This window comes from Ictidomys tridecemlineatus, chromosome 7, assembly GCF_052094955.1.
Source record: "Ictidomys tridecemlineatus isolate mIctTri1 chromosome 7, mIctTri1.hap1, whole genome shotgun sequence".
Classification (NCBI taxonomy): Eukaryota; Metazoa; Chordata; class Mammalia; order Rodentia; family Sciuridae; genus Ictidomys; species Ictidomys tridecemlineatus.
Genome location: NC_135483.1, coordinates 130,435,718 through 130,579,896, shown reverse-complemented (window position 1 = coordinate 130,579,896; position 144,179 = coordinate 130,435,718). Strand labels below are relative to the sequence as shown.

At 36.6% G+C, this 144,179-nt stretch overlaps 3 long non-coding RNA genes across 3 annotated transcripts in view; 1 reads left to right on the top strand and 2 right to left on the bottom strand.

Annotated features, from left to right (window-relative positions):
- Positions 1-50,883: 50,883 nt before the first annotated feature.
- On the bottom strand, positions 50,884-97,624 carry LOC144365328 (uncharacterized). The gene is made up of 3 exons (XR_013423637.1): positions 97,459-97,624; positions 52,497-52,683; positions 50,884-51,604 (listed from the first exon to the last, which is right to left on the bottom strand). It is a non-coding gene; the product is annotated as an uncharacterized LOC144365328 (long non-coding RNA).
- Positions 64,904-67,025, top strand: LOC144365327 (uncharacterized). Its single transcript, XR_013423636.1, has 2 exons — positions 64,904-65,089; positions 65,848-67,025. It is a non-coding gene; the product is annotated as an uncharacterized LOC144365327 (long non-coding RNA).
- Positions 97,625-131,990: 34,366 nt separating the features above from the next.
- The window catches only part of LOC144365548 (uncharacterized), a 21,942-nt gene continuing 9,753 nt past the window's right edge, over positions 131,991-144,179 (bottom strand). Inside the window, exons 2-4 of the long non-coding RNA XR_013424095.1 lie at positions 133,227-133,306; positions 132,449-132,512; positions 131,991-132,195 (exon numbers count right to left, since the gene is read on the bottom strand). This is a non-coding gene — a long non-coding RNA (uncharacterized LOC144365548). The remainder of the gene's footprint in view (positions 132,196-132,448; positions 132,513-133,226; positions 133,307-144,179) is intronic.

Here is a 144,179-nt window from a genome sequence, read left to right as displayed (position 1 = left end):
ACCAGTCTCTTTAACGTGTAGCTTAATAGATGATAGCTAGTCTCTTTAACGTGTAGCTTAATAGATGATAGCTAGATTTTCACATCTGCTTCTGCATTCAATCTATGTCAATATCATGTATGACCAGACCTATGGAAAACTCTACTTATGAGAAAATAAAAATGAAAGAGGCAAATAAATTCCTACTAGTAGAAGAATAACTTTGACTTTGCAGGCCACTTGAAATGTCTTTGATGGTTTGAATATCTCACATGCTCATGTGTGAGACAATGCAAGAAGGTTGGGAGGAGCAATGACTGTGTAAAAAAAACCTTAACCTAATTAGTGAATTGATCCTTGATGGGATTGACTGAGTGGTAACTGGAGGCAGGTGAGGTGTGGCTGGAGGAAGTGGTTCATTGGGGGTGTGGCTATGTGGTATATATTTGTATCTGGAAAGTGGAGTCTCTCTCTGCTTCCTGATTATTACGTGAGCCACTTCCCTCTGCCTCAGTGGTCTGCATCACCTTGAGCCCCTGGGGAATAGAGTTGACTCTATATGGACTGAGATTTCTGAAACCGTGAGCCCTTAAATAAACTTTTCCTATTCTATAATTGTTCTCATTGGGTCTTTTAAGGATTATAATTTTCTAGCTGCTATTAAAGGATTTTATAATCCATCAGTAAAATATTTGGGCCTGGAGAGTTTGTGTGTGTGTGTGTGTGTGTGCACGCGCGCATGCATGTGAGACAGAAAGAAGTTTTTGACAAGAAATTCAATTCCTTTAATAGAAATTCTGCCTTTTTAGATTATCTTTTTCTTCTTATATCTATTTTTTGTAAATTGTATTATTTAAGGAATTTATTCATTTAAGTGTCAAATGTATTAGCATAATTCTCTTATGGCATTCCTGGTTATCGTTCTAGTGTCAATGGGAACTGCAAGATATCTTGTTTCAGTTCTGATATTGGTAATTTGGATTTTCTTAATCTATTTAGCTAGAGTTGTATTGGTTCTGTTATCATTTTTCAAAAGATTATCTTTTGAATTTTTTAGATCTTCTGTTGTATCTGTTTTCTATTTCATTGAATTTCTTCTCACTTGTCTATCTTTTAGATTTAATTTGATCTTCTAGGTTTTTAAGGTAAAAACTTATATCATAATCTTACATATTTCTTCTTTTTAAAGAAGGCTTCAAAGAGCAAATTTTATTTGCTTTAATCCTCACTTTAGCTAAATCCCACGATTTTTTATTTTCACTATTATTCAATTCAAAATGTTTTCTATTTTTTTCAAACTATAGACAATTCAGATGTTTGCCATATAATTTTCAAATATTTGGAGATCTTCTACTTATCTTTGATTATTTTTTTCTAATTTAATTATTGTTAGTAAGATAAGATAGTCTGTATAATTTCAATCCTTTTACATGATAAAATAATTATAAGTACTAAGACTTCAGACTTATTTAATGATTAAATATTGTCCATCTTGTTGAATGTGCACTTAACAAAAAAATGTTTTCCTCTTTTCTTTGGAGTGCTCATCTATAAGTTTCAACTCAGGTTTATTGATAATATTGTTCAGATATTTTCTAGTTTTTAGTCCAATACTATTAATTACTGAGAGAAAAGCATTAAAATATTCAACAATTGCTATGGTCTGATTGTCCCCTCAAATTCATGTGTTGAAACCTTAGTCATCCATGTGAAAAAAGTTGGGGCTTTATGATATGATTAAAGCATGAGGGTAGAAACCTCACAGATAGGATGGGATTAGGGCCCTTATAAAAGCACATGAGGAAGTGGGTTTACTCTCTTCTGCTCTTCTGCCATGTGAGAACATAGCATACACAGCATTCAAGGTGTCACCTTGGAGGCAGAGACTGGGACCTCCCCAGACTGATAATGCCTGATCCTGGACTCCCCAATTTTCATAAGTATGAGGAAATAAATGTTTTTTAAAATAAATTATCCTGTGTTGAGTATTTTGTCATTGCAATACAAAAAAAGACAAGTATAGTCATAGATTTGACTATTTCTCTATTTTTTATTCATAATTTGAAGCTATATTATTTATTGCATACATATTTAGTTGTTATATCTGTCTAATAAATTATAACTTTTCTTCCTCATCTCAGGTTATATTCCTCATCTTACAGTCTACCATGGTATTAATACAGACACATCAGCTTCTTATGGTAAATGTTTCCATGTATATTTTAATCTTGTTATTTTCAACTTATCTATATATTTATTCTTAAATTCTTTCTCATAATAGCATAAAATGTTGCTTTTTAAAAAAGAAGCTGATAATCTAATGCTCATATTCCTCTTTGATTTGTTAATTGTGTCCATCTTTCATTTAAAATCTTTAAACATGATTACAGTTTTTCTTTTTAAAATCTTGGACATTAATTTCAATACATCATGTGCTTTTACTCACTTCTCTCTTATTTTTTTCTTGATAATGTGGCATATTTTCCTGAGTCTTCCCTTGTCTGGTATATTAGATGTTGGATATTGTCTAGACTATGTTTTCTTCATTTAAAGAGGGTTGAGTTTTGTTCCAGCAATTAATTAAATTACTTGTTGGAACTTTCAGTTCTGTCAAGTTTGGTTTTGTTCTTTTTTATTTTGGACCTCTTTGGTCTTTGTGTTAATCTAACAGGGTATAGTTTGTTCACTAGAGTAGGATATATACCTGTAAGGTTTGGCCTTTCTCGGGTCTGAATAGCCAATGTATTCAGTGAGATCAGTCCACACTATACCTGGACTGGGCCTTCCACATTTTTATCCAGTACTACGTGACTTCTGGCAGTTCCTTTTAGCCTTGAGCCATGCAGCTTCCTCTAGTAGCTCTTCCTCCCCATGCAGCTCCCTGTTATCTGGTATCCTTTCCTGCTTCTTCTAGCCACTTAAGCAGCCCATAACTCTGACCTCAGTCACTTCCATTCAGTAAAACGACTCTCTCTGTTTTGCCTTCAGCAGCCTATGCCAGCTGTTAAGTGTCTCCAGGCAGAAAGCCAGGGCAAATATAGGGTTCAATTTATGTGTTTTTCTTCTCTCAAAGTTCACAATCCTGTGGTTCCTGTGTCCAATTACTGAGTACACTTCACTTCTCATTGTTTATAGCAATGTGAGTCTGATGCTTGTTACTGTGTTATAGTCATAAGTAGAGCCCCACTATCCCTATTTAAAAAAAATACTAGTTAGAAAAGTACATTTTTTTTTTTTTAGATTTAATGGCCTATCCTGTGTAACATGAATCAAGATTTGGAATTCCAAGAAAATCAAATTTTCAGGGTCCAGCAATTAAAAGTAAATTAATGACACTTGGCCTAACAGGATAATAAACTCATTTTTTTCCCCAATCTTTAACTCTCTTGCATCTTATTGAATGTTCTGTCCTCTACCTATCTATCATCTATCTATGTACATAGCACAGTACTTGGTATATAGTGTCAGACAGATAGACTTAATATTAGCTGTTTCTCTTTTCTCATATCACTCTCCATTCTTCTTCATCTAAGAGTTCTTTCTAAGAACTCTTCCAAATTTACTGTCAGTCATATAGTCCTCAAATTTTATCTTATGGTCTTCTTTCACAAAAAGATGAGGTCCCCATCTCTTATGGTCCTTATATTCAAGGGGAGATGTCTTTATTAGGGTTCCCCCAGCAGCAGAGTAAATGCAAATGCCCTTTGATGGAGTGAGCGCAGCATGTTTGAGGGGCAAATGGCTGAGGTCTTCTGAGAGCTGACTCTGTAAGCCCATGGTAATGTGTTTGAAGTCCTTTTGAAAACTAGCAAAAGTTTTATGCAGGGGAGATATATGATCTTATTTGTTTTAAATGATGTGATGGACCTATAATGATTTTTGATTAATACATGTCGAATATTCCTGAAGATTTCAAAGCAGTTACAATAGCTAACACTGGAAAATATTTCTTGTTTGGCTTCATGCCCAACTATACATAAATCACTGTTTTTTATTAGGATTTCAACCAACCCCTGGCATTCCACTACAATTTAATATTCATATTTCAGTATGGATATTTTTCATTGAGAAGCAGCAATAGCAATTAATGCATGTCATAATGTTTCAACACACCAAGTCAATGAAGAGTCACTCACAAAAGTGGCAGTCGAACCATCATTTGGATGGAAGCCCACCAAAATTATTTATGACTGCAATTATTTCTAGCAGAAAGAGCTTTCTTTTTTATTTTAAAAATTTGTTAAATGTCAAAGAACACTATTCTCATATAAACTCTTAGGTTAATAGAATTTGCTTTTTCATAACCAAATTATTTTTATATGTGATATGATATAACAGAAATCCTGAAGTGGGACACAGAATGCCTAACTTACATTAATTTGTTTTGTGACAATGGACATTGATCATAAAGTGATTGCAAAGTATTTGCTAAGCATCTATTGTGTTTGTGCTTTATTGACTAGGAGTGATATATTACAAATATATAAGATATGTTCAACTCACAAAGATAAAATATTTGGTCACTACATCAAATTTCATTTGAAATATACAGAGACTATTGCATTGACATTCTGATACACACGATTTGTTTTAAAAAAATTTGAACACTAGACTTGAGCTAGGCTCAGAATAAAAATGCATCCTATCTTCAATACAATATAAGTTAAATGTGGGATCATTTTTTTTTTAGAAAGTCATAAATGACATTTTTACAAGGTAGGTGTTCCCTGCTTAATGGAATTCACTTTCTGAAAATATACTGCCCTGTTACCCAGATACTCCCCTACTAGCAACACTTGCTTAATGATTATGCTGTCTGAAGACAATTCTAATCCTAACATCTTCACTAGTGTTTTAGGTGACAGGGAAGACATTTTCTTTTCCCTGTGGCTAGATCTACTCTGAGTAAGTCTTCAATGTGATTCTAATCTGACAGATTTTTTCCCTGTGCTTGAAAAAGCGTAAACTCAAGGAGGGGAGAAATGCTGGCCAAATTATATTGTTATATTGTGTGCATGTTGGAATATGTACATACATATTCATATCAATATGTACAATGAAAATGCACCAATAAAAAATGAGGAAAAAAAAGAGATCAGAATGCTAGACCTACATATAACACCTAGTGACTTTTCTAGCTTTATAGTTTTCACTCCCTTCAAATATTTGTAATCCATTTTCATTCCTTCAATTTGTAAGTCAACATTTTAAAAGGTGTAACCATTAATGTGAGTGACTTTTTCAGAAGGGAGATTACTGGAAGAAATCTGTGATTAACAGAAACTGAGTGACATTTGATCTGAGTGGAATTTGACTTACAGGAAAAGTAGAATATGCATTTGATGTGTCTACTGATGGAAGTAGGTTTAAAACAGGTGGCATCTCCTTTTACTATTCACCTCTCAGGAATCAGAAATAAATTATTAGATAACAATATCTAAATATAAATGCTCACTATTTGGTAAAAAAAAATTTTATAAACTATTTTCAAAAAACCAGTATATTCTTTTTATCTTTATGTTATAGGTTGATTTTTTGCTAGTATACTCTTGATGTTGAGACAATTTAAACCTCTCTGTACTCAAAAAGGAAAGTAAGTCAGGGTCATCTGTTATAGAGTTAGAGCGATAGTTTAAGTTGGAGGTTATCGAGAGAAATTGAAAAGTTCACTTGCAGGAAATACATCAGGAAGTACTCAGAAAGCAGATAAAACACCATGTAGAAAGTAACTCTAGTGCATTTTAAACTGATAATCACTCACCTCTGTAACCTCTTGCCATTGTAGAGCTTTATTGGCATCAGATAAGGTACATTTCAGTGGAAGAAATTAAAGAACTCTTGAGAAAAAACAGGGAAATATTTTGCCCCAAGCCAGATTGCAGGGATATTATCCTTGTTGTCCAACTCTGAACAGCACCCCAAATAGAGTGAGTTTTATGCCAAATGAAGAGGAAATGTCACTCTCAAAGCAACTTTTGGAGAAAACAATGCAAATTAAATCAAGAAGAGAGAACAATTTTTCTTCAACCAGTGACTAAAAGGGACATGTAAAAGAGCCACTATTTTTACTGCAGCTCTATATAAGAGGCAGCATCTGGATTTTCAAGGCAAATATAGCAATGGTAAAGAAAATATGGAAGGGAGAGTTCAGGAGAAAAGGAGAAGCTAATGAGCTAAGGGTTGGAGACAAATTTTCACAAGTGAGGATTAGGCCATTATGTTTGCCAAAAAAGCTGGCTATTAACTTGAATTTCCCAGATTGAGAATCTGTTTTATCATGCCCTGATCAGACAAACAAGAACACATAAATATATTAACAAACTAATTCAAACTGGCACATGATTTTGAAAATTCTGATACTTAGGATACTTATGCTGTTAATCTATGGTAGGGGATAGGACAAAGGGGCTGGACCATGCATCTCTTACATTCTCAGGGAAGACATTTGTGATAGTATTATTTAGGCTTAGCATTTCAGCACATGCTGCCTGACTAGTCTCAACTATGTGAATACAATTGAAGTCAGAAGCACTTTCTAAAATGCTTATTCCTGTAGGAGAATGAGAAGGGGATATTAATGACATTAGCTGGCTGCTGGCTTGCAATTTTTACATGTGCTTACAATTTCAGAAGATTATGGTATGTGGCTCAGACCCTGGAAGAAAGCACCTTAATATATACCTAAGTAGAAATTAGCTGCAATGTTGATCCTTATTTGGGACAGAATTAACAAAATTATAGTTACATTATATATAATCTGCTTCTGAGTCATGTTTAATACTTGAATTCCTGGCTGTATGTGAATGTGCAATGCCATTCATTTTCTTACAATGCAAAATAATTAGTTTCTAAATATGCTTGTAAAAATATCCTTGACCACAAAGTGTGATGACTTTTATTTTGGTATATTGATTTTTAAAAATAAGCTTTTAGTTATGTATCAAGATAATTATGCCAAAATGAATCCTAATATTATGTATAACTAAAAGAATCAATAAAAAGAAGAGAGATATTTGTAAAATCTATTAGTTTTTAAAAAGAGTTAGATGTATGGTACCATTAATACTATACACTCCGGGAAGATAGAGTCCAAACTCAAGAATTTTTCAAGTGATATTCTAGCCAGGCACACTGGCACATGCCTATTATGCCAGCAATTCAGGAGTCTGAGGTAGGAGGACTGCAAATTTGAGGCAAGGAACTTAGTGAGACCCTGCCTCACATCAAAAAATAAAAAGAGTTGGGAATGCAGGTCAGTGGTAGAGCACCCCTGAGTTCAGTTCTTATACCACCAAAACAAAGAATACATCCTGCTTTATCAGATTTGGGTTGAAATGTGGTTTGTCCTTAATTTCTGAGAATGGTATCTCAATTTCTTTAGAGAAAAAGAATATTTCTAGACTTTAACTACTGTAATAGCTGGATGTAGATAAAACACACAACACTTCTTGCATTTTGGAAATTCCTAACTCTCCAGAAATACCGTGGATAATCTCTTAACAATTTTCTGTAGCCAGATTAACATTGATTCTTGATGACATCAACCACTTCTTCTCATTGAGGTTTTGCAAAGCCATTTGCCATGGCAAAATTTATTCTTGAGGATGTACTAACATATTTTGTTTTTCTCTTATTTAACTGAAGAAGTACCTGGAACATACTAAGTACTCAACGATAAATATTTATTAAACTAATTAATAGTCTCTTGCCACATAAAGTATATGATATTTAAAATCATGAAGCACATAATACACTGAGTGTGCAGCGATTTGTAAAATACTAAGGGGGACATCTTTGCTTGTTAATGATCTACCAGAGTTGACTTTATTTTGTTAATGCTTTCATCAATGAAAATTGTTTCAAATATATTATTATTCAGAGATTTCTCACTTGTACCATAATACAATTATAATACAATCCCAGATTTTAAACATTAGTTTACAAATTTAAGCCATCCAATGTCAGGAAATATAAGACGTTCCTATACTTCATCCTAATGTATTTGGAAGTATGCTTTTAGTTATAAAAGATTCTCCATCCTTATATACAAAAGAATAATCCCAAAGTAGCCAACTGAATAGTGTTTCTGTGTCTGAATTGGCTTGGGATTTTCTAGGATGGGTACCTCCTGTTTTCGTATTGGCCTATCAACATAGTTTTCATCCTATTTATATTGGAACCTAAAAACTTTTTCAACTGAAGTAGGGCTTAGATTGTATGAACTAAGAATCAAGGGCAAACCCTTTTCAATAGAATAATCTCTAAAATTTGACTGTCAAGGGCTAGGTTGTGACACAGTGGTAGAGTGCTTGCTTAGCAATTTGAGGTACTGGGTTCAATCCTCAGCACCACATAAAAAGGTAAAGTAATAAAATAAAGATTAAGCAAGTTTAAAAAAAAGAATTGCAAAGCTTTTAAAAACATTTGTCAATCATATTTTGTAAACTTAATTGTAATCTAAAGCACTGGATATTCTTGTCAGTTGATGTGATCCTATGACACTGCCTTTTGTAAAGTTATGAAGAGGATAAATTCTTTTACTAACAACAACAACAACAAAAAGTACTTTTCAAGTGAGACTTCTACTATTAAATAGTTACCAGAGTGTTTTGTTAAGATTCAACCCAAATGGATAAATTCTATTAGAGTGCATATAATTTCCAGTCAAGAATAAAAGCATCTTTTAGGATATTGAAAAAAAGATCCCCAAAGAGCTTTGTAATTTTAAAACATAAATCACAGATATATAGATCTTGGAATGCTTCAACAGTAAGTTAAAGAGTTGTTTTAGCAACATGACAAAGATAACTCAGAACTTATTGTCTAGTTATGGAGTTATGGAAATGTTTAATTGTATACCTGAGTTCCAAAGCAAGAAAATGACAGGAAACAGGCACTTAAAATCAGAGTAGTGAATTCAGGACTTAGTGCTCTAGAGGAAACAAAGAGGAAAATTGCTCAAAGATTTAAGTTTTAATGTGTACCTAAAAGTGTTTAATGCTCATATGCACACAGAAGACATGACTTTGGGCTCTGAAAAGGTGAATACATGTTTAAAATTTTGTCTTCTTGTAAATTCCTGCTGCAGTTTTATCTGCTGTTGTGGTGGTGCTAGAAGGTGGAACCTTTGGGAGGTAATAGGATCATGAAATCTTCTTTCATGGACAGGACTCATGCTACCCACAAGGGACAGATGGAGGAAGTTGGCTTTCTTTTATGCTCATGCCCTTTCACTGTCTGTCATATGAAGATGCAACAGGAAGACACTGGTGACTTTGGTCTTCAGAGCCTTCAGAACTGTGAGCTAGTAAGTTTCTGCTTATTTTAAATCCAATCTCTAAGACTTTTTTATTTTAGCAGTACAAAAGATTAAGACAGTGGAGGAGCTAAAGTATAATGCCTACTACAACGTTAAAAGAATTGAAGGACTGTTGCTCAGTGGTAAAGGGATGAGAACAATTCTAGAAAGAGAGCAAAGGGGAAGTATGTCTTTGTCAGGTTCTGAGGAAAAGAAGAAATCACTTACAAAGAACAGAAATTCTTAGCCTGCCTAAATTTATATCATCTATGGATGTGGATATTCCTAATCCAAAAAATGAACAATAAAACTAATCTTTGTTTGGCAAAATATCTGGAGAACCCCACAAAAACAAAACAAAGACAGTAATATTCTTCTGTTATGAGTTCTCATATGCATCAAAATTTAACAAGCCATGAGGCTGGTTACATTCAACACATATAAGGATCATATACTCTCAAACATAATGTAATTAAACAATGTGAATGAATCTATAGAACAAAATAGCCAGAGTAAAAAAAAAGAAATAGAAATAAATATTGAAGAATATGACAATCTAAAAGTATATAGCAGATGATCAAAAGAAAAATAGATTTTTAGAAATAAAGAAAAAGTCCTTGAATTAAAAACTTGATTAATGTAAATACAGATAAACAATTTGAGAGGGAATTATAAAGGTTGAAAGCAGATTTAAGGAAATTACCACAAATGCAGAATAGGGAGATTAAAGAACAGAACAAAATAGGAAGAAAATGAAGGATAGAAGATCCAAAATATGTTAAAGTATGAGTTATAGGAGAGAAAACAGATGGGAGAAGATATTCAAAGAGACATTTGTTGATATGATACTTTGATTATAGGGTTGATGAAAGATATGAATCCTCAAATTTTAGAATCTAAAAGACAACAAGAAAATTCTAAAGGCAACTAGAGAAAAAAGACAGACTTCCTACAAAGGATAAGTTAACATCTTTTCATGGAGAAAGAAGGATGGGATGAAAAATAAGAATTTGTTTGTATCTGTAATATTTTGTTTTTTTAAAAAAATTGTCTAGAGAAAATATGGAAACACCATTGTAAAATCTGTGACAGGTATAATGATATCGGTCATATTATTTTCTTACCTATTTACATGTTTAAAACATTTCAGAATTAGTAAATAACATTTGAAAAGTTAATAATGTTTATCAATAAAATATTAATTGTTTATCACAATAACTTCTACCTCCCCATTTTCACGTACCAAATTTCCACTCTGAGCAATAGTTATAAAATAGAGTTGAGAGAACTCATGCTGCTATTCAATTTGGAAGAGACCTAGAAATTACCCTAATGCTGGCAATGTCATTTAGATCACAGATGTCAAACAGGATGGCATCTGTTTTTATAAATAAAGTTTTATTGGAAGACAGAGACATACTAATTTGATTAGTATTGTCTATGGCTAATTTGACTCCACAACAGTGAAACTTTACAGTTGTAAGCGTAAAATACATACTATCTAGCTTTTTATTTTAAGCTTACTAATTCCTTACTTAAATGATGATTTTTCTTAATTTTTCCCCTTAAACAAATTAGCAGTATATTTTTACAATGAAGTCACACCCTCATATATATTTAAAGATAATAATTAACTTACTTTAATAGGCTTAGATTTGTACAAAGGGGAAACTTGAAGTAAAAGTAAATACTGAGAAATTCTAAAATATCATTGAGTGTTTATTTAGTTGGACTTTCCACCTCTAAGATTCTTAATAATCAAGCTAAACTGGTTTGGGTAACATGAAAGTTCAAATCAGTTATCTGATTCTGCAGTACAACTCAGTTAATTTCATGTATATAGCACTTTCACATTTCTTCCCAGCCCCAGCCAAAGTTGCATTAATTTTATATTACCTTAGAAAGTAGAGGAAGAAAATATTTGTCTAAACCTGTGGTTTTTATATTTTATTTTTTCTGATTCTCCTTCCATATTTAAGTTAGTCTCCTATGGAAGAGCTGGAAATATTGGCTCTTTATATATTTAAGATACCTGAAAATCTATTATTATACTATTAAGTATATTTTATGATGTTTGAAGAGAATAACTCATCACTTAGTCATGGATGAGGAAAGTACTGGACTTCTATGTTTGCTTATACCAAAGAAAGTTTTTTTATTTTCTTTAATTTGAGGAAGAAAGGTTTCTTTTTTTTTCATCATGACTAAAAGAGTTTACTGATTTAATCACTTAAGTCAATAAAAATTATAATAATAGCTTCTCTGAAGGCACAAGTTATTACATGCTACAAATATAGCAAGGAAAATTATTGTCATTTCATTCCTCCAGGTCCCTTTATCACTGGACTTTAGTTTCCCTCTCTGATATTATTGCATTCTTTGGACTTTATCATCTGTACTATGGCTTGCCTGGCCCACTGGTGAGGATGCCTGTAGTCCCCCGTGTCCGCAGCTAGCACCTGCATAGTACCCTTTGAACATTCTTGTGAATGCTCAACTTGAGTACCACCATCTTCTAAGGGTCCTTTCACAAATGAATATTGAATTGGGTAGCTAATGAAATAATACTTGATAAACCCATTTAACCTATAATCGTCTTGTTCTTCACTGAATTCCTATGGCTCTTAAATGAAAAAAAAAGTCCTGAATAATATTCTATTTGTTATATGTAAATAAAATATTATATTTTCTTTAAACTCCTTCAAGGCAATGTTGCATATATATTTTTAAATAACTTAAAAAGTAATCAAGAAAGAGAGGAGGGAGGCAGGCCATGATAGGCATCCCATTCAATGTGGTGAAGAATCTGATATCTGCTATTGAGGACCTCGCCTTTATATAAGGCACATATGTATTTGCTATTTGAAGAAACAACTACTCATTAAATAAAGTAGTTAAAATCATATTACATTAGTGAGATATACTTTAAAATCCATTAGATGATATTGTAAGGCTCAAATAGCTCCTCTTTAAACACTAATCAAGAGTAGAAAGGGACAAAAAGCAAACATTTTACATGGTGATTTATAGTTGAACTTATCTTTAAGGATCATATGGAAGAAATGAGCCCGAAAACAAGCCAGAGTGCATAGTTATCTTTTTCAAGCCACAAACTACTTTTCTCTCTCATTGAAAGTTAAGGTTGGAATTCCCGGGTCTGTATCTTACAACTGAAGTCTCTTTACTACTTTCCTCCACTACTTTTCATTTTATTTGTCAGATTTCTGAGATGTTCAAGTAGGTAATTTCCAAAGAACAACAATGACAGTTCCCAAAGCCAGCAGTAAATAAAATTGTAAAATTACTTTTCTTTACAGAAAGCTCATAGATTCTTACAAAACCCTCCCATTGTACCTCCAGACCAATTCTACCTTTGGCTCTCTAGTCCTTGTCTTCTATCCTGCAGAGAGTTCTTTTTGTCACGTAACTGCCTTGCATTATAATAACCATCACCACACATGGGCTGCACTGTCCAAATAAAATAGACGTGTGTTTTCCAATTTCTCAAACAAAATGCCCAGCAACTCTGTTTTGCTTTTGGGCATGATGTCAGGGGTTGTAGGTAGCTGAAATGAAGCCTGCGAGTGAGAGAGATAACAATAAATGTATGTGTACCAGTAATTCTCCTATGTTCCCAGGACAAAGAGAAGTATATTCCGGAGTTTTCTTTAAAGAAAGAAGACTACCTATGTATTAATGGTACAGCAGGTCTGTCCCCAAACAGCGGAACTGAATGAGACATGAATACTTTCCATGAGATGAGTCACCAGTGGTTCACACCAAGGGGAAGTGTTAAAGAGAAAATAATGACCATAATTCTCACTGAGACCTCTTTGGAGACAAGAATCCTATTTTGAGTTTCCAATAACTTATAAATATTTGTAGGATAAATATTTGTTGAATGACTCAATGAATTTTTTTCTCTCTTGGGCTTTCCTGAGAAGCACCAGTGCTAAATTCTGTGAATCAAATACTGACATCAGAAGAGCTTTCTATAGTGTGTGTGTGTGTGTGTGTGTGTGTGTGTGTGTGTGTGTGTGTGTTTGTGACATAGGGGTTACATCAATGAAGAAATAAATTGAAACAAAGTTATCAATTTGTAGCTGAGATAATTTCTATCAGAGAGCACAGAATATTATTATCAGTGATTTATTAATGGATGTGCCTATCAAACAATGGAACCTGCAGTTATTTATTCAGTTACATACTATGAATTTTATGCCTTAGCTCTGACCTAGGTGTTATGAGTGATATTCGTGGCTGTGCCCTGGGTGATGTGATTTCTGTGGATATGCCACCCACACCATTATAAAGAACTCAATATCTCTGATCATCTGCAAATAGAATCCACTCCCACTGAGCTCTCTATGAGATATGTTGAGATACCAAAGATTCCCGCACACATGGAGAAGGAGAGGCAGAAGGAAAGTTTAAGCTGCACCTACAATAGCCGCCAGCTTCATATATACTCATGCTACATGGCTGTTCTCCCTTCTAGCACACAGCTTTGTGTCATTCATCCTCTCTCCCATGACTTCACTGGAGCAAGCATATTATTTTTTCCTGTCTTATGAAAGAGCAGCTCCATCTGTTCTTCTTAGTGGGTTGCCATCAACCCACTGGCCTAGAAGTGAGGATCTTCAATGCCTCTCTCCATGTCTATTTCAGCAGGTTCCTCCTAGAGGCCAATCCTGATTTTCAAGGATTCAGTGTAGGTAGTTTATTTGAAAAGTAGACCCAGAAAAAACTAGGGAAGGATAGGCAGTCAACAAAGTGTGCGATATCAAATTGCCCCTTCTGTAAGTAGAGCTTAATCTTGCTGGGAATTTCAGTAACTGGTGTAGAACATTCATGTTCATGTCACCTCACTAACAGGTGAGGTACTTTTACACCAATGACCAGCACTTATTGATTGCTGGCTGCCCCTGTGTGGTAGATGTTACTCTTCTGATGTTGCTGGCCTGCCATGTGCACAGGCACAGTAGAACCTGGTGGAACAGGCACTAGCTAAAACAAAATCCTTAGGCAAAGAGAGGAGATGCTGGAATGTGGAAGCTGGGCCCATGTGTACAAAAGTAAAGTCTGAGAAGGTAGAAGCAGAGCACTGGAGACATCTATATAATGTCATCAGACAAACACAAATCAACATGTTTTCCTTCTCTCGAGAAGTTTCCAGTCTAGGCCAGGTGCTGTGGCACATGTCTATAATCCCTGTGGCCAGGAGGCTGAGGCAGGAGGATCGCAAATTGAAAGCCAGTCTCAGCAAAAGTGAGGTGCTAAGCAAGTCAGTGAGACCCTGTCTCTAAATAAAATTAAAAATAGGGCTGGGGATGTGGCTCAGTGGTTGAGTACCCCTGAGTTCAATCCCTGGGAAGAAGAAGAAGAAGAAGGAGAAGAGAGAAGGAGAAGGAGAAGGAGAAGAAGAAGAAGATTGTTTCCATTCTAGTTAGGGGAATACAACTTCTATGTAAAAACTTTAATGACCATACCAGATTATCAGAGGCAGAGTCTTCAGGAATATGACACATGGGCACAATTTATCCTACCCACAGCTGTTGAGAACCAACTTTGTGCTGGGGATAAAGGTGCAGTCTCTTCCTTTAAGGTGCTCAGTGAGGACAAAGTGGAGTGCTTTGACACTGAGGGGCCAGCTAATGGGAGTTATGAGGGTGAGGGAGAAGGGGCAGCTCTGAGTAGAATCTGAAGAGAGAGAAGGGTTTGGACATATACTTGGTGGATTCAGACAAGGAAGAAAGAGGAAGCCTGCACCAGCCTGGTAGCCAGTGAGAACTCACAGGCTCTAGAGAGCAGTGTGCCTTGGGAGAACAGTGAACTGTCTGACAAGGCAGTGAGGTGGATCTGGCCGGGGGCCTTCTCTTAGGTGGGATCAGTATTAATATGCAAGAAAACAGATTCTTTTCTATTATTATTACCCTCCTTCAGCCTTAACTACCACAGCCTACTTGTATTGTGGGAGAATTGATGTATCTTTACCTCTTTGACTTTCTATCTGCCATCTGGTGCGGATGCCCTGCTTTTATTGGATTAATTGATAGTGATTATTTTCATCTATTTTGTGTTGCTATAATACCCGAGGCTGGAACCTTTATGAAGTAAAGAAGTACATTTAGCTCTGGTGACTCAATAACATGGTGCCAGCATCTGCTTAGCTCTAAGGAGGGGCTCATGGAAGTGGCATCACAATAGTTGGAGGTAAGGGTGAATGCACAAGAGGGATTCATAGGAGGTTCCCGACTCCCTCATAACAACCCAGTTTTGCAGGAACTGATTCAATTTCACAAGAACTACATTAATCTTTTCCTAGGATGGTAGCTCTATAACTTAAGTGACCTTCCATTGGCCCCACCTCAACAGTGCCACACTGGAACCAAACTTCCAGAACCTTTGGGAATAAGCCATATCCAAACCATAGCAGTGATAATAACAGCAGATAACGTTTATTGGGTTTCAGACTCTGTCCTAGGTTCTGCATAGATGTTCACTCATCCTCTCCTGAACCAGAGAGGTAGATATTATTATTGTCTCAATATTGAAAATCAAGAACTGGTACAGTAACTTCCCCCAGATTGCAAGGGTTTGAGTATTAGAGCTGCTATTTGAACAGAGTTAACCCAGCTCTAGAGCCCACACTCATTCCATACTGGAAGGACTATTTGGCTTAAGCCTCCTATCTTTTCTCACCCTACTTTATAGTGGGTGAGCTCAGACATGTTTGAATAGAGATGTGGTCGGTGTGAAGCCCAGTTCTCCCATGACCCTCTAAAGGGCTAAGGGGGCTGACATTGAACCCCAAGAGACTTTCAGTCTAGAGACACTGCATCTTCTACTCACTACCTCCAATATTTTCCCACCATCTTATGAGAAAAAAAAAAAAAAGTTCCAAATGGTTGCCTTGTTGGTATGGAACCAGAGAAGGATAAAATAGAGTTCTGCCTGTTTGTCTTATGTTAGCCAACTGTAAGAGCCCCCCTCTTATCTCTTCCTTAAGTTGGGGCCCAAAACATAGGACTGGGCCCTGCCTGTGGTTCATCTGAGAGAGAGCATCTTATTCTCTCTCCTCCGGGTCATGCTTAAGACAGGGAGGACAGTGATACCCACATATTGCAGGAGTCTTTCTGCATCTTGTCTCTCTTCTCAACTCAAGAACCATGACTTAGTATTAGAGAAGTACTATTCTAGACTCACTTCCAGCCTTCTAATATTTTTTTCTTTTCCTTATGAAACAACACCCAGATTGTATTGTTCCCTGGCATGCATCTGATTTTTCTCATTGGAGTCTACTAAAAGATGATAACATTATTTCTACCCAAACTGATGTCTTCACACTTGAGAAACATGATCTCTTCCCACCTCACTTGACCCTGGAGCTTGGCCTGCACTGATTTAAACAAAAAACAAAAAACAAAAAACAAAAACAAAAACAAAAAAAAACCTAGGAAATAGAGGGGAGAAGAGTTGCTAAAATTAAGCAAATTATAAATTTTGTCTCAATATGGTTTGAGGAATGTAGGAAGGTTATCTCCCCTGACCCTGCCACACATACAGACACATGAATCTAAGAATTCTTCCACATCTCTCTAATTATTCATAATATAACGTATTTTCTCTGGCTTGAAACAGCTCCCCTGGACACCTCCTACACTTTCATCAGTATACTGATTTATTTTTTTCTCTAAGTGAATTTAGGTAATGAGAAAGGTGCCTACATGACATCTCCAGAGAATAAATCCTTCTAATTATCCACTAGAGAAAAGAAGCAGAAGGGCAGTCAAAAGCAAATACCTCTTATAATATTTTAGAGATGCGTCTCAAGTCTGAACTATGCAGAAAACTAAAAACTAAGAAATCACTCAGGCAAAGTAAAGTAGGAAATTTCTGAATCTCCTAACGGAGTCTGGTGCATATATCAATTGCTGTTCACTCACACTGGATACTAGATGTAGGGACAGTTTTTGAAAGTGAAGACCTGAAGCAGAACCACCATACCACATAGCTCAGGACTCTAAGCAAACATCAAAGAATGACCCACAGATGTGCCATTTCCCCTCACTGAGAATTTCCCTGTCTCAGCACTACTGATGCCCAATAATTATTTTTTTATAGAAGCCTTGCATTGTAGGATGCTTTCCAGAAGCCCTGCTCTCTGCTACCAGATGCCAGTAGCATCTCCCTCCTCCCTGTCCCCAGTTGTGACAATCAAAAATGTCTTCAGTCATTGACAGATATCTTCTGGGGGTCAAAAATCATTCCAGATGAGAACCCTACAAGGAGAGACTTTGGACTCACCTCCCCAGGCCTTGGAACCCACCTATGTGCATTCTTTGGATTGTAGAATGGTTTCAACTAAATTCATGTCAATTCTCTTTATTGCTTTCTAAATTTCTCAGCTATACGATGTAAGGTAACTCACCTGTGTTTTCCCACTTCAGTAAATACAAATATCATTCTTTTTAATAGTTTTGTAATATTCAATTATGTGTTATACCACAGTTTATACACAGTTAATCATCTATTTTTAAGGTTTCAAAATGAAAAATAATATTGCAGCTTATGTATTACTTAATCCTACAAAAACTTTTCAATTGTCCTTTACTTCCAACAATTGTATTAGGTGCTAGCAAATAAGACTCATAAACATGGACCTTGACCTCTTTCAGCTTACATTTTAGTATGGAAGAAAACATATAAATAAATAAGGTAATTACTGATTATAAATAGTTACACATTATATAATTCAGTTTATCAGTTAATTAAATTTCATGAACAGAATAAAGGGATGAAATGAATTGTAAGTGGTCAGGCCATTTTAGATAGGGTCATCAGGGAAGATTACTCTGGTTAGGGGTCATTTAAGAAGAGGCTGAAAGGATGAGGAGGAGCCAGTTATCTGAAGAACTGGACCACTTTGAGAAAAAAAGAAAAAAAAAACAGATTCAAAGATCCAATGGGGAGAAAGGGCTTGGGACACTTAAGAACAGAAGAGAGACCAGTTTGTCTACAGTACATACAGCAAGAAGAAAAATGGGGTTATAGGAGGTGCATCACGTAAGGTAGGGACTGAGGGAGGCAAGGTCATCATGGGGAAGAGTCTAGATTTTATTCTGAAAGCTTTGGGAAGCCATTTATGGTTAAAAGGAGTAATCTGGTCTATGATTTAAAGGATAACTCCGGCTGGCAAATGAACTATTAAAAAAGGAGCAATTAAGTAGAGAAACTAGGTAGGGGCCCATTTAAATCACTGAACTGAAAATTAATGGTAGAATGATTCCCATGATAGCAGAGGAGGTGAAGAGAAGTGAACTTACATGCTGTAGATAGTATGGTGAAGGGTCATATTTTGATAGTTTGGTGAGGAAATGAAGAACTGAAGGGGGTGCAAAATCACTCCATCAATGACTCCTAGATTCATGTTCCAAACAACTTAGATGGATTAGGTCATTTATTGAGATGAGAAAAACTGGAAAAGAATGCATTTGATCAATGAAGATGGACAAGAATGTGTTTGGATATGAAGAATACATGAAGCCTGCTATGCCTATTAAATAGCCAAGTAGAAATGGCAAGTGGGGTATGTGTTTAGAGTTTAGGAGAGAGAGATGGGTAACAAAAATAAAATTGGGAGCCTCTGGCTTCTGAATGATATGGTCATTAGACTAAAAAGGATCATATAGGGTTGGGGAGAGCTTAGACAGAAAGGATGAGGGCAGAGGGCAGAGATGTTGGGCCCTCCTGCATTTACAGGTGCAGAAGGGAGGCAGAGCATCCAGGACTGAGAAGAAACAGCTCGAGAGGTAGGGGAAAACCACAAGAATGCAGTGCCATGAAAGCCGGAAATGACAGTATGCCAATAGAGAGGGATGGCCGATGAAGAAATGAGTATGTTTCTGTGCCTTTGTCCAAGTCTTACAGTAGGGTAATTTCCTAAATGCAAAATTGCTTAATTGAAGGCTATAAATATATTAACATTTAAATAGATATTGCCAAGATTTCTTCCATAAAGCTTGAATTATTTTTGCACTCATCAACAGTGTGTGCAAGTAAGATAATGACTTTTTAAAAGTGAACATTTTATCGAAGTATCATGTAATACAGATATGTAAATAATTCATGAAAGTGCAGCATTGAATTTTCAAAAGTGAACATACTCATGAATCTGGTACCCAGATGAAGAAATCATACATGTCTGTCTCCACCAAAGTCCTTCACACGGCCTCTCTTTATCACTGCTCCCACCAAGGTGAACACTGTCTTGACTTGTAACTCCATGGACTAGCTTGGCCACTCTTGGAGCTTCATACAAATGGAATCTAAAGCATGCTTTCTTTTGCAGCTGTGTTTATCAGACACTGCTTCTGATCTCCATGTTGTTGCACATAGTGACAATTTGTTTACTCTAAACAGTCAACTTACGACTCAATTTTTTGCCCACTCAAATGTTAATGATATGTGCATTGTTTTCAGATTTACACTATTACAAAGAGTGCCATTAATATTCTTATATGTATATTTTGGTGAACATATATATAAAATTTTGTTTGCCATATATCCTAGAATGAAATGTTTGAATCATAGGGCACTTCTGTCCAGATTGAATAGTTACTACTAAACTATCTTAGAGTTTATGACAGTTCCATTTATTCCATATCCTTATTAACTCTTGAAATTGTTAGTTTGCTTTTTCATTTTAGCCATTCTAGTAGTTGTGAATCTCATTATCCTTTCTCTCTGCATTTCCCTGATGACTAATGAGCTTAAATAATTATATTATATTATATTTATTGGTCACTTGTATGTCTTCTTTTGGGTAGTTACTGTGCAAGTCTCTTTCACATTTTTCTACAGGGTTGATGGGCCCATTGGTATTTTTTTTATTGACTCTTTAGGGTTATATGGGGCCTTTGCAGGTTGCAAAGTTTGTAAAAAAAAAAAAAATCTCCAACTCTGTTCTTTATTCTCTTGATGTTTCTTGGTGAAGAAAATTTTTTAAAATGTGGTCCAATTTCTCATGTTGCTCCTTTGTCATTAGTACGTTTTTGTTTCCTGTTAAATAATAAAGATATTCCCCTCTGTTTTCTTCTAGGAGCTTTACTTTTTATCCTTTCACATCAATGTTTCCAATCCACCTGGCATGTGATTTTGTCTACTGTGTGAGGTAGAAGTCAAGATAAAATCTTCCTTAACAGAAAACCAATTGACTTGACACCATTTATAGAAAAAAAGATATTCCTTTACCCCCTGCACTACAGTGTCATTTTTGCCATGAATCAAGTGACCACATACATACATGTGTTTCTGGAAGCTTTATTCTGTTCTGCAGACTGTTTATTCTTGTTTCAATACCATGCTGTCTTAATTATGGTCCCTTTACAATAAATCTTGATGTTTTGGAATGGATGGCTTCCAGCTTAGTACTTCTTTTTTAAGACTGTCTTAGTTATTCTTGGTATTTTGCATTATCATATACATTTTAGAATCAGATTGTCAATTTACACACACACTCACACACACACACTCTCTCTGTCTCTGTCTCTGTCTCTCTCTCTCTCTCTCTCACACACACACACACACACACAAACACCTGCTGAATTTTTTTCTTCCATAAGACAACATGATTTTTTATTTGTATATGCATATATATGTTGTGTGTATGTGTGTGTGTGTGTGTGTGTATATATACACACACATACATACATAAAGTAAATATACAAATTAGCATGAGATAACTGAGATTTTTGTCAACATGAATATCTGTTTCTAATGGGATATTTATCTACTGGAAATTTTATTCTGATTGCATTGAGGTCAGTTTGGGGGTAGAGAGTGAGAAGATACCAACTTTTCCAACCAATGCTATAATTTTTTACACAACAAAGACTTCAGTTAAGACCATCTTTTGTAAGAAAATGGTCTATGCTGACTGATTTGTTTTGTTTTAAATGGAAAGGAATGTTTCCCAGGGCTTGGCTCTTCTTAAACCTCTCCTGACATTGGGTCCTGAGGATGAACCCAGAGCCTTGAACATGCTAAGCAATCACTTTTCCACTGGTCCACATTGCCATCCCCTTCAAAGTCTTAACTGATGATCAGTAAGATGTATTTGCAAAAATATCAATCAACTTAATGTATAAAAGACTGGTCTTTAATAAGCTAATTAAATTTGGAAGAATTCCACCAAATTATAAATCAGTCTGCAGTTCTTTTTGGGTGGTTAGCTGAACAATGTATTAGAACATTCTCAGAAAAACCAAGCTCTTTTATTTTTAACCAGTGTTTTAGTCAGCCTTTTCACTGTTGTGCCTTAAAGACCCAACCAAAACAATTATAGAGGAGGAAAAATTTATTTAAGGGCTCACAGTTTCATACAAGTCTCTATCCATTCAGAGAAACCTCTATCCATTCCTTGGGGCTCCAGGTGAGGTGGAATATCACAGAAGAGTGTGGCAGAGAGAAGCAGTTCACATGAAGAGAGAGTGAGCTCCACTCTCCAGATACAAAATATATACCCCATAGCCATGCCCCCAATGACCCACCTCCTCCGCATTCCACCTGCCTCCAGTTACCACTCAGTTAATCCCATCAAGGATTGATTCACTGATAAGGTTAAGGCTATAACCCAATCATTTTCCTCCAAACCTTACATCATCTCACATGTGAGCTTTTTGGGGGACACCTCCCATCCAAATCATAACAGTCAATACCTTTTTTCCTGCCCCCACCTTAAAACATGGCTGTGCTGACAATGACTCTTCCCCACATTTTGCCCTATATTTTTATTATAACAGATAATTTGATATTTTATAGATTATATTCTTTATTAATAATTAACAGTAATATTTCCTATGAATCATTGCACTCTTTTAAAAATTTCAATGAGTAATAAAGTCAGCATATGTGAACTATTCAATTTACATAGTTTTAGTGTCTTTTTGAAAGTTCTGGAAGCATGTTCTTTGTGTATAGGTAGTACTCAGTGCATAATTTAACCATCAAATGTTGTACTGATTATGCATTCTCATTTCATACATAAGAAAGGCTTAAGAAATTTATTATAATTTTAGTCTATAATGCTTTTCTACTAAATCTGGTTGTACAACTACCTCACTAGTTATAATTATGGGTAGAAACATTGTTTATGATCCCATATTTAAAACAATTATGTTTATATGTATAATATTATACATATATAAACCCAGTTATTTATGATTGGAAACCATCAGAGTCTATATCTCTGGATTTTAAAAATCAACTGTTAGTGTGTCTCTCTTCTAGATTCAATCTTATTTTGATAATTCTACTTCAGACAGCTCAAATTCTGAAAAAGACTAAATAATTAAAATTTCTCAATCTTTACCCAGTTTTTCCCCCAGATTCTCTAGGTGTGCTCTACATTTATACTTCTTGGCTAAATCTCAAGATTTCTAACAAGCTAACAACATAAATCCCAGAATTTGTGAACAAACCTTTATGCTCCCAAGATTTCCTAGGTGGATATAAATCTTTTCTCCACAGGGTTCACAAAACTCAATACAAATTTAATTATCCTTCACAACATGGCCAAAAGGGTAAAAAAAAAATGAGATGAAATTCAGACCAAAAATGAAAATAAAAACCCAAGAAATAATAACTAAACAAAACTCTTAATATCAGTATGGTCCCTAAGGTTAAAAATGAAAGCTTTTAAGTCATATTAGAATTAATCATTCATATTACGGTGTGGCCTAAAAATATTTGTCATTCATATACATTACAGAACTAAACACTGCAAACAAACATACAGCACAGCTTTTAGGAAGACACCTGGCATTTAGAGAAACACAGGTCCTGCTTTTAAAAGGACATTCTAAATAGAGACAACTAGTCAAATAAATTTTAAGGCATATGCTTTTAAAAAAAATATAATTTACTCAGTTTTACAGATACAAATTTTGGAGGCAGTTATGATTGATATATTTGGTTTCTCAAGAACATCTAACGTTTATGGGTAGTTCTAAGTCATGTCTACACTGGAGTGTCCAAGGCCATTGTTGACATTTGGCAAGTTGCCTCATGAATTTTCAGTTGTGAATTTTGATTATTTTCCATTTACAATGTAAACTGAGATGCTGTGTGCAGCTGTTTTTATCCAAGATCATCAGGTGGCCATGTGCTGTCAGAATCCGTGAACATTGGTTTCCACGGGAACCAGAACCTTGTCCAGCATATCATAGGCCACCATTTTTTTCCCCCAAGTATAAAAAAGCCATTTTTCAAATAGGGGTATATTGCGCTCTGCAAATGCTATTCTTGAAATTGTCTGCTGAGAAAAGGGAAATGTTTTTCTTCTCCTGAAAATTAAAGAATCATAGTCCATAAGTCCAGAAACAAAAAGGAAATATTGTCATTATTTATTTAGTATTGATGAAGTTTAGCATTGGAAATATGACTCGGATCATTAATCTCCTATCTAATGAGCAACAAGAAATACAAGTAATAAAAGTAGAAAACTCTCAATCAGAGGCAATTGTTTCAGAAAATTTACTGAAAAGGAAATATAATTTTTTCCTTGATAACCTTCTTTAACATCCCCTTCTTTCATTTTTATATTGTGATTTTAAAAAATGAAATTTCTCCTACCTTTTTTTCCTTTGTCCTCTCTTGCTTCTGCATATGAAAAAAAATGACCCTTGACTTTCAGAGTTTCAGCAAACTGATATTTTTATTAGTGCATTATAGTTATACATAATATTTGGGTTCATTTTGACATAATTATACAAGCATGGAATATAATTTTCTCCAATTCAGTCTCCAGAACTTCCCCTTTCTCTCCCTCCTCCCTTCCCTGTTTCTTTTCCACTACTCTACTGGTCTTCTTTCTAGTTATTTATAGACTTTTTAATCAGTGATTTATTTATAGGAAGTATAATTAGCAGATTTAAAACCAAGACTCAAAAAAAAAAAAAAAAAAACAGAAGAAGGGCTTTCAATTTGGAAACCACTGAGCCATGAATGTGAATTTAAAAGAAACTTGAATCTTCAGACTTGTCCATTTTTCTTTTTTCCTAAGAAGATGATGATGCTGAGCAGTGTTAAGTGGCTAGATCTAAGTCATGCTGTTATTTAATATTACAACCCACACAATAAACACGAGCTTTACGTATCCTGCATGCATGATCTCAGTGATTTTGAGGTGCTTCTGGGTCTCTATCCATGGCTTCACTTGTGTTCTGCTCCCCTCACACAATTAAGGAGCCCAGTACCATTGTCCCTCCATTATTTGGAAATAACATTTATTATTAGGATAAACAATTCCTTCTTTTGTTCAGAAAAAAATGAGTCCTGCTACTTCATGAACAATCATGGACCAGTTTTCTATAAATAACTTGTTGCTTTCTATGGGAAAATGCATTCCCTTACTCCTTCCTATCTCCATCCAAGAATATTCTTGTGTTCTTTCTACCAACTCATGCCCCTGTTGTATTTAATACTTTAGGATTGGTCAATAGTATGCAGGCTCATTTCCCTCACCCTCTTTTCTTTTCTCTTGCTTATACTTACTTCCTTGGTCCTTTTTGCCTTTAAAAATAATATATCTTTCACCTAACACATTTAAAAACTATAATTTCATATGTTCATTAGCTAGCTTTCTTTTCATTACAATGAACTAAAAGTCAAACGAACAGTAGCTTAACCATCAGGACATCTACTGTTTACATAAACAGAAATAGAAGTAGAACTATGCCTGGGGACCGCAGATCAAATTAGACCCAAAGCTGTTTTATGGCTTCTGTAGTGGTAGAAAACAATCCTATTTCTGTCAGTCTGAGCTGAGTTAGTAATTGAAAACACCTAGCTGAAGAGGAAGACGTGTGGGCAGAAGCTACCAGCAGGCTGGTCATGTCAGAACTGCGGATAACGCATATCAACCTGTTAAGAAGCTATTATAAAGACCTTTGCAACAACTGGGGCCCACGGAAGCAACAGAGAACAAATTCATTTTCTGTGAAAATCAGACTGAATACTGGGGGGAAAGGTGTAGGACTTTAATGGGTAGCTTTTATTCATTTATCACACATTAAATTATCACCTGCTGTCTTCTTGCCAACCTAGGCTTAGGAACTCAGGATGTTGATGACTAAAGACTATCCTTGTCCTCAGGCTCATACTCTGGTGAAGGCGGACATGAATAATTACAATCCGTCTGATGAGTATTCTAACAGTTATATATGAAGTGTTATGAAAACCACAGCAGACTGCAATGATTCCTGCCCAAGAGCGTCAGAAGGCACCACTGGTGTCAGGAAAGGCACCACTAAAGGGGTGACTTCTAAGAAGGGGGAGAGGAGTTTCTAAGAACAAAATAACTTACTGGGAACATGCAATGGCACAAAAGAACACAGAATTTTCCATGCAAACAGAGATATGCTTACCTGGAATGTATTGAGCACATGAGTAGGATCAAAGGCAGGAAGTTCAAACTTCTAATAGTTAGTTAAGGCACATTTAAAGATTTAAAAGGGTAGAGAAGAAGGTGACAAAGGAATCCCTAGAAGTGGGTGCAGGTGAACAAAATTAAACTAACAGCTGGTACAAATCTGAGCAAAAGTGAAATCAAATGGGAAACTCAAGACTGCAGGTGTTAGTGTTGCTAGTTCAAGGAGCAGGTTTGTTATGGTTGGTTGATGTTAACAAGTCAATGCCATTGCCCTTCTCAGAACGATCAAGAACTGGCTTGAATCAGATGGCCCTAGGAGTACCATCTTCCCTGCTGAAGTTCCTCCTCCAGCCCCGCTCTGCTTCATTGCTCCCCTGCCTTGGGACAGAAGGCCTCACGTACCTACTTCTCCTAGGTCTCTAAGACCTCTGTTGGATTAAGAAAAACTCTACCATGAGACTCAAGAGTGTAAAGACAGGCAATGAAAAAAACAGAGTTTGTTATGGAAGGCTTCCTTCTGAAGCAGATGAATACAATGAAGTTTGTTTTATAAAGAAATGTTTTCTATTGACATATAATAATTGTACATTAAAAGAAGAAAAGACTCCATAGCTTACTCATGGTTGCATCTGAATTTTGAAGAACTGATTACTACTTTGGTGAAGGAGCCTTATGGAGCTCTTGAAGTCAGAATTTTAGTGCTTTCTTTTAATGTATGTTTCTCATTTTTTTTTTAATCATTTGAAGTTTTGAGACATCAGTTCCAGATCAGAGCTTTTTATTTTCTGCTAGCATATAATAGTCCCCAAGACACATAGGAGTAGTATTCTTCAGTGTACAATTTACACATTGGGATTTCATATATCAATCCAATGTAATTCTGTTTTTGAAATACCATATTTTTATCTACCAAAATTTCACAGAACTTAACTATCCATACTAAACATCACAATCGTTTATTCATATTCTTAACACCACAGTATCTTTGTATGTATACTTTATGCTTGTGAAGTAAATTCGGTTTGTTATTTAATAAAAATTGTAAGTATGATAGCATGTACTTTATCTCCTGTCGTGATGATGGATGTCAGTGTTTATACATTTGTTGCTTATTTCCAAACTCTTTTTGTTAGCAGTCAAAGTCAAATTTAAAAATATCTCTCTTTGTATCACAAGAAGACGATGAAATTTTTATTTCTATAAACACCACAAAAGTAAGGAATATACATTCATGACATAAAGCTTAATATGTTAAAGAAATTTGGAGAGATTATATTATTACATGTGCTCATTACAAGTAGCTAATGAAAGTTTCTGGATCTAAGTAACTTCCATTATTTCTCAAAGTGATAGCTACACCACTGTACACATTTATAGTTCAAGGATTACATGGTCATGCATAACTCCATATGCTTATAGGTTGAGTTACATTCTTATCACTGAAGTATATACAATCTTTACATCAAACAATTTGACTACATAGCAATGATATATGGTCTACTTTCTATTTATTTTTAGAAACTGGTAGCAGATGCAGTTGATTCTTGTGTGCTGCTTGACAATCTAAATGTTAATACTGTTTACCCTAGGAAGTAAATAAAAGAATATGTCAGCTAGAAAATGGAAATTCCCATCTAGTCTAAAACACAGTCATTGCTTCCAAAATGCAAATCAAATTCTCAATCAAAGTTTTATGATAAGTATTCTTAAATGCTAAATAATATGTTTTAAACTATTAACATTGTCCTCTGATAGCTTGTAGAACTTGTTTGTGGTTCTGCTTTAGGAATGACACTGTCCATTTACTTCACCTACCAATCTTAATAAGTAATATCACACACTCTTCACTAGATCTCCAAGATAAGTAAAAAATAATCTTTTGTTATTTTTTTCTAATTTGTTATATATGACAGCAGAATGAATTACAGTTCGTATTACACATATAGAGCACAATTTTTCATATCTGTGGTTGTATTCACACCATTCGTATCTTCATACATGTACTTAGGGTAATGATGTCCATCTCATTCCTCTTTTCTATCCCCATGCCCTCTCCCTATCCCTCCCACCCCTTTGCCCTATTTAGAGTTTGTCTAATCTTCCCATGCTCCCCCTCCCAACTCCACTATGAATCAGCCTCCTTGTATCAGAGAAAACAATTGACATTTGGTTTTTTGGGATTGTCTAATTTCACTTAGCATTATGTTCTCCAACACCATCCATTTACCTGAAAATGCCATGATTTTATTCTCTTTTGTTTCTGAGTGATATTCCATTGTGTATATATACCATATTTTCTTTATCCATTCATCTACTGAAGAGTATCTAGATTGGTTCCACAGTTTATCTATTGTGAATTGTGCTGCAATAAACATTGATGTGGCTGTGTCCCTGTAGTATGCTGTTTTTTAAGTCCTTTGGGTATAGACCAAGGAGTGGGATAGCTGGGTCAACTGGTGGTTCCATTCCAAGTTTTTCAATATCAAGTTTTTCAATATCAAGATTCTCCAGACTGCTTTCCATATTGGCTGCACTGATTTGCAGTCTCACCAGCAATGTATGAATGTGCATTTTCCCCCACATCCTTGTCAACACTTATTGTTGTTAGTATTCTTAATAGCTGCCATTCTGACTGGAGTGAGATAAAATCTTAGAGTACTGATTTGCATTTCTCTAATTGCTAGAGATATTGAACATTTTTCATATATTTGTTGATATATATTATCATATATTTATATTATATTGTATATGACCTATATGTATATTATATTGTATATGACCTTCTGAGAAGTGTCTATTCAGTTCCTTGGCCCATTTATTGATTAGTTATTTGGTTTTTGGTGTTTACCTTTTTGGGTACTTTATATACCCTAGAGATTAGTGCTCTATCTGATGTGTGAGTGGTAAAAATTTGCACCCAAGCTGTAGGCTCTCTATTCACCTCACTGATTTTTCTTTTGCTGAGAAGAAGCTTTTTAGTTTGAATCTATCCCATTGATTCTTTATATTAATTCTTGCACTATAGAAGATAGAAGTCTTATTAAGGAAATAGGGGCCTAATCCAATATGATGGAGATCTGGGCCTACTTTTTCTTCTATTAGACGTAAGGTCTCTGGTTTAATTCCTAGGTCCTTGATCCACTTTGAGGTTTGTGCATGGTGTGAGATAGGGGTTTAATTTCATTTTGTTGCATAGGGATTTTCAGTTTCCCCAGCATCATTTGTTGAAGAGGCTATCTTTTCTCCAATGTATGTTTTTGGTACCATTGTCTAATATAAGATAACTGTAATTATGTGAGTTAGTTTCTGTGTCCTCTGTTCTGTACATTGGTCTACCAGACTATTTTGGTGCCAATACCATGCTGTTTTTGATACTATTGCTCTGTAGTATGGTTTAAGATCTGGTATAGTGATGCCACCTGCTTCACTCTTCTTGCTAAGGACTGCTTTAGCTATTCTGGGTCTCTTATTTTTTTCACATGAATTTCATGACTGCTTTTTCTATTTCTGTGAGGAATGTCATTGAGATTTTGATTGGAATTACATTAAATCTGTTAGTGCTTTTGGTAGTATGGTCATTTTGACAATATTAATTCTGCCTATCCAAGAAGGGAGATCATTCCTTCTTTTAAGGTCTTCATTAATTTCTTTCTTTAGCATTCTATAATTTTCATTATAGAAGTCTTTCACCTCTTTTGTTAGGTTGATTCCCAAGGTGGTTTTTTTTTTTTTTAGGCTATTGTAAATGAGTAGTTTTCCTTATTTCCCTTTCAGAGGATTTTTCACTGATATACAGAAATGCTTTTTGATTTATGGGGTTGATTTTGTATCCTGTTTCTTTGATGAATTGATTTACTAGTTCTAAAAGTTTTCTGGTGGAAATTTTTGGATCTTCTAGGTATAGAATCATATTATCAGCAAATAGTGCTAATTTGGGTTCTTGTTTTTCTATCTATATCCCTCTAATTTCTTTCATCTGTCTAATTGCTCTGGCCAGTGTTTCAAAAACTATGTTAAATAGAAGTGGTGAAAGAGGGCATCTCTATCTTGTTCTAGTTTTTAGAGGGAATGCTTTCAATTTTTCTCCACTTAGAATGATGTTGGCCTAGGGCTTAGCATAGATAACTTTTACAATGTTGAGATATGTTCCTGTTGTCCCTAGTTGTTCTCGTGTTTTGAACATGAAGTGGTGCTGTATTTTATCAAATGCCTTTTCTGCATCTATTGAGATGATCATTTGGTTCTTATCTTTAAGTCTATTGATATGATGAATTACATTTATTGATTTTTATATGTTGAACCAAACATTTTGGGTGAGAAAATTCTTTGTCATGGGAACTATCCTATGCATTGTTTGGTATTTAGCAGCATCTGTAGCCTCTACCTTCTAGATTTAGTAGGTTCTCTAAATTGTGCCAATCAAAGTTGTGTCTCTGGATATTGTCAAATATCTCCTTCCCCCGTTGAGAATCACTGGATCATCGATAAGATAGAAGGGAGCTACTTTCTTTAAATAAGTAGTAAAAGTCACACAGAACCTCTTCTAGAAATAAAACTCAACCCAGCACAAAACAGATTAACCTTTATATTAGTTGCCCTAAACATCCTCGGGCCATGTTCTAGATTGCCACTTGAATGTTGGCATTGAAATCCATTTTCTCAGGAAAAGGAACAAAAGAGGTGGGAGAGGGGGAGGGCAGGAGCACTGGAATGTTAAATGGTAGCACCATTGTCAGCTACAGGATATTATACACACTGCTGCATTAGTTTAATAAGCTATAAGATTTTCAAAGCCTATTTTTGTATAAGACCCATTCAGTGTCTTTAAAAAATTCTAAATGTCTTGGTTTAAATCCTCTTCTTTTTGAAAATATGAATGATTTTTCAGTTTTGTTTTCCTAAATAAATACAGAAATCTTTCAATTATAATCCTAATCTAATTAATTCATTTTTTAAAAAGCAGGATATGGACATCAGGTTTTTCATTTCACTAAACAGTCCCTGTAAATTCCAATGCTGCAGTTATCTATTGTCTTAGACTTTAACTGTGTTTGCCAGTTAAGGTCACTTCAATGTGAAAAGAAAAGGGAAGAATTCTGTTGTGGACATTTAAGACAGTGTAATTCTGCTGTGGACATTTAAAATAGTATTTTTTCACAGTCATTTCCCACCCATTTTCCTCACCCCACCCCCAATATTCAAACATATGCTCAGTACTTTCAGGAAGGAAGGAAAGCACCCAGGAGGTATAAAATGAGCAGGATTCAAATGTTTTGTCAGCTGGAGTCCTAACCAGCGACCAATTTTCACAAACTCTTGTGCGTTATTCAAATTATCATAATATTATTCAAATAATCATAACACAGCATTGGGTCTTTGACCTATTAATTATCCTTTCATCCATTCCCTCCCTGCTGCCGAGTTAATTAGTCAGATGGCGGGGTCTCTGCTTTATGTACATTATCTCAGCCACAGAAAGCCACAAAGTTGTGTCAGGAACGGCAGTGTTAGAGTCATCCTTTTCCGTCCTAATAATCATGTATGCAAATTATTTTTAATCTTTCTCTTCTTGTTAATAGCCTTACTATTCAGAGGAGAACAAGCTTCCTTCATCCTTTTTCCACTGTGTGTGTTCCAGAAGAGATGAGTGGCAGCCAGCCACCAGCAACTCTAGACTGCATCCTTGCCCCAGTTTTCCCTCTCCTTGAAACACAGGAACTCTCTTCTTAGACTTGTGGAATTCTCTTCAAATTCTGTCCTTTGCACCCCAAAGCCATGATTAAGTGTCCTTGATTGGCACTGGCAGTGGGATATGGCCTTGTCTTCTGCTATACCAACACCACTAGAATCATCATTTAGAAATCTAATCTCCAGCAGTTCACAGAGTGGCTTCCTGAAATTCCTTTCTCATGTAATGTGGAGCTTACCCTATGACATCAGTCTCAGTAAGTAAACAACAGACCACATATCTCATGTCACAAATGCCATAAGAGTGCTACTTTTTTATATACCTCTAAACAAACCGAACGAATTTCCTATCATTTTTTTTAGAATATAAGAGTCCCTTTCAGATTGACAAGTAAGAATATTTTTGTGAATGCAAAATTGAAATTAGTATAGTTTTATTTTCCATTCTATCAGTGAAAGTTCAGTGAGGAAAACAGGAACTACTCTAGATATTTCAAACAGAGGGAATTTAATGATGGATTATTTAACAGTGATGCCAAAATAAAGAAACAAATGAGGATTGAAGACAATCCGAAGATTAGCAACAGCAAAAAGCCACAAGTCCTCAGAGAGAAGGGCTGGTAGCATTAGAACTAAGAATCTAGGCCTCCCAGTTTAAGCCAGAGTCACAAAGCTGGAAACTAACCCATTAAACAGGAGAAAGGGAGCCATATCCTAGATGTTTCCTTCTCCCTGATGGTGTAATCTCTTACCAGAACTCCATTGATGGAATTTAGCTAGAAGCCAGGTACAAAGAAGCCTAGAAAACATTTTTTGGAGAAGAGTGGGAGATAAGTCTGGGAGTTGGATCCATCTTTTCTTGAAGTTTTAGTTGAGTGAGCATAGAGTTAATCAACATTAGTTAAATGAGATATCCATGAGACCCATAGATAAAAGCACATAAATCCAGCCCCTCTCATCTAGAATTCATGAAAACTTACAAGTTCATTTCACTCTTACAAGAATTTTATTTCCTTCACTATCTATATTCATTCCCTGAATAAGAATAAGCAAGGCAAGTTAAAGGAATAAACAAAAACATCTATGAAACCAATTGTTGCAGATATTTTGGTACCTCTATAATGCTGCACTTTGCAGGATAAATGACCCTCCGATGATGTCCAAGTCCTAAACTCCAGAACCTGTGTGTATGTGCTACTTTACATGGAAAAAAAATTAAAAAACTGTTTTGCACATGTGATTAAGAACCTTGAGATTGGGAGATTATCCTGGAATTATCTGGTTCCATTTAATAACACAAGTCTTTAAAATGGCAGAATCTTTCCTGGCTACAATGAAAGAGAGAAGGATAATAGAAAGTGGTGTCAGAGAGGTGTGAAAGGATCTCTATCTACAATGTCTGGTTTTGAAAAGTATAGAAGGAAGACAGAAGCCAAGGAGTCCTAGAAGCTGTAGATTGCAAAGAAGAGATTCTACCTACTCCATCCACTGCCTTTCATCAGTTTTCCCACCATGAAACTGGATCGTATCCTTCAGCATACAAACATGGATGTTACTTCTTCCATTTACAAAAACAAGCATACAAACTGTCTCATGACCCCCAGTTCCCTAGGAGTTTTAACCCTACTCTCTTTTGCTCCTGTTTGCAGCAAGTCCTTAACATTTTTAAAATACACATTCTGTTTAATTCCCCATTTCTTATTCTCTCTTACACCCACTTCCATAGGTACCTGTTTAAAGATCAGTCCTCAGCCTCATCTTACTTCTTAGCAGGCATGGTCATTCACTCTCTTTCCCCACTTTTCTTCTGGAATATCAAGTGCTACTGTTTTGGGGGGGTTTTCTTTTTTGTTTTGTTTTGTTTTGTTTTTTCCCTTTTCCCTCAGGGTTCACTCCTTCTCTGTCTCCTTTGTTCCAAAAATTTCTCTTCTCCTTTTTCTCTTACATTGTCATGCCTCAGGACTTTGTTATCTTTCCTTTTCACTATCTACATCCATTTCCTTGATGTTTTAATCCCTTCTCATAGATTTTAATATCACCTACACCCTGAAGATTCACAAATTTTATACTCAATCCATGTTTCTGCAGAATTGTAGATCCAGATATCCAACTGCCTATGTGTCTTCTCCCCTTGAATGTCTAATAGGCATCTCATATTTAACATGGCCAAACTGATTCCAGATTCCTTCAAATCCACTCCATCCTAGCCTTCTCTGTCTCATTTCATGGTACCTCCTTCTTCCATTAGCCCAAGTCAGGAAACTTGGAACCATCCTTGACCTTTTGTTCCTCTCACATCTTGAAAACACACACAATTCTCAAAAAAAACTGAACATACCTAGTAGCTCCCTTCCCATTTTTCACTAAAAAATTCTTGGAGACATGGCTGATTTTTAGACCTGGGTTGAGAAATGAGCCTGGATGATCCTATTGTCCCACATTTGAGAAAGTGCTCACATTTGGATAGGAACGTGTCAAAAGGACACAGAAGCCAACTGGAAAAGGAGATGATTTGAGAATCTAAGTAAATAATGGTGTTAATGGATAATGATCCATTGAATAAAGTAAGGTTGTTATTAATCAGTAGAGGAGAAGGAAAACTGCTTTGTTTCAGTAGAATAAACTTTGTTTCAATTAATAAACTTGGAAGAAACAATAGAATTAGAAAAGTTATCATCTGACATTGCAATAACGATTGATTTATATAAGAATCATCAGTGCATGCTGAAATGAGTAGGTGAACATTTTATTAGTAGCAGAATATTTATTGCATAGCTTCAAAGTATCTCCCCACAAGACTTTTTTAAAAAAAAAACAAAATAGAAGAAGAAAAACAGTGTCTTTATAGGGGAGAAACTTGGCAAACACACAAATTTTACCAAGTAAACTTAATGGAAATGAGACAGTGGACAACATGTGCCTATAATTATATGATCCGTATGCCTGTCATTAAATGAAGAACACAGCATTTCATCTGTGGTATTCCTGCCAAAAATGCAAGACCTACACCACCTAATCATGATAAAATATCAAACTCTAATTGAAGGACATTCTAAAACACAAAACAAAACAAAAACCTGGCTTGTATACCTGAAAATTGTCAATATTATTAAGGACAAAGACAGATTAAGGAACTATTCCTGATTAAAAGAAACTAGAGATGTAACCCTGAATACAATAGGTGATTCAAGATTTTCTTTTGCTTTAGTAACTATAATTGGAACAATTAGTGAAATCCAAATAAGGTGTAAAGGTCAGATAATGTTATGCCATTAATATTAATTTACAGATTTTGATACTTGTTCTGGAGTTATAAAAAAAATGTGTGTGTGTGTGTGTGTGTGTGTGTGTGTGTGTGTGTGTGTGTGTGTATGGAGAGAGAGGGAGAGACAGAGACAGAAAATGCAAATGTGCATAGGAATTCATATTTATTCTTGAAATTTTTATAAGCCTAAAATCATGTCAAAATAAAAATATCTTAAATATGTATAGAACAATGTCCAGATTCTTTCTTCTCACCATGCCTGCTCTTACCACCCCATCCCAGCTACCATCTTCTCCCACCCTGATCTGCAACAACAGGCTGCCCAATAGTACCGTTATTTCTGCCCTTGTCCCTGGCTGTCTGTCCTCAGCACAGCAGCCACAGTGGTTCCTTAAGAACTTAGATTGGACCATGGAGACTCTCTATTTGGAACTCTTAAGCAGCTGCTCCTCACTCAGAAAAAAAAATACCAAGCCCTCAGGAAGGCTCACAAGACACCCTGCCCCATGACTTGGAGCTCCTGCTGATCTCTTCTATCTCATCTCACTCTCTTCCGTCCAGACACATTGACATTCTTCTGTCTTTTGGGTCAAGTGTCTGCAGCATACTTCCTCAAGATTCTTCCTTCAGCCTTACATGTTTCTCAGTGGCACTTATGCCGACCTTCTATTTTAAATTGCAATACTCTCATCTATTCCACCTTGTTCTATATCCTTCCATTACCTTCTGCATCATTTGCCTCTTTATTTTGTCTACTATAAATTGTCTATTTCCAAATATTAGAATGTAAATTCCATAAGCATACAGTTTAGTGAATTTTGTTTATTAACATATCCTGGTACACTGCTTGTGAAAAGCAAATACTTAGGAAATATTTCTAGACTGACTGAATATATGCTTATGACTCTTCTGTTTTGTTTGTTTGTTTTTTCTTTTCTCAATATCAGGTTCCTGAGATTTATAATGTTCTTATATAGACTTAGAACTTTTTCATCTGTCACTACTATATAGTAGTCTATTGTATGCATTTTCTACAGTTCATTCAAAATGTGTAGATGGTGGTTTTATGTAACTTCTTTTTGTTTTTTTGCCTATGTTATGACTAACTATAGATATAAATATTCTTAAACAACTTCCAGTATACATGGACAAGTCTTTCTCTATGGTACATATTTAAGAATAGAATTTCTAGGTCATAAAGTATGTGCATCTTCAGATTTACAAAATAACATCAAACTGTTTTCCAAAGGCATTGTTGAGAATGATTTTTTAAAAATTATATATTAGATCATGTCACTCTTCAGTTTAAGATATTCTACTGGTTACTTTCTTTTCTTTTCTTTTCTTTTTCCCTTTGGTATGGGGAATTGAATCCAGGGGTGCTTAATGACTGAACTACTTCCCCAGCCCTTTTTATTTTTATTTTATTTTGAGACAGGGTCTCACTAAGTTGCTTAGGAACTCTGTAAATTGCTGAGGATGGCCTCAAACTTGCCATCCTCCTGGCTCAGCCTCCCAGATTGTGGGGATTACAGGCGTGCACCACCACACCCAACTCTGTTGGTTCCTTATCCTACTGAGAATTAAGTCCAGACTTCTTTGTTGTTGTCTGGTGTCTGCCTTGGTTTACTCTCACCTATTTTTCTCACCTTGTCAACCATCTTTTATCACCCCTACTCTGCTCTAACCGCATGCAATATTTCTCTTCCAAAAAAAGAACCTATAAACTTTGACTTTACCTATAGCATCTTTCTGCTAATTAATCACTTGGATTTAGTCCTCATTTATTCAAATCTCAAGATGTTACCTCTTAATAGAGACCTATCTAATGTACATATGTGAGCAGAAAAATATATTCTCAAAGATATCCTTGACCTAGTCACATAGAACCTGTGTACGTGGCAAAAGGGAAATAAAGTTGCAAATGGAATTCATATTGTTGACCTTCACTGAAGGACACTGTTCTGGATTATCTGGGTGGGTCCAGTCTAACTATACAAGTATTTTTCCCTCCAGAAAGGAGAATGTTTTCTGGCTGTGGTCAGAAATAGATACCACAATGCATGAAGTGTCATATTGTTGGCTTTGACAGAAAAGGTAGGGGACCACACAAGCCATGCATTTGAGAAGCCTCTAAATTCTGGAAAAAGCACAGAAATATCTCTCCTCAGAACCTTCTGATTCCTTGATTTTAACCTAGTGAGGTCAATGTAAGATTTTTAACCTACAGACCTGTAAGACAATAAATTCAAATTATTTTAAACCACTAAATCTGTAGTAATTAATAAATTAACAAAGCAACAATAGAAGACTAGAACATTGAAGGGAAATCAAGAAATGAGAGATGGGTAAGAGAGAAAGGAAAGATGGAAACCAGGCAGAGATACATAGGAGAGTTTATTTGCCAGAGTTGACAAATAAAAGTCATTGCTCTATAGGAGAGAGAGGCAAAACAGCCTTGGGTTCTGGGACTTTTATGGGGGAAGCTCTGGAACCAGAGCCAGGCAGGTCCTATTGACTACAGTTAAGGGTGGGGTTGGTATGAGGGAGTGGTGAGCCTTTCTCAGGAACACCCTTGGGCGGGAAAGTGAAACTTTTTCCTTAAAATGTTGGCTGTCACTGAAGATGGCCATCCAGATGCTAAACAAGGACCTTATATACATGCCTAAAATGACAACTACCCCCAATTCTTTATACTCCTCCTCTTCTTTATTTTTCTTTTTAGCCTGGAGCACTACCTGCCATTTTACTGTTTATTTATTTGTTATTATTTATTGCCCGTCTCCAGCAAGTTACAAAAGGCAGAGAGTTTTTTCTGCTTTATTCTCTGCTGTATCCATGGTACCTAGTACCAGGTATCTGAGCAGAAAGGACAAGTGTCAATAAACAGCGGTTGAAAAAATATTGAATTTGTGGGTTTACATTAATAGGAGCAGCCATTTCTGAAACTGCTTTTATGCTGTCCATCCAGGCAATAGCAGATTTAGAATTTGCCATGACACCATCAGTGTACTCTTCAGATTCTGCCTTAAAACAGTCACTTTAAGGATGATTTTCATTTCTTCTGCAGTAAAACTCACGAAACAGCAATACATCTACGCGTCCAGGGCTGATTATATTTAGGATGACCTGCAGGATTCAGCAGGAGGGACTCCTCAACTCCCGTTAATGAATGGATAACATTTCCCCAATCTCATCGACTGTTTAGAGAACCTCTTTTAGCCGTAAATCAGCTCTATGACCTAAGAACAGGGCAGGGGATTGTCAAAGTCCCTTTACTGAGTAATTCCAGAAATGCCTTAAAGCTCAACAAAGGAGGGATCTGACATTAGAAAGCTGGAATTTACAACCTCAGGGAAAGGCCCAGGAGGGCAAAACAAAACAGCAGGCTGAAAGCCCCAGGAGATCTTTTCAGTCTTTGCTTACAAAAGTCTTCATGTCCCTGTGAAAGACTTTTTTTTTTTTCAATGAAGCATATTAATTTGCTAAAACTCATCTTAAATTGTAACTATGATTGTAAATCATTGATTTGTCATGATTTGTTCTAATGTTCCAGGAGGTGATCAGATAAACAAACTGCTGTAGGTCTGTTAAGCTGGAAGAGCCATGAAATAGCCTTCTCCTGAGGACTTGACAGGAACCTTTGGATGCCAATGGTAAAGAGCTCAGGTCACCTTCTTTGACCTGTGAAGCAGCATGACTGGCTGGGTAAACACCAAGAAAGTTGAACATGCCTTTAAGCCCAGCAAAGTGTTTTGGAGCCTAACTTCACTCAAGAAGTTATTTTGATTTCCAATAAGGATTCCCCCCCCCCCCAGGATTAAAAACAAAACAAAACCAAGAACTTTTTTTCATCTGCAAACACATTATGTAGATTTATTATTTCATCAAATGAAACAAGAATTTGATCTGTTGGTTCATCTTTTTATTTAGAGCAACATACTTATTAGAATTCCACCCAATTAAAATTAACACTACCAATTATTAACTAAAAACCTATAAAAACTTGGGACTAGGGATGTAGCTCCATTGCTAGAGTACTTCAGCACCACACACCAAAAAAGAATTCTCCCCCCCCTATAAAAACTCTTTTACCCATCCCTTAAGAGTTGCTCAACCAAACTGCATCCAAACTAGGATATATTATTTTCTGATGCTTTTATTAGTGCACTATAATTATACACAATAGTGGGGTTCTTCTTGTAAAACGATTGTTCCACTTCAGTCTCTAGTACTTCTCTTTTTCTCCTCTCCTTCCTTCCCCTCTTCCCCTTCCTCGACTCTACTGGTCTTCTTTCTACTTATTTATTGTCTTTCAATTAGTGCATTAAAATTATACTTAAAAGTGCGATTCATTGTGATATATTCATAATGCGCAGAGCACGATTTGGTTAATTTCATTCTGCAATTCTCCCCCATTCCCATCCCTCCTTCCTCTTTCTCTACTCCACTGTTCTCCCTTCTTTTCATGAGAAGCCCTTTAACTACTTATTTCTCTCTAGCTTCCACATGAGAGCAAACATTAGGCCCTTGGATTTCTGCGTCTGTTTTTTACGCTTAGCATGATGTTCTCCAGTTCCATCCATTTACCAACAAATGACATAATTTCATTCTTCTTTATGGCTGAGTAAAACTCTATGGTGTATATATACCACATTTTCTTTATGCATTCCTTTGTTGACAGGCCTTTGGGCTTCTAGGATATATTCTTAACTATCGGTTTGTTGAATTTTTATTTGAATATATAAAATAACCTCAAGCGTGGGCCAGCCTCAGGTAGAATTTAAAACAAACAAACAAATGAAAAACCAAGATGAAGCCACATCTTTAAACTAGCTGAAAGACTGGGCCACTAAACAAAAATCTGTAGAGCTAAGGATGGATTCATTCTCACAACTAGAAGTTTTTCTTACAAAAATATGTCCTCCTCAAAAAAGTCTTGCTTTCCTTACACTTAGCTTTTCTCATTTGTACTCTTGGTCTTACAGCTTTGGAGAATAATACCTTGATTTGTAAAGCAGCTTTCACTTTCATCAATGACTTGGCTAAAGAAATAGGAGCCTTCTTGATTTAGCTAAGGTGGTCACATGGAGAGAAGGGAATTCCTCAACAGATGCGATCATTCTTAAGAATGATAAGTACAATGATTAATTTGGAGTAAAAATAGAGCAAATATATATATTTGTCCCTAACAGAGGGACAAACCTACTGAGAAAAGATAGACCTTCTCCCGAGGACTTGACAGAAAGGGTGGGAAAATTGTTGAATGAAGCTAATTAAATAACAGAACAATTAATAAGTAAATGACTAAGTGAAGCAAGTATAATATGTCTTACAGGTTTATGTCCATATGTTGAAGAGTTAAGTAAATTTAAAAATCTCTGTAAGTTTAAAGGATGAAAATGAGCAGGATAAAAATTTTACAAGAATATTGTTCTGGTAAAGGGACAATTCATTTATCCCACGACTATTATGTGTTAGTTAATGGAAACAGAAAGGTGTATTATCATTTGCTCTTAGAGGGCCAAAGGCCTCATAAGAGAAATATAGATAAGCATACAAATGCAATGAATGAGTTTTGATATAAGATTGATAAAATACCAAGGATAAGCTTTAATTATGTATTATAATAATAGCATTGTGGCAATTTAGGAATAGAGATGAAGAATGTTGCTCAAGTTGGTAGAAGATAGAGGCAAAAATGAACTCAAGTAATCTGACTGCAGGGCCATGCTCTTGACTTCTTTATACACTCCCCCTAGTGCAAATGCACAAAATTAAAGGTTGTAAGGACAAGTGTAACTACTAGTGTCTGATGTTCCATGCTCAGAATTAGAAAGCTGATTTCTTATTGGCTCCTATTAAAAAAAAAAAAAAAAAGGGCTAGCCAAGCTAGGACCCTGAAACAGGCAAATTCCACAGTCAACATGGGACTCCACCCTCAGAAGCCATCTTCCCTCAGTTTTGGACATTCTTTCTCTTGGTTCAATACTAATTTTGGAATACAGAGGAAGGAGACTTATTTAAATGACCCCAAGTAAAACAGCAGTGGAAATAGATATGGGTAAAACCTCTTGTTATGGTTTAGATGTGGTGTCCCTCAAAATTTCACATGTGAGACAATGCAAGGAGGTTTGGAAGAGAAATGATTGTGTTCTAGCCTTAACCTAATCAGTGAATTCATCCCTGATGGGACTAACTGGGTAGTAACTGGAGGCAGGTGGGATGGTTCATTGGGGAGGCTGGAGGAAGGGATTCATTGGGAGTGTGGATTTGGGGTGTATATTTTGTAGCGCTCTCTCTCTCTCTCTCTCTCTCTCTCTCTCTACTTGCTGATCATCATGTGAGCTGCTTCCCTGGAGCACACGTTTCTGCCATTATGTTCTGCCTTACTTTGAGCTCTGAGAAATGGAGCCAGCCACTTATGGACTGAGACCTCTGAAACCGTGAGCCCCTAAATAAACCCTTCCTCCTCTATAGTTGTTCAGGTCAGGTCTTTCAGTCACAGAAGCAAAGAAGCTGACTAAACCACCCTTGCCACAGGCCAGGTCCATAGAAAGACAAACCACCTAGCCTGGTGGGGAGAACAGGAACTGTGAGGATCTGCCTGGGGAGGGTGAACAAGTCAGAGTGTTCATGTCCAGGATGGCTCCAGGAGCCCTCCCAGCACAAAGAGCTGGTAGAGCCTGTGCCATCAGAATGATCTGTCTTTCTAGTCTGTTTTTTCTGATTTTAGAGCTACCCACCAACAATCTATACTCTCTTCCCTTATCTATTTTTCTCTCTCAGTTTAGACTGCTATTTTAAAAAAAGAAATTTAGGCTCTATGGCTTAAAAACAACATAAATTTGGATTCTGGATTCTAGAAGTCCAAGATCAGGGTCCAGTATAGTCAGTTTTGGTAAGGCACCTTCCAGATTTCAATTTATAGACTCTGTCTGCTGATGTGGTGGAGAAAGCGGGAGGGAGCTCTTTTGGGTCACATTCCTGAGGACTCTACTCTCATGACCTAATCACTTCCAGAGCTCCCACTTCCTAACACCATCACCTTGGGAGTTAGCTTTTTTTTTTTTTTTTTTAAGTTTTAGATGGACACAACACCTTTAAGTGTTTACTTACTTTTATGTGGTGCTGAAGATTGAACCCAGTGCATCACACATGCTAGGCAAGCACTCTACTGCTGAGCTACAACCCTATACCTAGGAGTTAGCATTTTAACATAGAATTTTGAGGGGAACAAAAACATTTAGTCCATTGTACTATCTCACAGTTTGTGCAAGCTCATAGATTCTGCTTCCTCATCATTTCAACACATGTGTGGGCCTGACCATCTCAGACTTTGGTTCTTTGGCTTCAGCTAATTCCTTCATAAATCTCATATCAAATATTTTAGTGAAGAAGGTCCTGATTGGCAAGCCTATTTCATCATCTCTGTTTAGAGAGAGCTTTTGTGCCAATTGACTTTATAGGTTTTAGGTCAGCCCATCAAATAAGTAGCCCTTACTTGAAATGACTGTGTATTTATAGAGGTGTGTGAGGTTGGTGGGGGTAAGGCAGTGTGTGAGAAGACGTGGGGGGGCCTCCATGGGTCAGAAGTCTCCCACTCCCACTGAAGGTGAGGTTAAGGGCTGTTCACCTGTTCATGGGTCCATGTGTGTTGATTTTCAGGATTTTCTAAGCCCATACATCCCATTTAATCTCACTGCCCTCAGAGGTAAGAATCATTGCCTCCATCTGCAGGTTGTAAAAGTGGTTAAGTGACTGTCTATGGCAGAGCATGAATTTGAACTACATCTACCTCACTCCAAGGCCTTGTTTCCTCCACAATTCCATGCTGCTTGCCACCACTTCACCCTGAACAGTCTCCGCCAAGCAAGAACTGAGGAGACACTGAAGACAATACAAATATTTTTTTTTGAATCAGGCTCTGAAGTGAAAAGTCTAAATAAACTATAGATATTCCCATATTTTTAGTTTCAATATAGAGAAAATGGGAAATTAGCATCCTCCAGTTACTGACACTAAATCCAGCTCGGATGCAAATATCTGAATCATATGATCTCTCAAAGGTATGAGAAGAGCAAGCATTTGTATAACATTAACTGTGATCAGAACCCTTTGTTTAATGTACACCAGTTCCTTTAATCCTTATGACAATCATATGAAGCAGGTGCTTTCCCATATTCATTTTATAGATAAGGAAACTGAGGCAGGGTGTGGGAGAAACCTGCCCAATGCCACCTAGCTCTAAGCTGTAGAGCCAGGTGTCAAATCCAGCCTGAATGGCTGCACAGCCCATAGGGACTATACTCATCCATTGTTCTGTACTTTTCAGGCATGTGCAAAAATAACTTCCTCTATGAGCATGTACCAACTTTCCTCTGAAGCAATGGGAAAAGTTTCATTTTTTAGATGCAAATAAGTTTTTCCATAATAACAGAGATGTAAATCTATCATGGGTAAAAGCCTGTCAAGGTTTTTTAAAGCAGCTCCATATACCAATATTTGAATTATTGTTTCAATCCCATAGAATTACCTTTCCATCTGTTTAGTACTGACATGTGAAGAGCAATGAGTCACAAGGAAATCTGTAAACAATACAGTATAAAGCATTAATTGTATCATTTACTCTTGAAAAACGATGGTTCCTGAGTATTGAAGTGTTCTCATTGTTGCTATAACAACTTCAGCTTGCTATTATGATTCTCGCTGTTCAGTGTGAATGCTTATGTTTATCAGAACAAAGGTTCATGAGGTTTAAAAATATTGTGTATCTGTGATGCATGTCACTTAGCCAATTCATTTATAAAGGAGAATAATGAGCAACTGGCAAAAGGTAATGAAATTCCTCGAGAAATGAACCCTGAAAAGTTCATTGTGAAACATGCTTTGCATAAAGCATGCTGACAGTGGTCCTGTAGGATTCTCACACCAGCCTCTCTGCAGCATGTGACCCAGGACTCAGTTGCTCTGTGCTGGTTGTAAACCCAGCAGCCAGAACAATGGCAAGGCCATTTGCTGAACAAATGATATACAAATGTTAGACTCTTCCCTTTTAAGGTCACAGTCAATCTGGTGTCTTCAGTTTATCTCCCATCAATATCAAGTAGAACACGTGACATTTTCCTTAACCTTGGGAGACACATTTTTCTTAGTTCTTAAATTCTTCCTTTCATCTTAATTTTCCTGAACAAAAAAAAAAAGGGCATAGCCAGCAAGTAATTAAACACTGCTACACTGTTAATATTCAAAGAAACAGATTTCTTGTGAATTAAAATTTAGAGATATCAATAAAATTTTTAAATTATAAAGCTAATTTCACCTTTATTGCTCCCTTCAAATATAAATGATCAGCAAGGGTGCATGGTGCAAGCAAAAAGCATCTAAAAGCCAAGGTTACAGGTAGCTTCTTGCAAAGAGAAATTCCCAAGGCACTGTTGAGTCACTCAAATAAGCCCACACCTCCCACAGCCCTGGTCAGAAGTGTCAGTAACCACTGGAGCAAGGGACAGACATCTCTGAATTCCCAGGAGTAGGCCTTGCTGTAACTGGGATCATCCATGGATTCTTTCTAAACCACGTGGACAGGAAAGGAAACAGAAGCCCAGGGCTGTAGTCTGGGTAAAGAAGTACACACCTGCCAGCATTTTGTTGCCTTTTTTCTTTCTTTCTACACTACTTATTCCCTTCACACACACACACACACACACACACACACACACACACACGAGTAGAGAGAGGGAGAGAGTAAAGCATGTAAAACCTGTGTAAAAAGCTTTAAAAAATGTGTTTGTGTTTGCATGTGTGTACTGCAATACTTGATAAAATTTCTCATAGGGGACCTAGTCAAAGTTTTAGAGTAAAATAAAGTTTTGATATAAAAAAGTTTTGAAGATAAAATCAAAAGTATTCAGGATGTGTGGGGGTCATGGGATGAAACTGGAAAATAGGGATGGGACCAAAACAACATATGACAAATACCTCTAAAGGTCTCTTGAATGAAATACATGGTAGCTGGAAAAGTAGTTTTTGAAATATCTAGAACTCAATTCTCAGATGCAATAAATTGTAAGATGCACCATAGATTTAAAAGAAGCTTTTCCAGAGGAGAAAAGCTTACAAATTAATTATGTGTAAACATTTACTTTAATAATTGACAAAAGTGATCATATATCCATATAATTATAGACACCTTTCCCGTTCAGTATAATGAGCAAAGTTTAAGTTGGATATTTGTTTGGGTATATTCTACAAAGAGTCTTCGGATTCACTCCTGGGCCCTGATAGATATGCCTGGTGTCATAGTGACAGGCTGTCTATCACAACCAGTGCTCATCATCTTAGTTTCTTTAGCCCTTGAAGATTGACAGTATAATTCTGAGGGATATTGAAAAATATCGGAGTTTTTTCTGCATTTTCTATTTGGTTAAACTAATAGATTCATATTTCTCCTTCATTAAATTACATATCACTGAAAGTTAAACCGTTTTTTTTGAAAGTTAGCCCAAAGCTTTTGACAGATGTGTTACTCAAAAGTTGAACTTCTTCATGGCCTGTCTTGGCATGGTGTCACTTTCCATAGAAAAACCAATCTTGAAGTTCAGAAATAATCGAAAAGCAATTTAAATCTTTAGTGCAATATTTTAAAAATGCCAAAAAAGGATTTTATTTATGTCGCATAGGAAAGCCTATTTAAATATTCTCTTTCCATCTCTCTCTCATTCCTGCTCCTTCACCCTGACCCCCACCACAACAAAACAAAACATCTCCCTGAGACTGCCTAAAGTCCACCCCCTTCTACATGTTCTCTTTCTTCTCTTTCCTCCTGCTTTCTGGATTTCTTTCTCCCTTCCATGTGAAACCCTCTACCTTCCCAGTGTCAGTATGTGAAGTTGGCTGCCTTCTTCTCACCCATGGCCTGATATTTTCTTTGCAATGGTAGGCATTCGGCGCTTGAGTGATAATTATTTGAGTATGTCAATAGACAACCTCAAACTCTACTAGCTTGGAAAGATCTTGTTTAGGTAGGACTTAGCCATTTCTACACCCTTAAATTGAATTGTTTGGCAAGTATCAGTAAATTTTAATAACATGTAGCCAAGTAGAATCATTTTAAGAGCATTTTAAGCAACACTCAACATATCTAGATTTAATTATAGGTCAATATTAGGTGTTTAAAGGCTAATCTTGTATATTGTATACATTCATAGATAATAACTGCATCAGGACTATTTGATCTGCATGCAACTGGCAATTTTCTCATATTGGTTTTAAGAAGCATCTTAATTTCCGCATGGTTATGTTATTTAGTTGAGGAAATATGCTATTTGGGGGTACTTCAGGGCTTCTGTGGGTCATATAGAATCATATATACATATATGATATTAGGAAGAAGTTATTTTGCTTTCTAAATTATACCCCAAAATTTTAAGTTAGAATATTTCTGATGAGATTAGTAAAGCCTGTAATTCTGCACAATTTGTGTTGTTCTTCTTTCATTTAAAAAATTGAGGTATAACTAATTTCATACAGTATTCACTTAGTGTTAAGTACTGAAGTTATTGACAAACACACAGTCACATAACCACCACCTCCATCAAACTGTAAAACAGTCCAGTCTGTGTAGTTTTTCCTTTTCCAGAGTCTCAGGTAAGGGTAATCCCTATGCATCATTCTAAATTTGGTTTTCTTTGTTTATCAGGAGGCATTTGAAATCCATTCACATTTTGTTGAGTGTATCAGAAATTCATTTCTTTTTATTGCTACATAATATTCCATTGTAATGCATCACAGTCCATTTCTTAGTTTCGCAGTGAAGGAACATGGTTTTGAGCAGCTGTTTTGTATGTGGTGCAAGGAGTCAGGGTTCATGACAGTTAGAAAGTGACTCTGGGTTTCTAGTTCTCAGAACAAAAGTCTTCATAGAGATTTTTGCTGTTCTAACATAATTTTAAATAACTATCTTTCCAAATCTTGTTTTCTAATTAGTTTTTATTGACCATTATTTCTGTGGGGTTGTGAAGTGGAAAAAAAGTAAATAAACTATGAAATTCAGAATTTTAAATGACCTGACTTCAAATCTAATATTGAACAGTTATTTAATGTCTCTAATCTTTCAGTTTCCCTATTGTGATAGAGAGCCAGCCCTTTCATACCTCAGTCCTTATCCTGACTCTGTCATTATTGTGAGATATTAATTCATAGTCAAGGTTTCTGCCTGTTCAGGATTTTTATTTTTGCTTTCGTTTTGCCTCCTTTCTCTTTCCCTTCCTTTCTTTCAAGCACCAGTAGACCTAAAGGGATGTGAGTGGTTTAGCAGAACATCATAAGTCCCTACAAGTCTTTCTTGCATTTACTTCACTAAAAGCCACAGATGGAACATCTCAGAAGAAATGGGAAGAGAGAAAGACCTCCTCTCCAGATAGAAGTATTTTGGAGGAGGGTTAAGGGTGGGACAGGACCAGTGAAGGGCAGTTCAGAGAAGACTGAGATGACAGAGAGAAAGCCCTCCCAATTAGGGCCTCAGAGTGAGGCAACACCAAAAGAGGAAGACCCCAGAGTGGAAAAAGCAGGCCTCATATCCAGCAAAACAGGAGTTTAGGCAACCTTGCCAAAATCTTTCTGTGCCCTAGACCTAGAAGCACATCTGGACCTGGTGAGGGCATAGAGACAGGGGAGTGGGAATAGGGACATCTTGTTGGCACCCTGTGGGTTCCAATGACCAGCATCCTCCCTCCAAAGTTAGGCACTACGTAAGTTCCAGGAGACCTGGGGAAGCCCAGGACCCGAGGAAGGTGGGATCCCAACAAAGACCAAGAGTTTTCCCCTTTTCTGCCAATATAATGGAATCAGTACTCAGAGTCAGAAATTAGGCTCAGAGAAAATAAAGAAATTTTATGTCTTACACAATGGAGTTTGTAAGTCCACTCCACTTTGTTCTGCTTTCCATGTTTTTTTAAAAAAAATGTATAAGTGAGGATACCAAGTATCTATGAGGTTCATGGGTGTGATCCTCCATTTCGGCGGTCACAGTTAAAGCCCTATTTCTATGAGAAAGAAGGAAATCATTATAATCCTTAATTCATCCTAGTAGTCATTTCTTTTCTTCCTTTTTGAAATTTTTGTAATGATAGATGGACAGCATGTCTTTTATTCTTCATTTTTATGTGGTGCTGAGGATTGAACTCACTGCCTCACACATGCTAGGCAAGCCCTCTGCCACTGAGCCCCAGCCCCAGCCCTAGCCCAGTCATTTCTTTATGAACACTTTGTTACTAGGTTTTACTGCCATACTTGCTTAAGAAAAGGAGCATGTGGGTGAAGTGGCATATTTTTTTTTCTAACAATTTCCACTTGTCCCAGTTGAACACATTGAAAGTAAATTGATATACCATATACATAGTTCATAGCCTCTCCAAATATTGATTGTCATCTTATGATTTACTCATTCATACATTTGTTCCATCACCAAGTGCTTAGCAGGTTCCAGACACCACAGTCAACACATTAATGACACCTGGATGTGTGCGAAGTCTTTAACTACTCTAATCTGATCTTTCTTTTATTCTTGACATGTATCTGACCTCCATTTTCTGAGGATGAAAATCAGACCCAGGGAGCATGCCTAAGTCCCTGACAGAGTTCAAGGGTTCAGACTCCTTTCATTAGAAGACAGGAATTCTAAATGGTGAGAAAGCCCCACTGTTAACCTACAGTGAATTCCCAGAATCCTACTAATAGCACTTAAAAAAAAAAGAGAGAGAGAGAGAGCTTCTTTCATAATGGGAAGACACACTAATACTGACGTACTTTTACTCTGAGGAGCCCCTGAAACTGTATAGGCCCAGGAGTCTTTCCGGGTAAAGTAAGAACCACTCCAAAATAAAATCAGTGGTCCAAACACTAAAAAAGAAAAACTTTGCAATTATTTGGTGATTGTTTTTTCCAAATTAAATACCTCTTCAATTTGCTGGCATTATGGATAGTTGGAGTGAAAGTTTTAAATATCTGAAGCAGAATTGTTTGCACCTTAAAATATATAAAAAATGGCATTTGAGCTGGCACAATTCACTTTTTAAAATTTGAATTTTTTTTTTAAACAAAACAAAACTGACCTTAAAGTTCTTAGGTCTCTATTGATAATTCTTCCCAGAAAAGACAAACCTGAAGCATTGGTTTTGTGTTGCTAAATTATAGTCATTCATACTAGTAAATTCTGCTTACAGATAAAGTATTAAGGAACAAAGAGAATTCTAGCTTTATTTAAAGACAAGCAATCTAAACAGGAATCATTAAATACAATTTGCAAACTTTAATTAAAGATTAAACATTTTCAAATTAGAAAGCTAGTGGAAGAATATTGAGAAACAGCTAAAAAAAAAAGAGATTAGACAGGGAGCCCTCTTCCAGGGTGATACCTAAAACACAAAGAAACTGCTCTCTCCTTCCCAAGACCACCCACAAGTAGCAACTGGTAGAATGGATCTTACTGGTAAAATAATCATAGCAATAATGTAATAATGCAACTTACTCCATTTTGCCAAAAGTACAAGGAAAACAGGGTTGGATGCCCAGAAACTTGGTGAAGTAATTACACTCACTCATTCTTCAACTGTGAGCTGAGAGTGTTCTCAAGTGCACATGGAATATTCATTAAGATATATCATATTTAGTTAGTCTTGATATTTAAAATAATAGAAATCATACAAGGTATATTCTCAGAACACAATGAAATTAAACTAGAAAACAATAATGGAGAGACACCTGAAGATTCCCAAGCACTGGAAAATTAGAGAAAGCCCTTCTAAGTAACATACAGATTATAGAGAAACCTCCGTGAAAATTTAAAGACATTTTGAGCTAAATGAAAATATAAATATTAAAATTTGTGGGGTGCAGCCAAGCACAGCTTAAAAGAACATTTGTAGCCCTGAATGCCTACACATGGAAAACAAAATATCTAAATGAACGATCTAAGTTTCCAGCTCAAAAAACTATAAAGAAGCTTGGTGCCATGGCACATGCCTGTAATCCCAGTAGCTTGGGAGGCTGAGGCAGGAGGATCTTGAGTTCAAAGCCAGTCTCCACAAAAATGAGGCACTAAGCAACTCAGTGAGATCCCATCTCTAAATAAAATACAAAAATAAGGCTGGGATGTCACTTAGTGGTTGAGTGTCCCTGAGTTCAATCCCCAGTACTCAAAACTTTTATATATATATATATATATATATATATATATATACACACACACACACACACACACACACACACACACACACACACCCCAAATTAAACCTAAAGAAATCAAAAAGAAGTAAATAATAAATATTGAGCAGAAATTAATGAAAATTTCCCAAATATCAGGAACAAGTCAAGGATATCCACTCTTGTAACTTTCATTCAACTCTGTACCAGAGGTAAAAGTCAGGGCAATTGAATAAGAAAGTGAAACAAAAGGGCATCTAAATTTGAAAGGAAAAAAAACTATTTCTATTTGCTGATGACATGATCCTATCTAAAGAAAATCTTAAGGAATCCAGTAAAATTGAGGGGGAGGGCATTAACAAGCTCATCAAACTTGCAGGATACAAGAACAATATAAGAGTTAGTTATATTTTTATGAGCTATCGGTCAAAGTAAATTTCAGATTTCAAAGAGTCTAATTTCTTGTGATGACCAGTTTTGAAGTGTGACAGAAGCAATAGAAAGGAAGACAGAAGGAGAGGTAAAAATGATCAAGAATCATCAGGTAAAAAAACCCTCAAGCCAAGGTGTTAAGACTTATACAAACATGAAATTATACAAAACTGACTTGTACAAAAATAAAATTAAGAAAAAATGAAATTAAGAAAAAAATTTGTATTGATAATGACATAAAAAATAAAATATTTAGGAATACATTTTTTATTTTCTATTTTATTTATTTATTTGCAGTGCTGGGTCAGGTCCTCACGCATGCTAGGCAACACTAATTTAGAAATAATTTTAAAAAGGAGTAAAAGCATTGTTAAAAGGTATTAGAAAAGACATGAATAAATAGAAAGAAAACCCAAATTTGTGGATTAGAAGACTTAATATTGTTAAGGTAGAAATACCCTCCAAATTGGTTAACAGACTGAATATGATCCATATCAAAATTATAGGTGGGCCTTTACAAATATTGAGAAAATGGTCTTGACATTTACATGGAACATGTATTCATATGACAATATACAAGGCCTTTATTATATTTTATTTCTTAAACTGGATAGCAGGTATATAGGTGTTTGTATTGGTTACATTATTTTTAATATCATTCTCTTACATATTTAAAAAAGGAGTATAGCTTATGCAAATCATTTTTGTGATTTAAGTAGAATATAGGCCAAAAAAATTAGTGTGAAGTTTGATGGATTTTCACAAACTCATTACTAACGCCCAAATCAAGAAACCTCATATCACCTGTACCCCAGCACCACAGGTCCTCACAAGTGCTAAGAACTTCACTGATTTCCAACCCACCCAAACTGTATGCTTTTAATAATGAACACCACCATTGTGACAGAATGGTATAGGATGTCTGGGTGGGACATTTCTACTTTTCACTTCAGATCTTCCTATAATTAGGAATTTTGCATCGTATATTCTATTTTTTTTAAGAACTCTATACAAATAAGCCTTAATAAACCTTGGCTTGAGGTTTTTTCAACCTGATGATTCTTGGTCATTTTTACCTCTCCTTCGGTCTTGCTTTCTATTGCCTCTGTCGCACTTCAAAACTGGTCATCACAAGAAATTGGACTCTTTGAAATCTGAAGGGCCTCCTTTCCAGTGTCACATCATTATCTTGGCTTACTCCATCACTACTTCAACCTGCAGAGCTCTCCAATTCCTTCCTTTTTCCAGGTCATCTATGTCCTTTATGTGCACAAACACATACACAGGAATGATGGGTATTTCTTCCCTAGTGATAAACAAATAAAAGACAAAGAGATGAAATATGACAACTTTTCTGATAAAGATATGCCAGTTAGAGGTCAAGGGCAGCTTCCTGGAGTACATCCCATAACCTTGGGATGGGAAAGTACTTCAGCCCCTCTCCAAAATCAATAGAAGTAGATCAAAGCAAATGATGGGTTATGCCTCAAGAAATCTCCTTATAGCAGATGGCCTTGTCAGTGTTGCTGTTTTAAGCCCAGTCACTTCAAATAAAATCATTGAGCGATGTTCTGAGATTCAAAGCATTTCCTTCCACTGCTCAATCTGTCTCCTTTTCTCCTTCATCCTTCCTTCAGAATCCCTTTCTCTTTTAGAGATTCCCCTGTGTCTCCATCCTGGTTGGAAACGCATGCTTGACTTATGAGTGAGTCCTCATTTCCCCGTTTGCTTGTCTGCTTAGAAACTGCTTGTACAACTTCCCAGTGCCTGATCCCTAGACATCTGATACTTATCAACAGTGAAAACCTGCCCCGGTGTGATAAACATCATTTTCAACTGCTTGGCAGCAGGTAACACACAAGGAAGTGCAGAGAAAGCTGCTAAAAGGCAAATATTTCCTGGGTCATAAGGTTAGCAGCAATGATGGGGGAACAAAAGATAATGCAAATTGAATAAATGTAATCAGAGAGAGAAGAGGCTCAATGTAGGATAAATTGTAAAAGATGCAAGTTTAAAAAAAATGGAAAAGTTTAATGAAGAAGATAATTGCTCAGACTTGGTCACTGATGTCTTTAAAACATACACACAAATGAAACCATTATTTTAACTTACTACTAGGATTCCTGAAGTTTAAAATCAATAACAATATCACTTCATTAATCTTCATAATACCCAAAAATTGGCATAAAAAGTCCTACCTTAAAAGACACTGTTCTCAGAAACATTTTTTTTTCTGTCACTTCAGTCCAAACCAATTATTAGACTCAAAAATTCCTTCTGCAGGGACTTCATGTCTGTTCTGAGTCACGTCCTGTATGGATTCCCTGAACTGTAGGGCCGGAATGGTTTTCTGATGCAATCTGTACTTGCCTAGGTTTTCAGATTCTGGAAAAACAAAACAAACAAACAAACAAACAAAATGTGTGTGTTATATGGTACCCACTAGATGCACTGAAGGGAGAATTGGAGAATTTTACTAGAGATGCAAAGCAGAGACCAGGATGGAGCACAGCTAAGTTTCTTAGGTCTCCTCTCAGTGGGGGGAACTTAGACCCAGTGGGACCACCCAGTGCAGCAAAACCCTTCCCAGCAGGGTTTCTGTCTGGAAGTGCAATCGCACCCCTCATCCTAACCCAGGGCTGAACTACCACCCAGGGCAAGGGTCACAGCTTCCCATTCACACCAGCATTCTCTGATTTGCAATCTTACCCACTGCCTTGTGTTGTCATTCAATTCAGAGAAAGCCTTTCAACAAGGCCAAAGAGGTCGTAGAGATGACTTGAAGCTCTAGTGAAGGTGGGGTTTCCCATTTCCTGACTTAACATCTGCCACTCAGTTTGAGGCTCTTTTTCTTCCTCTTAGCTTTAAAGAAGAAACATTATTGAATAGCCCAAGGCTAGGGGTAGTGAAAAATCTCATTACTTTTTCTCTGATGTCTTCTCTTAGGATGCATTTCCTAGTCAATATTCTTGCAACAAATCATTTTTAATTTGAAAGTCACACTCCACCATAAAAATGTACACAAATATTAGGAAGCTAGGCAGGGAAATGCTATGCTCAGCATATTGTAAATACAAGAACTGTTTCCCTAATGCAAGAGGAATAAATTATCAATTTATCTTCCCATAGCTGTCTCATCTGGTTATAAACGATAGCAGAGCTTTAACTAAACATAAATACTGAAGTTCATTAAATAACTAAGATTTCATCCAAAAACAAAAACAAAACAACGGGAAACTGGGACTTCTGTCACTTCTCAGTAAATATACCTAGTGTACAAATTGGCTCAGATTAAACAAAATCATATTTAAATGCTGCTTGAAAGTGACAAAAAATTAAGTAACCTAACAACTTGAATAAAGATGAAAATAACCTTTGACTTTTTCTACTTTATTGTAAATAGGGATAAAGCTAGTTATGTACTTGAAAATAATTGCTAAGATCCTGTATGTAATATTGTATGTCACTTATCATAACCTAAAGTAGGAAGATTGAACAGTATTTTTGTTGTTGCTGCTGTTGCTTCTGTGGATTTAGGGAAGCCAGTCTGAGAGATATCCACTAAGTAATTCCATAATGGAGGGTCCATGTCTTCCATTTCTGACTATGGATGTGGGAATGAATGTGTTTATGTGTTAGCATTTGAGGAATAGGTGACATAAATAACAAAACACTTTGAACTTTTATTGTGCAGAGTTTGAAGTTTTGACAATTAAGTCTTTTTTGCTAGGTAAACAAAAAAATTAACATGACGTTCCTGAAAAATCATTAGAATTTAGAAGATGGAAGAAATCTTAGTAATTCGCTCTTCTTTCCCTAAATCTATCAATGAACAGCGGAGACCCTGAGAAGACAGGGTGGTTCTCATGGAAGCTCTAGTGCAGGAATAGGCAGTCCCTTCACCATGCAACATTCAGGATACAGTTTCCTTATGACTTTCCCATTTTTCCTTAAAAAAAAATCTACTTAACATTTCAATATTTTAATAAAAAGCCAAGTATAGGAGTACAAGTCGAATCTACATAACAGAAAACCAGTACTGCACACTTACTGCAACAAAGTTATAGAATTGCCTGCAGGTGAACATGGCAGTGACCAGACTTTCATGGAAGAAACAAAGCTCAATTCAGAGAGATCCACACAGCACTTGACTTGGAACACATTAAAGAGATCCCATGTGCACACAGAGCAGGAGGTAGGAAAAACCCTGGAGGTAGAACCTTAATGATAGCAGAGAATCTCAGGTGAGTTGTTGAGTTGCAACCATCCAGAGTCTCAGATTGCTTGCCAATAAAACAAAAGGATTGGACTAGAAAACGTCAGGGGGGTTATTTACTCTAGGCCTTTACAGAGCCTGTAAAATCAACCAGCAAGTAAGTATCAATTACAGTTGGGGAGGAGAATCTGAAGGATTAGAGATAGAAAAGCAGTCCTGAGTGTCAAATATGAGGGATGGGGCAAGACTATAAATAGACAAGTCAAAAGATTGTGACATGGATGAAGGAAACAGCTTTGAAAGATGGTACAGGAGTCCTGATCTTGTGTGGCCTTTGCTGTATAGCAAAGTAGGTTTATAGTATTCATACTTATTCCCACATCCTTCTTAAAACTCCTGGCCGATACAAACTGTAGCAAAGTTGTCTTTTGAAAAGTAGAAAATACTTGCCTTATCGACTCCATTATATCACCTCCTTTTGTATATTGATTATATAACTCTGTCTGGATTCTTTGTCTTCCCTAATTTGATTATAAGTGCCTTATAAATAAAGGCTATATTTACATTGTACAACTATCAGAGTCTCATAAAGCTATTTTATATTAGGCACTTATTTATAAATTACTAAAAAGGGAATAAAAGTAGTCAAGCAAACACATCTTCATAATATTCTGTGGCTAGTGTTGTACCTACAAGCAATGGAGATGAACACAGGGGATTTCTTTCTGAGAACTCTAGATGGGGTTGTGAGTGAAGGCTTCACAGAGGAGGTGACACTTTCCCCCTGAGTTTTGAAGGCTAAGTAGCAGTTTTCCAGAAAGACAAGATGTGGAAGTGTGTAACTCAGTTCACTGAGTATGTCTCTATCCCAGATTCCTGGATTTTAAACAGTGAAGAATGAAGCTGGAAACAGTCATGGAGCAGATTGGGAAGGGGATTAGATACCATAATAAGAGCTTACCCTCCATCTCACCCAGAACCATTATTTTCAGCCTCGTGGATCTTTTAGACCAAAAAGTTTCAATGACATTTTAAAATGGATAATTTTAATTTTACCAATACATTATTTTTAAGCTACATTTATGAATATCAGAATTTAATAATGAAAAGGATTTTTTAATACCAGAAATAAGAAGGACATAATCCCAGGGGGAAAATTACCAGTCTTCTTAAGCGATAAAATTTAAGTATTTACTCATACACACACATTTATATATACATATACATATATAGGTTTATAAATTATGTATACCTGTGTATTTCCAATTATTATACTTAGTTTTTGTACAGTAAAACATTTATCACATATTAATGCTCATTCCTTGAGCTTTGAATCTGAGAACCTCAGATATACCTAATGAGGTATCAATGGAAAGTTTCAAATAGAATTACAGAAATTTTTTTTCTTACAAAATGAAAATACCCCTTACATTCCACTCAGACCATTAGCCATGTATTTCACAAACACTTTCTTATTTTATAAAATTGCCTCCTTTATTGTCTTAACAATATGCAGACTGAGTTGTCAAAGAGGCATTGAACATGTGGTGACAGCTCTCTTGGTAGCAGCAAACCCAAGGGTGATGAGATGTGGCTTTAGGTCCACATAACTACTAAATTTTTTCATTGATCAGAGCAAAAGAATTCAGAAAATCAAATCAATCTCCTCAGAGAATGCTCTACTTAAGTCATTCTGAAAATTATATAAGGATATAAAACTTTAAATAAGTTTTTGACTTAAATCTGGATCATTATATTCATGGATCAACCTGATTTGTTTATTGGTTTGTTCATTTCTGCCTTGTTAACTTTGCAGAAGAGTCCAAATAGCCATACTTCAAAGGATCTTGTATTTTTATGATTAATGGTGACATAAAACCCCAAATCAGAGAAATGCTAAGTGATGGATGAAATTCTAAAGCTCTACAAGTTCAGTCCACTTGGAATTCACATCAAAATGTACACAGGCATATCCTAGGCTCATGCTGAAACTGCTAAATTGAGCAATAAATCTCATGAGAGTTCAGCACATGAAATCTCTGGTATTTCCTGCTTTTTATTTGTCCAGAAATATTTCCAGGATAGCTTTTCTTATCATATTTCAGAACATGCTTTTATAAAACAGGAACAGAGAGAAAAGATTTCATCTGTGTTAATAAGATTGGTTCCATTTTGAACCCAGATTGGTTGTTGTATGACTGAGACAATCCATCTACCCCTGAGCCAAAGGTAAGATGCAAAACTCTTCACAAATAACAAAAAGGCATTTGGTAAGGTAACACACAATGTTGTTTTAAAAAGAAAAGAACAGAAAACTACATACTAACCCAAAGTTATAACATAATAAAAAAAATCATTGAGACAGAAACAATACAATTTTCAGTTAGAAGAACTGAGAAATTATCCCCCAAAGTCTTCAAACTCTTCATATTCAGCATATAATGCTTTTTAAGATTCTTCCCTGCTACCGTTTCTTCTTTCTCCTCCTGTATAGCTAAAATGTCAAAATTCATTGAACCTGCAATCCATACCTGGTACCCTCAAAGTGGTATGTGGTCATTTTTCTTAATCAAAGGTTTATTCCTTTGAAGGGAAGCATCCGTAATCGAAGCATGCGAGGAGAGGCATGAGATAAGAAATGAACAACAAAATACTTCAGCATTCTTGTTGATGATGTGCTTGACTCACTGAGAAGCCTTAGTCCCCTCAAATGGGGCAGATGATTCTAGATTGTTTTGGGTATTCTATCTAAAACTATGTCAGCCTCTTGCTGGAAGGCAGTAAATTCAGGCTTCTTGGGAAAATGAGGATTTAGTGGAGCTTGGAGGGGGCTCATGTTTTGTGGAACCTAAAGCTTATACAAATTGGAGGACCACCAGCAAGAAAAAGAATTACAACACAAAATAGGTACATTTTAGAACAAGAAAGGGAGTATGATTCTTGTGAGAAATTTTTAAAGTCTCGGAGATTTCTTATAACATCTCTCACCAGAAATACTGGCATAGAGTGCTTGCGGATTTCACCCTGATTTCCCTTCACATCTAGAACACAGCCAGCACTATTAGACCACATGGCTCTTGCCCATGAAGGGCCTTGATCGTATGAACTTTCAGGAACAAAATTAGTATGTTGGTCAGCTTTCTGATACTGTAACAAGTATCCGATATAATCAACTTATAAGAAGAAAAGTCTTACTTTGGTTCCCAGTTTGGAGGTTTAAGACCATTGTTTTTGGGCCTATGGTGAGGGAGCATTTTGTGGTGAAAAAACAGGTCAGAGCAAACCCACTGACCTCTTGGCTTGAAAGTGAAAAAAAGAAAAGGAAAGCACGCCCTACAATCCCCTTTGAGGGCATGTCCTCAGTGACCTAAAACCCCCCACTAAGCTCCACCTTCTAAAGTTTCTACCACATCGCAATAGTGCCAGGTTGGAAGGCACATCTTTAACCTGTGGACTTTTGGGGACACTCAGTATCCATTCATAGCAATAAGATTCTTGCAGATCTCGATGATTTTTCTAAACCTTTGAACTTGGAGATCGGCTAGACTACCTGAATTTAGAAGAATCACACTGGTGCCTCTTCAGAATTTTATGAGAATACTACCTCCTACTCTAAGAGAAAAGGATGATAGGAAAGGTCTCCTGACTGGCCAGTTGATGACTGCCAAACAGGTAGGAAAGACAGATTTTGGCTTCTGTTAATGACTTTTTGTTGCTTATTCAGCTATTGAGGCCAGTTTTCTTGTTACAGAGATTAAAATATCAAAATTTTCTTTACACCTAATAATATGGTTTTAAGATGAGAGTCTGGTTGTGATTTTTAATTTAAAAAAACTGGCAAATATGCAAATATTACCACAAAAAAAAACCTCTGAATGATTCTAAAATTCAAGTTAAGAATTGTGCAACCAAAGTTATCATTTTAATGATTTCTCCCAAACTTTTATCTGGCTTATGGCTAATTATTTCCCCATAGCAAGCTCCTCCATTTAATTACTTGTAAATATGTTTTATGAAAGATTTATTTCAGAAGTTGTACCACAAAACATGAACTATAGCATTTCTGAGGATTTAAGAACTAATCAAGATGAATAGTGTAGACTCTCAAAAAACGGAGTGTGATTTTAGAGCTATGTGTGTTCATTAGTTTGTACATTGATGGTGTACAAATTGATTTGATAAAGTGAGTCCAATCCTGCCAGTGAGTCCCTTGGCTACTAGATGTACATTCAAGCTTGTATTCTTATAAAACTTTTAATATTCACAGAAAGAAATTTGTCTACCTTCACAATGCCCACATACACATATGTGTGTATGTGTGCTCACACTTGCATGCAAACCTGGGAGATGATTAAAACATACAATGCCAAACCCATATGTATTTAGCATAACCAACTGTCCCAGTTTTCCTGGAACCAACCTGAATTTAGCACTGAAATCCTGTGACCCAGTAAACCCATCAGTCCTGGGCAACCCAGGACAGCTGGTCACCCTACTAATATGATAGCACAGATGTGATAAAAAATAAATCCCACTGTTACTAAATAGCAAGAATCCAGATCAGAGCTACAGACTAGAATCTTAACCTGGAACTTTCAAATCCTTAGATGTCTATAACTCCTTGAAATGGTAGGCAAAATGGGTGAGGAGGTATGTGTGTGCAATTTTCTGTTCCAAGGTTTGCAGTTTTCAACAGATTTTTAGTGTGATTTCCCTAAAACCCAAAAGAGAAAATCTAGCTATGGAAGACTTCCCAAAAGATGTGTGGTCTATTTATCTGTCTAAATACTATAATTGTTTGGTTTTGTTGCACTTTGGATAAGACCATCAGTTAGTAGAACTACCAGAGATGATTGTTGATGTAAAGATGCTGACAAGGACATTGTTTATTATGACATGCTGTCTCCCTTTTATGAGAAGTCGTGAAAAGAAAGATCTGTCTTGTCTTGCTTTCAAAAGTCATTTTCTTCTTCAAATTTTGCTTTTCTCTTGCAGACAAAAAACCTGAACATATTTCCCCTTTCCTTCATCTTTTAGACATCTTAAAAATAAGTATTGACCCTTTCATACAATGTATGTATTTTTTGTACATATAAATTCCTGGCTCTGCTTTATGTACCTACTTTACGTACCTGGCTCTGCTTTATGCTCCCTTTGTTTCATTTTTTTAACCAAATACTAATATCTGTTATTCTACCAGTTAGTAATTAGATTTGGCTACAAGCATGGGAAACTCCCCAAATAAGGTGTTAAATCAAATAGAGTCTCATTTTGCTCACATGAAGGAGACTTTCCTTCCCACTGTTTTTGTCTCTGGCTTGCAGAATGGCTATTCTACTTCAGCACTGAATTCTCATTCCAGGAATAAAAAGAAGAAATACAAATGTCAAAAGGCAGGTACCATTTCTATTTACTTTCATTAGCAGAACTTAAGCATTTAACTAACCTTAGCTAGAAGAGACACTGGGAAATATTATATCTATGTATCTATATATGTGTGTCTATGTCTATATCTATATCTATACACTTTTTTTTTGACTCACTGCTTCTGCCACCTGTACAAAATCAGGGCTTGATTGATAGAAGGAGGAGAATCACAACTTGCAGGTACCACCACAATTATCTTCTGGAACTTTATATTATCTTTATAATCTACTTTATGTCTCTTCTGGAGTTTGTGGAGAGGGTCATAGTAACAAATTAAATACATCAAATTACAACGGGATATTGGAAAAGGATCTCAGATGGTTTCTGATATGATGTAGTTACAACTCAGGTGTATAATGTAATTCTTGACTAACCTTTTAGTTTAAAATCCCAAAGTTGTTCCATTGTGAGAACTTGGGGTACTCATGCAAAATTGCAGATGTGGTTCCTACTCTCGGTTAACTGCCAGAGAAAGAGAACCTACTTTTATTTCATATGGAATAACTGCCATACACCAGGCACTGGGATAAGTTTGGAGAATTTAAAAATTAACAAGGTATAGTCAGTTCTGAGCCCAAAGAAACATGGCTAAGTAGGAACAACAGGGAGCAACCTCATGACTGTGACAGGGTTTGATAATTGCTACAAAAGGTGCAGATACATGACATGGTGAGGGCATGAAGAAAGGGCCCCAACCTGCTGTGAGAGAGAAGGACACAGACTTTCTGAACAAGGTAACACTTGACCTTGAGGATGAGTTGGAATTCTCACATGATATGGTAAAGAGGGGATTTACAGCCTGATTGTGCACAAGTGGAAAGTCACAAGTAGCCCTGAAATATGGATATATCTAAGCAAGAGATAATTTTGAAGGGTTCCAGACACCAAAAGACACGTGCACTAAGCAAAGGAATCTGGATTTCTCACTCCAGACAAGGGGAAAGTATCAAAGGTTTTTTTTTTTTTTTTCTCTCATGAAGAAGAGTCACATCCATGTACCTGAATATTAAAGACTACTTTGACAGGTGGCTGCTCTGCTGCCCAGAGACAAGAAGCAGTGTTGGGAGGCTGTCATAATAATCCAAGCAAGAGAAACTGAGAGGCTGAACTAGAGCAGTGTCTCTGGTGGCAGAGGGAGGGGACAGATTTTAAGCTGTTGTTAGGATTGTGGACTTGTCAGGATTTGGTGACTGATCATATACAGCAGGTACTAGGGGCTTAATACCTCCTTTATGTGATCAGTGCTCTCAGATTTGACTCTCTAAACTAGACATCTTAGCCAAATGACAATCTCCTTACCAGGAGAGAGAATATAGAGCAAAGAGCTGGATGCAGGTAGTTGGGGGATAAATCTCAGGAAAGGGGTCATGTAGCGGGAGAGAGGTTGGCAGCAGTTCTGGAGCACCCCTGGAAAATTGCCTACAGGAAATCAGAATTCCATTTCCTTCTACCTTCTGATTTCTCCAGAACCTCCTGTGGCAATGATACCCTTTCTCTTCATTATTTCCAGCCTCACCTTCTCCATGACCTCCTTCCCTGCAGCCTGGAGCCATATTCCCTATGCAATTCATCATCTCCAGCATCACCTCAACCACTTCCCACCTTCACTCTGGGCTCCAACCACTCTGCACTTGTTATTGGCTTTAGGTAGGCGGCATGTTCCCACCCACCCCAGGGCCTTTCCATGATGGACTTTGCCCTTTGCCTGAATGTCCTCTTCACTCCACTCTGTTCTTTTCACCTAGTTCCTTTCATGTCTCCTCAAGCCCATAGGCAACCCCTATTTATATTCCCAGAGCACCTGATACCTCATGGCATTTTGTCTAATTAAAATGGTTTATGTCATTGTTTCTGATTTTGTTTAATGGCTGTGGTTCATGATGGACTTTGCCCCTTGAAGGCAAGGTGTCTCTCCGTCTTGCAGGGAGCTTTGCTACAGCACTCAGTAGACATTTACTGATGAACGGATGACATGCAAATCTTTCCCATATTAAAAAATGAAAATAACTTCTTCCCAACCCCAAATTCATCTTTAGCCTCTGCCATCTATTTCTCCTCTGTCTGCCATCAAGCATCTTGAAAGATGAGATAGTGTTGCCATGGGCTTTGGTAAATCATATAGATGAGAGCTAGGCAGAGAAGGCAAGCACTGACAGGCAAAGATAGAGGCCTGAACACTCTCCTAAGCATGAAGAGTGTTCTCCATATTCACTATTTTCATAGTATCTTCTACTATTTATCATTTGACCCACAACAATCTCACATCATGTGGCTGTTTCGCTACTGAATCTACTTGGGCAAATGTGTTTGCTAAATTCATTGTGAATTCTAATAGTTAAGAGTTCAGTTATTAAGTTGGCCCCTCTGCAACATCTATCACTGTTGTCCTCCTCTTCCTTTGATGGGCTTCTCTAACGCCACCTGTTTCTGGATTCCTGCCTCTCTGATAATATCTTTCTGTTCTTTACTATCTTTGTTCCTTTGGACTTCTAATAAATGTCAGGTACTACCCTAAATCACCTTAGCTTATCACTGTGCTCTGGAACAGTCTCACTCAAAACAAGCCAAGTTTTTGGCTACCAACCACAAAATTTCCAAAGGAAGTTTCTACTTCTTCCTGTGAAAAATGAGCCTACACAGGAACACTGTGAGGGATAAGAGGAAAAGGGATAAGCTGACATGTAGGTATGTTTTAGGGTGAAGGCTTGGGGGTTTGCCTGGTGGACTCTGCTTATCGTAAGACAGTAGTAGGTGTTTTCCTGGGACTGAGTGTGGCAGATGGGTTCAAGTGTGGAGCAGAGACTGAGGAGAAAGGAGAAGTATCTACCTAGTGGAGGAATATCTGTCAAGGTACTACACAAGCACTAAGGAATGTGGACCAGCTCCAGGCTGAGACAGTCCCTCTCCAGCAATTCCTAGGATCCAGTTCAGAGTGGCTGGGGAATTGTATGGCAGGTTTCATAGGAAAACAGAGGGGAAAGGGAAAAGTTTTCAGTCAAACTACAAACCACAGTAATTTCAAAGGATACAGAGTATAGAGCTGCAGATGGAGAAAAAAGGTCTAGTAACACCCTTATAGACCAGTAGAATGAGTGATCAGGATCCTCTAATTCCTTTCAAGGTAAGGACTGCTCTTTTGTTTTTGTTTTTGTTTTTTGTTCCAGGGATTGAACCCATGGGCGCTTAACCACCAAGCCACATTCCCATTCCTATTCTATATTTTATTAGAGACAGGGTCTTGCTGAGTTTCTCAGGACCCCTGTAAGTTGCTGAGGTAGCCTTTGAACTCACGATCCTCCTGCCTCAGCCTCCCAAATTGCTGGGGTTTACAGGTGTGTGCCACCACACCTGGCATAAGGACTGCTCTTGTAGGAACTCTCCGTCAAAAAATAAAATGGAGGAAGGAGTCCCCTCTTATTTTCTGACTTTTGCTTGCTTTCCCCTTTTCCTTGCCTATTCTTCTGCATCAGGACAATGAACAATTCCCCATAAGCACTAGCTTCAGAGTCACTTGGTCTGACTCTCCTATACACCATGTGACCTTGGGCAAATTTTCAATGTAAAGCTTCTCAACTAGAAAAAAAGATAATAATAATGGTCCCTCACTCCTGTGGCTGTGATGAGAATCAAACATACACATACAATCATACATACAAAGCTCAGCAAAGTGCCTGGTACAGAGAAAATGCTTGGTAAATGAGAATTGTCATCATTAACATCTGGAGAACTTAGGATTTGCTAAGGATTGCCCTCCAAATAGGAGCATTTTAAGATAACATTTTATTATAAATTATAGATTCTAGTGGGGGTTTTCCACTGTGGGCATCTCTCCTGTGTTCCATTAGCAGAATACTTGGATTGGTGGTGACTCATTGCTCTAGACTAGGTCTGATTTTTTAATGCCCAACCAGGCTTTTATTTCAACCTTAGGATACAGAAATTTTGAGATTTACGCACTAGTGGAGAGAGAGGAAACTTTATTCTGAAACCATACTTTCTCGCCCAGGGGTGACAATGTACACTGCCTGTTTGTCATGTTAATGTCCTTGGCCTCCTGGCATCTCTTCTGTGTGTCTTAAATTGGAGTTTTGGAATGGTTAAGACTTTTCTTGAGCTGACTGGTTTTGTCAATCACTGGAACCAAGCAATTTCTGAATTTGCTACATCAGCATGACGCTGTATGTAGTTGTCATTTTTCATAACCCTGTGAGCAGACAAGCAGTTACCAGGCTGGGTTATGGGAGTCAGACAGAGCTGGCATCTGAATCTAGCTACACAATTTACTTCACTTTTGTAAGCCTCAGAGTACTCATCTGTAAACTGGGATGATAGTGAAAGCGCCGACTTCATAGACGGTGGTGACTGTTAAGGGAGAATAATATATAAGAAGAAATGTATCCACAGTTCCTGGTACATACTCAACTCAGAAATGCTAGATAATTACTAATTTAAATATTTTTTCATCAGTCTTTTTCACGTTATTTTATCCACCTAAGTGAAAGACCTGCGGGGAGTGGATGGGGAAGAACTAGATGGGTTATGTGATTAGTCTTACCAAAAAAAGAAGTAGCTGTCTTCGCCCTCAAACTAAAGACTTCAGTAGTTTCAAATGATTTAGATCACTTTAAATATACATGAATGAATCATCAAAATAGAAAATTCATTTTCAAAATAGCCTATGAAGAAAATGTAAAAATGTCACTCTGTGCGACATTGTAGGGATCAGTCGGTGCCATTTCCATAAACGGGCGCAGCAGTCTTAGTTGTGGTGTGTGGTTACTGCTGTGGGGTGGGTGCCATCCTGGGTCTGCACCACAGTCTGTATCGAGACAGTAGAGAACCATGGGATGGGTAGGAATCCAGAGAGCCACCAGCCCTGTCTCTGCACCTGGAGACAAGACCTCCCCACCCTTCTACTTCAGTTGGGCTAAGATTTCTGGTCTCTGCAGATCAGGACTGGACAGGTCAATGCTCTCGGAGGAGTCCTCCTGCAGAAGACTTTTGGAGCAGAGCCACAGATCTGCAGCCCATCTTCCTGCCTAGACCTGGGAACGGATCCAACTTTAAAAAATGAAAGAGATTTTCCCAACCACTGACAGTCATTGCTTAATAACTCTCAGGGACAGACTCTTCTTGCCTCCTTGCCTGGTGAGTTTTATTTTTGAAGATTATATGCTCTCCTTTGTTCTTTCCTTAGGTAGAGATGGGCAGCATAAATATGGGTGGGCTTCAAGGAGAGGATGGGGGTATAGCATATAATGACATTCCATCCCTTCTACTTAAGACACCTCAAACCACAATGCCTTTGCTTATAATTCTCTCAACTTATAATTCTCTCAGCTTCTTAAGAATTTTATATTTTTGATACCAGGGATTTAACCGAGGGGTGCTTTACCACTGAACCACATCCCCAGCCCCATTTTAGTTCTTATTTTGAGAAAGGGTCTCACTAAGTTGCTTGGGACCTTGCTAAGTTGCTAAAGCTGAAGCTTTGAACTTGCAATCCTCCTGTGTTAATCTCTTGAGTCTCTGGGATGACAGGTGTGTACCACCATGCCCAGCTAAGAATTATTTTTTTAAATCAATAAAATCGTGTGTATCAACCTTATAAATACTCCTTTTTAAAAATTACCTGCAAATTATTGTAACTGTGAAAATTGTCACTTTTCATAAAATCGAAATCCATCTAACTAGATCCCTAGACTTAGCACATGTTTCTGTTCTAAAAAGCAATATTAATTTTGTAGTTTATTTAAATAACTTCCTAACTTCACTAGAGGTTTAATTTACAGTTGGGATTTTATGGATCAAATCATATTTGATTGTACCAGTTTTTTAAAAAAAATATTCTAAGAATCTGTTAATATCTCAGCTAAATAAAATGTTTATGTTTCTGATTTCTGCAGAGCACAGTTTTCATTGATGGCTGCGCCCCATTACTTCAAATTCAGTAATAACAGCAAGTGAGACTACTCAACACAGACTGAAGTTCTAGTCATCGTGCACATTTCATTCTATGGATTTAATTTCACATTTACGTTGGCTTGCTATAAATTGTCAGCAGAAATCTACACAAAAATTGCCAACTAAGACTTGGGGGAAAAAAAACACTTTAGCACCTTAACTGATATTCAGGGAATACCTAAGGAATACTATTTCTAACACAGGCTGAAGCTTCCTTTTGCTGACATCACAATGCCTAACCATTCCTATTACCAGATTCAGGAAAATTCTGGACTCAAAGTATATATAGAGAATCTACATCTGAGTTCTGTCTACTCTGGAACAGTAAATGCAGCCTAGAAGGATGACCTACAGAGCCAGCCTCCAGGGTTAAGGAGGAACATCTGCCTCTCAACAAATATGCTATCATTTGTCCTGTGCAAATTACACTCCTTTAAGCCATCAAGTGAGGCTGATTCTGAAAGAAGGGGAGTTAGTAGCAAATACTTTCTGGTGTTTGTTTTTGTGGCGCTAAGATGGAAGCCAGGGCCTTGCACGTGCTAAAACAAGCACTCCATCACTGAGCTCCACCCCCAGCCCTTTGGTTTTGGGGGATTGGTTTACTTCACTTAGCATGATACTCTCCAGTTCAATCCATTTACTGTCAAATGTCATAATTTCATTTCTCTTTATGGCAATGGAATATTATGCTTCAATGGAATTTTTAACAAGCTTAGAGTCACATGACTCCCACTTATGAATTGGTAAAGGTCACACAGTGTCCAAGTGGCTTTCTTGAAAAACTCACCCTTCAGATATCCCCCTGGAGTGCTCCCACTAAGAACCCAGCCCCCATGAGGGGAAAGGCCCAAGCCACAAATTGAGGCCATGCTTAGAGCCTGCAATCAACTGTCTCAGCCCAGGTGCCAAAAATTGGACAGAGGAAGCCTCCAGATGGTTCCAGACCCCGCTGATCCAGTCACCCTCAACCATTCAGTTTTCCAAGTTAAGATCCCAGGCATCACGGATCCCCATATGCCTTACCTGACTCCTGCCTAGAAGAATCTGTGGGCATATTTAAATAATTATTGTTTCAAACCTCTAAAATATTTGTTTCTGAGCAATAGACAATTGGAACAAATTGTATGTGTGCCTATTCTTCCCTCTAATCATGGAAATGTATGATTTTGTAACTGTCACTTTTTTCCCCTTGCTCTTATTAAATCACCAGTATGCTTGTTGTTATATAATGGAGCAGTTTAAATAACAGGGAAAAAATGCATGTTTCAGAGTCATATAAAACCCTTCCTCTTGGGCTATATGTAGCAGCTGAGAGCTACTTATATCTATCAGTTTTATCATAGCAATGCAACATTTCAAAATATCATATCAATCTTTATTGGCTTCATTCTTTCTTTAGATTTCCAAGGAAGCATTAGCAAACTCTAGTCATTTAGCAGAACATTAAAGAAACAATACTTCCTTAAATAAGATCTCAAGTCTTTACCCGACGTAAACTGAGATGTTAGTGTCTTACCTTATATATATATATATTTTTTTATTTCACTCCAAGTTTTAACACATGAAAGGGTTTAGAAAGGTAACTGGTATTTGGGAAATGTGATAGACATGTTTATATATTACTATTATCATTATTACTATTTTTTATTTATTTCTACAAGCTGTGTTCTGTTGGGTTTTGACCAGTGTTTAACTTTGTTAGAGTAATTTTGAAGCTGAAGTTTTCCAGGCAAAAAAGTACCCATAGGTGACCTCATTGTATTCTGTCTATTAGTGTTCTGGTACTCTTATTCACCCCATTAAATATGAAATTAGGTACCCCTCACTTAGTCCCAAGCCCTGCCTGCCCTTGCCTCCCGTGACCTCTGTGATGGAATGGAGGCCTGGAAGTACAAGCTGTGTATTCAAAACTGTTCTGTCATCTAGATTATTAATGAAAACACAGTGTTAGGTCTAGAACTTAACCCTCAGTAGCACTGCCTTTCAAACTCTTTTTCTTTGCATTTAAGTTATTTAGGAAGGATAATTTCCTATATTGTCACAATGTGCCAAAAAAATGAGCTTTTATGCTCTCTGATGATAATATATCCCAATATTTCATGCCTAGAAAATCCTAGGGAAAAAAGGATTTCCTAGTCTTAAACCTAAATTTCTCCTGCTACAAGTGAAGTTCCTTCTCTCTCTGTATCAAGACATTCAATACAGACAAGTTTCCCAGAAGCATCTACCCCATATTGCTGCAATCCTTGAAAAACTTCCCATACACCATTTTGTCTATGAGGCCTGTAGAAAGCGGCTTTTCAAACTGAAAATCATTTTTACATCCCTTTAAGTGGACAATGAACTATTAATAATGTCTTTAATGTATTCCATGATCAGTGTCTGTCAAAAGAAATCTATCAGATTAGCCCACCCTAAAGTTATTCTTGCCAAAGCTTTGATAGTGATTAGTCATTTTCCTGGGAATTTTAAAATGAATTTTTTATGTTTCCCAATATATTTTTTGGATGTAAGAATTAACATATCCTTCTAGCTTCTTAGAGTTATCTTCTTAAATAATGCAGTATTACCTTCCCAACACTCTTCTTCACATGTTTGCACATATTTATCAAATCCAATTTAAGTCCTTCATCAAGTTAATTACTTGTCCTGCTCAGTCTCTGAATGCCCTATTCCTTGTCTATTCTTAAATCCTGATCTCCTAAGCTAGGTATAAAATGAATAAATGACTGAATGTATATGTGTGTGCTTTTTAAACTATTCTCTTTTCTTCAGTTATAAAAATACAATATTCCTTAACTTACTTTTTTGTCCTTGATTAAAAAAAAAAAGACTTGTCTTTCTTTCAGGTCTCTTTTAATTTCTTCTTTAATGAAACAATTTTTCTTTTACTATTAAAATCTATTTTCCTTTCATTTTGGCTGTCCATTTCCACTGTGTTCATTTAGTAAATACCATTAAATTTCTAGCAAGTTCTATGCTCTCCAAATGCTTTTCTGGCACCCAATTTCCTGTCTTTCTTCCTTGAAATTCCTAAAAGGTTTTGTGCTTTGGAGAACAAACACTGACTGATACGCTGCCTCTAAATTCCTTGAAAAACAAGATATTTAAAAATACTATTAATACAATGTGTTATTAGCAGGCCAAAAAAAAATTGAACTATGCTTTAAGTAGGATAGGCAGATAGCATCAGATCTACAGAAAACAAAACTGAAGAAAAAGAAAGCCATTGTCTAAAATCATACGTGAGAGGACTGTGGTGAAGGTGAGGGTGGCCCAGGGAGGGTGGCAAAATTTAGAACCAGTGGATGCAGGGAGTGAGGAAATGCATGGGGGGACTCCTCAGGGCACTGAATCCAGAGAGCTGCATTTAGTACAGCCTGACCGTCAACAACTCCTTTGCCTCCTGCTTGTACTAAAGCAGGTAGCAATAGTGGATGATCCCAAGCTAAAGCAAGGGTGGGCAAGAGGCAGAGTATTTTTACCCAAGATAGTTGCTCATCCCCAAGAGGAAATAGGAAACTGCTTAAAAAGAAGACACTGCAGCAGGACACCTTCCTGTGGCTTTTCCTGTCCCTGGTCAACATTTGTCAGTAGTACCAATATTCACAGGTCTGTAAAAAGGAAGTTTCAGATGAAAAGATGAGCAAGCAATTAAGAATTCCCTACGTACTTGAGGGAAGCCAATAAATGCTAGAGAGGCCTGAAACTGTTCCACAGAAGGACTTATCACTACATTAAAAGGACTCTGTATAGCAAGAAGAAGACTAAGTAAAATTAATGTCCACAAAGAAGTTTGAGAAGACAGTGCATCTGTGAAAACAATCAGAAAATTTCTGTAAATTAAATATGTATTTGACAGTATTAAAAACATAGCATTTATTCTAAATAAGAGGACATTCACAGGTAAGAACTTATTAAGCCAGAAGGTCAATCCTAACATCCTCTCACAAGTCAGCTTACAAGGAAAGTGCTGTGGAAAGCAGGAGAGTTGCAGGATAGACATAAACTACAGACTCAAAACTCTCAGATCTGTCGAACAGGAACTCCAGGAGAGGAGCAGGAAGATTGGAAGGCGGGGAGGAATGGGTAATCGATAACATAATCAGATAAAATTTTTAGCTGAAGAGTCTTGGTTTCTTAGATTTAAAAACTGGCAGAAACGATACCTAGAAACATCATAGTGAAATTCCAAAGCTACTGAGAAAATCCCATTTCCAGAGCAACAAAACCATATAATCATATAAAAATACTATCGGATTGCTGGGAAATTTCTTATTGCCAAGAAATCCCAGGTATGAGAAAACAGTAGAAAAGTTTATCAAAGTTTCAAGAAAAACATTTTAAATCTAAAACCTCACATTTTAAAATCAACTATGGTATTGTCAACATCGGCCAATATCAGACAAAATAGAATTCTAAAAAATACATTTTAAATTAGAGAGATAGTTATGTTTTCTATTGATAGAAGGTACAATCAACCAAGAAATTTCATAAAACAAACAAAACTTTATAGAACTAGAAGGAGAAATTGATAAATAATCACAATCAGTGACTCTAATATATTTCTCTTGTAAATAAAAATATTAAGCAGACTGTGCATCAAAGGACACAATTGAGAGAGGGACAAGACAACCTAGAAATGAGAGAATATTTTTGCAAACTATAAATATGATCAGGGATTAATGTCCAGAATAAGTATATAATACATACAATTCAACAACAACAAAAAACCCCCCTGATTTTAAAAAGGATAAAGAACATTTCTTCAAAGACAAATAGCCAAAAAGCTCATTAAAAATATGCTCAGTATTTACTCATCATTAGATAAATGCAAATCAGAACTACAAACATATCACCATAGTCCATATTCCAGGATGGCTACTGTAAAAAATATATTATCAAAAAATAAGTCTTAGTAAGGATGTAAAGAAACAGGAACATTACCAGTGAGAAGGTGAACATTGCAGCCACTGTGGAAAACAGTATAGCTGTTCCTCAAAAAAGAAAAAAAATTCTATATATCCAGCAAGTCTATTTCTGGGTATATATTCAAAGGAAATGAAAGCAAGGTCTTAAATAGATGTGTACAACCAGTTGGTAACAACATTATTCACAACAGCCAAGAGATGGAAGCAACCCAAGTGTCCATTGGTTGATGAACAGATAAATAAGATATGGTATATGTACAATGAATGCTACTCAACCTTACTGTTTTAGTCAGCTTTTTCCATCACTGTGACTAAAGGACCTGACAAGAACAATTTTAGAGGAAGAAAAGTTTACTAGAGGCCTCACAGTTTCAGAAGTCTCCACCCATAGAAGTCCAGCTCCATTCCTGGGGGCTTAAAGTGAGACAGAACATCATGGAAAAGTAGTGGCGGAAAAAGTGGCTTACATGGTGATCAGAAAGCAGAGAAAGACTCTACTTTCCAGATACAAAGTATATACCCCAGAGCCATGGTCCCAATGAACTACCTCCTCCAGCCACACCCCACCTGCCTCCAGTTACCATTCAGTTAATCCCATGAGGAATAATTCACTGATTAAGTCAAGGCTATAATCCAATCATGTCTCCTCCAAACCTTGCATTGATTTGAGATTTGGGGGGACACCTCATATCAAAACCATAACACTTTCAAAGGAAGGAAATTCTGATACCTGCTCCAACAGGAATGAACCTAGAGCACATTAAGATAAGTGAAATAAGTCAGCCATAAAAGGTCAGATGATGTATATAATTCCACTCATACAATGAAGTAGAATACTCAGATTCATAAAATTAGAATGGTTATAGGGGATAGAGGGGGGATGAATAGTTATTGTTTAATGGGCACAGAACTTCAGTTATAAGAGATGAAAAGGTTGCAGAGATGGATGGTAGTTAGTGATGGCTACACAACAATACAAATGCCACTGTGTAGAGAGCAGTGATTTGAATCATGGCCTCTAACTCTGTGCAAAGGCTCAAAGTCATCAGTCAAGGCCTTGAGTTCAGGCACCAACTCCCAGGGATTCTGAGAAAACAAGATGATCTAATGTCTTGCCAGTCCTGTGTTTTTCAGATTGTCTGCTTTGCTGAAACTTTCCCCAAAATAACCTTTTATTGAAATCTATATAATAAACGTGCTGAGCTAGCTCTGGGTCAGTCAAACTCAGAGTTTGGCTGAACTACCTGGCCCCACCTTTTTCTCTTTATGTGTGTCAGTTTGTCCCATCATCCCTTGTTTGGTATCCCCTTCATTAACAGCCGTGGCTGAGAGGGCCATGACATCACTGGATTGTACACTTTAAAATAGTTAAAATGGCAGATTCTATGTATATTTTACCACAATTAAAAAAAATAATAAAGGTGGGGAGGGAGAAAGAAAGGAAGGAATGGAAGAATTCAGAGAGGGGGAAAAAAAGAAACCATAAATAAGGTTGGGAGCATCCAGGAACAGAAAAGAGTTGGGTCTTGCTCCTCATGATGTAACCCCTCACCCCTGGAATTGTGAGTAGAGACACCTCATGCAGGTTTTTCTCCAACACAGAGTTTGAGAGTAGAGTGGAAAAAGGGAAATATCAAGGCAGAAGGAATTCTGAAATAATGCCTTCCCAAGTCTAGCAGGAGGAGTAGACTTTCCAAAGGGCCTCATTGGGGACCAAATTCTGCTTTTTGTTCATAGAATTTGTAACTTGGTTTGTAATTTGTTCCTTTTCTAGTTTACCTATTTGTGTTTTTATCATCTGACCCTTTCTCCAAGACTAATCTTCCTGAGAGCAAACAGATCACTGCCCTGTGTTTAGAAGAATGCTGGCTTTGAAATGTGGGACCCATGAATACTTGTTGGATGAATAAAAAAATATCTTGAAATGAATCTTTGTGCATAATATGCAAATATTTCTAAGAAGCATTCCTGGAGAAACTATTGCTGTATGAAAGGGCATATGCACTATATATTTTGGTAGTTGTTAGGATGATCAGCAGGTCCAGACTGTTTGATGTGCTTAATTAGTTAGTGTGTATTGAAAGGGCCATTTTTAGAGAGCTCAGTGTATATGGGCTCATTTATGCATACCCAAATGTTCTAATGTGCAACCAGGATGAGAGTCACTGTTTTAGACCACCTTCTGTGTTGTTTTCACTATAAAATACATAAAGGTCCAGCTGGGTGTGGTTTTCTCATAATTGCTCCAGCCAATTCACCCACAACTACCTAGTCAAATGGTTCACAAAACTCAGTTTTTTATTTATAAATGTTGATGCTGGCAGTAAGAAGTAGAGAACAATTGTTTGCAAGAGTTCTATGACTCTTTAATGTTGAATTAATCTTCTGGAAATCAAATTCATAATTTATGCAGTGTATAATGTGAAGCACATGTCACCCACTTTGGCTTTGAATTCCTCACATAGATCATTTTATATAAGCAATGTGCTTGCAACTGAGACTCTCACAGGCAAGAGTTTTGGTAAAGTTTGCCTATACGATTTAAAACTTGTATGTTATTATGGACAAGAGAATAGCCTTGCAAATATCCTATCTTAGTACTTATTAAGTGTGTTAGAAGAGTAGAAACTTTAGAAACAAAATACATGACTATGTAACCAAACTATATTTGTGTTTTACTAATAAGTTTTAAGATATGCAAGAATGGCATGTCTTATCCCTAAGAGTTAGTGTAGAAAAGATGGCTAAAATACAAAATGACAAACAGAGAATAAGGAGTCAAGAAATAGTTCCATGACATTAGTTCTAAGTAAGAAACTAGAACTAATGGACAATGGCAATAATATAACTACAAGAAAATGTTCCTGAGGTAAATTAGATACTAAACTAGATATTACCAAAAATAAATAAATAAATAAATAAATAAAACAAAACAAACAAAAACCCACCAACACCACCAAATAACAACTACAAAAACAAAACAAAACAAAACCAAAAACACAGAACCTAGGAAACAGCCTAAAAAACATGAAAATCAAACTAGCCTCATAACTTTTCAACAACCAATTGGATTTTCACCCAATTACAATTATATTTTGAACCTAAAACCCTCATATTTGTCATACATGGATGTAGGCAAGTGAGTCCTAGAGGTAGCAGGATTCAAAAAATATTTCATGTACAAACTCCTCACCACAAAAAAAAAGTTGAAGACATACTTGAGCTAACCAAGAGGTTAATGAGACTAACAATTACGATTTTTTACCTATAAAATATGCAATGATCAAAAAGCTTGATAGTATACAGTGTTGATAAGGATGTAAGCAAAGAGGAAACCATGTCTTATTTATGGGAGTATAAATTGGGGTGATCTCCCTTAAAGGCAATTGAAGATAGCTGACAATGTTTATTTATTTTTTTTTTAAAGAGAGAGTGATAGAGGGAGAGAGAGAATTTTTTAATATTTATTTTTTAGTTATTGGCGGACACAACATTATTGTTTTGTATGCGGTGCTGAGGATCGAACCCGGGGCCGCACTCACGCCAGACGAGCTCGCTACTGCTTGAGCCACATCCCCAGCCCAGCTGACAATGTTTAAAATGCTTATATTCCCTCCTAGCTGACATACCACATACCATGGAGCAGGCATAGGAGGAGGCATAGGACTGTCATGGCAATAATTGTTGGGGACACCAATATTGGCACAAAGGATGGAGAGTAGAGTTCATGAGATAAAACATTTGGTAGGTTATAGAAAAAACGGTTATTTCTTAGCAACCATTTTTAAATGATGAAAATCCAATTAAAGAAACACAGTAGCTAAAACTTGTTGGAGGGGTCAGAAAATCGTTTTTGGCTTAGAGAGTAATGAGAAACCCAGATTCCTTGCTACCTCTCTTTAGTGAAGGCCTAGAATCAGAGAAGACATGAAGAAAGTTGTATTTAATTGATGATGCCCTACCATGTGGGCATCAGAGATGAAGGAGGGAGCCCTGAGTTTGAAGAAGAGGGTACACTGAACGCCAAGGTTGTCTCCCTAATGGCCATTCTTCCCTCTCAATTTTAGTTATTTATGGGGATCCCATCTCTCTTGACTGGTCCAGGATCCAGCTAAACTGTTGAGAAATGAGATTGATTAAATAGACCAGTGATCAGTTAAATGTGAGGGAAGGCTTGCTTACAGCTTCTGGGGAACATTTGCCCTCGAGAGAAAGCCTGGAATATTATCCTTTCTCCTTGATCTCGGTGTTATTTTGTATACATGTGAGGCCAGGAACTTCTGTAGCTGCTTTCTGACCCTTTCAAGAGTAATGACAAGGAAAGGGTGATAAGATTAAACCAAACTTACAGCCTCCCCTATTCTAGGATTTAAGTTAGGTCAGCCAATCATTTCTCTTTTTTAGAAGCTAGTGCAAGTTGAATGTTCTTTCACAATAATCTAAAGCCTCTCGAGCAATATAGAGGACAGGGTGAGAGTGGCAGGCTGATCCTTCAGGGCTCCTCCTTGGCCAAGTCTAGGCTTTTATTGAATCTGAGGAAGGTCAATAATCCATCGACACCCACCTAAGGCTTCCTGAAACCTTTTTCTGATTAAAAGCTGGGACTTGGCCAGACACAGTGTAGCCCAGGCAAGAAGAGATTGAAATGAGTGGAATAAAAGTGATATGAAGAACTAGCACTTCAAGTTTCATGCAAACTTTGTTCCAAATTCCTATCTCACATGCAGTGGGAAACTCACCCCCTTTTCCAACTGTCTCTGGACAGTGATGCTTAAGTGTCCGTCCCTTAAAGGTTGATGTATTGGAGGCTTAGTCCTCAGCTTGGCACTATTGGGAAGTTTTGGAAACTTTTAAAATGTGCTTGATGGAAGGTCTTTAGGTCATTGGGGATATGCCGTTCCAAAGGAATTGTGGGACCTCAGTCTCTTTCTCTGTTTCACTTCTTGGTGATGAGGTAAATGATCCTGCTCTGTCATACTCTCCCACCATAATGTACTGCCTCAGACAGGGCCAACCAACCATGGATTGGAACCTCTGGAAGTGTAAGATAAAATAAAACTTTGCTCTTTATAAGTTGTTTATCTCAGGTATTTGCTGTAATGACAGAAAGCCAACTAACATATCCAGCCAAATTCTCCACTATTTCATTACTAACAGAATCATAAGAGTACCTTTCTATTGTTTTTAAACATTAACCTCTTGGGTGGTATGTTACAATGCTATCAGTATTTCTTTAAAAGTTTTTACTTGGACATATCCAGAAAAATTTTAGAACTCCAATGATAAAGATAAGATTCTGAAAGTTTCCAGAAAGAAAGAACAGTTATGTATACAGGGATAAGAATCAGAATGATATCAGGCTTTTCATCAGAGACATTAGATTCCACAAGCTGATTGGGCAATGATTTAACACTACTAAGAAAAATTAGTTTGAGTCTATAATTTTATACCTAGACCAAATAGCAATTAGATATGAGTGTGAAGTAGATGTATTTTTAGAAATGGAAACAATCAGAAGATTTATCACAACCCATAGACTATCTCTGAAAATACTACTTAAGATATGAAACAGAAGAAACAGTGATGCTAACTCAAGAATGTAATGAAATATCAAGTTGACAGCAATCAGAAATTCTATAAAACAAAAGCTAAAACAAATAACAGGAAGTCAGAGGCTCCACAAGAATATCTTCAAAGGGAAAGTTATTTATTTGTAAGAAATTTATGATGAAATATCTAGTTTATCTTTTGTAAGAAATACAAAATCATACTCTATTAGGAGAAAATTTAAGTAGCACTTTTTTTCTTTCTTTTACTCCCAATTATTTTTTTAAGTAATATTTTCTTTAGGGTGGCACAGATTTTGTGCTATAAGAATTCATGTCATAGCTTCCAGGGAAATTTTTTTTATGTTGAACTTCCTATGTGGTTTGAAATTTTGTTATCATGTACATAAGCTCCTTATACAAAATATTTTATATGTTGCTAAAAATATTTATAAATATTGCTGTAAAATATTTTTTGTTATGGGAAAAATAAACCTTTTGTAGTTTCAAAAAGCATACGCATGAACATGGAGGGTGTCTTTCTCTTAAGAAATTATTGATATTTTTATTTTGTGCTCTTTCAAATTTTCTATACTGACAACTGAAAATAGCAGTATTTTTTATTATCTCTCTCAAAAATATTCAGAAAGTAAAAATTCTTCAGGCAGAAGATATTCTCCATGTCAGAAGAAGGGAAACATTTTGTAATGGCTCTATCTTCCAATGCTTAACTTCTCAAACTCATACTATACCTTTGAGGTTTAGAAGTTGATAGATCTAATTTTACATCAATTTTAATTTTAGATTTTAGTATCTTAAATCTTATACATCTATCGTATAACAAGAGCTTCTTGACACATGCATATATAGTAAGTAGAAGTTTCTAGTCTGTTTAAAATCTAAAAGGAAAAATTTGGTTAATACACTTTTTGCTCTATGTAATTAATATTGAAGCGTTGTGTTATACTGGAACTTCCTTGAATCTTTTTTAAATTTTTTTAATAGTTGTAGATGGACAGCATGCCTTTATTTGTTTAGTTTTTCTATGTGGTGCTAAGGATAGAACCCAGTGACTCACACATGCTAGGCAAGCACTCTACCACTGACCTACAGCCCCAGCCCTATTTCTTTGAATCTTAATTGCTCATTTTTGTTAAGCAAAATATGTGTTACTAGTAAGCCTTAAAATTTTACTAGAATTTACTAGACACAAGAGCCAGCAGAGACAATGATATAAAAGGCAATTGAAATATAGTTTAGTTACCTCTTGGTAACACTTATCTGAACATAAAGAATGTATAAATACAGTAAATTTTAGTTAAGGGACAGGAAATAAACTCGCAGATAAAAATAATAAAAATTTACAAGCTAAAGAGATTTGAAGGAGAATATGAAACATGATAGGAAAAAAGCTGAATGGTGGTTTAATTAATTCTGTTACATTAGTTTTGTAGACAAATCAGAACTGGACCCCAACCAGTAATGTCCTTGAAGTATAATGAACCAAAATTAAGGGAAAATTTTTTTCACCAGATACTATAATTTTGAGTCAATTTTCCCACAAATTCATCCTAAGTAACAAAATTTTTAATAAAAGTATTTGTTCTTGCATCGATGGAGGTCAATAGGCAAATAGTTCTTGGTCACCTTGAAATAAAATAAATCCTATATTTTAAGCTTGCCTTTTAAGACTGGAACTGTGCATGGGAATAAGTGACACCAATATTCAGGATCAGACTCCACTTTGGCCTATGGAAAACTGATGTAGGATTGCAGATAAAGATAAAGGAGCGCAGTAAAATCACTGTCAGGGCCAAACCACCTTCATCCGGGTGGAGGGTGAGCTCATGGAATATTGACCTTTAACTAAGTCTCAGAATCTTTATTTATGGAATGGAGGTTACATAGGTGAGATAATAGGAGCTAAGAAGATTAAGAAAGTACATAGAAACAAATTAAAGGGGACATGATGGACAAGAGGAAGAGGGAGAAAAAGAAAGGAATAATTGGAAAGGAAAAAGGGAACCCTACTTTACTCGTCACTTTACATGTCATTTTACATGTAAAGTAGGGTCATCTGACATGTGAGTAGGGTACAGAGAGAGTACTGGTAGACACTGCTCCTCCCTCCTTCCCTCTGTCCCTTTCTCCCACAAGGACTGCCTCCTCACATAGGCAGGAGGCTCCCTGTCCTGGTCATTGATCTATCCATAACTCTTGTCCTTCCCTAGCCACATTCCATTCCACAGGAGCCAAGGGAACAGGGCCAAGTGACTGTGTCCCTCAGAACCCATGTCCTCACCTCTAGATCTCATTTAGTATACCTTAGATGGAGAAATTTCCTCCACAAATGGTCCCCTGATGCCATGCAGTCCTGAGAATCTGCATAGGCCTCTTCCTTACATTATCTTCATAAGGTGCTCTAAACCTGACATTTGTGCTCCTAGCCAGGAGAGGTGGCCAAGCAATAGTTACTTGTGTTATTGTGTTGTAGGTGGAATTTGGTGTGGGCTGAGTTGCCCACATACGTATGCATGAGTTCTTCCAATGTTTAATGGAGCTAGTAAAAGGAAGAAAGGGAAAAATAGGAACCAATAGCCAGGGGTATCTTCTCCCATTCACATTTGGCATGGATCACCTTGGATTTCAAAATTCTAAATTAAAATCTGACCTCCGGGTTATTATAAAGGAACGTTTTTCATGGCAAGGGAACCGAAGCAACTTTACACTTAACATGTTACTAATTTGATTTGAAAGTATTAAATATTTAAATACATGATCTGTGGTTCTCCAGCTACACTCTTGCCCTAGGCCTTCAGCTTCCATGGGGGTCCCAGAATAAGAGCAGGACAGAGAAGACAGTATTCATATATAAATAAAAAAAGAGTTTGTTGGTTTAGGGGGCAAGTGTTCTCAGTACTTCTCTATATCATGCATGGTTCAGCAGATCTACAGTAGTCCTTGAAAATCAAATAAATGTGACTCTTTTAAATCTTAGAAAAAGATGATTCTACATAGAGTTAACTGGTTTAGGAAGTTACAAAGTGCAGCGAATTTCCAAAAATTGTCACAATTCTTCTCATGCTGTATGCTCTTCTCCAACCATGCCATTTCCTCATCAAGAAGTAGAGTCCATGTACCCTTCCTTGGTCCTCGGTGAGTTTTTATGATTTTATCAATTAAGAATTTACAGCAAGAGCAGTACCATCTGATTTTTGAAAATAAGTCATTAAAGGTGATACAACTTTCTCCTGGCTCTCTGTCAGGACACCTGCTTTTGGAATTCTGTCACCATGCCATTAGGAAGTAAGAACTTATGTGGAGAGGCCACTCATAAACATTCCTGCCTCATTCTTTATTGAAGTCCCAGACAACAGCCAGCAGCATAAGACATGTGAGTAAGCATGCCCTTAGAATGTTCCAGGTACCACATCTACCCCAGCTGATGTCAAGTGGATCAAAACTGAGCAGTCCCCCACCCAAATCCTGCACAAATCATTGATTCGTTAATTAAATAACTGATTGTTGTTTCAAACCAGTAAATTTGAGATAGTATTTGTCTCTTATTCAGCAACAGGACTTAACAAACCCTTAAGTTTGAAATAATTTTATTCAGAAATGCTTTAGTACACATGCCACTTTAAAAAATTTAACTTTAGAAAAGAATAAACAACTTAAGCAAAAACTAACGGCTCTTTCTACGTGTATAACAGGCATAATAACTTTAATAAATTTAGTGCTCAGTATAGTTAAAATTAACCAAGGGCCACTTCACAATCCTTAGGATGGTAACTCTCAAAAATAAAACAGAAAATAATAAGTGTTTACAATAATGTAGAGAAAGTGGAGCTCTTATCCACTGAGGGTGAGATGGTAAAAGGGTACAATCGCTGTGAAAAACAGTATGGCACTTACTCAAAAATTAAAAACCATCATTACCATATGATCCAGCAATCCCATTTCTGAGAATATACTCAAAAGAATTGAGAGCAAGCTCTCAAATAATGCCCTTGAAACAGGATTATTTACAATATCAAAAAAAAAATGGAAGTAACCCAGGTGTTCATTAACAAATGAATGGAGAAGGACAATATATACAGACATACAGTAGAATATTCCTTAAAGAGGAAGGGAATTCTGATAAGTTCCACAGCATGGATGCATCTTTGAGGACACAATGCTAAATGAAATAATCCAGTCACCAAAAGACAAATACTGTATGATTTCACTTACATCAAGTACCCAGAGTGGTTGATTCATCATGACAGTCAGAAGAAATGATGATTACCAGGAACTGGCAGGAGAAGGGAAAGGGAAGCAATTGTTTAATGGCCAAGGAGTTTCAGTTTTACAATACAAAAGGCATTGTGGACACTGGTTGCACAACAATGTGCATGGGCTTAGCAGTGCTGAACTGGATGCTTAAAATGGTTAAAATGATAAATTTCATGTTATTTTACCACAATTAATATCTTTTCAATAAATCAAGAATTTTTTTTTTTTGGTCTCCACAATTCCAGAGTTCTTAGTTATTCTTAGTCATCCTCCTATTATATAGACGTACCCATATTTTTATAGAATAAACTCATCAGAATTTTCTCCTAAACTTGTTTAAGCAGAATGTCTCATGAAATTTAATAATATTGAGGTCATCAAACAATATGGAAATCTGACCCTTGTTTCTTGGTTCCTTCATAATAATAATACATTCCATAACCAAGATATCATGGCATGAAACATTTTTTTTAAATGATCAAGCCCCAGTCAGTGTTTGATAGCTAAAGTTTGATTCTTGTAGTCAATTATATCTATTAATATTTTATCTTTCTACACACACACACACACACACACACACACACACACAGTTTGGATCTAATATAGTTATGTTCCTAGATGTCGAGATAGGTGGACTCTCTTGGGGAAAAGAAAAAGCATGAACACACGCAAATGCAGGGGTGAGAGCACTTAAGAGAAGGAGACCTGGATCTATGAGCATGACCAGCCATGCTTGTCTCTGTAAACTGAGCCTCCAGCATATGCTTGTACAAGGATCAACTAGAACAAAACAAGATCAACTTAAATGTTACCAGATTCAAAGACCCACACAATGTGTACAAAAACTGACTGATGACTGGACTGCCAATCAAAAAGAAACATTCTGAACCCCCCAAACCAAGTGATTGACATGGAATTTGATTTTCACAAATGCTTGCCTGGGAACCAACACTTTTCTTAGTAGGAAAATCCTATATAGTTATGTTTATATATAGTTAGAGAACTCAATCCTAGGTGTACCACTCATCTTTTTTGAGAGGCAAGGAACATCTGCACTCTACCTTTGGGGAGTGTATATCTTTGCTTTGCTGTGCACCTTTGGAAGTGTAAATCTTTGCTTGTACCTTATTTTTGATGCATCTTGAAATTCTTTTCACAGTTGTTAAGTCAAGAACCCGCCCAGTTTGAGTTCAGATCCCTTTGAGGGACCTCTCTTGGACCCGTCTGGTGACATTCCAACCCATGAGCATTTATGGTAGAGGATTACAATTTGCAAAAAAGTAAAACCTGTTTTCATCATCTTGCCTATGGAGCAGTTCAGCTTCCTCATTTTACATTGCTGAACAAACTGAAAATATTTTGCAATTACTTTTGAGCTATTATTAATTTCAAACAAGAAAATATTTTACTTGTCCTTCTATGGAAAATTTGTCATTGTGATTTCACAAGCCACACACCCAACAGATGGAGTCCCTTTTATTTATTTTATTTTATTTTTTAAATACTCAAAATCAGTTAAAATTTGGGGACAAAGAGAGAAAAGTCACAGGAAAAAAAAACATAATTAGTTTTATTTGTTAAAAATAAAACTCACATAAGAAATTATAATAAACAGATTAGAACTTAGTGTTTTCTAGTGCTTTCCTTTACCTACACTGGATGGGGAGGCCTCTCCTACCAGAACCACTTGCCTGTTGGCAGCACTGAATAAGGGTGCTTTGACCTAAGAAATTTGAGTGACTTTTGCTTTCTACCATAATAGTTTTGTATCACACATAGGAAGGAAAAAAAAAAAGGAAAGACTTTCTTGTTCAACATTCTCCACGTTGAGACTTTCCAGAAAGAATAATTTCACAGTTGTTGTCAAACTATTTTTAATAATAATATGATAATATGTTTTAGTTGTTTATAATAAATACCAGGACAAATGGTTTATTCTTGGAATGGTGTGATGGCTAAAAGCATACAATCATAGCAAACAGATTTAATTTTAAAATGAACAAAGTCTTTTTTTTTTGTATCTCTTGAATACTATGATGAGGACACACAAGTTCCAGCAATTCTTAAAGTTCTCTTATTGTCTCCCTTCCCATTTATCACCATCAAAAATAATGAATATTCTTGAACCCTTTTCCTCAAAAACAAAACAAACAAACAAAATACAAAACTCCTCTACCTTACACCTACACAACTTTTTCTCTTATTTTCAACTTACTTCCTTTCCTAGCCCCTTATTACATACATGGACATTATACATAAAGCATTAAATATATATTATCACTAAGCCATTCTCCCTTATCCTCCTGCCACTCCAGTACCTCTCGCTGTCTCCAAAGCCAAGAGAAAGGGAAAGACACATATTTAGGGGAAAAAAAGTTGGAATTTTCTTTTGAAGACTGGTGGTAAATATAAGGAAAAAATAAAAATCTTCTCGTGCCAGTACATTTCATATCCTAATGGCTACAAACTTTTCTGCCCTTTCAATGAAAGCATAAAACTGTTTGTGAAAAGTCTCTAAACTTAAAATCCTGAAGCCACCAACCTCATCCAGACCATAATTTCTAAATAACATCAGCAGCAAGAGCTTAATAAATTGAAGACTCTCTTCACTTCTTTTCAAGTACCTCAAAGAGCTTAAGAACCAGAAGAGAGAGTTAGCACAACTGTTTTTGCACTACAGTTTGCTGGAAAGAATCAGAGAGGCTTGGGTTGAAAATTTGACCCTAAGCACCATGAAATTCCTGCCCATGATGTGAGTCCCAAGAAACATCTGGGATCTTGTGCAGTGAGTCTCTAATGCGATGCACATACAGGTTGCACGTTATGATTTCATCAGCTGTCTTTGGAAAAACAGGCACTTAGAATGTGGATACAGCAGAACTGGTTGTGGTGTTTTAAGAGTAATAGCAGGACCACACTATACCCTAGGACTGTATTGGGTCCAGAGTTCTTTATCTCTTTTTACAGTTACTCTCTTGGTAGAAAGTAAACTTTTCTTCCTTTGGTGAAAAGGACATAGGACAAACCATTTAAATGAAAGCACAGTTCTCTCTCATGAATCACTAAGTGACTTGGTTCAACATTAGGTCACTGTGAAACACAGACTGTAACAGAAACACATAAAAGCTCTAAAAGGGGAGAGCAGGGACGCGATTCTGGAATATTGTTGCCAGAGTAACATAAACCTTGTGTGTTTTCACAAGGAAATGAGTCACTTGTTTCTGTTGGCTAAAACTCTGTTTTCCTTAATTTCATATTTTAGCTTGTCTAATATATGCTGAAAGAGCCCAGGGTTTCCAGTCTTCAGATGGAGATAACTTGCTAATTAAAATCTCAACCAAGGGTTTTGCATGGTAAGTAAACAGAACTGGAAAAAAGGAACACTCAAGCAACCATGAGCACAAGCAAATGCAGGGGTGAGAGCACTCAAAACAGTTGGTTCCCCAAGAGTGGCCTGGGAGGGGCTGCTACACACCGAGGTAATTCAGAAGAAAGTGACAACTAGAAATAACATTCACTGAGCCCAATTTGCTAAAATATAGAGCATACTCAGACAAAGTTAGGATATTTTTGCCTGGAATTACCGGAATATTGTTTTTTCTTTCTTTTTGATGGTCTAGCACTCAAAAGCCCTGGAGCAGGAGCTGCAGATGCAGTCACCCATGTGGTTTGAGCTGAAACAGGAACCAGGGAGGCAGGCTGGCTATGGGGCAACAGGGAGTGATGGGGACTGTGGCATTCATCAAAAGGCTTCAAATGCAGCTGTGCAAATGACTCATGTCCTCAAGCCTTGTTCCTCCTACAGGGTATTAGACTGGGACCCTTTTCTAGAGTGCCAAAAAACAATTACTTTGAACCACTTTTCTTTGAAGACTGGTTTTCTTTTAAGCATATCCACTGATTTAAAAAAAAATTAAAAGTCAACATCTATTCAAACTTATTAAGACAGTCATGTACATTGAGCATCCCTGTACTTGCCTTTAGGATACATATGTGGTACCTCTATTCCTCTTTTGCCATTGTTTCCCATAATATATAGCCATTTGGTACTACTCTGGCTCTATTTCTCCCTGATTTTCTTGACATCTCTTCAAGTAAGTAGCCAGTACCACTTGCCCCAGTGTAATAGAGTCCTTTCCCCCACAACCCTAGAAATCCACCCTCCACTTCCTACGTCACTGGAACAGTTGGCCTGCTCAGCGCCGCAACTAATAGACTTCTTCAGGTCTCTTTCCTTCTGGCCTCCCTACTGTGTATTCCATTATAGGGGCCACTCCTTGTACCTGACACTCTCCTTCCTCAGTTTCTGCCTTAACCAAACCACGTTCATTTCCCTCTTTACCCTTCTGGTGATTCCTCTGGTGACCTCCTGATTCAATTTATCCAAGTCTGATCTCTCCCTAATTTCCTTACAAACATTTTTTCACTTGGTATCCAATATTCTGCTCCAACATCATATTTTTTTTTTTTTAAAAAAAAGTCTAACTCCCTCTCTGGCTCCTCTAATTCAGCATCACTTCTTGGCGTTGTCATTTCTGTCAAAGTTGCTATCATTCCCTCTGCAAGACAATCTCAGACCCAGGAGCTGTCTTTGATGCTTTCTTTCCCTTCCTTCCTCCTACACATCTGATTAGTCACCAAGTCTATTGGTTTTGTGATGTAGTCTATTTTGTAACAATGCCTTCCTTCCCATGTCACAGCCGCACCCCTACCTAGAACCTTGGTTATCATTTCACACCTGATTTATTATAAGAGTTGCCTAATGGTCTCTGCCTACAATCTCTCACCGGAGCAATCCATGTGCTCACTGCAGCTGATAGGCTGTATTTTTTAATTCCACTGTACATGGCTCATCTCTGGTCAAAGTTTCCAGTAGATTCCTGTTCCTTTATGAAATTCAGACATGTCTAGTGTTCAAGTTCTCCATAATAGCACCTCCATTTACATCCTTCCTTTATCTTCCCCATCTCTCATCTGAAGTCTTTGCAGTTTTACTCCTCCTTCTCCTTCGCAACACTCACAGGACACACTTTTTTCCTAAAAAGTGTGCCCCTTTTTGTTTTGCTTCTACCAATATTTGGCTCCCCTCACTTATCCACCATCTCTTGCAAGTCTTCCCTGATCATGCAGCCACTTTCTGCCTTTTTTTTTGGGCTTGTACTTATTTAATTTTTCATGAGTTTGAGCCTGTGTTCTTCAAGAATTCTTAGCCTTCTAGTTAGGTACAGTGGCATGCCTCTAGCCCCAGCTACTTGGGAGGCTAAGGCTGAAAGATCACTTGAGCCCAGCAGTTTCAGGCAACAGAGCGAGATCGCATATCAAAAAGAAAACAGGAAAAGAAATTCTCAGCCTTCTAAAGACAACAAGTCTTGTTGGAATATTCTGCAATCACAGTGATATAGCTGTAGTAGATTTTCTATAATTATTTCTTAAATAAAGATGGTAATTATCTTAATAATGTCATCTATAACTAAGTTGTACACTGGATTGAATATTTTTAATACATTTTAATGAGTGTGTTTTCAAGATTTTCATAACTTCCTTTATAGACATCATTTATTCATCTTTCATGCATGTCTGAAAGATTTGGGAACATTAATTAAATGTCCAATCAATTTGCATCATAATTAACTTCATCCAAATCCTTATTTAGCATACATGTTCTTTCTTTTCCCCCGCAGAAAACATTTCTTTCTTCTAAGATATATTCCTCTCCTATGTTTGTATTTATATTATATGTGCTTTATTAATTTTCATTTTTAAAACTATTATTTAGTTTTGAGAGTTTGTACTCAGAAAGTATAATGTGTAAGCAGAGTCTTTCATTTTTTCAGTTTATGAAAATAATTTCCAAGAAATAGAATTGCTGGGTCTAAGACTTTATGCATCTGAAATTTTGACTGATAACTATAGCTGGCTAAACTAATGTGCACTATTTTAAACACAAAAAAATAATAAGAATGTCTGTTTCTCCATAGTGTTATTAATTCAGTATATTATCAAACTTTTGTATTCTGTCAATTTAATGCGTGGAAAATTGATTAAGGATATATTTTTTAAATCACCTTTATTGAAGTATGATTTGTATAATAAAATTTAAGTGTACAGTTTGACGAATTTTGACAGATGGATATGTCATGTGATCACCACCACAAACATGACACAAAACATTTCCATCATACACATAAAACCTCCCTCATGTCCCTGTTTACCCCATCCTCTACCTCCATCCCCTGTCTCTGACAACCACTAACTGCTTTCAGTCACTGTAGTTTTGCCTTTTATAGAACTTAATTTAAAGGGAATTATAGAGTGTGCAGTCTTTTCTGCATAAATCCTTTCCCTAGCAAAATGTTTTTGAGTATCATTCATGCTGATGTGTGAACCAATCTTTAATTCCTTTCTGTTGCAGAATAACAGCCCACTATAAAAATAAACAGACACATTTTTACCCAGTTACCAGTTTATGGACTTACTGGATATTTCTAGTTTGGGGCTATTGTGAATGAAGCCACCATAAATATTTAAGTACAAGTGTTTATGGGAAAATATGTTTTTATTCTCTTGAATAAATAACTAGAAGTGGTGTTGATTGGTTACAATGTAGTTTTTAGGACTATAAAAAGCTTGCAAATTGTTTTCCAAAGTTGCTGTAACAATTTTTTTTAAATATGTGAGAGTTCCACTTGTACTACTTCTTCATCAGTATAAATTACTGTCAGTTTTTAACTGTAGTCATTTTAGTGGATAAGTATTGATAATTGAGGTTGTAGTTTGCTTTTCCCTCCTGACTAATGAATATCTTGTGTTCTTATTTGCCATTTATGTGTCTCACTTGGTGAAGTTTCTATTCACGTATTTACAGGTTGAATTTTCTCTGAAAGGCTTGTGACAAGAAATGTTTCCAGATTTTTTTTCCCTGACTTTGTAATATTTGCATGCACAAAATATCTTGGGTATGGGATCATGTCTAAACATGAAATTCATTTATGTTTCACATACACCCTGTACACACAGCCTGAGGTAATTTTATGCAACATTTTCAATGCACTTGTGTTTGTGACCTGTCACATGAAATGAGATGTAGAATTTTTCACTCGTGATGTCATCTTGTGACTCATAAATTTTCAGATTTCAGATTTTCAGATTAGGATGCTCAACCTTTATCAGATTGTTTTCTTGTTATCAAGTTTAAATGTTCTTATTTAATCTAGTTAAAGCACATCATTAGACATTTTAAAAATATTTCCTTCCAATCTATGACTGGCTTTTCATTTTCTCAACAGAGTTTTTTTTAAGAATAAAAGATTCTAATTATTTATCTTAATGAAATCCAATGGAACAAATTATTAGTTTATAGTTTGTGCTTTTGTCTTGCAAACCTAAATCACAAAGTTCTCATACATTATTTTCTAAAAGTTAAATAGTTTAGCTTCTATATTTCTGATTTTTATGATCCATTTGAACTAATTTGTGTGTGTGTGTGTGTGTATGATGTGGGGTGTGCTGGGCTCCTTTTTACATATAGATATCCATTTGTTGAAAAGGTGACTTTCTCTATTAAAGTACTTTGACATCTTCATCAAAAATCAGATGATCATATCTATTTCTGAAATTTTTTGTTCCATTGGTCTGTGTGTCTGTATGCCAACATTAACTGCTTTCTTTTCTTGTCTTTTGTGGGTTGGTATCAGTGCAATTGTGGCCTCATTTGGGGCAAGAATTTCTTCCTAATCTATTTTCTGTAAGAGGTTGCATGGAAATGATATTTTTTAAAAAATGGTCAGTTTACCAGTGAGGCTTTTGGGGCCTACAGGTTCTTTTGTTTTTCTTTTATTTTCTTTCTTTCTTTTTTTTTTAAGAAGTATTTTTAACTGCTATTTCAATTTCTTTTATATATTTGATAATATTTGTGTTATCTATTTCTCCTATATGAACTTGCCTAATCATGTCTTCCATGGAATTTGTTCATATTGTCTATATATCAAATTTGATGTCATGAAGTTGTTCATAATTTCCCTAATCCTTTTAATATACATAAAATCTACAGAAATTTCACTTATTGCATCCTAAAACTGGTTGAAAAGCACAACTAATAACAATAAAACATCTTTTTTTTCCTGATCCATCTGATTAGAAGTTTTCCAATATTATTGCTTTCTTCAGAAGCCTAATTTTTGGTTTCATCGTATTTTTTTTGTTTGTTTGTTTGTTTGGTTGTTTTTTTTTTTTTCTGTTTTTTAGTGTACTGATCCTGAATTTGTCTTTATTTTTTCATTCCTTCTGCTTATGTTAGGTTTAATTTACTTTTCTTTTTCAAGTTTCTTAAGATGTAAGCCAGGATCACTAATTGATTCAAGCCTCTTCTCATGTTTTAATATAAACCCTTAATAACATAAATTTCCTCCTAATAAGATGCATCTTAAAGCTTCCATTTTGTTTTGTTGTGTTTCTACTTCCATTCAACTTAAAATATTTTCTAAATCATTATTGTGATTTCTTCTTTGAACCATGAATTATTTAGAAGTGTGTTGACTAATTTTTAAGTGTTTAGTATTTCCCAGATATCTATTAGCCATTTGTAACAATCCTGTTCTAGTCAGATCATATTTTTTGTGACCTCAGTCTTCCTATACTTATTGAGAGTATTTTATGGCTCAGAATACACTCTATCTTGATAAACATTCTGTATTCATTTAAAAAAATGTGTATTCTGCTCTCGTTGGATGAAGTATTCTATAAATATCAATTAGGTCAAGTTGATCGGTAAAGTTGTTTGAATATTCTCTGTCATTTCTGACTTTGTATCTACTAAGTCTATCCATTAGTAAAATCTTCATGTGGAATTTCTGCTTGTAATTGTGGATTTACCTCTTTCTCCTTTAAGTTCTATTAGACTTTGCTTCATGTATTTTGAAGCTCTGTTCCTAGTTGCATGTATGTTTAGGATTGTTTTGTCCTCTTGATGAACCAAACTGTTTATTTGTGAAAAAAATGTCACTCTTTTTCTATTATTACTTCTTGTTCTAAAATATGCTTTGTTTGATGCTAACAAAGCCACTTTAGCACTTATATTTAATAACTGTATACGTGATATAATTTTTTCAGTTTTTTACTTTTAACCCATCTGGGTCTTTAAATTTTATATGGGTTTCTTATAAATAGCATATTACTGGTCCTGCATGTTAATCCAATCTCACAATACTTTCATTTTATTTTGGGCATTTAGAACTATGAACACTTAATGTGATTAACAATATGGTTAAGTTTCAATTAACATATCCTACTTGTTACTTTTTGTCTCATTAGCTCTTTATTCTTTTTCCTTCTTTTCCTATTTTCTTTTTGGTTGAGAATTTTCTTATGATCTTAATTATTTTTAAAGTAATAAAAAACATACTTATTATATTACCATATAATTTTTTTCTGATTTTTCCCATTTATTTGCATGGGTCCAAATTTCCCTTTGGTATTGTTTTCTGATGAACTTTCAAAAAAATATTAAAGTATAGATCTGCTGCTGATGAATCCTTTCAACTTTGTTATGTCTTTTTTTTTTTTTTTTTACTTTTCATTTGACTGGTTAAAAAGAAATTCTAGTTGGCAGCTGTTTTTCTTTTGCCATTTTAAAGACTTCTAAACTCTCTTCTGGTTTCCTACACAATAAGAATTCTTCTGTCATTCCTCACTTTGTTTCTCTGTACATAATATGTTTATATTCTCTGTTTTTAAACGTCTTGTCTTTTTTCCCCTTTGTCAGTGGTTTTCAATGATTTGATTAGAGTGTGCCTTGTCCTGGTTTTATTTATGATTTATTTGCTGAATTCATTGAGCCTCTTGGTTTATATATATGTATTCGTCAAATTTGGAGGAGTTTTGATCATTATTCCTACCAATAATTTTTCTGTCCCTACTTCCTTTTTCTGAGACTCCAATTAGATAATGCCCTGTTGGTCACTGATGATTGGATTATTTTTTCAGTATTTTCTTCCTCTGTGTGCTTTGTTTTATATTGTTCCTATGACTGTCTTCAGGTTTGCTGACTATTTATTCTACAATGGCCAATTTTATGCTAACCCCATCCAGTATGCTTTTCATTTCAGACATTGAATTTCTATTTATTTGAAAACTTTATACAAGTAACATTTATTTATTTATTATGTTTTCCATTTATCTCTTCACAATGTCCAAGTTTCCAAGTTTTGTTAAACTTGTGAAAAATATTTATGGTAGTTCTTTTAACATTCTTATGTTCTAATTCCATCATTGTGTCTGTATGCTTGTATTGATTATTTTTATGGTTATGGATCATATGTTTAAAACTTTTTGCATGTCTATTGGTTTGGGGGAACATTTTGATTTTGTTTTTTGTTGTTGTCTTTCTTGTATTACTTTAAATAATGTTAAATTATGTTTTTTATACACATTTGAGTAATTTGAGGTTGGTGAGATAATGGAAAGGCCTGCTTTTAAATTCTGTAGATAGATCTGACCACATTTCAGGATCAGTTTCACCCTACTTCTTAGGATTCTCCTCAGTGCCCCCACACAGGGTCTTTCCGTTGAGCCTAGTATGAACACAAACTATTCTCAGCCCTGTGTAAGATCCTGGAAATTTTATGCCTACTGATTTCCAGTGCTTTTAACTCAGCCTCAGGTAGTTTCTTCTCACCCATGTGTAGATTAATAATCAGTGAGACTCCAGGAACCCCTTGCATATCATCAGAACCTGTCTGAGCTAGTCTCTCCTCGCCAGTATTAGCTCCACAAATTCTAGCCCTTGGTCTCCCTGAACTCCAAACTAACTGTCTCCCTCTCTTCATAAGACAGCCTAACTCTGCTGGTTCCCTCTTTCCACACTAGAAACCAGAAAACCATAAGCACAGTAAACTAGTAAACTAGTGCAATTAAATGTCTTTCTTTTGTTTTGTTTTTTTTAATGTTTTTGTTTTTATGTTGCTTTCAATTTTGTTCATATTTTCTTAAGGTATCCCATAAGTGGGCTGCTTGTTGTCCAATGGCTGAAAACCCTCCTTATATATTTTGTCTAGATTTTTACTTCGTTTAGGTAGAAGATTAAACCTGGTGCCTCTTATGCTATCTTGGCCAGAATCAGAAGTGCCTCTCAGGTTTTTTTTTCTTTCTTTTTAAAATTGTTTAAAGTTCGTTCTAATTAGTTATACACAACAGTAGAATATAGTTTGACACATTGTACACAAATGGAGCACAATTTCTTATTCTCCTGCTGTATATGGTGCAGAGTCACACTGGTAGTGTACACAGGGTAATAATGTCCATCTCATTACACCATCCTTTCCATCCCCATTGTTCCTCCCCTCCCCTCACTCCCCTCTGCCCAATCCAAAGTTCTTCCATTCTTCCCTACCTCTCCCACCCCATTGTGGATCAGCATCTGCTTATCAGAGAAAACATTTGGCCTTTGGTTTTTTGGATTGGCTTATTTCACTTAGCATGATATTCTCCAACTCCATCCATTTACCCACAAATGCCATAATTTCATTTTTCTTTAAGGATAAGTAATATTCCATTGTTTATATATACACCATAATTTCTTTATCCATTTATCTGTTGAAGGGCATCTAGGTTGGTTCCACAGTGTGCTCGTTATGAATTGAGCTGCTATAAACATTGATGTGGCTCTTTTACTGTAGTATGCTGATTAAAAATCCTTTGAGTATAAACCAAGGAGCTGGGTCAAATGGTGGTTAGATTCCAGGTTTTCTGAGAAATCTCCATGCTGCTTTCCATAAAGGTTGCACCAATTTGCAGTCCCATCAGCAATGTGTGAGTGTAACTTTTTCCCCTGCAACCTCACCAACACTTATTGTTGCTTATATTCTTGATAATTGCCATTCTGACCAGAGTGAGATGAAATCTGAGTAGTTTTGATTTGCACTTCCCTGAGATATTGAACTTTTTTTTTCATGTTTGTTGATCAATTGTATTTTGTCTTCTGTGAAATATCTGTTCAGTTCTTTAGCCCACTTATTGATTGGGTTATATGGTTTTTGGTGTTGAGTTTTTTGAGTTCTTTTATATATCCTGGAGATTAGTGCTCTATCTGAGGTATGTGTGGTAAAGATTTTCTCCCATTCTGTAGGCTCTCTCTTCATGTTATTGGTTGTTTTCTTTGCTGATAAGAAGCTTTTTAGTTTTTTCTCTTACTGGGATTGTGGTTGCATATTTCTCTTTGCATGTTTACAAAGAGGCCTCAGTGTGGTTGCCTCTTTGTGAATGTATCCACAGCCTCCACCCAGTGTTATTGCTGTTGGTTCTTTCATCATTTGCAATAAACATCATTTAATTATAGAATTCTGATTCACTCATCCTTTATAGTTCCCCAAAAGGCGATTCTTATCCATTGATATTTCAATGGCTCTTCCTAAAATAATTTTCAATGCTGTTCTACTGGTGTCTTAGAGATTTATTTCATTTTTATATTTGCATATTTCTATAATTCTGGTGTAGTCAGAAATTAAACAAACATTTCTAAAGTATCTAAAGCCACATATAGCTACTCTAGAAAAAGAAAGAGCAAACCAAGCAAAAGACACATTTTTTGTGATCTTATTGAGCTTATTGTCATGGTGGCAAGAGATTGTTAGTGGAGGGGAGGAGAAGGTGACAAAGCCAACATTTTAAAATGAGTTAAAATTGATCATGAAATTCTTTATGGAAAACATGAATCTTGATCAAAATTTTAAAACAAAATTATACACTTTAAATATGTTGAAAGCTGGCAAGGTGAATTTTTCTAAGGTAAATTGAAAACAACAGAATAGGAGAAAGAAGTAGAATGAGAAAAAAAGAAGCCAGGGTGGTGGGCTCCATGGTTGGCAGCCTCCACTCAGACCCCCATTAGAAAAAAGTGAGGGTCCTGAGACATGAAGTCCACATTCACAGAGGCCTGGGGTGTGGGAGGAGGTGCTGTTCTCAAATACGTGAAGAAAATACAGCACGGCTTCATGAACAGATAACGATTAGATTCCATAATTTAATCATTTATTATTATTTCCATGGATACTGGTGCCGTTTTAGAATTCTAAGTTCATTACTGTCAAGTTTAATTGAAGGAGCAAGAGGATTTAACTACAGAGCATTTGGATTGAGTAGCAGATTTAATTGCTATTCTACATTTGTGTTAAATTATGTTCATTTTTTCTACTAGGGTCTACTAGGGACCTGCCCACAGGGGTAGGGACTAATCTCTATTTCCCAGCCCCAAACTCATGAGCATTTCTCTGACCTCCTGGCCATACTGAACCATATGCTCTCTCATGAACAGACCCTGGAAGACCTGGAGAGAGTGGTTCTGTCAAATCACATTAAAGGCTGCCTTGACAGCAGATGCCTCCTATTCACACTTTCTGAACTCTGTGGCTTACCTGGTGAGCCCTGTGTAGATACCCAATGAGAAGCCGTCACTCGGTTGTGTTTTCCTGGTCTTGGATACTTTAACTATTTTTACCCATTAATGGCTCAAGGCCCCAAAATTTTATTAGTGGGAAGAAAAAAATATCACCTCTTGAGGCTCATCATTCACTCTGGAACTGACCAAAAGTTTTGGGTTTTTGAAAAATTCCAAACAGAAGATAAATGCAGTCGATACATGTGTCTTTGGTCAAAGGGTTAAGAATGTCGACAACAAATAATAAAATAGAAATATTCAAGATGGTTTGCAAATGAAAAGTATGTTCACCAAACTTATAAAAAGAAGAAGAAATAAGGGCCTAACAAATTAAACTGTAAATATTAACTAAAATAAATGGAATAAAACCAAACATATAAATTGTAATGCCAAATGTGACCAGTTTTTTTTTCTATTTAAAGACAAGTACTAGTAATTTGGTATTAAATAAAACTGTCTGAACTATGTTATTTATATAAAGAACATTTTCAATAATGGAATTTTTGGTTTGTTTTTGGTGCTGGGATTTGAACCCAGGGCCTATACTATACATATAGGCAAATGATCTACCACTGAACTACATCCCCAGCTCAATAAAGGAATTTTTTAAAGGACTGAAAGTAAGGATAAAATTACACTAGTTAATCATTAATAAAAATAACAGCAAAGTAACTATTAGTATCAATCCTCAGCAAGAAAAGTGAAGCAGGAAGAATCACAATACCAGACCTTAAACTATACGACAGAATCATAGTATCAAAAACAGCATGATTCTGGCACCAAAACAGACACATAGACCAATGGTACAGAATAGAAGACACAGAGACAAACCCACATAAATACAGTTATCACACAGTAGACAAAGGTGCCAAAAACATTCATCAGAGAAAAGACAGTCTCTTCAACAAATGGTGCTGAGAAAACTGGAAACCATATGTAACAATATCAAATTAAGCCACTATCTCTTACCCTGCACAAAACTCAACTCAAAGTAGATCAAAGACTTAGGCACTAGAACAGAGACCCCGTGCCTAATAGAAAAATCAGTAGGCTCAACTCTTCAGCATGTCAGGAGTCTTCCTTAACAAGACTCCTAAAGTGTAAGAAGTAAAATCAAGAATCAATAAATGAGATGAATTCAAACTAAAAAGCTTCTCCTCAGCAAAGGAAACAATTTTCTATAACATGAAGAAAGAGCCTACAGAATGGAAGAATATCTCTACCACACACCTCAGGTAGAGCGTTAATCTCCAGGATATATGAAGAACTCAAAAAATGCAACACAAAATAAACAAATAAATAAATAAATAGTCCAATCAATAAATGGACTATGGAACTGAACTGATACTTCACAGAAGAAATATAATCAACCAACAAATATATGAAAAAATGTTCAGCATCACTAGCAATTAGAGAAATGCAAATCAAAACTAAGATTTCATCTCATACTGGCAATTATCAAGAATACAAGCAACAATAAGTGTTGGCAAGGTTGTGGGGAAAAATTATGTTCATACATTGCTGGTGGGACTGCAAATTGATGCAACCATTATGGAAAGCAGCATGAAGATTCCTCAGAAAACTTGGAATGAAACAATCATTTGACCTAGTTATGCCACTCTTTGGTTTATATATACCCAAAGGACTTAAAATCAGCATATTACAGTGAAACAGCCCCATCAATATTTATAGCAGTTCAATTCACAACAGCCACACTGTGGAACCAACCTAGATGCCCTTCAACAGATGAATGGATAATGAAATTGTGATATATATACACAATGGACTATTATTCAGCCTTAAAGAAGAATTAAATTATGGTATTTACCCATAAATGGATGAAGCTGAAGAATATCATGTTAAGCAATATAGCCAAACCCAAAAGCCAAAGGCCAAATGTTTTCTCTGATATGTGGAGGCTAATTCACAATAGCAGGGCTAGGGAAAAATAGAGGTACTCTGGATTAGGTAGAGGGGAGTGAAGGGAGGGAACAAGGTCTGAGGGTAGGAAGTATGGTAGAATGAATCAGACATTATTACCCTATGTACATATATGATTACATGACTGGTGTGATTCTATATCACGTACAACCAGAAGAATGAGAAGTTATATTCCATTTATATATGATGTGTCAAAAATGCATTCTACTGTCATGTATAACTAATTAGAACAAATTTTAAAAAGTGAGATTAAAAAATAAGTAAAATTGTTATAAAAATGAATTAAGTAATATAATAAACTCACAGTATTTTAAGTAAAGTGCTTCAAATAGATGATATTCTTTTTCTTCCTGTGTGCCCATGGCTCATGTACAAAATCCATTATGTAATACCAACCCCTAATACCCTAGCAGAGATTTTAAAGTAGAGATTTTACAGGTCATTTTCCATAATCATAATCCAATATAATTAGAATAAAAGTCATAAAATTACCCAAACAATCTTCCCTACTTGGAAATCAAGACGCATGTTCATAAATAGCCCTTAGAAATGAAAGTGGCTGCCAAACATTACACATACACAGCCCTCTGTGAGGAGGCTAGAAGTTACCCCGCCTTCCCACCTGTCACTTGTATATTTAGAAAAGTGATTATACTTTCTTATTCTACATTCCTGTATGTATCTGGGATTAATATTTGCCTGTTTAATATATCACAGCTTTGTCCTGTTGAAAATAAATCAGTAATTAAAGAAAAAGTTAAATTGCCCCACTTTTCAAAAAACATGTTAAGCATGTGGTTTGTTTTAGTATTTTCAAATATATAGTTTCACACAGGTTTGGAGTTTTTTGTTGTTGTTGTTGTTTGTTTGTTTTCAGTGCTGGGGATTGAATCCAGGGCCTCACATATGCTAGGCACTAAGCATATACCACTAAGCATATATCCCCGGCCATTTTAAAAATTTTATTTTGAGACAGGGTCTGTCCAGGCTGCCCTCAAATTTGCAACCCTCACTCTCCCAAGGAGCTAGGATTACAGGCGTGCACCACCGCGCTTGAGTCTAGTTTAATATGGTTTTATATATTAAGATATTCATATATATTCATATTAGAGTTAATAGTCTAAAACACAGAGGACAGGGCACAATGCAGTCTGTCACACATCCAACATTAGTTATTGTTGTTTTCCTATGAACTCCCACCTGCTCAGTTTTGCACAAAGTCCTGCCTCCCCCACCTTCCAGGCAGGCTCCTTTCCCTGATGTGCTCAAAAGTCTTTCAAGGGACCTTATTCTCTCCATAGGTCCAATTTCATTACTCTCAAAAGGCTCCTGGAACTAAAACCTGGACATCTCTCCCCGGAGCTAGAAAGACACTAGGGAGCTTCTTAAGGCAGTCAGAGCTTTTCACATAGCACTTGCCTGGAGCTTTACCTTTCTGAATGTCTGCGGCCTCCCCAACTGCCCTCCAGGAGGAACACAGGATGGTCCTTCTTTTGGCATCTCTGGAGAATGGTCAGGAAATGAAATGCATAGCCCTGCATTTCCGGCTCAAATGTCTGCTCAGACTCCTGAAGCAGTGGTATCAGTGTACTTGCAGAAGTTACATTCTAACGGAGGAAATGGAAAATAAACAAGGAAACCATAATATAACAACAGGCAGTGATAAGTGCAATGGAAAAATATAGACAGGACAGATTAACCAGGATCCAACCAGAAAAACAGGAGTCCAATAAACAGGAGTCCAGGATTCAATGTGGGGAATCAGTTACAATGATGCTAGAAACACTTAAAAGAAAAACAGAGGAAAATAAGGCAGCCCAGAGATTTGCAATTGCTTCTCAGGCTACAAAATAAAGGAAAGAAATGGTATCATTGAAACCCACAAGTCAAGGCAGATACTGGAATCATGGGGTGTAGTCTTTTGTGGACATGTCACCCAAAAGAGAGGAAAAAGAGAGAAATCTCCTAGATTTTCTCACCTTCCCTTCTCCCCACCCCTCACCCCCACCAAATGTCTCTCGTTGAGCAATTGGCAAAGGAGGCTGTGAGATGTAATCTACAGGGACCGTCCTCTGCAGTGCAGAGAGTGGAGAAAGGTGGTCTTGGGTGTGGGATGACACAGACAAAACCTCAACTCACTGGGAGAGAGATTCAGAGCAAGAGGTGACGGGTGGGGACTATTTCAGAGAGGATGTTTAGGAAATCTGTGAGGGGATGACATTCAAGAAGACACCTGGGTTTGTGGCTCAGTGGTAGAGCACTTGCCTAACACCGCAGAGGCCTTTGGTTTGATCCCCAGCATCACAATTAATTAATTAATTAAAGGTTAAATTCATTAAAAAGAGAAAGAAAGAAAGACAGAAAGAAAGAAAGGAAAAAAGAAAGAAAGGAAAAAAGAAAGAAAGAAAGAAAGAAAGGAAGGAAGGAAGGAAGGAAGGAAGGAAGGAAGGAAGGAAGGAAGGAAGGAAGGAAGGAAGAAAGAAAGAAAGAAAGAAGGAAAGAAAGAAAGAAAGAAAGAAAGAAAGAAAGAAAGACACTTGAACGAAGCGAGGATTAATTCATCTGAAGACTTGAGGAAATAACATGCAAGTCAGAGGCAAGAACAAATACACTCATGAGGAAACTGGATCTGCCAGTTCTAGGAGCAGCTAGGAGGCTAGGTGGAGCAGAGTGAGCAAAGGGTAGAACATCACAGAAGGAGGTCAGAGAGAGGAGAGGCCCGAGCCTGCAGGTCATGGTCAGGAGTTGGTGCCAATTGTGATGAAAGTCCTTGGGGACGTGTTGTGTAGTATGGTGATGAGAATGGATCAACATTTCAAAAGATTCTGCTCATCTGGAAAATATAAGCAACCTTAGCTGCCAAACACTCTCATGTTCTCAAGTGTCACTGTGTCTTTCTGCCTCTTGTGCTGCTCCCCTGGTGTCCTCACAGCATCACGGCAGAGCCAGAGTTCAAGGCCTCTTCCTGGAGTCCAGGAAAGTAATTGTGCATGTGTTTATCTTCTGAAAAGACCCATTATGGTTATGGGAAGATAACCACTTGACAATCTGTCTGTGCACTAAGACCCCATCTCTGGGAGATGCCTGGTGATTCCTGAACACTGATCAGGAAGCCAGCACTGATACACTACATTAGCCGGGGGTCTGAACCTCCCTATAGAGGAAATCCTCTTCAGGCTGTAAGAAGCTTGTAGATCAATGTCCCAGGCCTTGCTTTTTTAACTACTTCCCTGGAAGCTCTGTTATAATGATCCCTGAACTATTCTAGTTCTGCTGATATGCCCAGCCTTAAAGAGCACATTCATCATTATTCACATTCTAATCCATGTGGAACTTGCATATCCTGGTGCAGCCCAATGACAGGGCTTGCATTTCTCTTTCCAGAGTCGCCCTCTCACCGCCCTGTCTTTCAGATGGAAGCATCTGGAGGGCAACGGTGCCTGAATTGTCTGGCTGTATTGCTTCTCAGGCTCTCTGCTAGTTGATCTCAGGACTATGAAAGGGCTCAGTGAAGAATACAAGCCCTTGGAGGGGAATGCCAGAGAGTTGGCTTCCCGTAGGAATTCCAGCTGCTAGAATTCACTCAGTCTGTTCTTACAGAGAGTTAACTGGAGTAAAAATTTGAAGAAGTTTTGGGTGTCACAAAATGTCATTATTATTGTGATTTTTCTTCAACAGTTTGTAACATAAAGACCATCCTTAGAGCCACCTAAGCTGTGGGACAGATTTGTTCCATGTACCCCAGTTTCCAACTCCTACTCCAAAGTCCAGCGACTGATCAACCTTCTGCCTTACACATGACTTCCAGGAACTCATCTAAATGTGAATGTAAAGCCAGAGAGCACTAGATAGTGAAGAAAGTCTTTGGACCCGGGAGTCAGAAAACAAAGAAATAGTGAAAAGAAGAACTCATGGGGAACAAAACCAATGCAAGAAGCAAAAAGAAACCCAGCCCAAGGTAAATCAGTCCTAAAAAGGACTCATGAAAGAAAAAAAGGAGAAGGTTAAACAGACCTTCAAATCAGAATACAATTGGACGACTTGATACCCATCATGAAACTATGGAGCAATCACTTCGAAATGTTAAGGGGGAAAGAAAAAAAGATTTCTGACCCAGAATAGGTGGCAGACCTTAAGAGTAACCAGCCTACACTAGAGTAAAAACAGGCGTTATTACTAAGTGTCTTCACTTTTTGTGGGAGTTAGGGATGAGTTAGGGATTGTATATGTATATAAATAACTAAGCAAACAAAAGTCAGACAATTATTAACAGGATAAACAAGAAATAGAATAGAAAAAGAAATATACAGATAAGCCACATGACTCAATTATGACTAAAAATCTTATTCAAGACAATATAAACTATGAATTTCTACCTAGCTTTATTTGATTATATAGTTCCATTAGGAAGATGGGGTGGGACTGAGAAGGTGTAGGGGTGTTTTAAGAAAGCTAAATTCCCATCTCTCATAGTAAATAAAAAGTCAGGAGATAAAAGAAAAATCAAGTAAATAACATCTAAATATGCAATTTTAGAATACAGAGGAAATACATAAAGGAAAACTAAGTGTTGAAAGTGTTTACTAAGACCGAGAATGGAGCCTTGGGCAAGAAACAACTCTTGCTAATTATGTGAAATAGTCCATTGAAAATACGTGAAAATTCAATAGCTAAATGTGGAGCCAACCTAGATGCCCTTCAGTGGATGAATGGATTTTTTAAAAAATGTCCCGGGTTCGATCTTCAGCACCACATACCAACAAAGATGTTGTGTCCGCCGAGAACTAAAAATAAATATTAAAAAAAAATTCTCTCTCTCTCTCTCTCTCTCTCCTCTCTCACTCCCTCTTTTAAAAAAAAAAAAAAAAAAAAAAAAATGTGACATATATACACAATGGAATTTTACTCAGCAATAAAAGAGAATAAAATCATGGCATTTGCAGGTAAATGGATGGCTTTGGAGAAGATAATGCTAAGTGAAGTTAGCCAATCCCCCAAAAATAAATGTGTAATGTTTTCTCTGATATAAGGAGGCTAACTCATAGTGGGACAGGGAGGGGGAGCAATGGAGGAATAGATGAATCCTAGATGGGGTGTAGGGGTGGGAAGGAAAAGGAGGGGGCAGGGGATTAGCAAGGATGGTGAAATGTGATGGACATCATTATCCAAAGTACATGTATAAAGACACAAATTGGTATCAACATACTTTATATACAACCAGAGATATGAAAAGTTGTGCTGTATATGTGTAATAAGAATTGTAATGCATTCTACTGTCATTTATTTTTTTAAAAAAATCAATAAAAAATTTAAAAAGCAAAATTTATAAAAATTGAGAATCATGAAACATTCAGTTCTTACGTGAGAAAATAACTTCCCAGAACTATAATTTTAGTACTGACCAGCTTCCCTGATGTTCATAGGATATTGTTCTCCATACATGAATCTAATTTTGGAAGATTCCTTCTGTGAGATTCAATTTCCTGTAGAAAGGTGAGTCACTTTGTCATTACTCAAAGACAGCTGAATAAATGGTATACCCTTGAATTGTTCAATGCACAACCTACGCAAAGCTGTCAACCTATCTCACACTTCCTACCAGCCTCATATTTACAAATGATAAGTTAAAATCCAGAGTGAGTGACATTGATTTGCCTAAAATATATTAATCTTTTTACAAAGCAAGTGTTCATTTCTTTTAACAAAGTATTTTAGAATAAGCTAATGAACTGAATAATAGCACTTAGATATACTCCAAACCCAGCTAGAATCCATTTCTCCTTATAATACTCACATGGACAAGAGCAGTGTTTGTTGCAAACAGTCTGTCTTAAGCAATCTTCTCAGAAATACTTCTAGAGACATTTTGCGGTAAAGGCCCTCACTCTTTTTCTGAAGCGCTCTGTGTTTACAGCTGAATTCCATCAGAGTAGAAAGAGGTGAGCCTCTGAGGACCAGTGAAGAACAATGGACACAGATTTAGGTTAAAATAGAAAAACAAAACAAAGCGAAGAAATGAGAAGTGAAGGAGCCAGAATACTTGGGGAGAAGAAAAGTCTCGTGAGAGGGCAAAGCTATCCCAAGCATTCTGCCAATGTCTTCCAAAAGTCAGCACATGCCCCAAGACACACACTGCAGCATCTAGGATCAGGCACTGAGAGAAAAGAAGGTGGCACTGAGGTCGAAGCTGATATTTTTGTCAAACCTCATTCCCTGCCACCATTATGCTAGCCCAGCAGCTGGTCTGAGGGCCCAGTAGTTACTCTGGCCTCCACACAGCGGAACACAGAGCCAATCCACAAGCTGTGTGGACAACACATGCCTGCAGCTTAACAGGCACCAGCCTGCTGGGTTTTATTGCTTCTTACACAAACATTTCTAAAAACCACAACTTCTGGGGAAGTGATAAGCTTCATTTGGCTTGGTAAGCATTCCTTTCCTTTCTTTCCTGAAAGTCTTCCACCAGCACTTGGGCTCTCTGAACTGGGTTCTGTAGTTTAAATCCCTAAACAAACAAAGACTCTTTTTTGGTTGTACAATTAACTAGGCAGTGTCTTTTTGTTAGGTTCTTCTGAATATGTATATTATTATCTTAATGGAATTAACCACAGTGTATTTTAATACCTGAAGAGACTTTGTTGTATGTCTTCCTAAATCTCCCAGATGAACTGTTCTGAATTTATAAGGCACATGCAGTGAAGCAATTCACCCGAGTTTTGTCCTTGTATTGGTGCATCATTGTGCCTGATTGGCATGATAGCTTAGCAGGAATATGAAAAGACAGCGCAGTAAGCATACCTCACTACACACACACACACACACACACACACACACACACACACAAACACACACACACACACACATTCATGTGCATGCCCAGGATACTTGCCGAAGCACATGACATTCTTGCATTGGAGCAGGTATTTTAAAAATGGTTCTCCATTGAAAATGAGCCCTTTTTATTAGCAAACAGCATAATTAATTTAGAATACTTTGATGATTAGTTTCAGAAATGCCAATTATGTTAAGAAGACTACATAGTGTCAATTACCGGCAAAATAGGCACTCCAAGACATAGAGTAATACAGAAGAACCCATCTAGTTTTATTCTGCTAAAGGATATTTAGAAATGTCTTTGTAACTGACTAACTTCTGGCGTTGCTTAGAAGAGTCTTTGGTTGTTCCTTTTATCAAATGGATAAGAAAACTGCATACCAGTCTGATGGCACAGTAGTAAAGAGTTATATGCAAGAAGCTAATGAATTCCTTTTACATTCTAATTGTGGATTGAAAAACAAGACATACACAAGTATAACCTTTTTAAAACTAATTCTGCTAGGGCAGAGGTTATTTGGACTACAGAAGACACTAAGTATATATGTTATTTGGATTACACACATATTAATAATCATGGCTCAGATTACTAAATTCATTTCCTCTTCTAGATAAGTGCTTTTTCAAATTGGCCAAAAGCACCCAGGAACTTTGAAAACCCATAGATCGCCTGGTCTTATTCCAGATGGCCATGTCCAGGAGTGAAATCTGGGTGTATATTTTTAAAAAGAGCCTTAAAGACTCAGAGCTGGATTTGTAATTACTAACTTAGAAAGGCAAGGTAACCAGCTTCTCACTTGTTGTTTCTGGTTGTGTTTCCTGTCCTAAAAATCAACATATTCATCATCTGGTGATCAGTAATGCATGTATATGTGGTTGATTCAATTATTCATGAAAACAATTTTTTCTAAAATGGGATCTTGGAGAGAGAGACCTTAGTGTTTCCCATCACTGAAGCCTGCTTCAAAAATGACTCTCTTAGCCCATGATCTGCTAAATTTAATTTATACTCAGGACTTAAGGAGACTCGATAAACAGTTTTAAATTTTTTTGGAAAATTTAGTGTAGCCTTGTTAATAATTTTGTGACTAAATGTTAGTTTGATTACTTCATAAGATTTTCCTACTTGTATTGTCTCCTTTCTCCTTTCTCAATCTATCCCAGTCAGGCTCTCCTTCATTGTTTGTGGCTTAGTTGCCTAGTCCCTCAGGAGAATTTCCAAGACTTGAGGAAAAGTAAGAGGGGACATAAATGTTAAGAAAAGAAAAGGGTAATGTGAAAAAGTAGAAGGCAGAAGAAAGGAGCTACTCACCCCTCCAAAAGTACTTGAAATTCTCCCTGGGTTAGGAAAGGCAAGCACAGGCCTCCCGTGCAGTGTGCCAAGGAGCACGGGGACCTTCCAGGTGACTGCTGGAAGTTCCAGACAGAGAGCAGAGACTGGCTGAGTTCTTGCTCCTACAGATACCAGGTGCCCAAATATGGTATAAAAACAGCAGAAACCACCAGGCCTGTGAGGTCCCATGAACTGGGACAGTGACCTCCTCAGCATGATCTAGGAGACCAGGAATCCAGAGACGACCCATCTAGCCATCCAACCCCAACACATTGCATGATTCTCTGTATTAATCTTCTAAGGCTTTTATTAAATAGCACAAACTGACTGACTTAGAAAAATAGACTTCTATTGTATCACAGTTCTTGAGCCTAGAAGTCTGAAATCAAGGTGTTGGCAGGGTCAGCCTCCCTTTGAATCCTTTAGTGGAGGATTACTTCTTACTTCTCCCAGCAATACTGGCAATCTTTGGTGGTCCTGTATGTAGATACCTCACTGGGGTCTCTCCTCCATCATCACATGACTGTCTTCTTTCTGTGTCCCACCCCTCCTCTGATAAGGACACCAATCATATTGGATGAAGGACTCATACTACTCTGTTATAACCTCCATCTTAACTAAGTACATCTGCAGTGGCCTATTTCCAAGGTCACATTCTACAGTACTACAGATGAGGACTTCAACATGTCTTTCAGGGGGAATCAATTCAATCCATAACAGACACTAACATCTTGACCTGACTCAAGATAAGAAAGGGTCCTGAGAATTGCTGAGGTAAAATCTTCCATAAACTGATGAGGTTGATACTTGGACATCCTTAAGCTAATTGAGAGAAATTTAAAAATTAGAGAAAGAAATATAACTGATATACTTGAGTCTGTAGACTGAAAATAGTGTATGCTATAATTTTTACACAAATGTTTAATATGTATGCAAGGTGCACAATATTTTAATAGTCTGTTGTGTATAATAGATCTGATACTTATCTTTTAAGAGCTCCCTAACCTTGCCCTCAGTGTTTGTGTTTAGAATAGTATAAGTACTTGTCAAATAGGAAACAAATGAATTAATAGGTATGTCATGGGGGATTACAGCAGAAAACATATAATTTACTGAATATTAAAACAACCTGATATTTTTCTTTAAATTATCCAAAACACTTAAAATTCTTTGATTTCTGAACCTGATGTTACTATAAAAACCTTTTCAGTTAAAAGAACACAGCTTATTTATCATTTTCTTTATAATTTTCATAGTTACTTTTCCTACAGTTTATTTGATGCCTTTTTCATCCTTCAAAAAGCAGATCACTAGGGAGTTAACAATCTCTCTAAAAATTCTATATGCAGGTACAACATTTAAAACTCATTTGATTAAAATCATTCCTAAGAACAGTGGCTTTTTGAAAAGGTTAATTTTCTTCTAATGTAGTCAGATTTCTAAATCAGAATGCTAGTGCTCCAGTAGCTATATTTATTTCAGAAATGTCAACTAAAATTCAGACCCTTATCACCAACCAGGAAAATAATAGTTACAGAACTCGTGTCACTCCTGAATTGTAGCAAAAAGAAGACCTCATATACTATATAGAAATATTTTTAAAAGATAGGGCTTTGATTTTACTGACATAACATATTTAGTGACCTTGTTCCATGGATAAAAATAGGCAAACTTTCCCCTCTGTCCTTCACATCTTTTTGAGGAAGAAACGTAAGAATTGTTGAGTTTGAGTTCTCCTACAGAGGCATTTAGAGCTTTTTCATAGCCCTTGAACTCACAATAAAAAGATTTATTTAAAAAATAATTGTGTGTGTGTGTGTGTGTGTGTTCAGAAGAAAAAAAATTATTTTGAATTAACATCAGTCCTAGGGACATAAGTTCCCTGATGTCTTGCCATGAAGAAGTAACATCACCTTTGATGTGACTGCAGAAGATTTCCAGCTGTTCAAAAACAATTCGTGGCTGTTAAACTACTTAAAATTTAAACCCTTGTTTTTAAACCCATAAATGTATCAAACAAAGATGGACACTCTGGCTCACAAATAGATGCAAATTTAATTTTCATATCTACTCAATTCCTAACTCATCTTACCACTACCTTCCACATGTTTCAGTGTCAACATGTGAGAACTTGAAATACTTCAGAAGGGTGAGTTTGAGGCATTCATTTATTCTTTGCCTTCCTCAAGCTGAACTCTTGAATCATCCTTAAATATTGAGGTTGGAGAACTTCCTAAACCATAGCTATATGTGCTTTCTTTTGAAGGGGCAAGGTTTGAGGGGATCCAGCAAAGCATAGTTTGGGACTCAACACAGTCCTCTGCCTCTCAGATGTTGACTGGACAAGGAGACAGAATGAAAAGAGCCCACAAACATTTGACCTTCTTGACAAAGAACCAGAAGAAATGCCAGTGGCCCAGACTTGATCTAATCATATTTGATTTCAAAGAAATAAAAAGAATTGAAAGACCAAAATACTTTTTGATATAAAGGGAACAAAAACATTATTATGCTGCTAAATGAAAGCAGTTCCATAAGCACTAAATTATTAGTTTAGTGACCAAGGCCATCTCCTTCAGCAAAGTACAGAGACTCCAGACCAAACACAAAATGCTTACGTACTCCAATCTCACCCTGATCTGTTACTGTGAACTTGATTAAACGCTTGAGTCATAGACCAGAGAACCTTAATGAAGACCTGAGTCATAGAGGAGGTGGTGGTGGCTAGAATGCTATTCCTACTGTGAAGATGAACTAAAAATAATCTGTATTTGGAATATTGTTCTATTTTTTGCCCAAAATTCATCAAACATTTTTGAAACAAAAAAACTTTATTGTTAATTTTGGCCATGGTCAGGTAAATGTTTTAAAAGTAGGACTGCGGGGATAGATTTGAAAATAGACTTAGAATTAGTGATCTATTCAATAAACAAGTGTTAGATACTTACAGCTCCTAGGTACTATTCTCAATGTTGGGCATACAAAGATGAAAACAGAGATCTGTCTTTGGAGAACTTAAAATATAGAATCATTTGGCTACAAAAAGAAATTAAGCACTGATAATCACTACAACATAGATAAATATTAAAACAATAATATTAAGATTAAAAAAACGGCAAAAAGACTACACATTGTATGATTCCATCTACATGAAATGTCAGAGTAGGTGAATCTATACAGAGAAAATAAGTCATGGGATGCAGGAACAAGAGGGAAGTAGAAATTTATGCTAGAATAAAAAGTTTAGCTTGAAGATGACAAAACAGATTGTTGAACTTGCTGTACATTTCTGTAAAATTTTTTAAGAACTGAATTGTACAACTACATACATAGATTTATATATTTAAGGTATATCCCAATGAAGATGTTTAAAGATATTAGGAGAGGCAGATACATTATTAAAATGGTAAAAAAAATTATATGGTTTTTCTCTATACTAAAAGTGACCAGAAAATAAATAGGTTGCATTGAGAAGGGACAATTCATTTCAAACACAAGACAGGAAGAAGCAGCATATGAGAATAATAGCTCCTAAATAGTACATGACCATCCCAGAGTTCTTCTCTATGATTTATTTTTAAAAATGTGCTCTACACAATGATGTAATTGAGCCTCTCAGATACAATGCTAAAGACTCCTGACTAATAACACAACACTTAATGCATGCAATTATCTCCAAACAGCCTCAAAATTAGTTAAATAAGTTCTGAAGGCTAAACTGTCACCAAGTTTAAAAAAAAAATAACATTAGAGGAGAGATGTAAACAAATTGTTGGAATTACCAGCAACGACCCTTAAAGTTAAAAGGCAATAATACAACAGTGCTTTCAAAATTTTTATGAACAATGATTTTTAGAGCTGTATACCCAGCCAAGGTATCACTTATGTTTAAAGCTAAAACAAGATATCTCAAAAGTGTATTTTCATGAACCCCTTCATAGGAAGTTAACAAAGGATGTCCTCAAAAACAAAAACAACAAAAACCAGGATTAGCAATGTACCTCAATGGTTAAGCATTCACCTAGCATGCAAAAAGCCCTGGGTTTGGTCCCCAATACTGAAATTAAGTAAATAAATAAATAAAATGAGAGGAAAACCTGGGATCCAACTTAAGATGCATATAAAGGAATTTTCTGTGATGATGACTTCAGGAAACAGAGTGCTATCAGTCAGTATGCAAATATAAGCATTGAAAATTCCGAAGAGAGAGTTTCTGGTAATAGAGAAATGATCAGGATGAAACTGTGAGATTATTTAATGCTTTTGACCACATTGAAAATGATTTATCATTTTTTAAAAAATTAGAAGTAGAAATGCATAGTATTTTAAGGAAAAAGTGAAATAATTATTAACTATTTAACAGAAAGTTGTACCAGAAAGAGATTGTAATCATAATGTACTACTTAATGAATGGAACAATGTTTATATAAATGCAGTAACATAAATCTTGAATATTTACCAAAAGACATTATATAATTATCTTTAAAAAGAGAAAGAGAGAAGTTGGGGGTATAGCTCAGTAGTAAAGCAGTTGCCTAGCATGTGAAAGGCACTGAGTTCAATCCCCATCGCTACAAAAAAAAATACCAGAGGTTGTGAGTAATGAAAAGCTAAATTCTCATTTTTCAGGAATCAAAAACCCAAGAAATGTTATTTAGAAATAGTGAGTTAAGCAGCTCAACAAACACCTTCAAGAACTGAGTATGTTGCCTATGGATAATAAAACTCAAGGTAGTGTGCAGCAAGAGATTCCTTTTTTAAATTATAATTCTTGTATAGTATTTGACACTTTTAACTTTGTAGATATATTTCCTCAGAAAACGTATTTTTTAACAAAATACAGTGCTGAAAATAATGCCAAGTCAAAAACATAGTTTGTAATGCTATATTCTTCTTTGAAGTTCCCCACAGCATTAAACCAGTACCTTGAATATATTTGTCGATCCATAAACATATGTTGTTTAATAATTACCACACAAATGGTAGTTCAGTGAATTTGATAATGCATCCTACATGATATTACCTGGAACCAAATTTTCTTCTTCTAAAAGGAACATAGAGCTCATAGTGTACTCTGTAGATCTTTAAGATACATTTGTAAGAAGAATCAAGGATGGCTAATACATGGGGTTCATGTCCACCTCTCTTCCCCAAGGCAGGGCTTGATATCTAAATAACCTTGAAGGTGTTGGAAATGTTGTAGCATCTTCAGGCATAGGGAAGTTGCTTGACTGGACTGCAATGGAAGTTTATATATTGAATGGCAGGACAACAGGTGACCATCAAAGGAGGAACAGTTGATACTCAGCCTTGAATACCTAATTGAATATTTTGAAGTGATTTATTGATACTAGCAATATTTTCCAAACTGAGAAGTTACCTAGTAAGTAGTACAACACACAACACAGGAGTTCTGACATTCTACCTTTAAGGTCATTCATTCAAATAGTGGGAATAAAGCAAAGATGTAAAATAGAGGCATTATTAAGTAATAATTATTATATATAAAAATTAAAGAGAGGGCATATTTATAGTTAACAACTACTAACAATACCAACATTTTCTTAGAATACACTGTGGTGCCAGAATGCTGTTTTAAACCCTTTTCATGTATGTATCACTCATTGAATCCACGAAGGTAGACTTCATTATCACCACCACCATCTTGTTCCACTTAAAACTGAAAAATTATTTTGAGGGAATTGAGGCAATATAAGGTAATTTGCCCAGAGTCCCATAATGAGTAAGTGATCAGATTTAAACCTAATCAGTCTGTTTCTAAGAATGGAGATCCCAGGAGAGGAGACTGGATATCCAAGAGAATAGTGGATAGTTAAGTGGTATGGAGTAGATTTTATATGAGAGGTCAGAGCTTAAAACATTCATGCAGAGTCACCACCATTTTGATGAAAGCATTAATTTTGAGAAAGGATGGACACAGGACCAAGGACAAAGCCTTGAGTCAACAGGATGAGTGGGGATCAACAAAAGAGAGAAGGAAGAGTGGAAGAGATGAGGAGAGAATCCAGGGCTAGTGAGACAAAGCCTTGAACACATCTTTTAAAAACAAGGTAATTCATAGTATCAAGTGCCCCCAAGACATTTAAAGGGGTATAGCTGAGAAAATGACATGGGACTAGTAAAAAAGCACAGAGAAAATAATTTCAGTTTTAAGTGGAACAAGATTACTATGAGAATAGGTATTGAAGAAATCAGCACAACCAATACATTTTACCTGTTCAGCAATTTGGCATGAAAGGTGGTTGTGCTGATGCAAAAGCTAGAGGTGACAATAGAAGTGAAGCAAAGATTTATATTCCAGGGTAGGAAAAAACTTATGTATAGTTAAATGGTTAAAGGCATGGAATAGCAAGTGTTTTCATGAAGTTAATCTTAACTGTAAAGAATATACCTCAAAACATTGAGAAATCCATTAGACTTATCTCTGCAAATGTAGCAGTCGGCCAACACATTATTCCTTGCAGATAACCCTGGGCCTAAAGCCAGGTACAAATGCATTCTTAAGAAGATCACTAAGAATGATCTCCTCCTACTCCTTGCCACTCATCCAGGAAAATGCTGGCCAAGAGGGGCGTTTTGAACATTCAGAGGAGGTGGCTGATTCTGCCAGCAGAGTCGAGGCCAGAAGACTTACTTCTGGGATTGGAGCAAGGTCAGTCAAGAAATGAGTGCCAGGGAGTGGGGCGGAGATGCATCACAAGCCACACTGACGAGGCAGACATTTCCCAGACGTTTGAGTGGGTGTTCATGTCATCACTTGGCAAATCTCATGGCAGAGTCAAGACCTGGGGATTCTGAGGTGGCAGTCTGTCTCCACTGAATAGGCAAGAGACAGCCCTGCATGACAAACAGCCCTGCTACCCAGGACCTTAGACCCACTAAACCAGTTGAAACAAAAGAAGAAAAGCTCCTAGTCAGCCTGAGGTGCTGGGAGATACACAAGCTGGTGCTTTCCTGCCACACAGACCTCCTACACACCTGTGAGGTAAATGGGGAGGCAAATTTGCATTTCTCCTTGATCAGAGCTGGAACTGAAGGAGTCTGGGAAAATCAAAGTCTCCTACTCTGAGCTCCCAGCATGGTACTTGCAGAAGTGGGACTGAAATCTGCCATTCTTGCTTCCTCTGCTAGAGGCTTTTTCATTAGCTAGCTAACTCTCTGCTCTGTCTAATGAGTGGTCCCCAATGCACCCAATTTGGTTATTTGACATTTATTGTATTTTCAATTTGAATCAGAAACTACTAATCCAGAGTTAAATCCTTAGGCAATAAGTGTGTCCTTTCTAAATGAGGGAATAAAAATCCTCACCACCTTTGAATGCCCACAGCTAACAATTAGCTCTCCATCTTTATGTGTACATCAAATCTGGCAAAAAGAAAAATCAAAAAACATTCTCCCTGGAACACTGAATTCAAAAGCTGAAAAAAACATCTTAAGAATTAACCTTTATGCCCTATTCTTTGACTGGCAGGTTAAAAACTGAATTTGCATAAATCCATAGCAGTCGACCCTCTCATTTGTGAGGATAAAAGAGGTCTTTATACATGGAAGGGGAAAAGGGCTGGCCTTGCTCTTACAAAGTCATGAAAAATGGTACAAGGATGAGTACAATGGCATGCTTTAATAGGAGTCTGGAGGCAACTTTAAAGACAATCAAAGGTTGAAAAGGGGGTGGAAAAGGGTTAGCTACCCACTGGCACATACACACAGTCTCTTAGAAAGAGGGGCAGGGAAAAAGGAGGCTGAAGTTCAGATGAGAAGTTTATCTGGGGTTTACTGAATTTGGCTCAAGCCAAACAGCCCTCTGAACTTCTAAGAACTTGTTCTGCCGGCTCCCTGCAGTCCACATGATATCCTAAGCTGATAGGTGCCCACAGCCTGATGCTGGCCTCTGGGCTGATCTGTTGATACCACGTCATACCTCATTTAATATTTTGATATCATCCAAAGCCATATTCATCATTAGCTCTTAAAAGTGAACTTATTGTCCTCCTTCCTAAAAATGTTCTTTCTTATGGGCTCTTTCCTCTATGTCTCCTCCATTATGCCTAATTATCCCATTAACCTCAGTTAGTTTTTGATTCCTGCCCTACATTTGTTTGTTTTTCTTCCAAATCCAATGAAGTTTGTCCAGCATATATTGAGATTCTGCAGGGCACCACCAGTTATTATAGTAGAGAGGCAGGAAGATCGGAGCAGGCATCATCCATGCCCATTTGTGGGTGGTTGGGGAGAGGAACAAAATCCAGGACAGGTACAATTGCTGGTAGCAAAAGTTCAGCCTAGTGAACAAAGCATGAGGTCAGGGATGCAGAGTTGTCCAGCTATAAAACAGATAGTCTGTAGGGACATGCAGGCAGGAGACTAGGACTTAACTCATCAAGTGTCTGATGAACCAGGTATCTCTACTCTTCCAAAAGCAGGTGAAATCCGGAAGTTGTCAATGGATGGTCACACATGGTTCATGGTTGGTTATTGACAAGTGGCAGGGCTGACATTGGCCTGGGATTAGCCAGGGTTCCAATGCAATGAGACAACCCAGATCAGCCATGCTTGAATATAACTGTGTTACTGAGCAACACCACAAGAGAGACACAGGAACAGGGATGAAGGCAGGAGATCTGTTGTAAGACTGTGTTCTGAGGCAGGAGGATAGAGCCTAAGAATAAGGAAGAATCTCTGATTATCAGAATTTAAGTACTCATTAAATATTTACTAATTACCTACTATGGGTCATCACACTTAACACATGTAATAATAAAAATAGTTTATATAACTAAGAAAAAGATCTCCATATCTGGCTTCATTTTCAAAGGGCATAAATGACTTTTGTTTGTTAATAGTCAGCTTTTAAATTCTATTCCCTTCATATGACTGAAGAGACTATGATTTATAGGCCCTATTCACAGACATAAACTTCCCCAAGCATCAGTCTATCCATGAAAGTAAAAGCTCTGAAAACCACCAATGGCCCCAAACCTGAGATTTTGATATAATTGACACCAGGAATTTGGCACAGAATGGAAGTAGGATCAGGCTGCCTGTCAGAGCTGGCAGAGCAAATTCCTAAGGCTTCCATTAGCTACAGCCCACTTCCAAGTGCAGCTGACCCAGACTACACTCTCCACCACCTCAGAAGGAGTTGAAAAAATACAGCTTACTCTGCCACAAGACACCCAGTGCTGTTCCTAGGGACTCTCTCAAGGCCTGGAACACCAGCTAAGAGGTTTGGGGCTGCAAGGATAAGAAGGGCCACTAATAATGATTGAAACAGAAAAGGCATTTATCATTTCATAGAGCACACCACCCAGAAGCAAGAGAGGTTCCATAAGTGAAGCAAGAGCTCCACAGTGCCGTGGAGAGCCATGTTTTTCTCTTTCTCTCCTTTACTCAGAGTTTGGGTTTTGACCTCTGCCTATTGCTCTAGGAATTACAAAATGGCTGCCTTCGTTCCAGCATATCATATCTTCACAAAATTACTCCAATATGCAAAAGAAAGACACATTCTCCATGAATCTTTATTATTATTATTATTATTATTATTATTATTATTATTATTATTATTATATGAGGGAGACCTCTCCCAGCAGCCCCCAGTCACCTATCCCTCAGGGACCTTAAGCCCAGATTGGGCTATGTTCAAGTCTCAGCTCTGGTGGAAAAAAGTAATATTTATTATTTCCTTATATTTCATTTTTTTTTTCTGTGAAAATCTGACCGCAAGATAGAGGTGGTGACTGGGCCCAGAACAGGAGCAGCTGCTAATTCGGTAGTCAACCAAGAATGTCACTGACAGAAAGCAACCTATTTTTAGTGGCAACTCATTTTAAGCCTAAACTTTTAAAATGTGGTCCTTTGTACTTACATATAACACTCCCCCTGCCACCACTTCCCCCCTCCCCGCAGGTATTTCTATGTTTGTGCACATAGGTAATATATGATAGGGACTTATCCACCTTCTAGGTAATGATGACAATGATGGTGGCTGATGTATCAAGTACTGACAATTGTAAAGTGCCTTTTTTAAGTGTTGGTTAGTGTAACTTAGAGTTTCTGAATGATTAATAGTTTTCCCTTAGATTATTCTTCAGGATCCTATCCAAATACTTAAACCCTATGACTCAATATTCTCACATTTGAAAATGGGTACAGAATGATTAAGAGGGGATTATATAAACTTACTGTTAACAAAATGGATTTTTTTTCTGAGAATGTTTTCTAAACTTGCATGAATAATAATCAATTATGTCAATTATTGGATCTCTCCCAAGGGCAGAGTTTGCCTAAGGGTTACCAGAGGAAGGCCCCAGTGTACTGTGGGAGAAAGGGAAAAAATCTCCAGGCTAGTCCAGGGGGCTTTGTCAATATTTGTTTGATTTCTCAAAATTATAGCAATTGCCTATTAATAGTTCAATTGCACAAAAAGTTAATCAACATTTTCTATAGGAATACAATGATGACATTCATAACTCACTTTTAAGATGAAAGACTCATAAAAGAAGGAAATTCATTAGCCTGTTTTAGGAATTTCAAAGTTATGGTGAATTATTTTATTGAATTTATTCACTTTTTCTTTTGCTATTGCAACATGTGACTTAGTACCAAAAAGCTTCATTGTACCCCAACCTTACCTGTTATCCCTCCTTGCGCACAAATATTCCCCAAATATTCTTTGGCTGTTCAAAATGATCAATGAGCTATTTCTCATGTTTATGGAGGTGGCAGAGAAGTGAACTAGCAGGAAACCATAGTTAAAATGCAAGTTTGTCACTGGGAAATTCTTATCTCCACAGTTTTCTGTTATCACAGTAGCAGAAAGCAAGCCTTTGAGTGAATGAGAGACCCAAGTGTGTGCTATCACCAAAAACATCCACACTGCCTGGGAGCTTTTTAGAAGTGCAGAATCCTGGTCTCTACCCCAGACCTGTGGCATCAAAATCTGCATTTTACCAGGATCTGTAGGGGATTCCTGCACAGGTTCATATCTGAGAAACACTACTCTAAGGTGAAAATCAGTAGCACCCAGAAATAAATCTGGTGAGTGTACATCTGCATGGGGCCCTGACAGTTGAGCTAAAGGTGAGAGATTAGGTGAATGAGACAGGCAGGCTTAAGTATCAAAAGGGTAACAGTGGTGACTGGGGTTTTAGCTCAGTGGTAGAGCACTTGCTGCTTAGCATGTGAGAGGCCCTAGGTTCAATTATCAGCACTGCATCTAAATAAACAAATAAAATAAACTTTCATTGACAACAATTTATATATATATATATATATATATATATTTTAAAGGGTAACATTGGAGTGGCTAGGTAGTGATTGCCAGCCTTAATTTTTTAGGCACTGACAATGTGTCAGGCACAATGGCAATACCCTTCATCCATTATTTCTGATTTCCATAATAACCCCACTTCAGGTATCATAAGGAAGCAGATGCTCAGAGAGGTTAGATCATTTGCCTGGGTTTATACGGCTAGCAGATGATAAAATCTGGGTTGACTCCTAGGGTTTGAAAACCCAAGCTCAAATCCTCTGTTCCATTTTGAATACATAACTTGGTCAAGTAAGTTTTCTTTCTGGGCTTTAGTTTTCTCCTCTGAAAAAGGAAGATAAAAAGACTTATTTAGTTTCTAGTGTACTGTGAAGTTAAAATATACATACTGTTGTTATATTTATTTTATTGTTATTATCATTTCCACAAAAAAACAGGAGATCTATGAAAGCAAAATAACTTCACAATTTTGTTCATGTTGGCTTTGCTTCAGCAAGTTTACTTGGAATAGTGCACAGAGGGCAAAAGTACATATAAAATGGTCTTGGCTCTCATTCACCATTCCCCTCATGATGAATCTTTAGTTCTTCACAAGAGCCTAGTCAACTGAATCATTCTTTTCTTTTCAGTTGGAACATTGTAATTATATGTAACAGTGGGATTCATTATGCTATATTTGTGTATGCACACTACATAGTTTGGTCCACTTCATCATTTACTACCACCTTCCCTTTCTCTTCCATCCTCCCTTTCCCAATACACTTGCTCTACTGTACTAACCTCCTTTCTGTAACTGTTATTTTAATTAGCACATGAGAATCTATATATATATATGGATGATTTATGGTGGTATATTCATAGATACAGCATAATTTGATTTCATTCTCCATTGCTTCCCCATCCTCTCCCTTCCTACCTCCCTCTTAATCCCCTTCTTCTACTTTATTCATCTTCCTTCGATTTCTGTGAGGTCTTCCCCCGCCCCCATTATACCCCACCCCCAGTTTCTATATATGAGAGAAAATATTAGATCCTTGACTTTCTGAGTCTGTCTTATTTCACTCAGCTTGATATTCTCCAATTCTATCCTGTACCCACAAATGAGATAATTTCATTTTCTTTATGAATGAGTAAATCTCAGTTGTGTAACTATACCACATTTTCTTTATCCATTAATCCTCTGACCTGAATCATTCCTGAAATAGTGATAATAAAATTAAGGAAATAAAAGAGCCCAGCCATTATTTTTATTATCTTAACTTTTAAAACCTTGAACCAATGATTTAAGCAAAAAAAAAAAAAAAAAATCATCCCCTGTCTGCAAACACAAAAATAAAATTTAATAAAGGAAGGTTGGGATAAGGTTGTTGGGTATTATAGGCTAGTTACTGTCCTGCTGGTTAATAAACTATACTTTTGGAGCTAACTTTTTTTTTTTTTTTTTTTTTTTTGCTGGGCAGAAATTATTTGCCTTTTGACCTCACTTCCACATGTGGCAAAAAGAAGAAATTTTTTGGTTTCCAAGCCTTAACACTTTCTGAAGAGCTGAATGGAAAGAACTTGTTTTAATTCTCCTATAATCTTAGGACTTTCTTTTAGTGGTATTTTTTAAAGTAAGAAAAAAAATTGGTTTAAAAAGTTTATAATTATCTGTGTAAGGTCCTTGCTTAGCATCTGGATGGCCATCTTAAGTGACAGAGCCATTTTAAGAAAAATTTCACTTTCCCGCCCAAGGGTGTTTCTGAGAAAGGCTCACCACTCCCTCATACCAACCCCACCCTTAACTGACCGCATTAGGACACACCTGGCTCCATTTCCTTAGCCTGCCCCATAAAAGTCGTGAATCCCAAGCCTGTTTTGCCTCTCTCCCATCTATGGAAATATGTGCCTTTATTTGTCAGCTCTGACAAATAAATTCTCCTGTGTGTCTCTGCCTGGGCTCCGTTTTCATTTCTCGCTCACCCATCTCCTGGTTCCTCACTTTGTTTTCAATCTGGACTCACATGCCTGAGTATATGACGGCCTCGGTTCTTAGGAGTTTATATTATTCATTGAACAAGGGGACAAATTACTTCAGAAGCAACGAGGTGTGGTGGAAAGGAGCTTGGCCTGGGAGGGGGAGTGATGAGACCTGGTCTACTGCAGCTTTGCCACTAAATGACTGGGTCACCTTCCAAACATCATTTTCCCTCTGAGCCTCAACCTCCTCATCTGAAAAACAGGAGGAATGACTGGATGGCCTCAGAGGGAATAGATCTCAGACTTTGGCAAGTATCAGTGTTCCTGGTGGAAACTTCATGACAAACAATGCATATTCCCAGACCTCCCGCTCAGAGATTCTGAATCAAACTTAAAACCCACTCAAAGAAGTCCCAGTGTTCAGCTGTTAGTTCAGATTCGTCTGCACCCTGAGGAATTCCAGTGCAAGTGCAGACACACTTGGAGAGACTCTGTTTTAAGCTTGTACCACTCAGGACCCTACACAGGGAGCCCAGGAGGTTGGGTTCAGTCACCTGAGGGTCATTGTTTATCACAGAATATCCATGAGTATTTCATTTGTTGCCTATTTCCTTTCAGGAGACTGTGAAGGTTAATAAACTGGCATTGGTACTTCATGCTCCTGAAAGTAATGTTCTGTTATCACAGAGGACTTCTATGGAAAGTTCTTATTGTTGAGCTCCAATTTATTGTTCTATTTACACTAGACCTCTTAGTGTACTTGTTGAACTTGTTGTTACAATGTACTGTTTTCTTTGCTAATATCATGGAAGACATTTGTTTTAAATCTAATACAATGGAGCATTTACAATTTTTGGAGAACTAAAACCATAAACTATCTGAGTGGGACTGCCCTTGATCTTTGGTTGTGTTTTTAAATTGATTCTTCTACTACAAGGATGCAGATCATCTAAGTGTGTATTAACAACACGTAAACATCAGTATTAAGCTTAGATAAGCTTATATTTGTGTGCTACAGGAAAGCAAGTTTATTCATGTCATTCTTTGTTTCCATAAGAAGCTAATAATGACTTTCAGGAGACTTAAATAACTAGAAACAAGATTTAAATTGACAAGGAAATTTAGATTTTGTTATACACACAGGAACTATGATCAAAGAAAGAAATAGAAAATTAACATTTTGTTAGCAGAGTATATATGTGAATACACACACACCAAAAATCACTCACATACAAAAAAAAAAAAGAAAACCAAGAATTCTATTTAAGGGGAAAAAAATCAGTTAATGGCGAAACTTCAACTGAGGATTAAATATTATCAAAGTGTGTTATTTTTCAAAGAAGTTCAAAGGAATTTAAACTTATTTTGGAGTCTGATTAGCACTTTCTGCCATAGCTAAAAAACAAGAGTATTTGGAAAACCAATATAATAGAACAGTAAATCAACTCTCCATCTCCTAGGAAGATACAATCTCCCTAGTATAACATGAATGGGAGATGAACAGATCATTCATGTTAAGATCTGAATTAAGATCATCTGCCTACCTCCCATTCACTATGTGGTGAATGATTTTAAAAAACTTCAGGCTGCTTTGAAGAAGGGTCCCCACCCCCTTCACCTTAGAGGCATCTCCATCCGACTATCACCTGGCTCTAGTACAGTGAACAGGACACACATTGTCACTACCTGTTTGAGCAGAGTCCTAGCCTAGCCTTGGCCAAAATACCTTGGTCTCAGTAACATCCATCTTCCATTTATCTGGAATTCTTTCTCACCCACTTCAAGTGTTAGATCCTTTCACACCTATGCATATCAAGATGTCTGGGAAAATGGTAAAAGAAGAGGAAAAAAGAAAAAAAAAAAAAACCTTTGCTACCCATCTTCCCTGTTCTTCCTGGCTGATTCTCCTAAATCAATCGAGGGAATTCCTCTTGGTTGAAGCACTTTCAACAATTTATCTAAGAGGTTCCATATAGTCCTTCAAAGCAAACTTTGTGTCAATGTATAATAAAAACCAAAAAGTGTCAAATCTCAAGTATGTAAAGATGTAGAGTGAACACAGCCACATATTAGGCACCAGATCAAGAAACAGAAAATTACCACCACCCCATAATCATCCCAGTCACTAACTCTGAAGGAAAGCCACCCTTATTACTTTTTATGCAGCATATGGGTTTTACTTATTTTTGAAATATGCATAAATGAATTCATACAATATGTACTTTTCTTTCCAATGTCTGCTTGAATTCAACATTATGTTTGTGAGACTCATTCATGTTCTGTGTAGCAGGAGTTTGTTCATTTTTATTGCTATATGTCATGCCATTTTCTAAATTCACCACAATTTATTTATCCAGCCTACTTTTGGTGGACATTTAGTTCATTCCTAGTCTGGTACTACTATGAGTTTTGTGCTATGAAGAACAAACTTGCACATATTTGGGGAGGTGAACAAATATAAGAACTATTGTTATATATAACATCAGAATTGGAATTGCTGGATCAGTAAATACTGCCTCATGGATTTCCAAGAGAGTATACCAACTTATACTCTTACCACTCCATTACCCCAAATCCTCATCTGGGTACACAGTAAATGTCATGATGATTTTGGTTTGTATTTCCCTGTACTTCAGTGAAGTAGAACGCTTTTCCATATCCTTATGGCAATTCAAATATCTATCTTAATGAAGTACCTATAGAAGTTTTTTGTCCATTTTTTTTATTGGTTTCCTGCCTTTTTTTTTCCTTTAAAAAATAAAACCCTCATATACTCTTGGAATAAACTCTACACATGGTTCTATTGAACTATTTATTTTGTGTCTTTTTGGATTTGATTTGCTACTGTGTTTAGGATTTTTGCTTCTAAACACATGAAAGAGATTGGCTTATAATTTTTCGTTCCTGTAAACTCTTTTTAGGCTTCAGTAATAGGTTGATACTGGCCCTACAAAACAAATAATTGAGAAGTGTCCCCTGTTTTTCTGTACTCTGTTTACCCAGTATAAGTTTGGTATTATTTCTCCCTTAAGCATTTAGAATAATTCATCAATGAAGTGGCATGGATTTAGAGTTTTCTTTGTGAAAGGTTTTTATTGATGGATTTGATTTCTTGAAAAAATAAAAAGATCTGTAATGATGAAGTTAATTGCTAAGTTTGGGGGATTTCCCCCACCCCTGGGAATTTGTTAATTTTCTCTAAATTATCAAATGCATTGACATAAAGTTGTCTATATATATCCTATATATATTTTATTTTTTTAATACTTCAATGGCATGTAGTAATGCCTGTTTTTTCTTCATGGCATTAGTAATTTGTACCTTCTCTTTTTCATAAATGGTCTTGCTAGAGCAAGTTTTCTTAATTTTAAAAAATAATCAAAGTTTAACTTTATTGATTTTTTAAAGCAGATTTTTTCTGTCTCCTTGAATCTGGTTTTCGTTATATACTTTCTTATATTTTATTTGATTGCTGTTCTTTCTCCAGTTTCTAAATGAAAGCTCAGATAATCTCTTTTCTATCTTCTTTCCTAATGTGTGCCTTTAGTACTACAGGTGCAAAAAAAATATATCTGCCTTGTCATTCATTACACATCTTTTAATTTCTGTGTGTGACTTATCTTAGAAGTACAGTGCTTAGTTTTCAAAAAGTGTGGAATTTTCAACTTAATTGATTTGCAGCTTAATTCCACCATGGACAGAGAACATACTCTGAATGATCGAATTTTTAAAATGTATTGAAGCTTATTTTATGACCCAGGATATGAAAAATTTTGGCAAATGTTCCATTTGCACTTGAAAAAATTAGTGTTTTGACATTGCTGGGTGCATTGTTCTATAAATATAATTTGGCTTGAGTTGGTTAATTTTATTATTCAGATCTTCTATAACATCACTGATTATTTTATCCTCTCTACTAGCTATTAAAAACGATGACTCTAAGTCCACTGCTATGATTATGGAGTTGCCAGTTTCTTCTACTTTCACCACTTTTTACTTTATATATTTTGAAACTATGTTACTGGGTAACTACAAATTTAGAATTGTGATATGTGCCTGGCACATTTATCCCTTTATCCTTCTGAACTATCTCTCTCAATCCATTTTAATATATCTTAAAGTCTACTTCATCTGAAACAAAGGATTCTTTGGGTTGGGGTTTATATAGTATATCTTTTCTCATTCCTTCAATTTTAAATTTTCAGTGTCCTTCTGTTGAAAGTAGGTCTTCTTAATTATAATAGTATTGAGTTTTGTTTTATAGTCATGTCTAAAATCCCTAAGAAGTTTAATGGAAATATTTAATCTGTTTCTATTTAATGTAATTATAATAAATTATAGTTTATAGGTAGCATTTTTTTTGTTGGCTTCCTTTGGATCCACCTATTTTTTTTCCTTTTGTTCTCCATTTTTGTCTTCTTTTCAGTTAATCATTGTTTTCTTTTTCTCTATATCTGTATTTATACTTTATTCTCAAAGTGGTTGTTCTAGAGGTCAGAGCATGCATCCTTACCTTATTGCCCAGTTCCTTTTTTTTTTTTTTTTTTTTTCCTTTCTTCTTTTTGAGATAGGGCCTCACTAAATTGCTGAGGCCAGCCTCAGCCTCCTGGGTCACTGGGATTACAGATGTACCCATTACTCCCAGCCCTCCCACCTTTTGTATAATGCATTTTATTTCTGTATAATTCTAAATCCACTAGATATCAATATCAGTGGTTTTTACAATTAAGATTTGTGTGCATTGACCCATGTATTTACCTTTCTAATAACTTTCATTCTTTCTTGCGTTTCTGTCTTTCCATGTGGAGTGATTTTACTTCTAAATAAAGAAAGTTTGTTTACATCGAGGTCTGAATCACAAAGTTCTCTTCTTCTGTGTTTCTCTGAATATATCTTTATTTCAGATTACTTTTTAAGACTATTTCGCTGGGCATAAAATTCTAGGCTGGCCAATAGGATTTCTTTTCCCCATCATTTTAAAGATATCATTCTGTTGTCAGTGTTATGGAAAGTCAGGTGTCTTTCTTCTGTTATTCTTCCTTTGAGGACAATGAACCTATTTGGAGTACTTTAAAATCTTCGTATTGTCTTTGGTTTTCAGCAGTTCTTGCTGTGTTGTGGTTTGGTTTATTTTTCTTATATTTATTCTGTTTGGGTTTGAGGCATTTCTTAATCTGTGGGTTCATCAGTTTGGGGAAATATTTCTACCAATATGTTGTACAGTATATGTCTTCAACTACTGCTTGTTCTCTCACCTTTTTAAAATGTATTTAATTACCACATATAGTAGAATTTTTTTACCGTTCCCCATGTGTTTCTAGTGCTCTTTTCTATACTTTCACTTTTTTTTTCTCCTTGTCCTGCAATCTAGATATTTTTCTGTTGACCTAGTTACCTGTACACTAATCATATATTCTCATGAATGTATTCTATTGTGAAGTCTATCTGTTGAGTTCTTGTTTTTCAGTTGTAAAATTTACATTCCATTCTTTTTAAATAGATTCTAACTCTTTGGTGTAATTTTTCATCACATCTTTTATTTTCCCTACATTTTTTTCTATTTTCTTTAAGTTAGGATCCTTGTGAGCTAAGACCAAGATCTCTACTACGTTTAAATGTGTTTCTGTTACCCACTTTTTTTTTCATTTTTTGTCATATTATTCTGTCTCTTAGCATAGCCAGTTTTGTGTGTGTGTGTGTGTGTGTGTGTGTGTGTGTGTAAAATACTGGACTATGTATATGCATATACACACACCATGTCACACACTCTCTCTCTCTCACACACACACACACACACGCACGCACACTTGCACACACACATACATATCATAGAGGTTTCATATAATGCTAATGTCATCCAGAAAGACTTCATCATTCCTCTGTTAAAGAGTGAAATCTTCTCAATCCAGCCTGATCAGGGATGAAATGACCCAAGGCGAGTTGCATTTTGGTCTTGTCTCTGGTTTACTTCACTCCTAGATAGGTCCTGAACCCTAATCCTTATGGTATAGCATGACAATACTGCTGAGAAACTCTGGGTTTTGTAAGCTTTCTACTTAGCTTCTTGGTCTTCTGAGCCAGGACCTTAGATTTCAAGCAGATGTATTGGCTGTATGTGTTGATTATATGTTTTCTACCCAACTCTTTCTTAGCTACCCCACTACGTCCTCTCCCACCTGAAAACTCTCAATGTTTTGTTTGTTTGTTGTTTGGGGAGGGTTTTGCTTGTTGGCTATGTTTTTTTGTTTTTTGTTTTTGGTTTTTGTTTGTTTTTGTCCCCCAGCATCAGGCCTCCCTTTGAGAGGCAGTTTCTAAATGTCTTCTTCCTCCTGTTCAGAAGTAGCCATGTCCCCAGAGGAAGAAAAACAATACAGATGCAAACTATTGGTTGAAATCTCCAAGGTTTTTCCTCCTTTTTAGAATATTCTTCCTCTTCTTTGTCTCCATTATTTCACCACCTCTCCCTGCCTTAAACCAGTTGCTTTTTTGTTTTATCTAGCTTTTCTACTTGTTTGGACTAGAAAGTGGTCTGCTGCAAACTCCTTCAGCAAAAATCCATATCATTTTTTAAAAATGAGTTTGGGAAAGCTTTTGCTATAGAACAAAAGAGGGGTTACTGGAAAATACACCCACTGGGGGTACCTGAATTATGTTGTGCCTCAGTGCATCCACGAGTCAGAATGGATGTAACCATGACGATTCATTAACCTGCTGAAAAGCATGGACTCTTCATTCAACTTATATAATTAAAAATATGAACACTGTCTGTTCTTCTTGCCTCATAGAGTTGTTAGGAGAAACAAAAATTTAGGTGTTTTGTCTCTACAAAACATGATGTACATCATAAATACAGTCAGTTATTGTGTTAGCTTTTTGTCATTGTGACAAAATACCTGGGAAAAGCAATTTGAAGATGGAAAGATTTATTTTGATTCGTGATTATGGAGATTTTTGGCCATGGTTGGCTGGCTCCGTTGCTGTGGACCTGAGGCAAGAAAAAATATCATGAAGTATATGACAGAGGAGATGACTCACCCACTCACCTCATGACAACAAGGAAGCAGAGAGAGGGGAAGGGACCAGGGACAAGATATAATCCCCATAGACATACCCAACAAGGACCCACTCAGTTCAACTAGTTCCCACTCCCTATAGTTTTCACCATGTCCCAATAGTCTAGTCAGCTATAAATCCATCGATGGACTTGTCCACTGATAAGGTCAGCCCTCATGATTCAGTTACTTCCCAAGCCCCACCTCTGAATATTGTTGTATTGGGCACCAAGCCTTCAACACATGAGCCTTTGGGGAACATTCCAGATCCAAACCAAAATGATCATTCATTGTGTGTTTATTTCTCCAGCTGTTTAATAAATGAATGTCTTTCTCCACTAACTAGATTTTTGTCATCTTAAGGACAGGGCTTGTGTCCTCTAATTCCATTGTATTCCCTGCAATTTCAAGTTTTATGCAATTCACAAAATAGGCATTGTTTAAAGATGTCATTGAAAAAGATGTCACCTTATTCTGTGTCTATTCAATGTTCAAATATTCTGAGATACAAGCCATCAACCTTGCTACAGTCTGATTGGGCCCCCAAAAGATTAGTAAACCCCAGCTTAGGGACTTATAATGTGCTAATTTGCAGAATATTTTTGGATAATTAGCTCTTCTTCTTTATCCTTTAAGTTAATAAAGTCTCAGGATAAGGAACTTTCTATTACATGGAAGAGCAGATGATTCCACTTGCTGATAATCATTAGACCTAACTTCTTTTTACAGTAATTACTAGCATGTGGTAGAAATGGATCACCTCTCACAAAGATGAGGCACTTACTGTGAAATGCTTCTCTGTACCCATCCATTTCCCATTACTCTGACCCTTTCCTTTCATCTAAAGCAAAAGGCTTCAGTTGCTTATTTCAAGGTAGTCTTGAAAATCATGTAGGCATAATTAAAGCTTGCAATATCCTGTAAGCAAGTATTATATTCTAATATTTTCTGCCAAGAACTGAATTTGCTAGGAATGACACATTTATTGCTGGCAGTAGATGTACCAAAACCTACCAACACCAGGGAATTAATAAATACCACAGCCCTCTTATGGAGCAAGTTGCATGAATATTTAATAGGAAATGCATGATGAATTTCTTGCATGATTATGCAGAAAAACATTTGGGAATGGTTGCAGCTGTTACATGAACTATCTCAGTCTCTTTCCCCCATCTCTTTCAATCTTTATCAATCTCAATATTGTACTTTAACGTCAGCAGTAAGCTATCTCCAATGATGAGGACTGAAGACACCTGTCAACATTTTAGGAAATGTGTGACTCTTCACATATGCTGTGTGTGTGTTTATACCTTACAACTTTCAGTGATACATTTTGAGGGAACAACTGAGAACCTCTTGGAGAAAAAAAGGGCCTCCAGGGAAATCTGATTCAAAAGAGGAGGCAAAAGAAGCTAAAAGGTAACAGCTGCCACTCTTTGGGGTGTGTCAAATTTTCTCTAACAACAAACTTCAAATCCCAACTTGAGCCATTTGAAAATAGATACTCTTTCACAACCCCCTTCCATATATACCTTTTTCATAAGGTAAAATATTCCTTTAACATTTTTAAATTTTCTGGCATATTCATAAGGCTGAAAGATCATAGCACAAAAGGATTTTTTAAAAAAATCAAGAGGTAGAAGATTGTTCAACACAATCATCTGAGCAGTGAGGTCAGATCAACATGTATTGAAAAGCCAGTTGGTTTGAGTCCTCTAGAGCTTTAAAGGGCATCTCTGTAAAACAAAAGCCATTCTTCAATTCCATTCAAATGTACCAATTCACAGCAGACCCTCAGCATCATGTTCCCAGGAAATGTGGATTCCAGAAAAATCTCAAACTCTGGAAACTCCATAGAGGGAACACAATGTTATCAATTATTGCAGGGAGCTCAAACATGCTCAGTTCTTGACAATGGCCTGTGACCTTCTGGTGCATTGCAGGTGACATAGTGTCTGTGCCCTTAAAGCAATTTAGTGCTTACTAGATGTCACTAAAGAGTTGGCATTCCTTAAATTATCAGATGGCAATTATATTTTTGGCTTTGAAACAAGAAGTAAAACCTCCTTAATTACATATTTTCCCCAAATAAGGTAGTGAAATGAGTTGCGCCTTCTAAAGTGGTGACTTTATTCACAACCTTCACATTTTAGAGTCCATTTGGGGAAGAGTTCTTGGTCAACCTGGTCAGAGGTACAATCACAAGGATCAATGCCCCTTCAGTGAATCAGTATTTTGGACTGGAGAAAATTTAGATCAAAGAGAGGATATAGTTCATACCCCCAAAGCTCCAGGATATGTACTCAGGTAAAACATGAGCAATACTACAAAGTAACTTTCCTTTTCAAAGCAAAAATGTCACTTACACAAGCAAGACAGCTTAGGTACTGGCTTCCCTGACAGTTCCCACTAGAATGCCAATGTGTGACATGTAGGTACTCCTTGACAAGCACACAGAAAAAGCCATGGGAGATTCTCCTACTACCAAGGACGTCCAGTGCTATCCCCAAAGTCTTCAGTAACACAGAATACCCAGAGTGCCCTGAGCCACACAGAGGACATCCCTGTGTCAGTGAATCAATGTCTATCCTTACCCTCCACCACAGAACCTTTATCGGCAACATGGTACCTTGGGGAAATAAACACCTTAAGGTGAAATAGACTCACTTCACTTCCTTCTTTTATTTTGCCAAAGGCTAAAATAAAATGAATTCTTGTGTTTAAAAATGTAGGCAGAAAGATGTATGTTCAAGGAGAAGAAAGTTCAAGGGCTTTTAATGGGCAACAAGGAGACAACTGAAACACATTTCAATCTGAACATTAGAATATTATTTATATTGTTTAAATTTTAACTTCAGTTTTTGAGGATGATTTACCTGCTCCTGCATTATTAATTATACTCAGTTAAGATGGTCAAAATATTTATGCTAACTCACAAAGGGAAAAGCATAAGTAAATTTCTTCCTTTTGTACCTTGCAGGTTAGTTCAGTGTTACCTTCCACATGAATGAAAATGAGAAAAATTTCTTTCTAAATGAATAATACTTTTTAGAGCTAATCTGCAATATTTTTAATTTTACATTTAAAAAAATTTGAGTTGCTGTAAAGGAGTCCACTTCAAGCCATTCATTGGGAAGGGACCAAAATACAGCCACCGGCTTCCTGGATGTTTTATTACATTGACTCATTAAAACTCCTTGTTTGTATTTGCATTTTACTCTTGGGCAATTTTACAACATAGAATAGTGATAAGCTTGCAGACTGATCCTACTCATTATGTTTAATCATAACTGCAATAAGGAACAGCATTGTATCATGCCTCTATCTTGAACACATTGTAGTGATTTTAAAATAGAATCGGTACCTTACAATAGCCCTGGCACATGCTCTCTCTGTCTCTCTCTTTTTTTTTTCAAGATGAGCTCTTGAAACATAAAACAAAAGGCATACAAGGAACTTGGAGAGATCTCCATTTTTAATTAGAATGTATGATTAAAACTAGGGAACAGCCTTGCCTGAAAGCAAACGTGTGTACAAAGGAGACAGAAGGAGAGGAAGGGGGTGGATGAATATCATTAAAAGGTTAGTTGATCTGTGGCTGCCCCACATGTCCCTACTTTGAGATGTTCATCTTAGTGTGGTCCAAGAAGACCCCCTTGGTGCCTCGAGTTGGTCTCTTGCACATTAAGGTTTATATTACAGTTTAACAGAGCTAATGCTTCAGTTTCTGGCATACATTACTAATTTTCTTATGTTAATGAAAAACACACATCAGCTCCTTGAAATTCCCCAAAGCAGCATCAGTTTTGCCACTAATTGCAGAACTTTTGGGGAGGTGGAGGGAAAGGGAAGTGATTCCAATAGAAATAGTTGGGACAGGGATCTTTGCCGCTCTGAGTGATCCTCTAACTGAAAACATTTGAGATTTGCTCCTGCTGGCCTTGAGTCCTCATGAATTTTAAGAAACTGGAAGCTCCCTGGAGCACCAGAGCATGATGCAATAAGGGAACTCTGGCCTATGAGATATAAGAAAGAAAGTATGGCTCAAACTTCAAACCCCAGCAGAAGGGAATTTGAGACATGTCCATTTGATCTTCTGTCTCAACCTGACAAGATATTCCTCTTCAGGGCCAAATGCATTCACACTGGCTTCTCCAGCAACTGATACCTTATGCATGAGAATATGCTAATGAATCTGACCAGCACAAATATAATAAATTGGCTTTTCATGAAATGATTTGTTAAACAACCAGATGACTTTGGGATGCTGAAAATTTCCCCAAAACTTTGGGGAAATCACCAAAGGGTTTTACTCCCACTCTCCTGAAGCCCATGCAGAACCTTTCTAAAGCTAGCTACCAATGCATAAAAATCAGTTTTACTCAATAAAATGTGTTCTATTGAGAAATGTCATAAAAGGGTCAAAGACCCCATTCCACACAGTATCTCAACTTGTGCATATTCAGAACACACATGCTCTGCAGATATTTTGCTAAAATTATTTGCTGCAAAACATGAACCAAGCAGGAAGCCTATGCACAATGATTTGATTTCCAAGTCTTATTTGTGGCTGATTTGAGGTTAGAGAGCATTTCTGTGCTGGGTGGAGTGGTAAAATGAATGTTTATTGTTTAGGATTTAAAAGGCCCATTATCATGCAGACTCAGTAAGGTTCTGCCACACAAAACTGAGTACCAGGCCAGCAGGCAACTGATTCAAGTGACAAGAGGTGAGCTGCGACAGCCCTTCCATGTTAATAAAACATGTCCCGGCACTCAGAAGAAATCCTAGCGCAGTATGAGAGCAGATAGAATTTATTAATCAGAACTACTGTTAACTCTAATTATAGACTTTCCCCAAGTTACAAAGTAAATGGAGGCCTTGGCGATAAAGCAATGTTTTGTATATTGAATCCTGTATTTCCATTGAATCCTCTTATTTTAATTGAAAGGGAATTTTTATAGGAAAAAGAGTCTAAGCCCATTAACAGATACAGAGAGATAGCTCTCTGTACAATTTCCTGCTTTTTAACCTTGTAATCTTATTTATGCCTGAAGTGCTCATCTGGGAGTCAGAAACAGTGGTGCTGGATCTGGTTTTGCTGATCATTAGACGTGAGACCTTAAGTCAGATTCCTCATCTGCGTAAGTACAGGTAACTGACCAGATCAGTTCATTGCAACAGATAGGGATCCATAGATCCAAGAAAAATGCAAACCCTCTCCCCAGAAAAATACACATATGTGCACACACACGCAGAGAACACGTGGCACACAAATTCTGAATGTATAAATGTATCACAGAAGCCTATTCAAGAATTCCAGATTTGAAATCCTGAACAAGATCATGAGCTTTAAAAGCTTCTATGATTTGGGCTTCTTGACCAGCTTCTGTACTGAGATGGTGGATTATGAACAAGAGACTTGGGGGCATTCTCAGGTGTATTTTTGACAGGACAAGAGGCTGTTTACCCCTTTCTTAATGTCAGCTACCTCTATGCAGCATGGGTAGGAAGAGGTTTTGCTTTAAGTAACAGATATTCTGGCACATCAAATGCCACACCAGTCACCTGTATGAGTAGGACAGAACCTCAAAGAATGTAAGTGGAGGGAGATTACGTTTAATAAAGGCCTGTGGTGAGATGTCACCATGGTGTGATGTCACAGAGGCTCTAATGTCATAGCAGAGCATCCCACCCTTTGGCTTTCCATCTCCATGGCATCTGTGCCACTCCATGCTGAATTGTCCCAGTATTGTCATCACCAGCCAAGTGACAGAGTAACAGTATTGCAGTAGAGTTCTTGCTACCACTATTTTGAGACAAAAACAAACCCTGTTGAGGTGGGATAGAAGGAATAAGAAATAAGTAGAAAGGAGACATAAAGAAAGGACAAGTAAATAAATTTTAATTGAAGGTTCTAAATACTTTTCCAGACCTGTCACTAAGCCAGTTTCTTTCCCAGGCCTGTTACTCCCAAATTCCTGGGAAATCTGTAAATCTCCCTGAGTAATGTTAATTAACCCCCCAATAAATAGATTCAGTAAAAAGAGATAAAGGTATTTTGGGAAACCTATAATTTAGGGGACTTTCCAGCTCTATCTACCAATCAGATAATGAAGACCACATCAGCTGAAGGATCCAGAGTCTGACCATAAACTGTTTTGAGATCAGCAGACTGATATCATTTCTTGCCATACCCAATCCTCACCAAGTTCCTTTAAAAAAAGAGTTGGAAATCCCAAAATGTGTCTTTCAATCTAAAGATGACCTGAACCCCACCCCCCTTGAATGTGTATTCCATGCTGTACTTCAAAAGACCTCGCTCTGGTGAGACTACTGTCCTAAATAAACCTCTGACTATGCCTTTGATTGGCACATGCTGAAATTCTTTTCCATCATATAAGCCAAGGACCCTGTTAATCCCAGGTAGGACTCCCTCTTCTCTCTAGGCACTCCTCAGACACTTTTTCAGAGACACGTGTTCTCTATATGCCAAAAAAATTACTCTCTTTCCGCTTTTAAAATGATCAAGTAATATATTTAAAGCCCTCATGCTTATCCTTGAGACACCTCATCCATGATACTGTGCTCAATTTACCCTAATATAAGTGAGGATCTGAGAAAGAAGAGGAAGATCATAATGAATACGAGGAAAAGAGTAAAGTCAGGGATAGAACTGGTATTTATTTGTAGGTAAGAATTTCTACTTCAAGGTCACTAAATCCGTAATCTTTCCCCCTACTACCTTTACCAAAACTCCAATCCCAAGGAGTGTTTTATCACCTCTGTAAAGTTCAAATAAGTGTAAAGAGACATTTGCCACCACTACCATCCCTCCCAAAAGTGTTGAGCAAATCAACCCAGAGTTTACTATAATTATCTACCAAGTAAGATATGGTAAGTCAACTTGTGTCTTCCCAACATTGAGACACTGAAATTAATTCCAGTACTGATATCACTTGACCAGCCAAGTGATAAAGCAACAATATTATTGAAGCAGGAAAAGAGACTTATAATCATACAAAATGTGTCCAGAGTTTGTAAAAGCCAACTCAATAGAAAAATAGGGAAGAGACCTTAAAAATATACTTTAAAAAAGAAGATATCCAATGGCCAACGAATATAAGAAAAACTGCTCAGTTTCATTAATCATCAGGAAAATGCAAATTCAAATCTAAATAAATACCATTACCTACTTAGCAGTCAAAAAAGGAAAAAGGCTTATAATACGAATCATAGTAAAGATATGAAGCAGCCAGGACGTTCAGTTGAAGATAACCTGAGACCTAGCAGTTTCAGTCCTAGATATATATTCAAATCCACTACACATGGGCATCAAAATTATGTATAAATAATTTACAAAAGAATGTTTATAGTGGCATTAGTCATAATGGTCACAAACTAAAAACAGCTAAATGTTCATCAATAGTAGAATGGATCAAACTACTGTAATATATTCATACAATGGCAAATTGAATGACAAACTACACTTACATATAACAAAACTATTAATTTTATTATATTGGGAAGAAAAGTCAGACATAAAAGAAGGTAACTGTAGGAATCCTTTCATATGAAGTTCAAAAGCCATGCTCACAGGCAAGTCATTTACTTTCTCTAGGAATTGGCTAGCCCTGAGAGGGACAGTCTCTGAAACCTCTGCAAGGTCCCCGATGTCCAAGCATGGTTAATACAATGCTCTGAAAGAGAAAGGGGGCAAGGGAGAGAATCAGGAGCTAATTATCATCATGAAATTTAGATGATTTATCAAATAAATCATCAAATCGACATATGAATTTTTGTTGGGCTTCTTTTATATACTTTTTTACTTCCTTATTTTAATCCTTAGTCATCAGTTCAGAATTGACACTCTCACACAGTCTACCAATGAACACTAAGTCACATTTTGTGATTAAATACAATACTACAGGCACTGTAAAATAAAATGGTTACCTTGGCATCTCCCCTTATCCACAGTTTCACTTTCTGTGATTTCTGACCCACAGTCAGCCATGATCTGTAAATACAAATGGATATTGGTGAGTACAGAAATGCAGAGTGGAGAACAAGCAAAAGTTGGCAAAATATAAGGAAGAGTTAGAAATAGTTAATCAAATTCCTCCAAATAATTCTTAAGTTTTAAATTGCATGCTGTTCTGAGTAGTGTGATAAAAGGTCATGCCATCACATTCCATCACATGGGCCATGAATTTTTTCTTTGTCCAGTGTATCTATGTTGAATATGCTACCTTCACATTAGTTACTTAGTAGTCTTGTAGTCTTGTAAGTTATCAAATCAAGTATTCATGGTGTCAGTATATATCAATATGTTCAAATAGTTCTGATGCTACATCACCATGCCTATGTCATTTACCTCATTTTATCTCATCATGTATACATTGTATAATCTCATATAATTGTAAGTAAGATATTTTGAGTGATAGAGTAAGCATAATTTGCATAATTTTTGTTACAGTGTTGTTGTAATTGTCTTTTTTATTATTTATTGCTAACCTCTTAGCATTTATAAATTAAATTTTACCACAGGCATGTATGTATTAGACAAAAAATACAATATTCATAGGATTTGGTCCTATCATGTCATGCATCCACTGGGAATCATGGACGATATTTCTCAGAGATAAGGGAGAACTACTGTGCTATTATAGCGTAGAAGCCACTCAACCAGAAGTAAGTTTTAAGTTATCATCCTGCCAGGACAGCTACTTGCCTGATGGGTATGTCCTGGCATTCAAATAATAATCTCAGTCAAGTCAGCATCCCCACCACAGGATTTATATGTAATTGTACCTGCATGAAGTATAGGGATGATAGAACAATTTATTGTTATATACACTTATATACATATTATATACATAGTCTTAAATGAACAATAAAGCCCATACAACAATTTTGACACCAGTCTTAAGTTTTTCTTCACTATGAAACAATTATCTTTACTCAGCCTGGCAAAGAGAATAGTTCTGGTCCAGGTCTATGTTTAATCTTCTTCTCTGTCAATCACCAAGAACTAGCAGCTGTCAAGTGGTGGGGGTAGGACAGACCATGGTGAGTACATAAAAGCAAGGTAGAGAACAAGCAAAAGTTGGCAAAGTATGAGTAAGAGTTATAAATAATTAATCCAACAAAATAAATGACAAGAAGGAAATCACTTTTGCAAACATTTTAAAAACACTGCTACTTTATGCATAATCAAGGCAATCACAACCTGTCCTAAGCATAGAACACTTCTGAATAGATGTTGGCAGAGACTGGGGAGTTTTAAGAGGCTCCAGAGTGGTTAATGGGGGAATTAGCACAATTCAGAAAAGACATTAATTAGGTCAATCTGCAGTTTTGAAAAACTTTAGCACCTCTCCAATGCTATTAGTGAATTAATGACCTCAGTTACTGAACAATAGACAGAGATTAATACAAAAATTTGGGCTGTTAAAGCTGACTTTAAAAGGGGAAATCCAAAGAGAGATCTCACAAATTTGGAAAATTACAATAAGAATTAATGGAAATGTGTTTATGAATTATAAAAACAGACAATGAAATAATGAATCTTTTATACAGAATTCCTCAGTACAGCTCCTATAACTAAAAGGAAAAGAATGAAAAATGTTCAGTCATACGGAGCCTAACAAGAGAGATGGTAGAACTTCTCCAAAAAGAAATTTTAGCTTGTATGGAAAGTATGAATTCAATAATACTTGGGAGCAATAATTTTCTGATTTTTAAATTAAATTAATTCTGGCACCAAGCTCTCCTTGTCGGCATGGGGTGTCATACTGTAGAGCCTCTCCTTGGCATTACAAAATCCACAGGACTTATGAAATGCCTCAAAATTGGGAAAAAGTCTGTCTCAGCCCATGGCTGCTGCTGCTTCTCCTACTTGGTAATATTATGGATCCTGGTTCTCCATTCTCAGTTAAGCAATACTGGTCCAGAAAGGGCAGAGCTGTCCTTACCAGCAGTCCCCAAAATGACCTCTGAAAAACCATTATAGAAATTCTATAATTCCCACTCTATGGACTACTGGAGTAAGTGCAAGGCCTTTATTAGATAGTATAATGTTTACAGTCCATGTGTTAGAAATAACAATTGTCATGCAGAGGCCTAGGGTTATATAATTCAAACTGTTGCTTGTTTGGCAACACAAGATACCATAATGAACAAACTCTTCTGTTGAAAGTTCTATGCAATGATCATAATCAATATCCAGCCTTTATGCTCACTTTTTTAAAATAGAAAAACCAATGCATATTTCAATAACCAACTTAATATGTGTTATGTACACATTTCTTTTGCCATGCTGTAAAAATAAAAATTTATTGTCAAGAGCTCAAGCTTCTTGGGTATATCATGACTCATATGGCAGGGGAGGAGGGGAAATACAACAATTATTTTCCAAAATAATTGTCAAGGGATCCTTTATGAATGGCAAATCATGTTGGCGACTTGAATTTCTTGGGACGGATTTCCATCCTTTCAATATCTATTTTTAATATTTTTTATAGGTGCTTTCACACAGTTAACCAATCACAGAATCTGATTGGCTTTAGCTCATGGGACAACACTAACATTTCCAGTGGAGGTGAGACCACATGATCCGGAATCTGCAGAAAGGAAGGGCTACAGGCTGAAACATTTGTGATGTTCTCCAGGTTTACAGACAGATTTGCAGCATCAGAAATTAGACAAAAGATTCTAAACTTCTTTAGAGAACCATAACTAAAGAGTTTAGCACCTTTCTAGAAGAGAAGCTAAAAAAGACTTGTAGTCAGCACAAATTTTAGGGATACTTTTAGGGGCAATAGTGGAACTTCTCAAGAGTCAGGCTTTGTAATAAACATCTGTTTCTGCTATGGAGCACATTGCTCTTGAATATTAGGCAATTAGGGACTCAGTGCTATGTTGCACTTCACTATTCCTAACCCCAATACTGACATGAGGAGTCAGAAATAAGAAATAGCGCAATCCAATCAATTTCAACGTATTGGTCATATACTAAGGTTGAAATATGCCCTGCAGATTCATCGCCTATTCAAAGTGCTTCATTGACTTTGCTCACTCTAGTCACTGAAACACTGTTTCTGCAAAGGTGAAGGGAAATGTCTCCCAGACCCTCCAGAGAAACTGAGGTTATGCCTTTGGTTCAAAGTTACCACACTTTAGGGCTTGAGCTCTTGTTTTCTTGACCCCCAACAAATTACATAGGTAGGTAAATAACCCCAGAAATTAGAAGTAAAAAAATCCCTGAAGAGTTTCTCAGCTTGAGATTGCATGAAGATAGAGGACTTACTAAGAATTATTAAATCATATTCAGTTTGAGAATTTGATTCCCTTTACTTCACACATGTGTAAACAACCAATAACAACAACAACAACAACAACAAAAAGAAAGAGTGTTTCTGGAATCCACTTTAGTTCTGCCTCACTGTGGAACTGCTGATGACCTCTAACCAAAGTGGTTAAGAGTCTGGTCCAGCGTGTATCTTCTACAGGGCTTTGTGTTGTTCTCTTTCTCTGTTGTTCTCTTCCTATGTCTTCTCACATGTGACAGATGGTCTTGTCACTTCTTGATGAGATAGACATTTAGGAATAGAGAAAGGAAACTGAGTCTCTAAAGGAGAAAATATCCCTGTTGGAATGTGGAACAGGCATCTTGTGGACAACTCATGAATAGGACAAAAGAAACTAAGGGACAAAAAGAGACGATATGTATGAGTGCACTGAACTGCTCACAAATTACTTCTTAACTTTCAGTTCCTTATAAGTTTTATGGAACATAGCAAAGCACAAGCAAGACACAGAAAAAGACCAATAACTTCATGAAACAAGTGGCTAATATGTTAATGGACCATGACCCTCCAGTCCAATCATCCTGTGGACCATCTGGCCATTGGAGACATTGATGTTAACTGAAATCTACATTCCTCTAGCGGGAAAGCAGGATCATACTCTGTGTTTCCCACTCCCAAGGAAAGTCCAGCTCCTTTGGATCATATATATGTTCCACCTAAGTAGGCACCCTAATAAAAACTTGAACCCTAAGCCCTGACAGTGTCTCACTGAGAAAATAGTTTGCATTCTGCCCTGAGAGTGAGTACTTTCACATTTGGCTTCTGATAAAACTCTTCCTCTTTTTGCTAAAACATGACACATCTTTAAATTCTTTTCTGCGATATGTCAAGAGCCAGAAAGGTCTGAGTAAAGTCTCCTCTGCCTCAGGAGAGACCTCCTCAAACCTCCTGACCATGACACTGAGACTGGCAAAGGAATGCAGCAACTCTTTGTGACCCCGAGAGCTCTAAGCCAGGGTTTAGGTGCACACAAAGTGTTCTGACTGAAATAGAGGTTCATAAAAATGTAGTGAAACAAAATAGGAAAAGGGAAGAAGCTGGGTCCTCATAGGACATGAGGAGTTTCCAGGGTTGCATCTCACTGACCTGAATGATGTCCTCTTTTCTTCTCTGCTCTAAGGGCAGGCAGGGTAGTCACAAGTAATATTCTTTCTTTCTTTCATTTCACAATTCTGGAGATTGAACCCAGGACCTCATGCATGCAAGAGAAGCATCTTCCTTCTGGGCTACATCCCCAGCCCTTTTTTAACTTCTTTATTTTGAGATAAGAGTTTCGAAAGGTTGCCCAGGCTGGCTGCAAACTTGAGATCTTCCTGCCTCAACCTCCTACATAGTTTGGATTACAAGTGGGCACCATCACACCTGATTCTTTTTTTTAATACTTTAAACAGCTGATTATCATAATGATGTGAACCTATCTAAAATCTATCCATGAATTTGTCCTGTGTTGTCCTCAGTTGAAAAACTAAGGTTATTACCTCACCAAATGAGGTGACCTCTGAGTTCTGGAAATCGATACTGGGTTGAGACATTAGAGGACCCAGATGTGATGACTGAGCATCTGAAGTATTAATATGAACACATTTAATCAAGAGCCATCATTGAAAAACTCCCAGAAGAATGGTGAGGAGATCCCTAATGTGTCCTCTGGGATTGGGGCCTACCTTCAGTCATTACCATCTGAATAACTACTTCTAGGACTCCTTGTTGATTCAAGTTCTTTTCATATTGAATATGTGAAAAATTCAAGAAGAAATGGATGATAAAAAATGTGTAATTTCTATTTGTCATGTGCCTGACACTTTGCTAAGCATTTTCCAAACATTATGCCATTTAATACTTAACTACAAACCTAAAAAGGAGTAACGTTCAAAATACTCTATAATAATTACAACATTGGTACTAACCAATTAATTTAATGGACCCCAGCCATCCATAACCACTCTAGTCATTATGTCATACCAGTGTATACCCGGTTGAATATTAATCACTTTTCTATGATAAGAAAACTGGTTGAAAGAGATTGAATAAGCTGCCCAAGACATAAAGCTGAAAATGCAAGAGTCTAAAATTTGAACACAGGTCTTCCTGATTCCAAAGCTTGAGATTCTTTTCTTTTTATGGTACATGCTTTCTTCTATCAGAGTGACCAGTTCCTAGTAAGAGGCTTTTGTGACCATTAATATGCTGTATGGAAAGTTATTCATGAAGAACCCATTTGAACACACATTGCCTGTGTGACCATTGTTGCTTTTTAATCTTTTACCTTCTTGCATCTTAATGGTTTCTGTATTGTAACTTCTCTAAAAGTTACAACTTCTAGCTCTTACCTCATAACTTCTCAAATCACTATAAATTCTGCCAGCCCCATGAATTTTATATTTCGGTAACTCTAGGTGCCTCATCATTTCCCAGTTTTACTTAGATATTTCTTTGTTCATACCTTTGCTTAAGCTCCACCTACCCCAAAAGTGTTCTTCCATTTAGTTTTAGTTGAAATCCAATACCTCTTTTAATGGTCAAGTAAAATTGTTCCTTATTGTAGGCAATTAATTTAACTAATACTGTCAAAATCCCACAATGAATAGCCCAATGAGCCATGTGGTCCCCACCTTTCTGCATACTCATGCCCCTCAGCAATGGTGGACCCCACTCAGGCCAGCTTGTCCACCATCTAGTTAGAAAACAATATGTTTTCTTCTTAAAAATGTAGACGTAGTCAAATAGCGCTGAATACCAGGTCCAAAAGTTCCTATCAGTTTAGGCCTGGCCACCACAGGGCCAAGAGAGGACGTAAAGGAAGCCAGTGTAAACAAAGATGGAACAAAGAAAAGCAGAGTTGAGAGGGATCAGAGATGGCTTTTGCCATAGGCCCCATTTCCCTGAGTCCTGGGGTATATTTTTATTTCATATGATCATATCATCTCAACAATTCACTTTTACCTATAGTAGTTTGAATGGGACCTCTTTCAGAAGACAGAGAGCCCTGTCTGGAGATCAAGTTTCTCTGTTCACAGTTTAAGATTTAATATTTTCCTGTTTGATAGTCCACTAACTTTTTTATTTCTACTTCAATCTTGATTACTTTTATTTCACCTTCAATTGATGTTAATTATGCACATTTATGTCTCCCTGCTTTTCCTTTAGACCAAGTGCATCTGTCTTTCTCTCCCTTAGCTCCTAGACAAACCGGGTACATACTAGAGTCTTACCAAGTATTTGTTGAATTGTGTCATGATTGGTGATGTCAATAACCATGCCACTAAATGGGCCTTGTGAAACTACATTAATGGCATGCTGCGAAGGTTTTATCATTAGTACCACCCATACATTTGGGGTATCTGCCCTAAATGGTGACAAAGAGAGGGAAGCAGTGGTGTTTAGTCATTCAACCCATGTTGTGCATCCTGTCTACAGTGTAGCTTTTGCTGTTAATAGCTTCCCAAGGGGGAATGGTGTTTACCAGCCCCTTTGCCTATAGCTAAGGCTAATAGAAAGCTCTTCTCCAGAGGATGTGAACCACAATGATGGAAGCTTCTTCCAAACCAAGGTGGTTAATACATGGTTGTGAGGGACCACACAACATGGCAGGAGCCTGGGTGCCCCCAAAGTTCCAGTGCTGTAGTTTGGATCTTAAGTGTCCCCAAAAGGTCCATGTAGAAAAGGCTTGGACCCCAAAATGACACTATTGGGAGACAGTGCGGCCTTTGGGAGGTGGAACCTAGTGGAGAGGTGCTTAGGTCGGGAGTGTGACTTTGAAGGGGATCGTAGGACTCCAGCCTCTACCTCTTCCTCTCTTTTGCTCTCTGGCCATGAGGTGAGTAGTTTTGCTCTGCCACAGGCTTCTGCCATCACGTGCTGCCTCACCAGAGGCCTAAAACAACTGGGTCAACAGATGATGAACTTAAACCTCTGAAATTGTGAGCCCAAATAAACCTTTCCTTTTTAGAAGTTGATTTTCTCAGACATTTGTTATAGTAACAGAAAGCTGACTAACATGCCCATAGAAGGCTGTTGACAAGGAAATACTTTAGTGGACTACAATGGGAATTTTGTTTCGTTCAGACTCTGTTACAAAAACTGAATATTGATTGGTTAAACAAAGTGCATTTTACAAAGCACTCCATTGGATTTGAGTATTCAACTCCTTCTAATATTTTTATCTTTCTATGGTATTAATAATGATTAATTTATTGATCAGATTTCTTCATCACTATTTTAAACTTTATTGGTCCCTCTTTATATTTCTTTCTTTCTACATATTTTTTGTTACCTTTTTTTTTTTTTTTTTGATGTTTACCAGGATGTCTTAAGGGAAGGATGTGGACTCAATGTCTTCATCAGATGCCTTATATATATTGACATGTTTGTACCCCACAGATCATGAGAAATAGAGTGACCTGTGGTTCAGTGTTGTTATTTGGTTTAGATCTTAGCCATAATGAATGGCCCTTAGCTTATGAATCAAAGTTATCCATTCATGGACATCTCACTGTATAGTGTACCTCAGTAAAACCAAAAGCTATGATTTTAAACTCAGAGTTGGCTCAGTTTCTCAGATGAAGTATATATTCAAATGTTAGCTGATAACACTAGAGCATAATAATAATATTTAGCATTTATTAGTCTGTTACTAAATAACAGGCATTGTATTAAGTGCTTTCTTTGTTATCTTTAAAATATTGGAAATATCTACATGCACACATATACCAACCTCTAATTTGATAATGTATCATTAGTATTAGAGTGTCCTTTACAATCCTATTAAAAAGGTTATCACATTTTCAGCTTAGCTAGCAAAGAGTGAGATAATGATGATATAGACTAATATGTTAACTTCTAAAGAATGTTTAAATTGACAAAAATCTTCACCAAAAAAGAATTTTATATGTCACAAAAAGAGACAAGATATAGAGATATGTTCAAAGATACAAAATATCCCTCAAGTTTTAAAAACTATAAAACTTGTAGTGCTTAATATGGTAGAGTAATGCCTCCTAATAAGCCTCCTTAAAAATGGTTAGAGAATATTAATGTCTAATGAGTCACCACTAAGGCCAAGCACAAAGTTTAATACTTCTCAAAAGAAGCAGAAAGATAATACTTCAAAGAAGGTATATGTCAAGAATATCAGATTCACTCTGGGCCTGGTGGCAACCACCTGTAATCCCAGCTACCACTGAGGCTGGGGAAGAATGCTCACAAGTTCTAGGCCAGGCTCTCTCAAAATTTAAATAATAATAATAATAAAATAGAAAGGTCTGAAAATATAGCTCAGAGGTAGGGCACTCCTGAGTTCAATCCCCAGTATCTCACCATCCCCCCTAACATACAATATTAGATTCACATTTTTCATTGAATATCTAATACAGAATGAAAAAGCAAGATGGCATTGGAAAAGTTATTGACTTGGAGATTCCTAGGATGAAAATATTTCTAACAGGGCATACATCTACGTGTTTTCAAAATCTGGGGAACTAATTCACCTTATCTTGTCTATCAGAGCATTATTCATAGTAGAGAACTCATGAAGAAGAGCTTGTGAAGAAAGGAAAGGACATTTTCAGGCATGAAGATTCTAATGCTTATATAACACATGCTTTGTTGGAATTATACAATTTAATATCAGTTCCAAAAGCCTCTTGGAAATTTGAAAATTAATGATAATATATTAAGTCAAGTACCAAACTATTCTACAGAAAGTTAATTCAAAGGCCTATAATTTTGGACAAAATGCTGTGTCAATATATGAGAACAGATAACATCTGAATTCAGGACAAATGTTGATAGCAAAGTCACCCACAGTCACTGCTTCTCAACTGCTTTCCTGAACATGTGAGTCCCTTAAAATATTCATTAATGATGTGGTAGATATGTCTCCCAAGATAACTATGAACACAGTAATTCAACGTATTCTTTCATTAAAAGTAAAATGCACCAGGAATCAACAGTGTGCCAGGCAAATGTTCAAGACCCTGGGATTGCATAGTGAATGAAAGACACCAAATCTCTCCTCTTGGGCACTAGGCATGTGAAGGAAAAGATGAAAATCAATGCCAATAAATAAATAATATATATGTATATTTTGTCATATAGTGGTATGAACTATGAAGAAAAGAAGGCAAAGTAAAACAGTTAAAAATAGAGATGGAAAGGCAAATGTTGCCTTAGCTACAGTAGAGGGAAAGCCCTCTGAGATGAGGTGACATTTGAGGAAATGTGAGGTGAGTGAGTCATGTGACTGTCTGGCAGGAAGCCCTTCCAGGCAGTGGGTGCACAGGCCCTGAGGTGAGAACATGCTTGTCATGTTTCAGGAATAGCAAATGTAAACACGGCTAGAGCTGAGCATGAAATGGGGAAATTGAAGGAAATAGACTCGAGAAATACTTAAAATTGTAGTGTTTAAAAATTGGACTGTAAGTTCTATGACAAACTTCCTTTCAAAAAGAGGAGCATAATTATCTTCCCCTTAAATGTGCACAAGACTTAGTAGATTGATTCCAATCAATAGAATGTGACAAAAGAAATCCTATGTGATTTCCAATGCCAGGTCACAAAAAGGACAGCTTCTACCCTCCCTCTGTCTTGTGTTACTCAGATAGAAAATCAAATAGCACATTGTGAAGACACTCTAACAGCCTAAAAAAAAATAATGCAATGTAGGAAGGAACTGAGGCTCCCACAAGACCCAGAACTTAGAGAATATTCATGAGAATAAGTATCCTTAGGAGTTAGTTCTCTGTCCTCAGTCAAGCCCTCAGAGGACCACTATCCCAGCCCACATCTTAACTTCAGCCAAGAGGCTCCCAGCCAGAACCAGTTAATATGCATTCTATTTCCTACCTAAAGAAAGTCTGAGAGATAATACTTTTTATTTAAAGACACTGAACTTGGGGATAATTTCTTATATAGCAATAGATAACTAATACATGGATAATATCGGGTCTAGCAGGTGATGGTAATGACTAAATGGTCTTATTCTAAATAACATGTGATGGCACTGGAGTGTTTAAAGAAGGAGAGGTACACGATCTGACTTCAATAAAAACAAAAACAAAAAACATTACCCTAGTTGCTTTGTGAAGGAAATGGGAAAAGGTGATATTTGCAGGAACCCAGATTAAGAAATACATTGGCTTACATTAGAGCAGTAGAAACTGAGGAAGTAAAGAGGAGTATAAAGTGTAGAGAAATTTGAAAGTAGACAGCTGACAGGATTCCTTAATAGACTGGATATGAGGTGAGAGACCAAGGAATCAGTCAAGGTAATTACAAGTTTGGAGCATCCAGAAAAAAAAATGGAGTTGTGTTTACTGAGATAGGAAAACAGAGAGTATAGTAGGTTTTGAGCATGTTAAAAGTACAGATGCCTATTAAATACCAAGTGGAGATGTTAAGAAAGCAGGTGAATGTGGAGTTTTAAGTTAGGGAAAAATTGATTAAGGTTGTTGACTTAGAAGTCCTTAGTGTTTAGAGGAAAAAAATAGTCACAGTTCTAAGGGAGCAGATTTAACTAATGAGTAAAGAGAAGAAAAGAGAATCAGTCCAAGAACTGAGCTGTTGCAATGTTCTGAAGTCTGGAAAATGAGAAAGCATTATGAGATGAGACTAAAGAAGAGAAACTAGACAGACTAGAGGAAAGGTTGAGAGAATGGAGTCCTAGAAGCACAGGACGAAAGATTTCAAACAGGGAGAGGTTACCTGTATTGAATACTGGTTGACTAAACAAAGACTGAAATTTATTATCTGTTTATCTGATGAGAACTTTCATTAGATGAAATTACAACAGAATAAGGAGAGAATGGGAATGTTAATATGTATATGATAAAATGAGCATGGTAGCACACACCTGTAATCCCAGCAGCTCAGGAAGCTGACGCGGGAATATCTTGAGTTCAAAGCCAACCTCAGCAACTTAGAGAGGCTCTAAGAAACTCAGTGAGAGTCTATCTCTAAATAAAATACAAAAAAAAAGGGCTGGGGTGTGGCTCAGTGGTTAAGTGCCCCTAGGTTCAATGCCTAGTTCCAAAAAAAAAAAAAAAACTAAAACAATAACAAAAAGCATATAATACTATAGAGTAACTACTAAGAAAATAACTCAAAAATATATTTCAGAAAGATTAAAGGAACGAAAATGTTACACTAGAAAATATTCACTTAATACCAATGAAAGTAGTAAAGAAGAAACAAACCAAAAAAAAAAAAAACATAAGATATATAAAAAGCAAAAACTAAGATAGCAGATTTAAATCTAACTATATCAGTAATAATATACATGTGACTAGGTTAAACAGGACAGTCAAAGGGCAGAAATT